General features: G+C 41.2%; 7 protein-coding genes across 11 annotated transcripts in view; 5 read left to right on the forward strand and 2 right to left on the reverse strand.

Annotated features, from left to right (window-relative positions):
• The first annotated feature begins 29,078 nt into the window (after positions 1–29,078).
• On the forward strand, positions 29,079–30,512 carry HTR1E (5-hydroxytryptamine receptor 1E). Its single transcript, XM_070739144.1, has one exon. It carries the CDS (start codon positions 29,202–29,204, stop codon positions 30,294–30,296), a length of 1,095 nt encoding a protein of 364 aa, XP_070595245.1. The 5' UTR covers positions 29,079–29,201; the 3' UTR covers positions 30,297–30,512.
• Positions 30,513–44,633: 14,121 nt separating this feature from the next.
• Positions 44,634–54,570, reverse strand: CGA (glycoprotein hormones, alpha polypeptide). Its single transcript, XM_070739159.1, has 3 exons — positions 54,471–54,570; positions 48,754–48,944; positions 44,634–44,737 (listed from the first exon to the last, which is right to left on the reverse strand). The coding sequence occupies exons 1-3, from the start codon at positions 54,568–54,570 to the stop codon at positions 44,654–44,656; spliced, it is 375 nt and encodes a 124-aa protein (XP_070595260.1). The 3' UTR covers positions 44,634–44,653.
• Positions 54,571–75,016: 20,446 nt separating this feature from the next.
• ZNF292 (zinc finger protein 292) lies at positions 75,017–109,495 on the forward strand. 3 transcript variants are annotated; one of them, XM_070733170.1, is made up of 8 exons: positions 75,017–75,465; positions 86,194–86,348; positions 86,479–86,557; positions 87,133–87,268; positions 90,125–90,327; positions 91,640–91,776; positions 94,720–94,861; positions 101,425–109,495. In XM_070733170.1, exons 1-8 carry the CDS (start codon positions 75,295–75,297, stop codon positions 108,556–108,558), a joined length of 8,157 nt encoding a protein of 2,718 aa, XP_070589271.1. In that variant the 5' UTR covers positions 75,017–75,294; the 3' UTR covers positions 108,559–109,495. The 3 variants fall into 3 exon arrangements, with proteins under 3 accessions (XP_070589271.1, XP_070589272.1, XP_070589273.1); XM_070733171.1 differs by lacking the exon at positions 75,017–75,465 and adding an exon at positions 75,530–76,024; XM_070733172.1 differs by lacking the exons at positions 75,017–75,465; positions 86,194–86,348; positions 86,479–86,557; ... (2 more) ...; positions 91,640–91,776; positions 94,720–94,861 and adding an exon at positions 97,543–100,174.
• LOC139158130 (ribosome biogenesis regulatory protein homolog) lies at positions 81,907–83,627 on the forward strand. Its single transcript, XM_070735551.1, has 2 exons — positions 81,907–81,951; positions 83,004–83,627. The coding sequence occupies exons 1-2, from the start codon at positions 81,907–81,909 to the stop codon at positions 83,625–83,627; spliced, it is 669 nt and encodes a 222-aa protein (XP_070591652.1).
• Positions 109,496–115,613: 6,118 nt separating the features above from the next.
• Positions 115,614–125,200, reverse strand: GJB7 (gap junction protein beta 7). Of its 3 annotated transcripts, none has more exons than XM_070733181.1 (3): positions 125,111–125,200; positions 119,363–119,430; positions 115,614–117,952 (listed from the first exon to the last, which is right to left on the reverse strand). In XM_070733181.1, the coding sequence occupies exon 3, from the start codon at positions 117,923–117,925 to the stop codon at positions 117,146–117,148; it is 780 nt and encodes a 259-aa protein (XP_070589282.1). In that variant the 5' UTR covers positions 117,926–117,952; positions 119,363–119,430; positions 125,111–125,200; the 3' UTR covers positions 115,614–117,145. The 3 variants fall into 3 exon arrangements, with proteins under 3 accessions (XP_070589282.1, XP_070589284.1, XP_070589283.1); XM_070733183.1 differs by lacking the exon at positions 125,111–125,200 and adding an exon at positions 120,992–121,004; XM_070733182.1 differs by lacking the exon at positions 119,363–119,430 and having other exon boundaries at positions 125,111–125,194.
• An 11,377-nt stretch (positions 125,201–136,577) lies between these two features.
• Positions 136,578–143,058, forward strand: SMIM8 (small integral membrane protein 8). Its single transcript, XM_070739171.1, has 3 exons — positions 136,578–136,666; positions 138,633–138,962; positions 142,249–143,058. The coding sequence occupies exons 2-3, from the start codon at positions 138,828–138,830 to the stop codon at positions 142,405–142,407; spliced, it is 294 nt and encodes a 97-aa protein (XP_070595272.1). The 5' UTR covers positions 136,578–136,666; positions 138,633–138,827; the 3' UTR covers positions 142,408–143,058.
• Positions 143,059–143,581: 523 nt separating this feature from the next.
• C1H6orf163 (chromosome 1 C6orf163 homolog) overlaps positions 143,582–144,179 on the forward strand; it is a 9,841-nt gene continuing 9,243 nt past the window's right edge. The window contains exon 1 of the mRNA XM_070739186.1: positions 143,582–143,729. Within this exon, the coding sequence (XP_070595287.1) occupies positions 143,582–143,729 (148 nt within the window). The remainder of the gene's footprint in view (positions 143,730–144,179) is intronic.

Here is a 144,179-nt window from a genome sequence, read left to right on the forward strand (position 1 = left end):
TGCCATAGGATGTTGTGTAAGAGCCATTGATGACGGGCCTAATCTCCTGCAATGAGTTGCTTTAATGTAGATCTCGGAAGCTTTCCTCTAATTAAAATTTTCATTGTTTAACCTTATCCTAATCCAGCTGCAGGTCTAATTGCTCCAGGTGTACATTTGCATATAAATATATGTCCATGATTAAACTGACCAGATGTATCTTTAGGCACAGAATGAAAGCACTTATTCATACAAAGCCACCAGCTGTTACAACATGGCAGATTCTGGATCAGGTCGTAAGAGTCCTGCCTTTGGGGCAAAGTAAAATTTAAATTCCATAACGTTCTTAATTTCAGTTTGATTTCTACCTTTCCATAGGTCAGAGGTGGGCCCTTTCCGGTTCAGATTGGTTCTATAGAACCAGTAGCGGGAATTTGCCCCTTCTCACCAAACTGACAGTGATGGCTGGCTGGACACGCCCCCAAACTGGTTTTGTCAACGATGCTGTAGGGGGGCACCATCTTGTTTTTCACTTCTGCGCATGCACAGAAACTGTTTTTTTCCTTCTGCACATGTGCAGAAGCTGGGTTTTCAGCACTGTGCATGTGCAGAAATGAAAAACAAGATGGTGCCCCCTACAGCATCATTGACAGAACCAGTTTGGGGGCGTGTCCATCCAGCCATCACTGTCAGTTCGGTGAGCGGGGGCAAATTCCCACTACCGGTTCTATAGAACCAATCTGAACTGGCAAGAACCTACCTCTGACCTATGGAAAGGTAGAAATCAAATTGAAATTAAGAACGTTATGGAATTTAAATTTTACTTTGCCCCAAAGGCAGTACGGGAGGAAGCAAACTGGCAGCGAGGTAAGTCAGAATCCACCCCTGGCATAGGTGAAACAAATATTGAAAGCATTCCTAAAGCTTATCATAAATTCTGCCTAGAGAATCTGGGTATTAAATTATTAAGCACGTCACTTTTTGGATATCCTTCTTGAAAAATGCCAGATGTTGAAGGGCATATATCAAACAACAATTTCTCTTCAGGGGATGTAAATAGCTTGGATCATGAAGGTCAGATGAAAAAGTGGATTATTATAAGGGCTTAAATCTTCAAATTCTCTAGGAAGATTGGGATGTTTCTAAGGCGGGCTTATTAATGGTGTTTCGGTATCACTGAAGTGGTGCAATAGGCATGTAGCGATTTACGCTTTCTGGTTCCGTTCACTGCACTGCAAATATTTTTCTTTCTGATGAACGTGTGCAATAGGAGAAGGTGCCTTACACATGCCTTCTAAATGAAGTCAGTTGCCCTATTAGGCTCAGAGAATTTACTGATTATCTTTCATTTGTAGCCCTCTTATGATTTACATAACTACCCGTGCATAAGCACCTCTGGATGCAGAACAATCCCGTGAAGGTTATAGGTGGGTGAAGCTGATGCAGAAGAATCCAGCGCAAGCCAATGTAAGAGACAGCAAGGTCGTGAAAAAAAGCCTGGTAGATTCATTTGTGGGTGCCGTCGAGAGGGGAAAATAGCTAAAGTAGGAATTCCCCCACCCTTGTTGTGCGTATGCATGTGTGTGTCTGAATATGTGTGAAAGAAACTGGGGCTGTGCATGGTTCAAAAGAAAATTGGAAGAGGTGCTTCAGAACAAAGCATCTCTATGCTATTTATTAAGACCATTTGTTTTAAATTCCTGCATAAGCCTGAAAAAATCCAACTGCATAAAGAGTTGCAGTATTTTAATGGGGATTTAATTGCTTAAGGGGGGGGGGGTGTTACTTCTGCAAAACAAAATACTGTATGGTATTTTTTTTAAAAAATGGAAAATGACTAAAAGTATTGGGTTGGGTGAGAAGCCATGTCCAACCAACGAAGCAGTGGAAGTGATGTGCCGGTGTCTGGAGGCTGTTGGGGCCTGGATGGGTGTCAACAGACTCAAACTCAACCCTGATAAGACGGAGTGGCTGTGGGTTTTGCCTCCCAAGGACAATCCCATCTGTCCGTCCATCACCCTGGGGGGGGGGGAATTATTGACCCTCTCAGAGAGGGTCCGCAACTTGGGCGTCCTCCTCAATCCACAGCTCACATTAGAGAACCATCTTTCAGCTGTGGCGAGGGGGGCGTTTGCCCAGGTTCGCCTGGTGCACCAGTTGCGGCCCTATTTGGACCGGGACTCACTACTCACAGTCACTCATGCCCTCATCACCTCGAGGTTCGACTACTGTAACGCTCTCTACATGGGGCTACCTTTGAAAAGTGTTCGGAAACTTCAGATCGTGCAGAATGCAGCTGCGAGAGCAGTCAGGGTCTTCCCCAGGTATGCCCATGTTACACCAATACTCCACAGTCTGCATTGGTTGCTGATCAATTTCCAGTCACAATTCAAAGTGTTGGTTATGACCTATAAAGCCCTTCATGGCATCAGACCAGAATATCTCCGAGACTGCCTTCTGCCGCACGAATCCCAGCGACCGATTAGGTCCCACAGAGTGGGCCTTCTCCGGGTCCCGTCAACTAAACAATGTCAGTTGGCGGGCCCCAGGGGAAGAGCCTTCTCTGTGGCGGCCCTGACTCTCTGGAACCAGCTCCCCCCAGAGATTAGAACTGCCCCTACCCTCCTTAAAACCCACCTTTGTCGCCAGGCATGGGGGAACTGAGATATCTCCCCCGGGCCTATACAATTTATGTATGGTATGTTTGTTTGTATGTATGTATGCTTAATAATGGGGTTTTAAAAATATTTTTAATTGTAAATTATTAGATTTGTCATGAACTGTTTTTATTGTGTTGTGAGCCGTCCCGAGTCTACGGAGAGGGGCGGCATACAAATCTAATAAATAATAATAATAATAATAATAATAATAATAATAATAATAATAATGATGATGATGATGATGATGATGTAAGGAGCAAAGAAAAATAGGAAAGAGTTCCAACAAGATGCACAAAATAGAAGAGAAAATGTCCTAGACAATAAAATGAATGAATGAACAATGAATGAATGAATGAATGAATGAATGAATGAATGAATGAATGAATGAATGAATGAATGACCTAGTAGTAAACATTTTGGACACAAATCCTCCTGGAAGTATTCTTAGTTTTCCTTAGGTATCCTTGGTTCTTGATTGCTTTTCACATAATTGTTGCATTGATTTCTGTATTAGCTCATCTGGCATCTACAAAGTTTATTTATTTATTTGGATTTATATGATGCCTCTCTCCAAAGTTGTTTTGAAGTAAAAATAGTTTCCCTGCCAAAGGGAAACTGGTGGTAGCCCTCATCAACAATAATAAAACAATAAACAATGAGCCGGGGTGGCGCAGCTGGTAGAGTGCTGTACTGCAGGCCACTGAAGCTGACTGTAGATCTGTAAGTCAGCGGTTCAAATCTCATCACCGGCTCAAGGTTGACTCAGCCTTCCATCCTTCTGGGGTGGGTAAAATGAGGACCCGGATTGTGGGGGGCAATAGGCTGGCTCTGTTAAGAAGCGCTATTGCTAACATATTGTAAGCCGCCCTGAGTCTAAGGAGAAGGGCGGCATAAAAATTGAATGAATGAATGAACGAACGAACGAACGAACGAACACATACATACATACATACATACATACATACATACATACATACATACAAACAAACAAACAATAGCACATGGAGTATTTTTCCAACTGGATCAAATAGTTTCATAATAGATGGGTAAAGCTACCTTTCCCTGGGGTGTGATTAGGTAGGGGGGTCATGTGACTGAGTGGACATGGGCATAAGTGATGTCAAGTTGGCCACACTCACTCAGTCACATCCCTCCCCCCAACAAGCCACGCACACTGTTCTGCCGGCGTGTTTCAACCGCCCGTAATTACAGGGTAATTAGTCCAGGAAGACACACACCACACAATAAAAGGAAAACCCAAAAGTTTTTATAAACAGAAAAACAGAAACAGCTCCCTTTTTAAATGTCAAAGGGATTTTCTGGTACACACAAGGCACAGGTGAAATGCAATCCAATTGCTCACCCAATAACTGGGAAATTGAGTCCAGTTCTAAAGTCCAGAGAGTCCACACACAATCTTGAACAGCACAAAAACCACAATCTTGACGAAACAATGAATCAGATAAACTGCCACAAGGCTAAACCAGCATGCTGTTCTTTTTATCTGTAGCAATAATTACAGCAGCCCCACCCAACCACAGGTGGCCTCATTTTCTCTTGTAATAATCCTTCAGTTGTTGTCTTCTATGCATCACTCTACACATGCATGGATGTGTTATTAATTCTTGTTCAGAATCCAGGGATGATACAGATGACTGATCTCCTCCTGGGCTGTCTGCCAAACTCCCCTCTTCCCTGTCACTCACGCTTCCTTGGTCAGAGGAGGCTTCGTGGGCAGATTCCATTGGGAGCAAAACAGGCCTGTGGCATGTGGATGTTTTCCCCACATACACCTGCACATTCCTTGGGGCAGGAGCTGGGCCAGAGCTAACCACAACAAACACTGAACTGGTAGCGGAAAATTTTTGAAACCCACCACTGGCTTAGTTACTCAATAAGGCTTTTCCATTGTTTCTTTGGGGCAATTGAAAGCAATGTTCCAAATACCTAAGCCAGTGATGGTGAACCTATGGCATGGGTGCCACAGGTGGCACATGTGGCAAATCTAATAAATAAATCTAATAATAAATAAATGGAGCTATATTTGTTGGCACTTGAGCCATTGCCCTAGCTCATCTCCAAAGTGCAGGTGTGTGCCGGCCAGCTTATTTTGGCTCACACAGAGGCTCTGGGAGGGCGGTATTTGCTTCCAGAGAGCCTCTGGGGCGGAAGGGGGAGGACATTTTTACCTTCTCCCAGCTCCAGGGACGGCTTTGTAGCCTGGGGAGGGCAAAAGATGAGCCTACTTGCCCCACTAGAAGTTGGGAAACAGGTTGTTTCTGGCCTCCAGAGGGCATCCGAAGTGTGGGAGAAGCTGTTTTCGCCATCCCCAGGCATTGAATTATGGGTGTGGGCACTCAAGCACGCTCTTTCGGCATCTGAGAAAAAAAAGGTTTGCCATCACTGACCTAAGCCCTCATCCCACTTCTTATAAAATGCTTCACTTTGAGAAAGCCCCGCTGAAGATAAGAGAAGTCCAGCAACCTTTTCTGCTTCTGGAAATGAATGATTCTACCAATCTTTTCGGCACTAAACATACCCCATCTTAAAATTAGTCAAGCTTCGCTCCTGGTGATTTCAGGAATTCATTCATTTGGCAAAATCATTTTTGTCATGATCTAAATGATGAAAACGTCATAATTCAATGAAAGTCCCCAGTAGCTCCGAGCGACGGTTAAGTTTAAACCTTTTGTGATCTAATCCCGGTGACCCCAGCAGCAAATTAGATGTGTGTTGTTGGCATCTTAGCATTTTTCTATATTCAAATAGGCTTTCGTTACTTCTTCTTTTTTAAAATAAACAATTATGTGGAACCACCAATAATTCCAAGTCTTCTCAGTCCTGCTCTTGTCAAAAACCAAGCAAACAATGTTGCTTGGATTTAGGTTGTCATGGCACTTGATCCTATGTCTCTCTAGTCAATGTGTGTCTCATTCAGTTAAATAGATCTGTCAGATTAGATTATGGTTTTAGATCTCTGGTTCTCTGCTCTGCTGTGCAATGAAAGCAGAATCTACAATCAAATGCCAATGAGGGCGAATAGGTTTATATATTTTGTAGGCTATCAATATGCAATTTGGTCATACTTTTAAGACTTCACGTACAATACAGAATTTCACAAATTGGAGACTCCCCCCCCCCATTTTACACCCCACAACTTTACAAAGAAACCAACAAATCAAAGAAGTTTCTTTTCTACTGTCACAATAGTCTCATCTTTATTTTCTAGGGCAGTGATGGCAAACCTTTTTTTTCCTCGGGGCCAAAAGAGTGTGGGCAAGTGCTTTCGCACATGAGCAAGTGCCCACACCCAAAATTTAACCACAACAACACAAGAGCACACAACAGATTCAAGCTTAACATTAACCGCTCCAAACTTGACTGTAAAAAATATGACTTTAGTAATCGGGTTGTTGAAGCGTGGAACTCATTACCGGACTCCGTAGTATCATCCCCTAACCCCCAACATTTTACCCTTAGACTATCCAAGTACTCAAATAAATAAATAAAGGAATCCCTGTAGATTTTACCCCTAGTAGTTGTCAATTACTTTCAAGGCCATTGAGCCACCGCTGTCTGAAGACATTTCTACAGGCATAATAATAATAATAATAATAATAATAATAATAATAATAATAATAATAATAATAATTTAATAGATTTGTATGCCGCCCCTCTCTGAAGACTCGGGGCGGCTCACAACAATAATTTAAAAAATGTTACAGTGGAACAAATTTAATATTAAAAGAGAAAAAATATAAAACCCCATCATTTAAAACCAAACAACACATACATACCAAACATAAAATGTTAAAGCCTGGGGGAGGTGTCTCAGTTCCCCCATGCCTGGCGTTATAGGTGGGTCTTGAGTAATTTACGAAAGACAAGGAGAGTGGGGGTAGTTCTGATCTGCAGGGGGAGTTGATTACAGAGGGCCGGGGCCGCCACAGAGAAGGCTCTTCCCCTGGGCCCCACCAAACGACATTGTTTAGTCAATGGGGCCCGGAGAAGGCCAACTCTGTGGGATCTTATCGGTCGCTGGGATTCGTGCGGTAGCAGGCGGTTCCGGAGGCACTCTGGTCCAATGCCATGTAGGGCTTTAAAGGTCATAACCAACACTTTGAATTGTGACCGGAAACTTATCGGCAGCCAGTGAAGGCCACGGAGTGTTGTAGAAACGTGGATGAATCTGGAAAGCCCCACGATGGCTCTCGCGGCCGCGTTCTGCACGATCTGAAGTTTCCGAACACTTTTCAAAGGTAGCCCCATGTAGAGAGCGTTGCAGTAATCGAACCACGAGGTGATGAGGGCATGAGTGACTGTGAGCAATGACTGCCTGTCCAAATATGTGGCCAGCATGACATGAAAGAGTGCTGTTACATTCCTACCAAAGTGGTACCTGTCTATCTACTTGCACTAGCCATAGCACTTAGTCTTATATACCGATTCACAGCATACAACCCTGTCTAGGTTGCTTTACAGGGTCAGCATATTGGCCCCAAGCAGTCTGTGTCCTCATGTTACCAGCCTCAGAAGAATGGAAGACTGAATCACCTTGAGTCGCTCAAAATCAAAATTCTGGAGTGAGCCTTTGTATGCTTTCAAATTGCTAGTTTGGCAGGAACTGAGGTGAGGATGGGAGCTCACCCTGTTGCATGGAGCTTTCCATCTGATAAGGATCTTAATTGCTGAGCCACCACGCCGCCTCACTGACCACTCACCCTGATCCAAACTGGACGTGGGTGGCATCAAGGGTGGGCTCCTATTTGGGGGAAGTTTTGTGATTGGATAGAAAACTAAGAGATACATATGTATTAGTAATTGGTTAATTCTGGAAAAAATTGAAATAGGAGAATTTGGTTTAAATTTTGGAAGCCAGATGGCGAAGATGAGAAATGGTGGTAGCGCTATATAATGATATAACACAAAATTCACCCATTGTTTAGACTTCAAACATATAGAACTTTATTTTATGAAGTAAGTGATATATTATGAATAGTTTCTTTTATTAAAGATATATATTGTATAGATATAGATTTTTTTATTAGCTATATGATACAATATTAACATTTAGATAAACGAGATTTTATTAATGTTTGCATTGATGTAATGTAATTTTTTTATAGTAAGAGGGAGAGGAAGAATTTTTCTTTAGACTTTTAAGAATTGATGATGTTGTATAAAATCAATGGAAATTTTTGGATGAGGAGAGATAAGAGCCTCCATTGAGTGAATAATAATAATAATAATAATAATAATAATAATAATAATAATAATATATTAGATTTTTATGCCACCCCTCTCCGCAGACTCAAAAATAAGAAAAGTTTATATATGATTGATTTTAAGCATTGTTGTTGTGCTTATAACTATATATTGTTTTATTTTATGGTGGAGAAAATTAAAAATACAGTGCTCCCTTGACTTTCGCGGGGGATACGTTCCAAGACCGCCCGTGAAAGTCAAATTTCCGCAAAGTAGAGATGTTCCCTTTCTTCCTTCTTCCCCTCCCTCTTCCATTCCTGGTTTTACTTACCCCTAGAACCCGCAGGGACAACGGGGCGGCAAACTGGGGGCTTTGCTGCGCTCACTGCTGACATCTCCCATGGTGGCGACAGCAGCACTGGTGTTCAAGGTCACGGCAGGGGAAGCTCAAGGCAAGAGGGATCCAGGCCAGGACTCGAAGATGGGATTCCAGGCCGGTCAGCTGGGAGGTCAGACGCTACCACTAAGGGAGATGGCTTAGGTGGGTGGGGGAAGAAGAGGCAGCGGCGGTGGGTGGCAGTAAGCGGCGGCGGCAGAAAAAGAGGCAGCCACGCCCTTTGGTGCTTAAGGCAAGGCTTGGCTTCAGATGGAGCATACCAATGCTCTGAGAATTAAAGGGGAGGGATCGGGAGGCTGGGGAGGAAGTGGAACTTTTATTTAAAGAAGAAGAATGGCTGGGGGTGGCAGGAAAAACCTGTGGTGTTCAAAAAAACAGTGGAGCGTTTTTTTATTAATATTTTTTGAAAACCCGTGGTATAGCCTTTCTGTGAAAGTCGGACCCGCGAAAGTCAAGGCACCACTATATATATAACACCACCACCCCAAAAAAAAGAGTTGGTTCCTACCAGCACAGTCTGATGTGGGCACTCCAGCAACCGTTGATGACAGAATTAAGGCTTAACGGCTCCAGTGCCATCTTTCCCAGTCTGTGCGTGCAGCTATCTTTTTTCAGCTTGAAATGTCCTTCTGCACATATGTAGAAGTAGAATTTGAGTTTTTTTCCTGGTTTGGATGGCTTCTCAGCTGTGTTTCGACTTGAAATTTCCTTCTGCGCATGCGCGAAAGTGGAATCGCGTGGTGGGATGCGTGCGTGAACGTAGCAAGCAGGCATGTGCAAAACATATCATGTGGTTGGGAAGTGAATCATATGTTGTTAAGCAAATCCATTTTCCCTAATGGGAACATGTTGTCAAAAATTGGCAAAGGATCACGCATCCTAATTGCATGACCGCAGGATGCTGCAACTGGATGTAAATGCGGGACAGTTGCAAATCACCTCAGTTGCGATCATGTGACTGTGGGAACTGGCACAACAGTCATAAGTGCAAGATCATAAATAACTTTTTCCAAGGCTTTTGTAACTTTAAACCACTGCTACACGTAAGTTGCGACTTGGACGAGGGAATAGTAGGGCAACTGATCAAATTCGCAGACGACACCAAGCTAGCAGGGGTAGTCAATACCCTAGAAGACAGGCTAAAATTACAGAAAGACCTGGACAGACGAACACAGTGGGCCCATACCAACAAAATGATGTTTAACATCGACAACAGCAAAGTCCTTCACCTAGGCAGAAAAAACCCTAGACACATACAACCTGGGAGAAACTCCTCTTAGCTGTATCGACTGCGAAAGAGACCTCGGAGTCTTGGTGGACAATCAACTAAACATGAGCCAACAATGTGCAGCAGCAGCTAAAAAAGCCAACACAATCCTAAGCTGCATCAACAGGGGAATACACTCCAAGACCAGGGAAGTCTTAATACCACTCTACTACACCCTGGTCCGACCACACCTGGAGTACTGTATTCAGTTCTGGTCACCACACTTCAAAAGAGACATTGAAACTCTGGAGAAGGTGCAAAAAAGAGCAACCAAGATGATTAAGGGACTGGAAACCAAGACTTACGAAGAGAGACTGAGGGAGCTGGGCATGGATAGCCTAGAGAAAAGGAGGGCCAGAGTGGACATGATAGCAGTCTACAAGTATACGAGGGGATGTCACAGAGAGGAGGGGATCACTTTATTTTTCAGGACACCAGAGGGCAGGAAGAGGAACAACGGCTGGAAGCTGACCAAGGAGAGATTCAACATGGAGATAAGGAGGAACTTCCTGACGGTCAGAGCGATCAACCAATGGAACAACCTGCCAGCGGATGTTGTGAACTCCAACACTCTGGACATTTTTAAGAGAAGATTGAACTGCCACTTGACTGGTGTGCTATAGGGTTCCTGCTTGGGAAGGGGGTTGAACTTGATGGCCTTCATGGTCCCTTTCAACTCTAACAATCAATCAATCAATCAATCAATCAATCAATCAATCAATAAATAAATAAATAAATAAATAAATAAATAGTAGAAGAAGAAAAGAAAAACAGAAAGAATGGGTTTATTAATGTTGTACAATATTATGGGGCATTTTAAATGATTTAATTGAAACAATGACACTATCCATTTGATACAGAAAGGGTTGAAACCATTAGATAATCTAAGTTTCAAAGGCCAGTCATAGGAACATTAAAGAAAAACCCAGAACTTCAAGGTGAATATGAGCTTCCATTGCCTTGACAACCTGAATTGCTGGGATTCAAAGAGATTATAAATCAGCATGAGGACAATTATATCTTAATAGCTTGCCTGTTAAGGTTTTGAAATAATTCAATTTGAATTTGTTTTCCTGGAGACAAAATGATTCATTTGGTCAAAATAATGTATCACCAGGATGTCACTGAGAGATAAGCTTTCTAGCTCAAATGATATTCAGCACTTTCCTGGCAAATTTGTTGCCATTAGGATATCTGTATGCAGTCTTTGAATGAATGGAAACAAAACCATGCTTGCTGGCCATAAATGAGATAATTGGGATTGTGTGATTGTATGTACAGAAAAGGAAAGACCAACAGAAGATTTAAAATCCATAGAGAAACTTGAAGAAATGTGTGCAGTTAGGGATTCTAATTGTTGTACTAGTTGTTTCTCCAGGTTTTGTTTTGTTTTTAAACTATTCCTACATTTATCTTGTCAGGGATGCAAAACTCTCTTTGGTATTACGGCTTCTTGGCCAATAATTTACTTTTCTCTCTTTTTCACTTCAGGAAGAGAGTACTGAAAGAGTAGTAGATCCTTGGAACAAACTTCCAGCAGACGTGGTTGGTAAATCCACAGTAACTGAATTTAAACATGCCTGGGATAAACATCCATCCATCCTAAGATAAAATACAGAAAATACTATAAGGTCAGACTAGATGGATCATGAGGTCTTTTTCTGCCGTCAGTCTTCTATGTTTCTGTGAATATAGCATTTAAGGGCTAGGTTCAAATTTCCGCTTGGTGAGGGAAGAAAAATCATCAAATCATGAAAAGTACGACAGTGCCTTATATCAAAAAGTGAAGACTATTTAGCTAGGAAAGGAAAATTAATCAATTGTATAGGCAACACTTACCATGGTTAACAACCATTCATTTAATGACCACTTGAAGTTACAAGGACACTGAAAAAGTGATTTGTGATCATTTTTCACAATTATAGTTGTTGCATCATCTCCATGGTCACATGATCAAAATTTAGATGTTTGGCAACTGGTTCGTCTTTATGACAATTGCAGCGTCTCAGAGTCATGTGATTTACCTCAGAGTTACTGACAGAGAAAGTCAATGGTGAAGCCAGATTCTCTCAAGAGCCGTGTTACTAACTTAACTACTGCAGTGATTCACGTAATAACTGTGGCAAGAAAGATTGCAATAAGGGACGAAATTCACTTAACTACCTTGCTTAGTAATTGAAATTTGGGACTCAGTTGTAGGCATAAGTCAAGAACTATCTTAATTCCAACTTTTGATTCATCTAGCCACGCCTTCTCTTACTTATGTACTTATTTACTTATTTCTTACTTACTACTTACTTACTACTTATTTTTCAGTAAGTAGGCAAAGGTAAAGAAAAAAATACCTTTGATTTCATTCCATTTATTTCAAAAGTGGAGACATATACCATATTTTTCGGAGTATAAAATGCACCGGAATATAAGACGCACCTTAGATTTGGGGGAGGAAAATAGGGAAAAGAATCTGCTTACCAGGCATTCATCTAGCTAAGCGTCCTTAGTCTGGTCAGCTTCAACACATTATTTTATCCCCTGGTTAAGGGCTTAAAAAAATATTTTGAGAGAGTAACAGTGAGAGAGCTTGCAAGCCAGTAAGAGCTGGGAACATCATTAGCACCTGGAAAGAAACAGTCTGAGCAAGTAGAGCAATGGAAAACACCCTGCAAAGACTTAGGGCTTGGAAAACATTCTTTCCAGAGAGTAACAATGAAAGAGCTTGGGTACCTAATTAGGCCTGGAAAGAAATATCTGGAGTAAGTAAAGCAATGAAAAAAAAACCCTACAAAGAAGGGTTTGAATACATTCTTAGCAGAGAGTAACAATGGAAGAGTTTGCAAGCTGGTAAGAGCTGGGAACATTGTTAGCATCTGGTTAGGGCTGGAAAGAAACATTTGGAGGAAACAGAGAATGAAAAAAGAAATCAAAGACAGAGTTTGGAATATATTCTTGGCAGAGAGTAACAATAAAAGAGTTTGCAAGCTGGTAAGAGCTGGGAACATTGTTAGCATCTGGGTAGGGCTGGAAAGAAACTTACTCAGAGCAAGTTAGAGTAATGAAACAAACCCTGCAAAGACTTAGGGTTTGGAAAACGTTGCTATGAAGCAGTTGGATGTGTTGCTACAAGATAATTTGCCAGTGAAAAGCATTGCAATTTCCCTTCTTACATCACTGCGATGAGTTAAATTGCTTTAATGAAGATTTCAACGGCACATTTTGTGGAATACAGGTTCTGCAGCAGAGCAGTCCTTGACATGAATCCCATAATGATTCCCACAAGAGGTCAGGGCAGACCTACAGATTGCTTGCACTGTGAAACACAGTTTTTTTGTTTTTTTATTTTGTCCAATACACAATGAGGGTTTTAGTGGGTATATATCTATATACACATAGTAAAATACATGATGAACGTTATAGAGGAGATACCCATAGTAAAATATATCTAAGAAATAATAGAAAAGAAGATAAAGTAATAGAACATATCAATGAAAGAATAGAAGAAGAGATATAGCAATAGAAGAAAGGTATAGGAGATATAGGAGAGCAATAGGACAGGGGACGGAAGGCACTCTAGTGCACTTGTACTCGCCCCTTACTGACCTCTTAGGAATCTGGATAGGTCAACCGTAGATAATCTAAGGGTAAAGTGTTGGGGGTTTGGGGATGACACTATGGAGTCCGGTAATGAGTTCCATGCTTCGACAACTCGGTTACTGAAGTCATATATTTTACAGTCAAGTTTGGAGCGGTTAATATTAAGTTTAAATCTGTTGTGTGCTCTTGTATTGTTGTGGTTGAAGCTGAAGTAGTCGCCAACAGGCAGGACGTTGCAGCATATGATCTTGTGGGCAATACTTAGATCTTGTTTAAGGCGTCTTAGTTCTAAACTTTCTAGGCCCAGGATTGAAAGTCTAGTCTCATAGGGTATTCTATTTCGAGTGGAGGAGTGAAGGGCTCTTCTGGTGAAGTATCTTTGGACATTTTCAAGGGTGTTAATGTCTGAGATGCGATATGGGTTCCAAACAGATGAGCTGTATTCGAGGATGGGTCTGGCAAAAGTTTTGTAAGCTCTGGTAAGTAGTGTGAGATTGCCAGAGCAGAAGCTACGTAGGATTAGGTTTACAACTCTTGAAGCCTTCTTGGCTATATTGTTGCAGTGGGCTTTGGCACTTAAATCTTTTGTTATTAGTATACCAAGGTCTTTAACCGAGTGGGGATTATCTGTGATAATTTGATTATTCAGTTCGTATTTGGAGTTCAGATTCTTCTTCCCAATGTGTAGGACAGAGCATTTGCTAGTTGAGATTTGGAGTTGCCATGTGTTAGACCACTCAGAAACAGCGTCAAGGTCTTTTTGGAGAGTAGTTGTGTTATCGGTGGTGTTGAAGAGTATTACATCGTCGGCGAAGAGGACACAGTTGCTTGTGATGTAATTGCAAAAGGTCATTGATGTAGAGAATGAAGAGCGTTGGTCCCAGTTCAGAAATGCTTTAGATTTAAGAAATGTTAGGATGCCTGTGGAGCTTTGCTACATCTTGGTCCAGCTCTCCTTATAGTAGACAACATACATCTGTACACATTCCTCTCTTCATCGCAATGTGGGGATCTTGTCCTATAAGATTCAAAATTGATAAAGGAAACGTTTTTGACAAAGACTGACTTTGCTAATCTTTATTATTAACTTAGAAAATTGTATACAATATTTAGTTTTAAACGTTTTGTTGCCTTTTTAAAGGCGTAACAAAACCTGAAGGTAGTGGGTTGTGGAAACAAAGTACAATGCCATTCTGTGCATAATAAGTAGTTCCATTGAGTTCAGTTAGATGTACTCTCTGATATGGGAACATATTATTTTTTGCAGCATAAATCTATTGTTCCATCGCTTACAGTACTCATTCGGCTATAAGCTTCCCTGGAGTCCCTTAGGAAACTGCAAATTTCAGCTTTCTGTGAAAAGAAGTATAGAAGTCAGAATTGTTATTTTATTCAAGTTTACAGAAGAAAAAGGCATTTGATCGCATAGTCATTAGTTTCATGAGACTTGCAGGCTAGCTTGTATAGCAACCTGAGACTAAAATTTCAACCCAATTATGCATTGATATGTTGCAATGGCAATATTAATTGCAATATTGGAGATTATTTGTGTGGTCAATTGTCCTCTTTAGTGGGACTAAGGATATAATTATGCTACTCCTAATGGAAGGAAGTAGAGCTGTTGAGAGGCAATGATGTGCTTCAAAGCACACAGAAGCCTCTGCATATAAATCTTCTGTTTCCTGGGATGATTGGATTGCCCCAGGTAAGTAAACTGGTGGTGATGTCACAAAGCAAGTTCTGTCAGTGCCAGTCTGTGAGCACCGTCATCTTCTTTTTGGATTCTGCACATGTGCAGAAGCAGAGTTTTCGACACTGCACATGTGCAAAGCCTGCGCAATGCGCTAGGAAGCGAACTGGTGGTGAGGTAAGTTAGTGATACAAAGTTTGCCTTCTATGGTACACCTTATTGATTATAGATAAGCCAAGGTTGACTCAGCCTTCCATCTTTCCGAGGTCAATAAAATGAGGGCTCAGATTGTTGGGTACAATATCCTGACTCTGTAAACCACTTAGAAAGGGCTGTAAAGCACTGTAAAGCAGTATACAAGTCTAAGTGCTATTGCTAAGTGCTACCTAAACACACACACACACCCCGTCAAGGATTAACTCAGTTCTAGGTGATATTCCATTATGTTACTGTGTAAGGTTAAAAAAAAAAGTAAGCATGTTAAACAGTAATGGATGCTGAGTCATAGGGTGTAAACTGCAATCTGATTGGGTCGGAGCATTATAAAATGCAAAGCAACTTTACAATGACTGTTGACTGTTCATGTTGGCTGTTGCTGGTGGTAACGTTGTTAGTTGGCTGGAGCAGTTTTGAGCATGAGTTAATCATTGAGTAAGAGCTGTAGTGCTGATACAGAGAAACCTGGATTGGTTTAGTATCTACAATTAAGTCAGCTTTACTGCATATGGTTAAAGCAAAGTTTGTTCCTGTAAATAGAAGACTAAGACAGAAGATATTTTGATTGCAATGAAAAATAAAACTGTTTACCACTGCTTTCTACAAAAGTGTCTTCATTATTTCTCTGCACTTGCCACACTATAAATTTTGGTATCTTGTCAAGTCCTGCTGTGTGGCTCTGTATATCTGGACACCCCTCCTCCATAAAGATAGGCTACAGAAATATGGTGCCTGTTCTTCTTGTCTCCCAAATGTTTTAATTATTATTATTATTATTATTATTATTATTATTATTATTATTATTTATTAGATTTGTATGCTGCCCCTCTCCAAAGATAGAAGATATTTGGGATATTGGGTCTAAATAAAATCTTCCATGCGCAATGTCATTTTTATATACTGGTATGAGATTTTCTATTTTCTAGGCTAGGGCTACAACTTTCATTATGTTTCTAATTCTGAATGCTGCAGGGGTTGGTTTTTTTGGGGGGGCGGGGTCAGAGAATCTTATTTGGACATAAACAAAGTGTATATAGAACAAGCATGGGACTCAAAAAACATACAAAAAGCGAAAGAAAATGAATTGTTTTAGGGGGGAAGCAATAACCAAGATGCAAATATTAACTCTGGTAAAAACAGAGTGTATTTGCTTGTGTTTAATTTTTATAGCATGATTATTATTTCTCTATTAATTTAGATTGTATTACTTTTCCCCAAGGTTGAATCACTCAGATTTCCCAGTTCTGAGTTTAATATTTGTATTTGGCATGTGTCTAATCAATAAGAGAGTGATGCTTGTGGTGGATCTGTAGGGCGAAGATAAGTGTCATATTTAAAATACAGCCATCTGTAAAGTTAAGAAATGCCTAGTTACAGTAACTAGATATCATTTACTAATGGTGTGTTTATGGCGTAGATTCTAACTCAGACAGAGGAGTTAGACAGACATGAGAAGAGTATACTGCCTACTGCAAGACAGGCACAAAATAAACATCAAATGGTTAATTTGGCACTATAATATAAAAGTGTGAATTGTTATCATTCCTACGTGGGAAGGTGATAAGAGGATGTGGAGCAAACATTTGACGTCACTGTATCCACCTGCTCTATTTGGATGTACAATAACTTGAAGCACAATAGTTACACAGCAAACAAGGAGTTCATTAAAAAAACAATAACCTGAAGGGCATGTCCCAGTGACCTTAAAGTTAGTGGCCTATATAATTCTTTTATCACTTTACTTTTTGTTTAATCCATGCTCCGTAGATGCATTACTGAATCATGAAAATTATCTACACATGAGCTAAATTGCTCTGTGCAAGGATTTGTATGCATACATACGAACAATCAGTTTTGAAATCAACTCCTAGTGAAGTTGCAGAGTGTGAATGAGGCACTAGAGTCCTGCGGGACCAGAATGGACAAAATCAGTATCCTCGTTTCCAAAATAAAACTCAACATTTGGGTTAGCTTCACAGTAATTCAACATCCTTTCCTCTATACAGTGATCCCTCGAGTTTCGCGATCTCGTTCTTCGCGAAACGCTATATCGCGATTTTTCCACCCGATGACGTCATACGTCATCACCAAGAGTCACTTCTCTGTCTCTTTCTCTTTGTTTCCTGTCATTCTCTGCTTCAATCATTTTCTCATTTCTCTTCCTTCCTTTCTCATCTTTCTTTCTCTCTCTCTTTCTCTATCTTGCTTCTTCCTCTCTCACACTCTCTTCCTCCCTCTCTCATCTCTTTCTTTCCTTCTCTCTCTTTCTCTATCTCTCCCCCTCTTGCTCTCGAGCGGCCGCCTAGCAGCTGATCTGCTCGGCAGCGCAGCACCAGCGAGGAGCCGAAGATCCGGGTTTCCCCACCCGGATCTTCGGCTCCTCGCTGGTCCCAAATTCCGCCAACATCAGGCTCTCCACATGCCCTTTCGCCGTAACACGAGAGCCTTCTGAAAACTCTTTCCGAGCACCTCAGAGCAGCACCCCCACCCCTCTTTGATTCCCTCAACCCGCCCGGCCCCTCACTCCCCTTTTCCACACGCGCCACCCAAGAAAGGGTTCATCCCGTCTGGGCTTTCCCCCCCCTCCTCTCGCTCGCTCGCGCTCTCCCCCCCATCCGCGTGCTTATGTGCGCACACGCGCACCCAGGCGCCTCCATCCCGGCGGGGACCGCAGCTGCGGGGCTACCCGTCGTCGACCCTCCCCCGGCAGCTTCCTCCCAAGCCCCCACACACATACGACGGGGAAAGCGGCCACTTCAGTCTTTTTCCCGGGGGGTCGTCGTCAAGCTCATCTCCAACCGAGAGAGGAGTCCGCGCTGCTCCGGCTGCCGTGTCTCCTTCTCCCTCCTCCTCCTCTTCTTCCCCGCTCTTCCATCCTCCGCCGCCGAGGTCGCCAGGAAGGGAGAAGAAGAGTCAATGAACGGTGCCAGCCGCCGCCTCGCCCAACGCAAAGCACGAGAGCCCAGACCCGGAGGCAACCCGCTCGCTGTCCGCGGCGCTTCGAGTTTCTCCTCCCGGAGGCACGCTCGGCGCTCGCTGCAGCGGGGGAAGACCCAGGGAAGGTTCCTTCGTCCGCTGCCCACGGAAAGGGGAAACCCGGATCTTCGGCTGCAGCGAGCGCCGAGCGCGCCTCCAGGAGGAGAAACTCGAAGTGCCGCGGACAGTGAGCGGGTTGCCTCCGGGTCCGGGCTCTCGCGCTTTGCGTTGGGCGAGGCGGCGGCTGGCGCCGTTCATTGACTCTTCTTCTCCCTTCCTGGCGCTCGCTGTCCGCGGCACTTCGAGTTTCTCCTCCCGGAGGCGCGCTCGGCGCTCGCTGCAGCGGGGGAAGACCCAGGGAAGGTTCCTTCGTCCGCTGCCCACGGAAAGGGGAAACCTGGATCTTCGGCTGCAGCGAGCACCGAGCGCGCCTCCGGGAGGAGAAACTCGAAGCGCCGCGGACAGCGAGAGGGTTGCCTCCGGGTCTGGGCTCTCGCGCTTTGCGTTGGGCGAGGCGGCGGCTGGCGACGTTCATTGACTCTTCTTCTCCCTTCCTGGCGACCTCAGCGGCGGAGGGTGGAAGAGCGGGGAAGAAGAGGAGGAGGAGGAGGGAGAAGGAGACACGGCAGCCGGAGCAGCGTGGACTCCTCTCTCGGTTGGAGGTGAGCTTGACGACGACCCCCCGGGAAAAAGACTGAAGTGGCCGCTTTCTCCATCGTATGTGTGTGGGGGCTCGGGAGGAAGCTGCCGGAGGAGGGTCGACGACGGGTAGCCCCGCAGCTGCGGTCCCCGCCGGGATGGAGGCGCCTGGGTGCGCGCGCGCGCACATACGCACGCGGATGGGGGAGAGCGTGAGCGAGCGAGAGGAGGGGGGAAAGCCCAGACGGGATGAACCGTTTCTTGGGTGGCGTGTGTGGAAAAGGGGAGCGAGGGGCCGGGCGGGTTGAGGGAATCAAAGAGGGGTGGGGGTGCTGCTCTGAGGCGCTCGGAAAGAGTTTTCGGAAGGCTCTCGTGTTACGGCGAAAGGGCGTGTGGAGAGCCTGATGTTGGCGGAATTGGGGACCAGCGAGGAGCCGAAGATCCGGGTTTCCCCTTTCCGTGGGCAGCGGGGAAACCCGGATCTTCGGCTCCTCGCTGGTGCTGCGCTGCCGAGCAGATCAGCTGCTAGGCGGACGAAGGAACCTTCCCTGGGTCTTCCCCCGCCGCCCACGCAAACTCCACCATCTGCGCATGCGCGGCCATGGAAAATAGGGCGCGCATGCGCAGATGGTGTTTTTACTTCCGGAACCCTACATTGCGAAAAATCGATTATCGCGAGGGGTCTGGGAACGGAACCCTCGCGATAATAGAGGGATCACTGTATACGTATGTATAAGAGGAAAGTGAGACATTATAGCAATGTTCCAAGATCTCAGGGGTTGCCACAAAGAAGAGGGAGTCAACTTATTCTCCAAAGCACCTGAGGGTAGAACAAGAAGCAATGGGTGGAAACTAAACAGAAGAAGTAGTTTAGAACTAAGGAAAAATTTCCTGACAGTTAGAACAATTAACCAGTGGAACAGCTTGCCTCCAGAAGTTGTGATTGCTCCAACACTGGAAGTTTTTAAGAAGATGTTGGATAATCATTTGTCTGAAGTAGTGTAGGGTTTCCTGCCTAAGAAGGGGGTTTGTTTGTTTGTTTGTTTGTTTGTTTGTTTATTATTTTATTTTATTTATTTTATTTATTTATTTTATTTATTTTATTTATTTTATTTATTTTATTTATTTTATTTATTTTATTTATTTTATTTATTTTATTTATTTTATTTATTTTATTTATTTTATTTATTTTATTTATTTTATTTATTTTATTTATTTTATTTATTTTATTTATTTTATTTATTTTATTTATTTTATTTATTTTATTTATTTTATTTATTTTATTTATTTTATTTATTTTATTTATTTTATTTATTTTATTTATTTTATTTATTTTATTTATTTATTTTATTTATTTTATTTTATTTATTTTGTCCAATACACAATGCATAGAAGAGAATAGACATGAGGTAATATATATAAAGAAAAATATAAAATAGAGAAGATATATGAGAGGAAGAAAATATATATGATATATGAGATAAAGGAAAGACAATTGGACAAGGGACGGAAGGCACACTGGTGCACTTATGTACGCCCCTTACTGACCTCTTAGGAACCTGGAGAGGTCAATCGTGGAGAGTCTAAGGGAGAAATGTTGGGGGTTAGGGGTTGACACTATTGAGTCTGGTAATGAGTTCCACGCTTCGACAGCTCGATTGTTAAAGTCATATTTTTTACAGTCAAGTTTGTAGCGGTTAATATTAAGTTTGAATCTGTTGCGTGCTCTTGCGTTGTTGCGGTTGAAGCTGAAGTAGTCATTGACAGGTAGGACGTTGCAGGGTTGGACTAGAAGACCTGCAAGAACCCTTCCAACTCTGTTGTTGTTGTTGTTGTTGTTGTTGTTGTTGTTGTTGTTGTTGTTGTTGTTGTTGTTATGTGACATAAAACAATTCAAACTCAATGGCAAGGCAGCAGTCTGACAAAGAACATTCAGCTAAAATACAGTACTGGAACATGGACACTAAGTACTGTATAAGGATCCCAGGATATCAGCACAGCCCTCTTATAAAAGCTATTCCAATTATTTTCACTGCAGCCTCATCAGGCATGTGGAGATTATAGATATAGAGATGGAAATAGAGATAGACTTATATACCGCTTCACAGTGTTTTACAGTATAATTTGCTATCAATTTTTATATAGTTATGTGGCTTCTGGTTAATGCTACAGCAAAGGGTGTTTTGATATGTTTAAAATGTTATCTTTTTCAAAGTGATTTCAGTTTTTCTCTTTTTCACAGGATGTTTGTTATAAATCATCTTTGCAGTGTTTTGGATGTACAGTGTTCCCTCGATTTTCGCAGGGGATGCGTTCCGAGACCACCCGCGAAAGTCGAATTTCCGCGAAGTAGAGATGCGGAAGTAAATACACTATTTTTGGCTATGAACAGTATCACAAGCTTTCCCTTAACACTTTAAACCCCTAAATTACAATTTCCCATTCCCTTAGCAACCATTTAGATTATTACTCATCATGTTTATTTATTAAAGTTTATTTAAAAAAATGTTTTTTAAAGGCAGACGAAAGTTTGGCAATGACATATGATGTCATCGGGCGGGAAAAACCATGGTATAGGGTGGGAAACCGTGAAGTATTTTTTAATTAATATTTTTGAAAAACCGTGGCATAGACGTTTCGCGAAGTTCGAACCCGCGAAAATCGAGGGAACACTGTATTATGATAAAACCTTTAGGAATCTTTTATACAGTGTCTGAGCAGAGCAACATGAGTTATCTACGGTTTAACTGCTTTATTATTCTGTGTGCATATAAACATCTATTCACATGTCCACAATATACATACCAAAGGGGAAGAAAAGTGTAGGTAAAGAAAAGAGCTGTGGTGGCGCATTGGTTAGAATGCAGAATTGCAGTCTAATTCTGCTGACTGCCAACTGCTGCCAATTCAGCAGTTCGATCCTGACTGACTCAAGGTTGACTCAGCCTTCCCTCCTTCCCAGGTCAGTGAAATAAGGACCCAGATTGTATGCCGACTCTGCAAACCATTTATAGAGGCCTGTAAAGCATTGTGAAATGATATATAAGTCTAACTCAGTGGTTCTCAACCTGGGGGTCGAATGACCGTTTCATATGGGTCGCCTAAGACCATGGAAAAAGATAAATTTCCCATGGTGTTAGGAACTAAAGCTTCTATTCTGGTGCCTTGGAATCCAACCATTCAGATGTTTACAGTGGGGTCGTCCCTCTGACCTTGCTGCCAATCAGCTTAAAGCTCTGTTGGAAGAACTGGCACTAGACTTATGGTTGGGGGTCACCACAACATGAAGAACTGTATTAAGGGGTCACGGCATTAGAAAGGTTAAGAACCACTGGTAAGTGCTATTGCTATTGCTAATTCTCACTTAAGAATGACTGTTGAGCCTGGAATTGCCCTTGCTACAGTAAGTGGCATGGTTCTAAAGTATGACATCACGTCACTGCACTCCTTAGCCACGACAATTCTGATAGTCCCCCAGTTGCTGTATTTAAGCAATCATTGTGCAAATCATTAAGGAAAGACTTCATGTCACTGCGACTTCGAGTTGGGAAGCTGGCAGGGAACATGGGAAATTGTACTCAGATGACCATGGCATGCGATGGCAGCCAGAGATCTGAGGACCAGTGATGAATTCCTTTTCTTCAGCATCATTGGTATGGTTGAACGGATGCTGAACAATGGATGTAAGTCAAAAGGCTACATAGAGAAAGCAAGAACACCCTTCACTCCATTAAAGTCAGCGGAGAGGGGCGGCATACAAATCCAATAAATAGGTAGGAAGGTAGGTAGGTAGATAATAGATAGATAGATAGATAGATAATAGATAGATAGATAGATAGATAGATAGATAGATAGATAGATAGATAGATAATAGATAGATAGATAGATAGATAATAGATAGATAAATAGATAGATAATAGATAGATAGATAGATAGATAGATAGATAGATAGATGATAGATAGATAGATAGATAGATAGATAGATAGATAATAGGTAGGTAGGTAGGTAGGTAGGTAGGTAGATAGATGATAGATAGATAGATAGATAGATAGATAGATAGATAGATGATAGATAGATAGATAGATAGATAGATAGATAGATAGATAGATAGATAGATAGATAGATAATAGATAATAGATAGGTAGGTAGGTAGGTAGGTAGGTAGGTAGATAGATAGATAGATAGATAGATAGATAGATAGATAGATAGATAGATAGATAGATAGATAGATAGATAAATAAATAAATGGAGGTGTAAGATTCTGGAGGACTTTTTTGCGACAATCTCTGCTTTTCCAGTATCCATCTGTTTCTTAGAATAAATGTTAATTCACATTTTATTCCAGCCTTGTGCATTTTAGTTTTGTTGACAGTTTCAACTTCTTTCTAAGGAAAAAGAAAATTTTCTGCATTTACACTGGCCATGCAATCCTTTCTTTAGCTTATTCCTGTTTTATCAGCTCTGAATAGTGCCCATGGATGGCTTGTTTTCTGCAGCTCTCTTATCTTTTTTCCCTCCGCTTCCTTTTTCTTGTTAGCTATTAATAAAAGAATAAATATGCTGTAGAGCACAGTATCTTTTGGCAAAAAGGCAAGAGGACATGGAGAACAAAGAATGAATGTTTATGTGTGGATACAAACATGTATACAGAATACAACTGTACTTCTCATAGTATTTTGTTTTCTTCAATTGTAAAGCTACTCACTGCCTACCAACCCTTCCTTATCTGATATAGCCCAGGAGAAGAGCTCCCTCAAGAGGTATTCCATTGAAATTCTTTTGGAATCAATTTAACAGATTTAACATCACATTATGTTGCTTTAGCATAGATATTGTTGTAATTGCAGAGAGGGAGCAACTCCAGAATTCAACATTAGATGGCCACCAATGTATGCATGGTATGTTTGTATGTATGATTGGTTTTATAACAAGGGTTTTTAGCTGTTTTAGTATTGGATTTTTACATTCTGTTTTTGTCACTGTTGTTAGCCGCCCCGAGTCGACGGAGAGGGGCGGCATACAAATCCAATAAATAAATAAAAAATGTAAATGTTGTAAATAATTGAATTAATGTGGGAAGCCAGAGTGGCTTCAGGGCTTTGGGAGGAAGCAACATGAAAAAGAAGCAAAATCTCTTCTGTATTTAATTTGGATCCTTTCAACCTTCAGGGACAACAAGAGCATCGCCCTGGGCATTTTCTTCTTTGAAAGACATTTTAAAAGCAAATGTCTGTCATTAAACCAAATGAAAAAAATGATAGAAAATATTCAGAGCAATTTTTTTAAAAAAATAGAACTAGTTTAGTTACCTGTTTATCTTTGAATATATTTATTTAATTATTTATTTATTATTAGAGTTGGAAGAGACCTTGCAGGTAGTGATGGGCGAACTGAACCCGCACAATTCGGGTCCGTACCAAATTTTGCGGTGTTCAATATGCCGAACACGAACCCAAAATTTTTCCAAACTTCAGACAAAGTTCGGGGTCGTGTTCAGTGTTCGGAGCTTTGACATCACCGGCAGGTTGCTAAGGACGCCTGGATTCCATGGAATCCAGGAAGTGATCACCTTGGCATCCTTAGCAACCTGCCGGTGCCATCAAAGCTCCGCCCCCGGAATCTCTTCATGGGAGGGATTGCCTGTTCGGATTTGAGTTCAGGTCCGTTTCGGGTTCAGCCGAATTTTGCGTAAAATTCGGCCGAACTTGCCGAACCCGAAAACCGTTGGGTTCGCCCATCACTACTTGCAGGTCATCAAGTCCAACCCCCTGCTCAAGCAGGAAACCCTACACCACCCCAACCAGATGGCAGTCCAATTTTCTTTTGAATGTGTCAAGAGATGGGGGGTTCACCACCTCTGCTGGCAGGCTGTTCCACTGGTTGATCGCTCTCACCATCAGAAAGTTCTTCCTTATTTCCAGGTTAAATATCTCCCTGGTCAGTTTCCATCCGTTGCTCCTGGTCTGGCCCTCTGGTGCCCTGGAAAATAGTGTGACCCCTCCCTCCTCTCTGTGGCAACCCCTCAAATATCTGTATACCGCTATTATGTCCCCTCTGGCCCTCCTTTTTACTAAATTATCCACGCCCAGTTCCAGCAACCTCTTAGTTGCTCTTTTCTGTACTTTTTCTAGAGTTTCAATGTCTTTTTTTGCAGTGGGTTGACTAAAATTGAATGTAGTGCTCCAGGTGTGGTCTGACCACAGCATTATAGAGTGGTATTAATACCTCCTTAGTCTTGGAGTATATCCCCGTTGATACATCTTAAATTGTGTTGGCTTTTTTAGCCGCCGCTGCACATATATGGCTCATATTTAGTTGGTTATCCACCAAAACTCCGAGATCTCTCTCACAGTCGCTGCTGTTAAGTGTGTATGTATGTATGTGCATGCATGCAGGGGTGGATTGCTATTACCGGGTGCTATTGGTGCGCTGTGCATGCAGCTTCAGTTATCTGGCGTGTATGCGCGCCCCAGCATGTTTTTGCTTTCGTCTATACATGCTGAAATCTCATGAGGAGATGCACACACAAAAGAGATTTCAGCTATTTTTTTGCTGAAAAGAATCACTGAAATCTCGTGCCCGCTTGCGTCCCCTCACAAGGTTTTGCTTCTGCATATGCGCACAAAGCAAAAAGTATGAAAAAATGAAGAAAAAAGATGGCGGCATCCCTAGGCCTGGCAACGCAAGATGCCCAGAGTTCTTTGGGAGTTGGGTGGCATATAAGTACAATCAATCAATCAATCAATAAAATGATGAGGAAATTGCTCTCAATTGATCGATACTAGAAACCACTATTCACAGAACTTATAAAGTTAAACACACTTTAAACTAGCTTCGGTAAGTGTAAGTAGGAAGAAATTTAAATCTATATTTAAATAGATATATTTGTAGTCAGATGAGTTAATCTAAACTGAGTTCTGAGAGGAATTATCTGAAGTTTGTTTTAAATAGCAAGGGAAAGATCCAGTGTTGTTATTGTTGTTGTTGTTGTTGTTATTATTATTATTGTTATTATTTTTATTTATTAGATTTGTTTGCCGCCCCTCTCCGAAGACTCTATTAATGAAGATCTATTAGAATTAGAGGGTGAAAGCAGAAGGAGAAATTTAAGGATAGAAAGCAAGACGAAAGAAAAAACAATATGGAGAGTGAGGGGTTATTTTTCTAAAATAAAATATGACAACAAGTGACTATAGTGATATAAATAGCACAGCAATGTAAAGTAAAGTGAAATGAGGTAAAATGAGAAGCAGCTTTTCTTTTGTAAACAGAAGCAGCAAGAAATATAACATTTCCACATCTGCTACTTGGGAGAAAGACTATTATAGATCTGGACAAAAAGTGGAAGCTATATCACACCTTCAACAAACATACAGTATATTTTCCCCAGATGTGAAATGATTGTGAAACTGGACTGCATTAAGGCTGAACAAAAAGGAATTGATACCTCTGAATTGAGGAGATGGAGAATATTGTTCAGAATACTACAGGCCATAACCAAAAAAAAATCATTAAATACTAAATGAAAAAAAAAATCACTGGAATCACCAACAATGAACACAAAGCTTAACGCTTGCTTCTTTTTAAATTTTATATATGGTTTTTTTTATATATTTTTAATATTATATGCCAGCCAGACTCCCTTTCCAAGGGAGATGGGAATTTTAAAAATGTGATTAAACATTTAATTAAAGGCAGTGTAAAAAGCCTTGAAAGAAGGCAGTATTTGTACTTAAAAGAAACTGCTATTTTGATGAAATGATTTATATTGGTCTTAATTAGTAATCAGAAATAACTGAATGATTGAACAATCATTAACCAATACCAATTGACATTATTGTAACACATGCAAAAAAAATTCTCATTACCTTATTTACAGATTGTTATTGGAAGTGCTAATAATCTGTGCCTTTGACCTGCAACCCTGGTCTCATTAATTCAGATATTGCAGGGAAGGGTGTGAAATCATAGAGTTGTCACATCATGTAAAGCAGAGGTAAGGCACTATGACCTTTCTATGAGTTGTGGACTTCAACTCCCAGAATTCCTGAGCCAGCATGGTTGGAATTCTGGGAGTTAAAATCCACAGATCATAAAAGGGCCATAGTTCCCCACCCCTCATATAGAACATAATTATTTCTCAAAATTGTTACCATTTGTAGAAAATGTGTAAGTAGGAAAATAATAATTTGCTTTCGTTTATCAAGAACTATCCATTCGGGTTTTTTAAAATTCCATTTTATCTTTTCCCATTGAAAAGAGCCACGTGGTGCAGTGGTTAGAGTGGAGTACTGCAGGCTACTTCTGCTGACTGCCAGCTGCCTACAATTTGGCAGTTCAAATCTCACCAGGCTCAAAGTTGACTCAGCCTTCTATGGAAGGTAAAATGAGGACCCATAATTAATGGGTTGTAAAGAGAGGGCTGTAAAGCGGTATATAAATCTAAGTGCTGTTGCTAAAATAATGTCCATTCTTATGAAGTGAAATTAATTCTCACCATCATTGTTGATTTATAGATGGATTTGGTAAAAAAAAACACTAGTTTGAGCTGTTTCTTCATTCACTCCCAATGAAGTAATAAGTTCTTCCCCAAAGGAAGCACATTCCAGATACAAAGGGTTCAATTTCAATTCCAAACCAATAGATTTTTAACAATGGTTTCATGGACAACGTCTTAAACATTGCTGCTTACAGTATTAAGGTTCAAGGCTGAAGTGACTTAAGTCTAAGATTTGTTTGTTTGTTCATTTGTTTAATTTCTATAGCCATCATCTCAATCCAATTGACTATGGGAAGGAAACAGACCTAGATAATTGTTTAAGTGTTCAGAAACTAAATTGTGCGGAACACAGCTGTGTGAGTGGTCATGGGTCTGCACAGGCATGCTCATGTCTCTCCAACATTCTGTGGTCTACATTGGCTGCCAATTGGTTTCTGGGCTCAATTCAAAGTGTTGGTTAGGACCTATAAAGCCCTACATGGCATCGGACCAGATTACTTGCAGGACCGCCTCCTGCCACATGAATCCCAGCAACCCGTTATGTCCCACAGAGTTGGCCTTCTCCAGATCCCATCAACAAGACAATGTCACTTGGTGAGACCTAGGGGAAGAACCTTCTCTGTGGGGGCCTTGACCTTCTGGAACCAGCTTCCCCTGGAGATTCGTACTGCCCCCACCCTCCTCACCTTTTGTAAGAGTCTAAAGACTCATTTATGTCACCAAACGTGGGTTGATTAGATCTTAGCCCCTGCCCAACAAATTATTGTATAATTCTTGTACAAATGGGTGCAATTGGTTTTAATGTAGCTAGGAATTTTAATAGTTATATATATTTAATTTAATTGGATTGATTTTCATTGTAACTTACTGTCTTTTATATGTTGTAAGCCGCCCCGAGTCTTCAGAGAGGGGCAGCATAGAAATCCAGTAAGTAAGTAAGTAAGTAAGTAAGTAAGTAAGTAAGTAAGTAAGTAAGTAAGTAAGTAAGTAAGTAAGTAAAAAGATTTGAGATTGGAAAGTATAAACAACTGTTTGAAGGACAGGATTCTTTCACAATGTATTAAATTATGTATTAGCCCAGTGAAAGTTACCATAACTTGATTGTTGTCCCTCTTTTTTTGTGTGAATCTTGAGTTAGCGACTGAACTGAATTAGTATACGGTAATTTTCTTAAACAATTTGCTTCTGAAGAAGCCAGTGGAAGAATAAATACGTTTGTAATATCTTGGCTATTCTGAAAGGTCAGTTTATTTGACTTGTGGAGAACAAAATCTGGGATGCAACTACTGTATTACATAACGCTATGAGGGAACATTTGTCTATTAACATCATATTTAGTTTTATCCGAATCTATAGTACAACACAGTGACATCATGACATAGTGGGCCATAGAAATTGTAATGGCAATCACTTGAATTAATTAAGCGAGTACAAGTGCACTACAGTGCCTTCTGTCCCCTGTCCTATTGCTCTCCTATATCTCCTATACCTTTCTTCTATTCCTATATCTCTTCTTCTATTCTTTCATTGATATGTTCTATTCCTATACCTTCTTTTCTATTATTTCTTAGATATATTTTACTATGAGTATCCCCTTCTCTAACCTTCATCATGTATTTTACTATGTGCATATAGATATATACCCACTAAATCCCTCATTGTGTATTGGACAAAATAAATAAATAAAATAAAAATAAATAATGCCTGAAAGATCTTTCTTGCCCCATCAAGCTTTTCCAGAGAATCACTAATCAGAACTTTATTGCTTAGCTTGTTCGGTATATTGTTTGAAGTTGGCATTAATTCACTTTTTAAAGTTTGGCATGTTGCTTTAATTTGTGCATGGGTTACATGTTGTTTTTAACAGAAGTAGCTTTTAACATTGTAAAAGTAAATTAAACCAGATGATCTATTATTAATAGTAATTATATTTCATCTTCCAGGGAATCAGAAAGCTAACAAAGTGCTTCAACCTGGAAGACATGGGAAGAAGTACGGATGTCAAGGTTCAAATTTGGAGCACTTGTGGTAATCTTGGAATGGAGAAAATTTAACCCCGACTCCCAGAAGGCCCCAGAAGATGAATCATACTAACTTTACTCCAGAAGCCAACGTGGCTACGAAATCTAAAACTGTCACTGAAAATTTGCTAATTACCTTGTCTCTCTCCATAATTACAACGCTGACCATGCTACTGAATTCTTCTGTTATTTCGGCAATCTGCACGACCAAGAAGCTCCACCAGCCAGCCAACTACCTAATATGCTCACTGGCCTTTACAGATCTGCTTGTTGCTATTCTAGTGATGCCCTTGAGCATTGCCTTTATAGTGATGGACAGGTGGACCTTGGGGTATTTCCTCTGTGAGGTGTGGCTGAGCATAGACATGACTTGCTGCACATGTTCGATACTCCATCTTTGCGTCATCGCCTTGGATAGATACTGGGCAATTACAGATGCCATTGAATATGCCCGGAAAAGGACTGCCAAAAGAGCTGGTATTATGATCTGCACGGTATGGACAATCTCGATTTTCATCTCAATGCCTCCACTGTTCTGGCGAAACCACCAGAACAGCAGCAACTCCAGTGACTGCCAAATCCAACACAGTCATATCATTTACACCATATATTCCACGTTTGGAGCGTTTTATATCCCGCTGGCCCTCATTCTGATTGTCTACTACAGAATCTACCATGCAGCAAAGAGTCTGTATCAAAAACGTGGCTCAAGCAGGCACCTGAGCAGCCGGAGCACCGATAGCCAGAACTCGTTTGCCAGTTGTAAACTCACACACACGTTTTGCATTTCAGACTTATCCATGTCCGATCCTACCACGGAATTTGACAGAATCCAGTTTTCGGTGAGGAGTCCTGCTTTTGACAATGACCCAGACTTGATCGGAGACCGCCAACAGATTTCCAGCGTAAGGGAGAGGAAGGCTGCACGCATTCTTGGCCTCATTTTAGGTGCATTCATTTTGTCTTGGCTGCCATTTTTTATTAAGGAGCTCATTGTGGGCCTTGGGTTAAGCACCGTGTCGCCAGAAGTTGCTCACTTTTTGACCTGGCTTGGCTACGTGAATTCTCTTATCAATCCTCTGCTGTACACGAGTTTTAACGAAGATTTTAAATTTGCCTTTAAAAAACTCATTAAATGTTGGGAACACTCTTAAAACAACTCTGCATAATGTTGTTTGACTTTACTGGTCTTAACTATGTGGAAACAAACAACTCCGTCTAGAAACCTTGTTTTCTATTTTTTTTTTTAAAGGACATTTCCATTTTGCTTAGCTTTCAGCTTAACTTTTCTCTGTTGCCTGTAAATCTGTCAGTTTCTACCTCCTTGTATTATGAGTATGTGAGTTTCTATTCTATGAGTTTCAAATACACTTTATTACAGGCACATTTGCTCTCTTCTTATTTTCCTTTGAAGCCCAGACAGACACAATAAAGAGCCATTCTTTTCCTCGGGTGCTAAAAGAGCATGCACGAGTGTCCACACCCATAATTCAATGCCTGGGGATGGCGAAAACACCTTCCCCCACCCTCTGGAGGCCAGAAACAGCCTGTTTCCCTTCTGGTGGGCCCAGTAGGCTCGTGTTTCACCCTTCCTAGGCTCCAAAGGCTTCCCTGGAGCTGGGGGAGGATAACAATGCCCACCCCGTCCCCCTGGAGGCTCTCTGGAAGCCAAAAATGCCCTCCCAGAGCCTCTGTGTGAGCCAAAAATCAGCTGGCCAGCATACACATGCACATTGGAACTGAGCTAGGGCAACGGCTTATGTGCCAGCAGATATTTATTGATTGATTGATTGGATTTATATGCCGCCCCTCTCTGAGGACTTTCCGAGATATGGCTCCACGTACCACCTGTAGCACCCGTGCCATAGGTTCACCTTCACTGTTCACACAACAAGCAGGAAGAGGGAGATTGTGATCCCACTGTATAGAGCGCTGGTGAGACCACATTTGGAATACTGTGTTCAGTTCTGGAGACCTCACCTACAAAAAGATATTGACAAAATTGAACGGGTCCAAAGACGGGCTACAAGAATGGTGGAAGGTCTTAAGCATGAAACGTATAAGGAAAGACTTATTGAACTCAATCTGTATAGTCTGGAGGACAGAAGGGAAAGGGGGGACATGATCGAAACATTTAAATATGTTAAAGGGTTAAATAAGGTTCAGGAGGGAAGTGTTTTTAATAGGAAAGTGAACACAAGAATAAGGGGACACAATCTGAAGTTAGTTGGGGGAAAGATCAAAAGCAACATGAGAAAATATTATTTTGCTGAAAGAGTAGTAGATCCTTGGAACAAACTTCCAGTAGACGTGGTTATTAAATCCACAGTAACTGAATTTAAACATGCCTGGGATAAACATATATCCATCCTAAGATAAAATACAGGAAATAGTATAAGGGCAGACTAGATGGACCATGAGGTCTTTTTCTACCGTCAATCTTCTATGTTTCTATGTTTCTATCACTGCTATAGACCATTGAATTGTGGACATTCATCTGTGACAATGTTGACCCACTCACTTACTCCCCCTGTTAATTGATGAGACTTACCTTTAATTTCAGTAATAATAATAATAATAATAATAATAATAATAATAATAATAATATATTAGATTTGTATGCCGACCCTCTCCGAAGACTCGGGGCGGTTCACAACAATAATAAAAATAATATTATAGCGAACAAATCTAATATTAAAAAAGAAGCATATAAAACCCTATCATATTTAAAAACCAAACAACACATACAGTAATGATAGCCATTATTCAGAATGGGAAATTAATACTTCCTTCACCTCGCCTCCTTAGGTCTATGGCTTTCTAGTTACTTTGGGCCAGACTGGGTAAATTTCCCCTTCACTGTTTCTCCTTGTAAATACAAAGTAGCAGGCTACTGTAACAGGGATGAAATGCTACTGGTTCAGCCCAGTTCGAGCATACCGATAGTGGTGGTTGCTGGTGGTTCGGAGAACCAGTAGTGGCAGCAATGCGAGGCTCCTCCCACCTGCTCGGATGTCGCCATTTTTTGTTTTTAACCCTCTGCGTATGCGCGAAACCTTCTGTGCATGAGTGGAGGGTGAAAAAGCACATGCTTCCAAACCGGTAGGGAAGGTAAGTAGATTTCACCACTGTATTGCATACTATTTGTGAATCCACATATAGACACTTAATACTGTGTAGAAAACTGAAAGAGGAACATCCATTGAGCTCGACGAGCATCTTTACCCACAAATGAAGCCTTGTCTTCAGAAGATCAGATTTCATCTTTTTGAATAACAATTATAGGTAGTTATTGACTTATGGCAGCAAAGGCATTCTGGAACTATACCTCTATCGGAGCTGGAGGACACCACATAAGAGGAGGTTATAATAAACATGTAGTGTATTTAATCTGAATATATAAATATTGACCCTGTGCTGTTAGAGTTGGGTCGGGTTTGTTTTTTTTACGGGATTACAAAATGCTTTTAAAAGTTATGACAATTTATAGGAACTTAAAATCATTATAATTGACCATTAGAACAAACAGTCATAGATCCTTGTAGAATCAAGACGTTGGTACACAGTATTAAAAGGCTACATATTATTCTCATTCATTATGACATACATTCCCTGCAGGTTCAGAAATTGTGCTAATTGTTCTTTACAGCTTTCACATCTGTGCTGAAAGCTTCGGCAATTGTTATGTAAACTGTAATATTCAGTAACAACATGATCTTTGATCTTGCTCTCTGGCATCACTACTCCTTCCAAACTGCTAATTAGCATCAGGCTTAAGGCCGCACATGATTAAATTGAAGACCATATTTATTCTTTGCTAGATCATTTGAGATTGCCCAATTAAAACTGAGAACATCACTGTTTCTTTAGGAGTGATGATAATAATAAGTGAAGTTGCTTCTTCCTTTCTGACCATTTCACCTAAAGAAAGCCACTGATTCTAAGTGACATTTTCAAGAGCTATTCAAGTATGATTTTGAAGAACTTATTCAGACGATCGATTAAAAATGTGCCAATACAGATTTTGAGTATCCAGAAGGAACAACATAATATTTAGTTTCCAAAGAATTGACTCAAGTGAAATAATCTCATTAATATCCAAAATATGTAAACTCATTTTAGAAAACTGGATTGTGTGTCATTTGAGGCATATGATATTGAGTACCCCAGTGTCGTTAAACCTAATTTTAAAGTAGAAGGTTTTTAAAAATATCTTCACAGGAAGGATTTAAGGAAAAATAAACAAAACATGTTAACCATCCACAAGGTATTCTTCTGTCCCACATTAATATGTTTCGGTTGTGATGGTTTATGTAATTAATGCAATCTTTAAATGGGTACATTGCAATGTATGAGTTCTGTTCAATGGCTTGTTTGTGGCCTGATTTTCTTTCTGCAGAAGAGGATGGGCATGAAGTATTCTTCCCTTTTTGACTTCGACCACACAAATGGGGATATGACTGCACATGCATGTGCTCGCCAGCCATTAAACAGATTAACAGAGTTGGAAGGGACCTTGCAGGTCATCTAGTCCAGTGTTTCCCAACCTTGGCAACTTGAAGATATCTGGACTTCAACTCCCAGAATTCCCCAGCCAGCATTTGCTGGCTGGGGAATTCTGGGAGTTGAAGTCCAAATATCTTCAAGTTGCCAAGGTTGGGAGACACTGATCTAGTCTAACCCCCTGCCCAAGCAGGAAACCCTACATCTGCCTCTACCTAGGCTTGAACTCACAACTTTCTGATTGTGAGGCAAGAGCTCCACCTTTAGACCACAGCAGCTGGGTTTCGTGACCTGGTTGCAAACCCTTCACATCTAATGACCGATGACTAAAAAAATAATGACATGTATATGAAAATGCTGTCAGCTTAATACCCTCTATTGAATGCTTGCATCTCAGGGCCTGATGTGCCTATCAAATGAGTATTTAAATGACATCATATACATTGTGTCACACACATCCCTTGACCCTGTTTGGAAATACATGTACACATGATTACAATCTCCTCTGCCTGACCAGAAATGTATAGGCAATTTTGTCTGAGGATAATAGGATTAGTAGCTCAAAACATCACAAAAGCTTAAGATTGGAGAAATTTGAGATAATGTAGGTAGGGCAAAATTCATGCACTTTCATTGCATTTGCTTCTGATAACTTAAGTGCAGTCTTTTTAGGATCAGGGGCCCACTGGTGTTGAATACAAGTGCACTAGAGTGCCTTCCGTCCCCTGTCCTATTGCTCTCCTATATCTCCTATTCCTTTCTTCTATTCCTATATCTCTTCTTCTATTCTTTCATTGATATGTTCTATTACTATATCTTCTTTTCTATTCTTTCATAGATATGTTTTTCTATGAGTATCTCCTCTATAACGTTCATCATGTATTTTACTGTGTGTGTGTGTGTGTGTGTGTGTGTGTATATATATGTTTTCGTAGATTTATACACATACATATATATATATACATATATATACATATATATACACCCACCCACTAAAACTCTCATTGTGTATTGGACAAAATAAATAAATAAATAAAAACATACATAAATAAATAAATAAATCACTGCATAGCATTTGAGAAGTTATGTTTCTAGGATGTTTTGTCATTTTTTTCCAAGAAAGCCTGTCATTGATATTCTCTGCAAGTCTGCCATTGATCTTTAATAAACAAAGGACTAGCCTGATTGCCTCTCTTCACTTAGCTTTTATTCCTCTGTCTCGGTCTCTCTCCCTCTCCCTCCCTCCACCCCCTCTCATTGATTTATTGCTCAGCTTCTATTTTATTCGTGCAAATTCTGTTACGTATTCCTCCACTAGATGGTGATCGAAAACCAACAATTGAGCTGGTCACTTCAACTGTTCCTGGATGCTAATAAAGAGCCATTAGCCTTTTTCCGAGCCTCCTGCCTCTGATTTAACAGGAATTGCCCAACACACTGTCAGAACACAAGCTCTTCATCAGATCATGTCAGCAATCTAAACTTCAACCAAACTTAGCTAAGGCAAACACCTAGAACAGTGATGGTGAACCTATGGCATAGGTGGCACGCAGAGCCATATCTGCTGGCATGCAAGCCGTTGCCCTAGCTCAGCTCCAATATGCATGTGTTTGCTGGCCAGCTGATTTTTGTCTCACCCAAAGGCTGGGGGGGCGTTTTTAGCTACTGGGCCTACCAGAAGTTGAGAAATAGGCCGTTGGCCTCCAGAGGGCCTCCGAGGGTCAGGGAAGCTGTTTTCATTCTCCTCAGGGATTGAATTATGGGTGTGGGCACTTGCTCATGCGCGATAGCACATGTGCATCCTCTTTCGGCACCCAAGGGAAAAAAGGTTGGCCATCACTGACCTAGCATTTGTACTTTGCCTGTAGAGCCAGCTATAACCCTTACATGGCCCCATGGGAGTTTGACAACAGCCAATAGAATATGGTTGTGTCTTGCAACAGGCCCTGCAGCTAGGTGCAACAGGCTCCCTTAGTTCTGGAAATTGCTAACCCCCTACCCCCTCCCGCCACCTGCGTCCTCTTCCATGTGGACATTTGTGTAGAACGGGTATCAGCAACCTGAATTGATCATTGGCGAATTGCTCCTGGGCTCGTTGGCCTCTGGGAATCAGATTCCTACCACCCAGCACCAGTGCTCCTTTTTCCTATTTTCCTTACAACTAAAGGCCTGTCAGGTGAGGTGGCCTGTGTCTGGCCTAAAGTCACCCAGCCAGCTTTCATGCCCACGGCGGGACTAGATTTCACAGTCTCTTGGTAAGACTAAAAATTGTGGTGCAACCAGGTCCAAATTTCCCCAGGAACCATTTTTATACCCATTTCTAACTAAACAAACTAAACAAAATAAAATTTGTATTTTATAAAATACGCATTTCAGAAAACTCCAAAACACCATTACCCAAGAATAATGGCCTTTATAGAGTGGTGTCTACGTAATATGTAAACAATAACTGCATACCAGCCGTGGATTCCTATTGGTGCAGTGGGCTGCACCATTCCGGTACCGGCCCACTGATTGGCCAATTTGCTGTCTTCACTGGTCTATCATGCAGCACCATTTTTGGCCTCTTTTTTTTGCTTCCTGCGCATGCACAGAAGCAAGAAAAAAAATCACTGGAATTGCGTGAGTATCCCTTCATGAGATTTTGGGGATTTTTTTGCTTCCTGTGCAGAAGCAAAATTGCGTGAGGGGATGCGTATGTGTACGTAGCGAGAGAGCATGTGAAATGTGATGGTGTGCACACAGCACATAGGCAGGTAAGGAAGGAACCCACCCCTGCTGTATACTCATTGTTTAGTCTGGGTGACAAATTATATTTTTTTTAAAAAAATGAATAAAAGCCAACTTCACAGCCTCCCAATTCATTCAGATTCAGTGGTACCTGTAGAGTAAAAGAGACTGAATGTAATAAGATTCTTATGGCCTTCGTAAGGGCTTTAAAATGTGCTTTTTCCTTCAAGCATTAGGTCAGGAAGCTATGTGACCTAATAGGTTAGCAATAATTGCTGCCCTGTTATGCTTCATTTTTTGTTGATTCTCTACTGTTAATTTTAACAAGAACATGAGGGGAACATGGGGCTACCTTTGAAAAGTGTTCAGAAACTTCAGATCGTGCAGAATGCAGCCGCGAGAGCTATTGTGCGGTTACCTAGGTTTGCCCACGTTTCTCCAACACTCCATAGCTTGCATTGGCTGCCAATCAGTTTCCGGTCACAATTCAAAGTGTTGGTAATGTCCTAAAAAGCCTACATGGCATCGGACGAGAATATCTCCGGGACCGTCTTCTGCCGGAGAATCCCAGCAGCCAATAAGGTCCCACAGAGTTGGCCTTCTCCGGGTCCCGTCAACTAAACAATGTCGTCTGGCGGGCCCCAGGGGAAGAGCCTTCTCTGTGGCAGCCCTGGCCCTCTGGAATCTACTCCCCCCAGAGATCAAAACATCTCCCCCAGGTTTATAGATTTTATGTATGGCATGTTAGTGTTGTATGCTTTTTTTAAATGACGGGTTTTTAGATACAGTACTTTCTTTTAATACTAGATTTGTTACATTGTATATTTTATTTATTTATTTATTTATTTATTTATTTATTTATTTATTTATTTATTTATTTATTTATTTATTTATTTATTTATTTATTTATTTATTTATTTATTTATTTATTTATTTATTTGTTCGACTTGTATGCCGCCCCTCTCTGAAGACTCGGGGCGGCTCACAACAAGTAAAAACAGTCACAACAATCCAATTAATTAAAATATTTAACGATTTAAGAAAAACCCCATGTAATAGCAAACACACACACAAGCATACCATGTATAACTTAACATGCCCAGGGGAGATGTTTAGTTTCCCCATGCCTGACGGCAAAGGTGAGTCTTAAGGAGTTTTCGGAAGGCAGGAAGAGTAGGGGCAGTTCTAATCTCCGGGGGGAGTTGGTTCCAGAGAGCCGGCGCCGCCACAGAGAAGGCTCTTCCCCTGGGACCCGCCAACCGGCATTGTTTAGTTGACGGGACCCGTAGAAGGCCCACTCTGTGGGACCTAATCAGTCGCTGGGATTCGTGCGGCAGGAGGCGGTCTCGGAGATATTCTGGTCCGATGCCATGAAGGGCTTTAAAGGTCATAACCAACACTTTGAATTGTGACCGGAAATTGATCAGCAGCCAATGCAGACTGCGGAGTGATGGTGAAACATGGGCGTACCTAGGTAAGCCCATGACTGCTCTCGCAGCTGCATTCTGCACGATCTGAAGTTTCCGAACACTTTTCAAAGGTAGCCCCATGTAGAGAGCATTACAGTAGTCGAACCTCGAGGTGATGAGGGCATGAGTGACTGTGAGCAATGAGTCCCGGTCCAGATAGGGCCGCAACTGGTGCACCAGGTGAACCTGGGCAAACGCCCCCCTCGCCACAGCTGAGAGATGGTTTTCTAATGTGAGCTGTGGATTGAGGAGGATGCCCAAGTTGCGGACCCTCTCTGAGGGGGTCAATAATTCCCCCCCCAGGGTAATGGACGGACAGATGGAATTGTCCTTGGGAGGCAAAACCCACAGCCACTCCGTCTTATCCGGGTTGAGTTTGAGTCTGTTGACACCCATCCAGGCCCCAACAGCCTCCAGGCACCGGCACATCACTTCCACCGCTTCGCTGACTGGGCATGGGGTGGAGATGTAAAGCTGGGTATCATCGGCATATTGATGATACCTCACCCCATGTCCTTGGATGATCTCACCCAGCGGTTTCATGTAGATGTTAAATAGCAAGGGGGAGAGGACCGACCCCTGAGGCACCCCACAAGGGAGAGACCTCGGAGCCGACCTCTGACCCCCCACTAACACCGACTGCAACCGGCCAGAGAGGTAGGAGGAGAACCACTGAAGAACAGTGCCTCCCACCCCCAGCCCCTCCAACCGGCGCAGAAGGATACCATGGTCGATGGTATCGAAAGCCGCTGAGAGATCGAGGAGCACGAGGACAGAGGATAAACCCCTGTCCCGGGCCCGCCAGAGATCATCCATCAACGCGACCAAAGCTGTAACCGGGCCTGAAACCCGACTGCTGGGGACCTAGATAATCAGCTTCTTCCAAGGACCGCTGGAGCTGGAGTGCCACCACCTTCTTGACAACCTTCCCCATAAAGGGAAGGTTGGAGACTGGACGATAGTTGTTAAGTACGGCTGGGTCCAGGGAGGGCTTCTTGAGGAGGGGGCGCACAAGCGCTTCTTTATAGAGTGATGGAAAAATCCCCTCCCCAAGGAAGCGTTGGTAATCTCCTGGGCCCAGCTCCGTGTCACCTCCCTGCTGGCCGAGACCAACCAGGAGGGACACGGATCCAGTAAGCAGGTGGCAGAACTCACAGCTCCGATGGCCTTGTCCACTTCATCAGGTGTCACCAGATCAAACTCTTCCCAGACAGGTGGACCAGTACGTGCCCCAGTCACCTCGACTGACTCGTTGTCAGTCGACTCTGTTTTACAATTGGAGTCGAGGTCGGCCCGGATCTGAGCGACTTTATCAGCGAAAAACGTGTTAAACTCCTCGGCACTACTCTGCAAGGGCTCCCCAACTCCCCCCTGATTAAGAAGGGAGCGGGTCACCCTAAACAGAGCAGCCGGGCGGGATTCCGCTGATGCAATCAAGGCGGCATGGTACGGGCATCTTGCCGCCTTGAGCACCACTTTGTAAGTCTTAATAAAAGCTCTTACAAGTGTTCGATCAGATTCGGACCTACTCTTCCTCCATCGCTTCTCTAGACGTCTCTTTTGGCGTTTCAACACCCGGAGCTCCTCGTTGAACCATGGGGCTCTACGGGGTCTAGCGCCGCGGAGAGGTCGCAAAGGCGCAATCCGGTCAAGAGCCCCTGCCGCAGCCCTGTTCCAGGCCTCAGCAAGGGACTCCGCCGAACTGTGGACGAGTGCCTCTGGAATAACCCCAAGCGCCGTCTGAAAGCCTTCTGGGTCCATCAGGCGTCTGGGGCGGAACATCTTCATTGGTTCCGCCTCCCTGCGGGGAAGGATTGGAGCCAGGAAGTCAAGCCGTAGCAGAAAATGGTCTGACCATGACAAAGGCAACGTTTCTAAGCCCCTTAGTCTCGGACCATTGCTCAATTGCTCGGAAAGGAATACCATGTCAGGTGCGTGTCCTCCCTCGTGAGTCGGACCCTGTACTACTTGAGTCAGGTCCATGGCTGTCATGGTGGCCATGAACTCCTGTGCCAGCCCAGAGGTTTCGCCGAGTGACGGCAGGTTGAAGTCCCCCAGGACAATGAGTCCGGGGAACTCCACCGCCAACCCGGCTACCTCCTCGAGTAGCACAGGCAGGGCTTTTGACACGCAGCTGGGAGGCAGGTACGTGAGAAATAACCCCACCTGAACCCCTAAGTCCAACTTCAGCAAGAGAGACTCGCAACCTGCAATTTCCGGAGCAATGAGTCTACGCAGGCAAAGGCTCTCCCTGGCTATAATAGCCACTCCTCCCCCCCTTCCCTGGGGTCGAGGTTGATGCCATATCTGAAACCCGGCTGGGCAAATTTCAGAGAGAGGGACACCTCCCTCCGGGCCCAGCCAGGTTTCAGTAATACAAGCCAGGTCGGCCTCCTCATCCAGGATCAGATCCCGGATGAGGAGAGCTTTATTTACCACCGACCTGGCATTGAGCAGCAGCAACCTGAGTCCAGGGCCAGAGTTACACTCATCACCAGTACCCAAGATTGGGCTCACAGAGCCGGAACAAGGGACCGTTATTAAGCAACGGTCTCTCGTTCCCCTGGAACGGCTAACTCTGTGGCCCCCACCGTATCTGCCTCTCCCCAGCAACACAGGGATATTCCGGCCCTCTGCCACCCCAGAGATCGGTGCCCCTTCCTCTCCTGTCTCCCGAGCGTCAGGTGGGCCAAACCTATCATTCATACTACTCACAATCATCTCATCCATACTGTACTCCCACCCACCCCAACCATCACACTCATACCAATCATTCATTCCATGCACAAGATTAACTCCATTCCAATCATCCATTAATTAGCGAACCCTCCCAATATTAAAAAAGATTAAATTAGTAATAAGTAAAAAGCTAATAAAATGTGGCACAATATAAATACATATAAATAGAAATTGAAAAATTCACAAAATTAATAATTAGTAGTATAAAATGGTAAAAATGGTAAAATAGTAAAAATCAGATCTTAATACTAATTATTAGTTAGTTAAACATCGGTTAGTCAGTCGGTCCAGGTGAAGTGTCTTTGTATGGCTTCAATAAGTCTTAGATCTTAAAGGACTTTAAAAAGGTCTTAAAAAGCTGCTGTTTTTTCCCAGCCGGTCCACTAGGGGGCGTGGGTCTTCAATAAAGTGCATAGAAGTGCACAGAAGTCAGGAGGGGGGGAGGAGGGGGGAGGGACAGACAATGATAGTCATTTGCAAGTTCATATTAGCAATGTCCCAATTCCCAAGCAACCAGTTCCATCTTTCTCATTTCTCTTTCGTGATTTTATCGTCCAGCAGGTCCAAACATCCATGTAGTCCTCCCATCCCACCCATCTGACACAAGCAGGCTCCATCCAGCACGTTCTTAAAGCTTCTGCTGGGCTCCCCCCCCAAGACAGCAGCCACTCCCACTGGCCACCACCCCAAGTGCCTCGGTGTTTCCAGGCGTTTCAAGAGTCTTTTGGCTTTGCAGCTGACACAGGCAAGCTCCCTCCAGCACGTTCTTTAAAGCTTCTGCTGGGCACTCCTCCCAAGACAGCAGCCACTCCCACTGGCCACCACCCCAAGTGCCTCGGTGTTTCCAGGCGTTTCAAGAGTCTTTTGGCTTTGCAGTTGACACAGGCAAGCTCCCTCCAGCATGTTCCTTAAAGCTTCTGCTGGGCACTCCCCCCAAGACAGCAGCCACTCCCACTGGCCACCACCCCAAGTGCCTCGGTGTTTCCAGGCGTTTCAAGAGTCTTTTGGCTTTGCATTATTGTTATTATTGTTGTTGTGAGCCGCCCCAAGTCTGCGGAAAGGGGCGGCATACAAATGTAATGAATGAATGAATGAATGAATGAATGAATGAATGAATGAATGAAAATATAAATTTGGGTGGATGTACGACCTAGTCCAGCTTCACTTTCTTCTCCTTGTCATTATCATCATTGTCTTTTGAAAGCATATATTATATCTGTCATCCCAGTTAAAGCAATAGTGCGAATCAATATTGCAAGTAGTATCCATACTCTACGTTGGATTGAAAAGCAGAAAGATGCTTCCAATTACACTAGCTAGGACAGTGATGGCAAACCTATGACACGGGTGGCATAGGAGACACGCGGAGCCTTATCTGCTGGCACATGATCTGTTGCCCTAGCTCAGCTCCAACGTGCATGTCTATGCCAGCCAGCTGATTTTTGGCCCGCACAGAAGCTCCGATAGGGCGATTTGGCTTCCAGAGGGCCTCTGGGGGATGGGGGAGGGCATTTTTACTCTCCCCCAGCTCCAGGGAAGCCTTTGGAGCCTGGGGAGGGCGAAACACAAGCCTACTGGGCCCACCAGAAGTTGGGAAACAGGCCATTTCTAGCCTCCAGAGGGCCTCCGGGAAGGTGGGGAAAGCTGTTTTCGCTCTCTCCAGGCATTGAATTATGGGTGTGGGCACTCACACATGCATGATAGTGCGTGCACATGCTCTTTTGGCACCGGAGCAATAAAAGGTTTGCCATCACTGAGCTAGGACTTTTAAAAATAAAGCTGTTATTTTCCTGTAATTGCATTACAGCTTTTGAGGGCAGACTTGTAATCCCGGTTAGCCAATGCACCAACTTCAAGGAGTTACAGATAGGAACTGTACCTTCTCCCCTACTCTCCAAAGAATCTTTAGGCTCATGGGTCCAAAGGCCATCCTGCAGTAATTTCTGTACTTGCGAAGGAGGAAACTAGAAACATAGAAGCATAGAAGACTGACAGCAGAAAAAGACCTCATGATCCACCAAGTCTGCCCTTATACTATTTCCTGTATTTTATCTTAGGATGGATATATGTTTATCCCAGGCATGTTTAAATTCAGTTACTGTGGATTTACCAACCATGTCTGGTGGAGGTTTGTTCCAAGCATCTACTACTCTTTCAGTAAAATAATATTTTCTCATGTTGCTTTTGATCTTTCCCCCAGCTAACTTCAGATTGTGTCCCCTTGTTCTTGTGTTCACTTTCCTATTGAAAACACTTAGAAAAAACACTTATTAAAAACTGTTTCAGATTTGTCAGTAACTCCTCATTCTCAGTGATATAGATACGGGCAGTCCTATAGCGATCTCTGAAGTTGTGATGGGCCTCCCTACTTTCAACCAGGAATGAAATGCTCCCGGTTCGCTTGTGCCTATTGGAGAGCCAGTTGCAAAGGGAGCGTGAGGCTCCGCCTACCTGCCCGTACGATGCCATTTGGGTTCTTTTATCTTCTGCGCATGCATTTACCCCTGCTTTCAACCCAGTTCTAATGGTTGTTCCTCTCCCTGCAGTCATGTAACTGCAATTCTGGTACTCAGCAACTGGGCTTCATTGTTCGCAGCATTCTCCTCCCACATGACTTTTTCAATGGTTTTGCTGAAAACCAGCATTTGCTTCCAGTCTTTGGCAAAACCCACACTGATTTGTTTAACAACCATAGCATCACTTTACCACCACCACATGAAAGATAATAAAATCGTGTTGGTTGTGTGGATAATCTGATTTTAGACCGACATGAACCTGATGGGCTGCTTCCATTATGGTCCTAAGTCAGTGTACTGCTGTGTAGACTCCTTGTTCCATACAATGACAATATTTGTTTAAGGATGTCCAATCCAACGCTAAGAGAAAATAATTCTAAAACCAACTTGAAAAGAATTGATGCAAGTTTCCTTTTAATTAAATTCAAATTTCCTTGCATCAGTGTGCGTTTTCCATGTTTAGCACTGTTGTGGTTAGCTCTGGCCCTGCTCCTGCCCCAAGGACTGTGGATGTGGGGGAGACATCCACATGCTGCAGGCCTGTTTTGCCCACGGTGGATTCTGCTGATGAAGGCTCCTCTGACCAAGAAGACATGAGTGACAGGGAGGAGGAGAGTGTGGCAGACAGCTCAGAAGGAGATCAATTATCTAGCTCCTCCTTGGATTCAGAACAAGAGTTAATGATACAGCCACGCATGCGGAGAGCGATGCATAGGCAACAACAACTGAGAGATTATTATCAAAGAAAATGAGGCCACCTGTGGTTGGGTGGGGCTGTGGCAATTAGTGAGGCTGCTATGGCCATTGTGGAGGATTATCTGATCATTGTGTTTCGTGACTGCTTTACTGACTTTGACTTTTTGTGTGCTGATTTTTCCCCACTTTGAAACTAAACCAGGGCAAAGTGTGTTTCACTTTGTGAAAGAAGAAGGACTGTGAATTACCTCACAGCTGCAAGCTAAGTATCTCAGAACTGATAAGGGACTTGTACAAATTACCAGTTTGTTTGGAGACGAGTGCTCTTTGCTATACAAAAAGAGTGCTTGGTTTAAGTGAATTTTCATTATAAAGAACATTGTTTTGGATTTTCAAACGTGTGTGTGTCTGAAATTTGTATCTGTGAATTTTTGGGAGGATTCTACCAGAGAGCCCGACAGAACAAGCACCATTAAAAATTAATTTTGGGGTGACAAATTACATCCACTGACTCTATTGGGGTCTTTTCTCTTGGAAAACAATAACCATGTAAATGCATACCTGACATACAGGACAAAATAAACGAGGCTTTGGTTATCGTGCATAACTCTATATTTGATTCCGAGAAGAAGGGTATATTTTTTCTGTTTATCCCAATGAGTGTCAACACACATAGAGAGGAAACCGCAGGGTATTCAAAACATGCTGATCAGAAGGATCATTCCTATCAGAAAACCTAAGAATATACATAATCTCATGACAAAACTAAGAAAAACAAAAATATATGCTATGATAAATATGCTTCTGAGCGATCTGTTGTCCAGCTGTAGAGGAAGATGTTGTCCAGTTGTAGAGGAATTAAGACTTATGATAGTAACAGGTGCTGCAATGACAGTCAGTGTGATTCTCAATCTTCCTAGTTCCATCATTGGGAATGAAAACCTGGGGAAGCAAACTTTAAAATCAGATTTGGATGCATTTTAATACCCACAGTGAGGTTAAGTGCTCTTTTCTCACTTAAAGAAAAACTTTTCTTTCATCAGCCTTTATGTAGACTGGTCACCCTTGGAATAATTGCCTGTGCTGGGAGTAGGTGAATTTCAGGCCTAAGTGCTGTTGAACTACAATATTCATTACAGTGGTACCTCATCTTACGAACGTCTCTTCTAACGAACTTTTCGAGATACGAACCCGGTGTTTAAGATTTTTTTGCCTCTTCTTCCGAACTATTTTCACCTTACGAACCCAAGCAGCTTCTGCTGGGATGAAGGGGTTTCTTTTTTTTCCTTTTTTGAAGAAAGAAAAGGGAGGGGCAGCTTGGAGGGGAAAGAGTTTGCATTTTAAAAAGTAGGAGAACAGGGTGCTTGCAGAGGCACTGAAACGGTGTCTTTTGAAGAAAGAAAAGGGAGGGGCGTCCCCCTTGCCTTTCTTCCTTCCCACTCATCCTTTAGCCTAGGCTTGCTTCTTCCACCCGCCCCCTTTAGCTGCTCCTCCCTGCCCTCTGTTCGCCTCCCTTCTAAAGTTTGGGATTTTCCTGAAGGATTTGCACGCATTATTTGCTTTACATTGATTCCTATGGGAAACATTGTTTCATCTTACGAACTTTTCACCTTACGAACCTCCTCCTGGAACCAATTAAGTTCGTATCATGAGGTACCACTGTACATCTTTTTAATACTCACCATCTTAACAGGATTGCTGGAAACTATAAGACACAAACGTTCCTTCCGTCCCCTACATGTATGCTACTGTTATAGTTATTATATTGTACATGATCTATTCTTCTATACTGTTATATTGTACATGATCTATTCTTCTAATCATTGAGCGCCTCCCACTCAGTAGATTCAGAGTTCAATCCTAAGCAGTGACAGATGTTTCTCTATCAGGGTTCAAAGAGAAAATATTTGCTGTGGACTCTGCGTAGGTGTCAAGAGGAGCATCCAGATAGTAAATACTCAGCTCCACTCTACCCTGATTAAGATTGAAGAGTCATAAAAAGAAGAACAAAACTCTATCATTAGTTTGTACAGTTGCGTAATGCATTGCAATTAAAAGTAGAAGACCTTTCCTCAAAGCAGAAAGAGGGGAGTGCATGGGATTGCATCAGGTGACAAAAATTTGCAGTAGATGGAATCAGGAGCAAGTCAGGAGCAAGAAAAATTACCCTAACATCTAATAAGCATTTGGCTTCCAGCTCTTGAACAACAGCTCTTTACTCCCTAGCCAACATGCCCCAGCCAGTTAAAGCCCATCAGCCCATGTATGTAATCACATTACATTATATAAATTATTTCTATAAATTATTTCATACCAGTCAGCAGGTATGAAACAGCATGAAGCTGTCTTGTTCAACCAACTTGAATCAATAGACAGGAATATAATCGGGGTGGGCTACAAAGCAGAACGGTGGGAAAATTTACTGGTTTTTTGCTGCTGCGCATGCGCGGAAGCAAAGAAACCGGCAATTTTTGCTGCCAGAAAGAGATTTTGGCTGCTGCAACTGCGCAGCAGCTGAATCTCACTGCCTCGCCTAGAGCAACAGCTGGGGCCAGCAGCAAAAGCGTCCTGCCCCAGCTCCAGCCACGTGGCCTCTTCTTTGATCTCCCGGGCCGCAGGAGAGATGCCTGCAACGCGGGAGAGCACAGAAGAGGCCGCACAGCCAGAATTGGGGACACCCGGCCTGCTCCCTGTGCCATAGCCCCTGCAGGAGGTGATCCAGGTAAGCAGGGGCGAGGGGAGACACGGGGGGAGCGAGGGGGAGCGGCGTGGCAGGGGGAACTGAAGGGGGAGTGACGGCAAGCAGTGCAGCGGGGGCTGGCAGATCTTACCTTGTTTTGCCGGTCTCTCATAACCGGCAATTCTTCTCTCCAATTTCAGGGGGGGTGCTTCTGCGCATGCATGGAAGCAAAAAAACTCCAGAAATTGCACGGGCGTGTGTCTTGCGCGTGAGTGCACTGGCGGGGGCTGGCAGTTAATACCTTGTTTTGCAGGTTGCTCACAACCGGCAACTCTTCTCTCCAATTTCTGGGGGCTTTTTGCTTCTGCACATGGGTGGAAGCAAAAGCCCCCCAGAAATTGCACGGGAGTGCGCTTGGCACACATGCAGGGGCACGCTCCCAGTGCATTCTGGTAGGGCTGGGATTGTTAGCCCACCCCTGGATATAATGCTCATCTTTGAGCAGTTAATTTCTGGATGCTGGTTTTTCCCCCTGTTTTGGAAAACTTGATCAGATTTTGGCTGGAAGGAAAGAGGATGGTACACATGCTGTTCCTTCATAGGAAATGGGCAGTAAGGACTGGCAGTGAGAGGCCCGCCCTTCAGTAATAGGTTTCACTTACCTTTGCTACCAGTTCGGAGAGGTGAGCATGCGCAAATCATCAGTGATGACGTCCGGGCGGATAGGCAGAGCCTCCCACCGTTGTCGGGTTTAACTGGTAGCAACCCACCACTGCTGCCTATTCAGAAAGCATCAGGGCTCAGCTCTTCATTTAACTCTCTCCTCATTCAGGCCATTTTAGACACTGTGTCTAATGGCTATACACAGTGAAGGGCCACTCTTCTTAACTCCTACCAAAGCTCCCTCGGAGTCATAGGCCCCCGCGTGCCTGTCAGCATGAGATTTGGCTTCTGCGCAGCGCAGCAAGCCAAATCTCATGCAAGGATGTGCACGAGAGTGAGACCTTGGCTATTTTCATCAATATTTTTGCTTCCACGCATGCGCAGAAGCAAAAATTCAGTGAAAATAACCAAAATCTCACTCTTGTGTGCATCCTCACATGAGATTTGGCTTCCTGCACATGCGCAGAAGCCAAATCTCATGCAGGGGCATGTCACTGTGCACACATCTCGGATTTTCCTAACGGAGCCACGCACCTGGACGTACCTGCTGCTGCCCACCACTGGTTATACATCTCCAGAGGGTGGGCTTCTTTCTGTGTAATGGAATATAGATGGACTTCCAACTGTTGTGGTATGCTTTAATCTGGTCAGCATATTATGGTTTTAGTTGGCTTCTAATTTATAGTATTGCTTTCTTTGGGGTTTGTATTGGTAATCGACTTTCTGCACATTGCCCAGAATCATTTTACTTGACTGAGGCAGCCATATAAACATTACAAATCAATCAATAAATCAAAAGTCCTCCTGTTGATTGTATTAAGGGAGATTCTGGATAAATATTCCCAAGTCATATGTCTGATAATAGACATTTGTGGGCACTATGTACAAAACAATTGGGTTTGCAATATAGAAACAAGCTAATAATGAATGTTTGTTTGTACTGAAGTACTATAGCTTTAAGAGGTAGTGTTGCAAATTACCATAAGAGGGAGCCAGAAAGCATGACTCTCTGCTCTCTCTGCTGATTCACTGTGACTGATGCAGTAAACTCTGTGTTTTGTGATAGTTTGATGTATTTGTAAGCTGTAATATATGTCTAATATGTAAGACAAAGACAGACTTGTAATAATATTATTGTATTGAGAGACATTGACTGATTCAAATGTGAATGCCCGGACTTTTTCACTTGACTGTGCTATTTCTAAAGTAAACACTATTTTATACACTTTAATATATCTGCTTTGCATAACTAAATAATTCCTCATATCTCCTAGATATCTGGTGGAATCCCACGTTTTCCTCTGTGCATTTCCTTGATAACCCAAGGGTTAACAACATTAAACATAATGTTCAGAATTCCTTCCAATAAAATATTTATAGCTGATATTTTGGCAGAATTCTTGTTTTTCCCTACAAACTCAGAGCTGATATCCAAACACAGATTGAAAACAAATCATGTTCATTTCTCTTCTGCTCGCGGTCCTTTCCTGTCGCACTCTTCTGCCTCTTCGTTGCAGTTCCTGTTTGTATGCTCCATATGGAGATCAGGCTGAAGAAGAAGAAGAGTAAACAAAATTCTAACCCACCGTACATCGGCTAGGGACAGTCCCTTTACCTCTCTGAAAGCTCTTGCCACACAGCATTTCGCTTCTGAAGTGATGTTCTTTGGTACGGGCATGGACTTTTTTGACCTCATGGGAGTTGGATAAGCTCTTGAGAAACAACATCCTGCACATTGGTACACAGGCCTGCCGCTGAACAGTTTGGTCATGCGAGTGTTCAGGGTGAGTTTGCATTCAGTACAATCTAACAAACATACAAAAAGAACGCAGAAGAATGATGAAATCCCATCTCCACATTCCAACACAGAATGTTAAACTGCATCCTAATAAGCTCCAACTGAGTGGTGGGACAGAGACACTCAGCTTTTTATACAGGGGCAGTCCATTTCCAAAGAGAAAAATCATTCTAAGCTCAGTGTCCTTAGGAAAATCTACACATTGATGCATAATAAAATAAGTAGAAAAGTTTGAATGAGAATAATAATAATAATTTAATAATAATAATAAAAATAATAATTTATTAGATTTGTATGCCGCCCCTCTCCAAAGACTCGGGGCGGCTCACAACAACAATAAAAACAATATTATACTGGCACAAATCTAATATTAAAAAAACCCCTAAAAACCCTATCATAATTAAAAACCAAACAACACATACGTACCAAACATAAATTATAATAAGCCTGGGGGAAAGGTGTCTCAAATCCCCCATGCCTGGCGGTATAGGTGGGTCTTAAGTAGTTTACGGAAGACAAGGAGGGTGGGAGCAGTTCTAATCTCCGGGGGGAGTTGATTCCAGAGGGCCGGGGCCGCCACAGAGAAGGCTCTTCCCCTGGGGCCCGCCAGACGACATTGTTTAGTCGACGGGACCCGGAGAAGGCCAACTCTGTGGGACCTTATCGGCCGCTGGGATTCGTGCGGTAGCAGGCGGTTCCGGAGGTACTCTGGTCCAATGCCATGTAGGGCTTTAAAGGTCATGACCAACACTTTGAAATGGGTCACAGCAGGCATAAACTGGTGAGCATAAGTTTTCATTTGTTTCTTTTCTCCCAAACTGGATTACTATTGGAAAAACTGCTTCACTGGAACCAGTTTTCCTTCTTTTAGTAAAACAGTAAAGATGTTTAATAAAGCCGGTGTGCTCACTAACCAGGATTACAAATTAGTATTTAATTTGCACTAGAATACAACATATAAGATTGTGTAGACTAATCTTTTCCATTTATCAGAGCTCATGAGTTCCATTATAGATTTTCTGAACACTCTAGTTAATCTAGGAATTTGTATTTCTTGCCTTCAAACTTTAACTTTTTATCAGTCTTCTAACACTGAAATGTTAACCTACTTGGCCATTTCACGGCTAATTTCAATTCCTGTTCATTTAAGAACAAGTTACAGAATAATGGCCATAGTAGGGGCTAGGAAGTTAATCCGTTGAACATATTATACATTTATTTTATAAATGCATTCATCATTAGATAGATTACGTTCAATGCTTTAAATATCCTGCGATGGTGATCTGTTCATTTTTAGTTTGTTGGTAGGAAGGTCTAGAACAATGATGGCGAACCTTTTTTTCCTCACATGCCAAAAGAGCGTGGGCATAGTTATAGTTATAGTTTATTAGATTTTTATGCCACCCCTCTCCGAAGACTCAGGGTGGCTCACAGCATAGCAATAATACAGTACATTACAAATCTAACAATAAAAAATTAGATCCATTTAAAAGACATTAATAACATAATAAAACCCCTAGCTATGCAGTCACACACATTCAACCTAATGTATCATGCAGTAAGGCCAAAAATGTAATAAAAAGGGGAAAGATGGTAATTATCCCCACGCCTGGCGACAAAAGTGGGTCTTGAGTATTTTACGGAAGGCAAGGAGGGTGGGGGCTATTTGAATCTCTGGAGGGAGTTGTTTCCAGAGGGCCGGGTCCACCACAGAGAAGGCTATTCCACTGGGTCCCGCCAGCCGACATTGGTCAACAGGACCCGGAGAAGGCCAACTTTGTGGGACCTAATCGGCCGCTGGGATTCGTGCGGCAGGAAACGGTCTCGGAGATATTTTGGTCCGATGCCATGTAGGGCTTTATAGGTCATAACCAACACTTTGAATTGTGACTGGAAAATGATCGGCAGCCAGTGCAGGCCGCACATGACAAGTGCCTATACCCATAATTCAGTGCCTGGGGAGGGTGAAAACTGCTTTCCCCGCCATCCAGAGGCCCTCTGGAGGCCAGAAACGACCTGTTTCCTAACTTCTGGTAGGCTTGTGTTTTGCCCTCCCCAGGTTCCAAAGGCTTTGTTGGAGCCAGGGAAAGGTAATAACGTCCTACGCCATCCTCCTGGAGGCTCTCTGAAAGCCAAAAATGCCCTCCCAGAGCCTCTGTGTCAGCCAAATATCAGCTGGCTGGCACACACATGCACGTTGGAACTGAGCTATGGCAATGGATCGCGTGCCAGCAGATATGGCTCCGCATGCCACCTTTGGCACCCGTGGCATAGGTTCACCATCACTGGTCCAGAATATAGATCTTACCTTGTGTCCTTGAAGTATAGAACCCTGTTCTATACATTTACTTCCTAGAAATAAATGTAAGTTTAATTGTTTCTGATCTATCACATCCATGGAGAAAAGCCATGCAGAAAATGTGTTCAGGTTTTTCTCAGTGTAATTGTCTTTCCATTGAATACCTTTAATAACTGTGTAATAACATGATATAAAGTCTGATGATCTCTCTGGATGATTTTGAAATATTTTTAAAAATATTAATGATCTCAGTACCGTTCCCTGTAGGCTGCGCACGTGAGCAAGCGCGCACCCCAAAATACCGTCCTGCGCACCCTTTTCCATGGGCGCGCAGTCCCCATTTTCCATGGGCGCGCAGTCCCGCGGAGGGGGAGGCGCCGGCAGCAGAAGGGAAGGGAGCCGCAGTCGCCCCTGCCTCCCCATGTTGCCTCCGGCCCCCTCGGCCTTTCATCACTGCCCCCTGCCCGATCCGCCCCCTCTGCTCCTCCGCCGCCTCCTACCTTTGGGTGCGGCTCCTCCGCACCCGGAACGCACGCCCTGCCCGTCTCAGTCCCTTTGCTGAGAGCACTTTCATCCCGGGCTCTCAGCAAGGGGGTTGCAGGAGAGGCGGGGCAGGTTGCGCACGCTCCCTATCTCCATACCAGGCCACTCGGAACATTCAAAATAAGAAAAACTTTCGCCAGCGAAGGCTTTTCTTATTTTGAATGTTCCGAGTGGCCTGGTATGGAAATAGGGAGCGTGCGCAACCCCGCGCGCGCCCCCGACATTGAATATCACCTTTGCCGGCCTCTGCTGAGAGAACGCCTGCCGGCGAAGGCTTTTCTTATTTTGAATGTTCCGAGTGGCCTGGTATGGAGATAGGGAGCGCGCGCAAGCGCGCGCGCCCCCCCCGACATTAAATATCACCAGCCTCCGCTGAGAAGAACGGAGAGAGAACGAGAGTGAGTGAGAGCAACAGACAGCAAGATAGAGAGAAAGTGAGAAAGAGAGAGAGAGAGAAAGGGGGGAGAGAAAGAGATAGCAAGAGAGAGAACAAGAGAGAGACAGAGTGTGAGAAAGAAAACAAGAAAGAGTAAGAGAGAGAGAGAAAGCAAGAGAGGGAGAAAGTGAGAAAAAGAAAGAGACCAAGAGGGGGAAAGAGAGAAAGAGAAAGAAAGAAAGAGAGAGATGAGAGAGGAAGGAAGAGAGTGAGAGAGAGAGAGAGAGAGAAGTGACTTGATTTAAAGCATATGGTAAAAGCACTTAAATAATAACAGAGGAAAAAAAACCAGCCCTCACCTGTTTTTATTAATAGTTATGTTTTTGGTTTTGCTGGTTGATTTAGTTTTAATAGTAATGGATTTTGGTTTTTTTAAATTATTAATTTCTTTTAATAAAAGGGATTTTTTTCTTATTTATTTATTTATTTATTTCTTATTTATTTATTTATTTATTTATTTATTTATTATTCTATGCCGCCCAGTCCCAAAGGGACTGTCGCTCAGACACTATACTTTTCCGCCCACACCGAAAAAAAATTAGAGAGTACATTGGATCTCAGTGTTTTCTATATTTGTCATACTTTGATGAGTCTTTACTCAGCATTAACTTCTCATTAAATAATATAGCAAGGGCGTGAACTACAAAAAGGCTCACCATTGGAAAGCTTTGTGCCAGAGGTCAGTTACTCCTGATTTGGATCGGTTCTATAGAACTGGTAGCGGTAATTTTCCCCTGCTTGCCAAACCAGGAGTGACTGTTGGTTGGTCACGCCCCTGGACTGACTCTAATTGCGACGCCTTATGCAGTGCCATCTTGTTTTTGGCTTCTGCACGTACACAGAAGCTGTTTTTTGCTTCTGCACATGCGCAGAAGCTTCAGTTTTGTCACTACACATTTATTTATTTATTTATTCATTTATTTATTTATCCATTTATTTATCCATTTATTTATTTATTTATTGGATTTGTATGCCGTCCCTCTCTGTAGACTCAGGGCGGCTAACAACAGTAATAAAAACAGCATATAACAATCCAATATTAAAACAGTTAAAAATCCTTATTATAAAACCAAACATACATACAGACATACCATGCATAAAATTGTAAAGGCCTAGGGGGAAAGGGTATCTCAGTCCCCCCATGCCTGGCGGCAGAGGTGGGTTTTAAGAAGCTTACGAAAGGCAAGGAGGGTGGGGGCAATTCTAATCTCTGGGGGGAGTTGATTCCAGAGGGCCGGGGCCGCCACAGAGAAGGCTCTTCTCCTGGGTCCCGCCAAGCGACATTGTTTAGTTGACGGGAACCGGAAAAGACCCACTCTGTGGGACCTAACTGGTTGCTGGGATTCATGCAGCAGAAGGCAGTCCCTAAGATAATCTGGTCCGATGCCATGAAGGGCTTTATAGGTCATAACCAACACTTTGAATTGTGACCGGAAACTGATCGGCAACCAATGCAGACTGCAGAGTGTTGGTGTAACATGGGCATATTTGGGAAAGCCCATGATTGCTGAGGGCTCATGGCATGTGGTGCACAATGTGTGCACACCCACACAGTGTGGGAGGAAGCGAACCGGAGGTGAGGTAAGTTAGAAACCACCCTGCTTTGTGCTTTACATAAATGTGAAAGCTTTAAAAAGTATTGTGATGAACCCCTGCTACTTTTTTAATGTATAAATGAAAGAACACAAATTTTGCAACCTCTTTGTTTGTATAATAGTCCCTGAAAAGTATGCTGACTTCTACAAAATTATCTGTAATTATGGTTTGTAGATGGAAGTGTTTTTATTTAATTAGCTATATATTTCACGTGTTTATTTATCCAGTGTTTTTTACATTGAACTTATTTATTGGGAATCTACTTTGATGAAGCCGCCTGAAATTTAGACCAAACCAGACATGGAAGTCAATAAGTCAGTTAGAACTTGTGAAATGGTTATATTGACAGTTGTGGGTGGGTTTTTTTAAAATCTCACTTGTTGGTTATGGGTTTTTTTTTCTTGTTATGCTGTCTTTTTAATTGTTATTAGCTATCCAGAGTCACTATGGTGAGATGGATGGTCAAATACATTGAATAATATCAAATACATTGAATAATATAAAAAATTAAATAAATATGTACATACACACTACCTTCAATATAATCAAACAAATCAAAAAATGTAAGACAATCTAATAATTACATTATTAAACAAGAATCAGCACTAAAAATAATCTCCATATGTTTTCTATTTATTTCATATTTTAAAGGCATCTCACCTTGTACCATAAATTCTTCCTCCGGCAATGAATGAAAAATATTCAGAGATATAGCTAACATGGCACAAATGACAACAGCATACTTTCCAAGGTAATCCATAGTGTTCCTATAAAAAAGAGAAAAACAGTGGACTTTCTGCCTCCATGCAATCTTTCATTCCTTTCTGTTGATTAAATTGATTTACATGTACTGTAGATACAAATCCAATTTATTAAGACATGGGTTGATTTATAACGGGTTTAAACTCAGGTAGCCACTAAATCTCAGCTGCAAATATCTAGAATTATCTCCAAATGGTTGCAAAAGGACACATGAAACACTTTCTTTGCTCCATGAATTGTTCATTTGTAGTCCGGATCTGTCTGCCTAAAGCTGAGTTTAGGACGACAAGTTTTAATCTGGGTTTTGAATTTTGAATTGGGTACAACTGTGAGCGTTATTTTAAAAATACAGTACTGTACTCCTTTAAGAGACATTCATACAGAGGTTGTAATCTACACATGCTTACCAAGGAAACTGAATTGAAGAGCCTTATGTCTAAACATAGGATTCTACTGTTAGAAATCATCTCGTTCAAGATGCAATATTGGTTAGCCAGAATTGAACCAATCAAACTCTCTTTCAATGTCACCATAACAAGGGTGCACAATCAACTAAAATACAGTGGAACCCCGACATAAGAGCTGCTCAACTTAAGAGCTACTCGAGATAAGAGCTGGGAGAGGAGAGACATTTTTTTATTTTATTTTATTTATTACTTGGATTTGTATGCCGCCCCTCTCCGCGATACGAGCCGAGAAGAGCCGGGCTGGCTTACTTTCCTTCCTTCCCGCGCTGATGCAGAGCCACTCGAACAAAGCGTCGCGCCCCTCTGATGCTTTCGGCGGCTTCCGAAGCGACGCTGGGCTCTTTTGCCGCCAAAAGCGTCAGGGGGGCGTGACGCTTTGTTCGAGTGGCTCTGCATCAGCGCGGGAAGGAAGGAAAGTAAGCCAGCCCGGCTCTTCTCGGCTCGTATCCCGGCACTTGGTGAGTGGAGAGGCGGTCGCCTCCCCTGCCGCCCCACTCTGGGGGTCCTTGGCTTCTGCTGGGGGTGGGGGGATCCGAACGCTGTTTTGAATTTCACATTCCGAGTGGCCCAAACGCCAAAGGTGAACTTCCGCACCTCAGGAGTTAGCTCGCAAACGGCGCGGCTGTTTTAAAACATCACTGCCGGCCTGGGGGGGGAGAGGGAAAGGGGGGAGAGGGGGGAGAGAAAGAGAGAGGGAGAGAGAGAAAGAGAGAGGGAAAGGGGGGGAGAGGGGGGAGAGAAAGAGAGAGGGATAGAAAGAGAGAGAGAGTGAGAGATGCTCAGTGAGCCTTTCTTTGAAGTTGCCTTTCTTTCTTTCTTTCTTTCTTTCTCTCTCTCTTTCTTTTTCTCTCTTGCTCTCTTGCTCTTTCATTCTTTTTTCTTTCTCTCTCTTTCTTTCTTTCTTTCTTTCTCTTTCTTTCTTTCTTTCTTTCTCTTTCTTTCTTTCTTTCTCTTGCTTTCTCTCCTTCCTTCCCTCCTCCATTTCTTTCATTCTCCCTCTCTATTTTTATTTCTCTTTCATTTTCTTTCTTTCTCTCTTGCTTGCTTTCTTTCTTGCTCTTTTTCTTTCTCTCTTTTACCTTCCCTTCCTCTATTTCTTGCTTTCCTTTTCCTTCCTCCCTTCTTTCCTCCCTCTACAGGATTGGGTGGCAGTGAAGTTACTCTCCCCTTTCATAAGTTTCCTTGCTTCCTTCCTCTGTTCCTGTCCCTTCACCCTTTCTTTCTTCCTTTCTTTCTTCCTTCCTTTCTTTCTTTCCTTCCTTCCTTCCTTTCCTCCCTCCATTTCTTGCTTTCCTTTTCCTTCCTCCCTTCTTTCCTCCCTCTACAGGATTGGGTGGCAGTGAAGTTGAATAAATAACTACAGTTTAATGAATAAAAATAAAAGTTTGCCATGTTGATTGTTTTGGGTAAAAAGAGGAAGGGAAGGAAAGCTCTCAGCTTATCATCTTATTAATAAGTAAAGTTACATTTATTCTTGCAATGTCTTTTTGCATAATTTAGACTAACTTTGTGAGTTTTTTGAGGGCTGGAACCAATTAAAATTATTTACATTAATTCCTATGGGGAAAAGTCGTTCGAGCTAAGAGCTGCTCGACTTAAGAGCGCAGGTCCGGAACGAATTAAACTCGTATCTCGAGGTACCACTGTAGTCTATACCCATGATGGCGAAACTATGGTACACGTGCCACAGGTGGTACATGGAGCCATATCGGAGGGCGCATGAGGCTTTGCCCTGTGTCAGGTCCAGCACACATGCATGTGCTGGCCAGATGATTTTCAGCCTTGGGAAAGGTCATTTCGCCCTCTGGATGCTTTAGGGAAGCTTCCCAGAAGCCCCAGAGGCAAAAACAAATCACCCAACGGAAAAAAAAGAAATGGGTGAAAATGCACTTCCGGTTTGCTGTTGTGTTGTTTTTTTGCCGAAAACAGCACAATGGGCAAACCGGAAGTACATTTTCTGAATTTCTGGTTTGCTCGTTACGCTGTTTTTTGCGCTCTGGAGCTTCAGGAAGCTTCCCTGAATCCTTTGGAGTGCAAAAAAAGCAGCACAATGGCAAACCGGAAGTGTGTTTTCTGAACTTCTTGTTTGCCTGTTGTGCACTCTGGAGCTTCAGAAAGCTTCTCACCGAGTCTCCGGAGAGGGGCAATATATAAATCTAATTATTATTATTATTGTTGTTGTTGTTGTTGTTCTTCTTCTTCTTCTTCTTCTTCTTCTTATTATTATTATTATTATTATTATTATTATTCCCTGAACTCTCCAGAGTGTGTTTGCTGAACTTCTGGTTTGCCTGTTGTGCTGTTGTTTGCACTCCGGAGCTTCAGGAAGCTTCCCTAAACTCTCCAGAGTGCAAAAAATAACACAATGGCAAACCGGAAGTGCGTTTTCTCGACCTTCCAGTTTGCCCATTTGGGCATTATTTCTCATATACCAAGTTTTAGTAAGGCCTGTGCGCATGTGTGGGGGGCAACGCAAGGGTGTGCACATGCACATGTATGGGAGGGAGGGGAGGGGTGTGGGCACATGTATGCATGCTAGCACACCCACACCCACCCTTTTGGCTTGTGAACCAAAAAGGTTCGCCATCACTGGTCTATACTGTAATTAGACAGAGAAATGGATAGCAATTGGGTTAGTTTGGTTTCTGAGATTACAACAGCAGCGTAGATCTGAGCAGAGATGGACAGAGTTGAAGCAAGCAAGTTCAGCAGAAACCCTGGTTGCAAACACTTCTGACCATGACCAAATCAGGTTCCGACCAGGGGTGAAATTCAAAAGTTTTCTCTACCGGTTCTGTGAGTGTAGCTTGGTAGGCATGGCTTCCTGACCTTGTGAACATAACCTGTGATGAAGGCTTCCCTCCTTTTCCCCCTTCTCCTCTTGCAACCTCTTGGTCAGCTGTGACAGGGCTGGGAGGATGCACATGACAGAAGGAGGGGGGAGAGGGAGGAAGGAAGCATCTGCCATTTATTCCTCTGCCAGCCCAGATTTACAAAAGGAAGGAAGAAAAACAGGTAGCAAAAAGCACCAAAGAGAGCCCGCGGGGCTCCAAGGCTTTCTAAGTGAGTGAGAAGAGACAGGGAGAGAGAGAGAGAGTGAGATGCACACAGACATAGAGAGAATGAGAGAGAAAGGGAACCTGGCTGATTGGTGAGCATCTTGACGAGGGCCGAATCAAGCCAAATCTGTCTCCCTGCCCCCTCTCTCTGTCTGACTGGCAAGAAACAACGGGCTGCTACTTCTGGGTTTGCTCTCTGCAGAGAGAGAGAGAGAGTCCTACTTCAGGGCAGAGAAGTGCGCCGTGTTGGGGTGCGTTGGCTGGAAGAGGTGAGCAGTGACTGTGCAAGTGGGCGGGTGTGAGTGGGGCCAACCAGGGTTGGTTTTTACCCGCTCAGCAAACCAATTCAAATCAGCATGAGCCAGTCCAAGCTGGTTGAATTTCTGACTGTTACACATATGACCTGGACTGTTTATTGGATTGTACTACTTCTTAAAGTAAACTTTAACTCAAGTTAGTTTATCTGTATGTGACTATTTATGCATAATTACTTTTATAAATGTTTCTGTGTGCATATCCTTGTTACTCAAGGATTACTGTGCACATACATTAACAAGCCTGGGGAGAAGAAAAAACGGGTCCAACTGGAAGTTGGCAAATGGGCCATTTTCTGCTCCTAGAAAGGCTCAGGTGCCTAGGGGGAGCAAAAAACAAGCATGCCATTGTGTGCCAGGAGTGAGGGGGTATCCCATGCGCATTGAATTATGGGTGTGGGCACGTGGACACATGACCCCTGTGCTCCCCCCTTTTGGCCTGTGAATCAAAAAAGGTTTGCCATCACTGTCCTATGATGTACCTTCACTCAATTAAAGCTTACAAAGAATCAAACAGACATGAGAATCATAGCAGCACATAAATACAAAAGTAATTGGCTGAAGTTCTAAAAATTAAAAAGAAATACAAATGATAATCCATATGTTTTCTTACTGGATCTACAAAAAGGCTAGTTAAATTCTCAAAAAAATTGTATGAGAAGATGAAGAATTAGAGAAATCCTATGACAAAATGTTTGAATGAACTAAAGATGAAGACTGTTAGAAGTGAGAGGAAAGAATATGAAATTGATTTATTTGATCAAAGTTACAATAAGACATTTATTTGCAAAGTTATGGCGATCCTTTATGAACTTTTTGTTGACATTAGGATTGAAAAGTTAATGTCTTATGAATTTCATTATAGCTAAGGAATGAGATGTAAGATGATATCTGTTTGTAACCTTATGGGGAGTAAATAATTACTTAATTTGATTAAAATTGTTACAGTCAAGGTTGGAAGTCACTTCTTTACATATTTATTTTTCTTTATTATATTCTTTATTTTTGTTTTTTCTTATACTTTACTCATTCTTTGTTATTCTTTTTTTCTTTCTTTAAATTTAGTTTTTGTTTTACTATTGTAATAAAAGTCCTTAATAAAATTATATACCAATAACTGACCAATATAAAATAGCAAAATGGAAGGGCTTCTGCAATGACAAATTGTTGCTCTTTCTAAAACAAAAACAAAAAAACTGTGATTGGTAGAAATATAGAATTTATTTCTTATTCCTTGATTTGTAATGTGAATATTTAAGGTTCTTCTCTTTGATACGTTAAGTGTCCAGATAGTGTCATCCAAGGGCTCTAAAGTTCCTCTTGGTTTTGCACCTCAACTGGAAAGCCCTTAATTTGCAATTGCAATTGCAATTAAGCTACATTTGATCCACCTATGTTTGTCACACTTCATGCTTTAAGCATCTATATGAAATACAATCCCTAAATTAGGAAAGGATGTAGAAATTATTGACTACTAGTTGAATCTGCAAATCTTTCCTAGACACTTCTACCTGGAAACCACTTTTGGACTTTATGCTTGCTTGAGTTGGGGGGGGGGACAACGAAAATTTGATTTTGGGGTTTGTTGATTACATAGGTTTGTTATTATATAAAATGGCTAGTGTATATTATCATATTTATTTTATTTTATTTTATTTTATTTTTATTTTATTATTTGGATTTGTATGCCGCCCCTCTCCGAAAACTCGGGGCGGCTCACAACAAGTGAAAAGACAATCCAATACATTAATCCAATTAATTAAAATATTATAAATTTAAGAAAAACCCCTATACTAACATACACACACACGAGCATACCATATATAAATTCAACGTGCCCAGGGGAAGATGTTTAGTTTCCCCATGCCTGACGGAAAAGGTGGGTTTTGAGGAGTTTATGGAAGGCAGGAAGAGTAGGGGCAGTTCTGATCTCCGGGGGGAGTTGGTTCCAGAGAGTCGGTGCCGCCACAGAGAAGGCTCTTCCCCTGGGGCCCGCCAACCGGCATTGTTTAGTTGACGGGACCCAGAGGAGGCCCACTCTGTGCGACCTAATCGGTCGCTGGGATTCGTGCGGCAGAAGGCGGTCTCGGAGATATTCTGGTCCAGTGCCATGAAGGGCTTTAAAGGTCATAACCAACACTTTGAATTGTGACCGGAAACTGATCGGCAGCCAATGCAAGCTGCGGAGTGATGGTGAAACATGGGCATACCTGGGTAAGCCCATGACTGCTCTCGCAGCTGCATTCTGCACGATCTGAAGTTTCCGAACACTTTTCAAAGGTAGCCCCATGTAGAGAGCATTACAGTAGTCGAACCTCGAGGTGATGAGGGCATGAGTGACTGTGAGCAATGAGTCCCGGTCCAGGTAGGGCCGCAACTGGTGCACCAGGCGAACCTGGGCAAACGCCCCCCTCGCCACAGCTGAAAGATGGTTCTCTAATGTGAGCTGTGGATCGAGGAGGACGCCCAAGTTGCGGACCCTCTCTGAGGGGGTCAGTAATTCCCCCCCCCCAGGGTAATGGACGGACAGATGGGATTGTCCTTGGGAGGCAAAACCCACAGCCACTCCGTCTTATCCGGGTTGAGCTTGAGTCTGTTGACACCCATCCAGGCCCCAACAGCCTCCAGGCACCGGCACATCACTTCCACCGCTTCGTTGACTGGGCATGAGGTGGAGATGTAAAGCTGGGTATCATCGGCATATTGATGATACCTCACCCCATGTCCTTGGATGATCTCACCCAGCGGTTTCATGTAGATGTTAAATAGCAAGGGGGAGAGGACCGACCCCTGAGGTACTCCACAAGGGAGAGACCTCGGAGTCGACCTCTGACCCCCCACTAACACCGACTGCGACCGGCCAGAGAGGTAGGAGGAGAACCACTGAAGCACAGTGCCTCCCACCCCCAACCCCTCCAACCGGTGCAGAAGGATACCATGGTCGATGGTATTGAAAGCCGCTGAGAGATCGAGGAGCACCAGGACAGAGGATAAACCCCTGTCCTGGGCCCGCCAGAGATCATCCATCAACGCGACCAAAGCGGTTTCCGTGCTGTAACCGGGCCTGAAGCCCGACTGCTGGGGACCTAGATAATCGGCTTCTTCCAAGGACCGCTGGAGCTTGAGTGCCACCACCTTCTCGACAACCTTCCCCATGAAGGGAAGGTTGGAGACTGGACGATAGTTGTTGAGTACGGCTGGGTCCAGGGAGGGCTTCTTGAGGAGGGGGCGCATAAGCGCTTCTTTATAGAGCGATGGAAAAACTCCCCTCCCCAAGGAAGCGTTGGTAATCTCCTGGGCCCAGCTCCGTGTCACCTCCCTGCCGGCCGAGACCAACCAGGAGGGACACGGATCCAATAGACAGGTGGCAGAACTCACAGCTCCAATGGCCTTGTCCACTTCATCAGGTGTCACCAGATCAAACTCTTCCCAGACAGGTGGACAAGTACGTTCCCCAGTCACCTCGACTGACTCATTGTCAGTCGACTCTGTTTTACAATTGGAGTCGAGGTCGGCCCGGATCTGAGCGACTTTATCAGCGAAAAACGTGTTAAACTCCTCGGCACTACTCTGCAAGGGCTCCCCAACTCCCCCCTGGTTAAGAAGGGAGCGGGTCACCCTAAACAGAGCGGCCGGGCGGGATTCCGCTGATGCAATCAAGGCAGCATGGTACGCGCATCTTGCCGCCTTGAGCGCCACTTTGTAAGTCTTAATAAAAGCTCTTACAAGTGTTCGATCAGATTCAGACCTGCTCTTCCTCCATCGCTTCTCTAGACGTCTCTTTTGGCGTTTCAACTCCCGGAGCTCCTCGTTGAACCATGGAGCTCTACGGGGTCTAGCGCCACGGAGAGGTCGCAAAGGCGCAATCCAGTCAAGAGCCTCCGCAGCAGCCGTATTCCAGGCCTCCGCAAGAGACTCCGCCGAACTGTGGATGAGTGCCTCTGGAATAACCCCAAGCGCCATCTGAAAGCCCTCTGGGTCCATCAGGCGTCTGGGGCGGAACATCTTCATTGGTTCCGCCTCCCTGCGGGGAAGGATTGGAGCCAGGAAGTCAAGCCGTAGTAGAAAATGGTCTGACCATGACAAAGGCACTGCTTCTAAGCCCCTTAGTCTCAGACCATTACTCAATTGCTCGGAAAGGAATACCATGTCAGGTGCGTGCCCCCCCTCATGAGTCGGACCCCATACTACTTGAGTCAGGTCCATGGCTGTCATGGTGGCCATGAACTCCTGTGCCAACCCAGAGGTTTCGCCGAGTGACGGCAGGTTGAAGTCCCCCAAGCCAATAAGTCTGGGGAACTCCACCGCCAACCCGGCTACCTCCTCGAGTAGCACAGGCAGGGCTTTTGACACGCAGCTGGGAGGCAGGTACGTGAGAAATAAGCCCACCTGAACCCCTAAGTCCAACTTCATCAAGAGTGACTCACAACCCGCAATTTCCGGAGCAATGAGTCCACGTAGGCAAAGGCTCTCCCTGGCTATAATAGCCACTCCTCCCCCCCTTCCCTGGGGTCGAGGTTGGTGCCATATCTGAAACCCAAGTAAAAAAGTAAAAAGTTGAGGTTTTATGTTAGTACCTATTTGTCGGCACCAAATGGAGTTGGAAGTCAATGCTTTTGCTTTTTCTCTTTTCCCGTACACTTTTCTCTCTTCCCTCTTTTCTCCCTTAATTCCCCATTATGTTCATTTTTCCTTGTAGAAACATAGAAACATAGAAGTCTGATGGTAGAAAAAGACCTCATGGTCCATCTAGTCTGCCCTTATACTATTTCCTGTATTTTATCTTAGGATGGATATATGTTTATCCCAGGCATGTTTAAATTCAGTTACTGTAGATTTACCAACCACGTCTGCTGGAAGTTTGTTCCAAGGATCTACTACTCTTTCAGTAAAATAATATTTTCTCATGTTGCTTTTGATCTTTCCCCCAACTAACTTCAGATTGTGTCCCCTTGTTCTTGTGTTCACTTTCCTATTAAAACACTGCCCTCCTGGACCTTATTTAACCCTTTAACATATTTAAATGTTTCTGTCATGTCCCCCCTTTCCCTTCTGTCCTCCAGACTATACAGATTGAGTTCATTAAGTCTTTCCCAATATGTTTTATGCTTAAGACCTTCCACCATTCTTGTAGCCCGTCTTTGGACCCGTTCAATTTTGTCAATATCTTTTTGTAGGTGAGGTCTCCAGAACTGAACACAGTATTCCAAATGTGGTCTCACCAGCACTCCATATAGCGGGATCATAATCTCCCTCTTCCTGCTTGTTATATCTCTAGCTAAGCATCCTACTTGCTTTCCCTACCACCTGACTGCACTGTTCACCCATTTTGAGACTGTCAGAAATCACTACCCCTAAATCCTTCTCTTGTATTTCTATATTTTATATTCTGATAAACTAATAATATTTAAACTGCAGATTTTCCTGATCACAAATTGATTTCACCTAATTTAGCGTTTTTCCATATTACCAGCATTTAGACCTTTCAGTTCTGTCCATCTAGAAACGCAGAAATATAATGGATCTTTTTTTACTAATCCTTTTTTATTCACTCTTTAAGAGGAGAATGAAGAGAAAACCATCCAATCCAGACTTCACCCATGAGTTACCCCAGAATAACAAAAATCCGCTCGGTCCCAATTCATATACAGTATATAACGGTATATAAAAAGAAATAACATAGCTTTTGAACACCACCTCATCTGGTGCTTTCACAATATATATTTGTATTTATTTGGCTTCTGGTTTACAAATAAAATCGAAGCAGTTGCTATGTTAGAAAAGTATGTGAAATAATATGAGTTACAATTGTTGAAATCCCACAAATGTCCCCTGCCTGCTGTTTTTTCCATTCATTGTTGAATTAAGAACCCTTGTGAATGTGCAATGATAAAATATCAGCAACGTGGGTACTTTTCAAATTTTTATCATGGTTACATGCTGTTAAGACTAGCTGCATTAGAAAAGTTAGGGGAAAGGCATTCTAAGCTATGAAGCACAGGCACAATACAGATCTTTTGAAGTGGCAAAGTCCAAAACTAGTTGAGTCGAAGCCAGAGATTCTTAGGAAAATACATAACCTACAAAATCCATAGAAATATTATGATTCAATGGCAAATGTTAAATTGATACAAGGCCAGAAATAAATCAACAAACTCCCCCAAAAGAAATGTATTCTGATAACAGTCAAATTCATATCTTATCAGAAAGTATTATTATTATTATTATTGTTTGTTTGTTTGTTTGTTTGTTTATTATTTATTTATTTATTTATTTATTTATTTATTTATTTATTTATTTATTTATTTATTTATTTATTTATTTATTTATTTATTTATTTATTTATTTATTTATTTATTTATTTATTTATTTATTTATTTATTTATTAGATTTGTATGCCTTCCCTCTCCGCAGACTCGGGGCGGCTCACAACAGTGATAAAACAATATACAGTAACAAATCTAATATTAAAAGTCTAAAATAACAATTTAACATTAAAAGCCTAAAAAACCCATTATTTAAAAAGGATACACACAAACATACCATATATAAAACTACATAGGCAAGGGGAGATGTCTCAGTTCCCCCATGCCTGACAGCAGAGGTGGGTTTTAAGAAGTTTACGAAAGGCAAGGAGGGTGGGGCAGTCATCATCTCTGGGGGGAGCTGGTTCCAGAGGGTCAGGGCTGCCACAGAGAAGGCTCTTCCCCTGGGTTCCGCCAAATGACATTGTTTAGTCGACGGGACCTGGAGAAGGCCAACTCTGCGGGACCTAACCGGCCGCTGGGATTCGTGCGGCAGAAGGCGGTCTCGCAGATATTCTGATCGGGTGCCATGAAGGGCTTTATAGGTCATAACCAACACTTTGAATTGTGACCAAAACTGATCTGCAACCAACATAATGCAATGCAAAGCAATGTAATGCAATCTGCGGAGAGGGACGGCATACAAATAAATAAATAAATGAATGAATGAATGAACGAACAAACAAACAAACAAACAAACAAACAAACAAACAAACCATTCAAAGTGCCCCTTGCGAACCAAAGCATCTCAGTATCAAATGACGTTCCTACCTGTATTTCACGTAGCATTTTGAACTTCTCAAAAAAGTGCTTCACAAACCTAATTGGCTGCAACAGGGTAAAGAGGCAGAAGGTCCTTTCTTTGGCAAGTGGGAGTGCCGATTGTTTGTTCTCTTGGATTCAAATCAGTGAGAGGAGAGACTGCATACCTACTGTTGGGCATATTATATGGAGCACACACTTTGCATGAGGAGGATCCAAAGAAAATAAATGTCAAAAAGGATTCCAACCTAGAAGAGCACTTTTTTAACACAAAATAAAACTATATTAACATCCCCATAACAGTGCTCACAAAGCGCCAGTTTTGAGATAAAAAGAACAGCATTACCGTATTCAGGTTTTTATATCTTAAGGAGTGCTCGCTCGGATGCTTGCAAAAGGTTATTGAAACTGAATGGAAGTCAAGGGGGAAACTTTGTGGGCTCAAGGTCACTTTTATACACAACGGATTTAAACTTAATATTAACCGCTCCAAACTTGACTGTAAAAAATATGACTTCAGTAACCGAGTTGTCGAAGCGTGGAACTCATTACCGGACTCCATAGTGTCATCCCCAAATCCCCAACACTTTACCCTTAGATTATCTATGGTTGACCTATCCAGATTCCTAAGAGGTCAGTAAGGGGCGAGTACAAGTGCACTAGAGTGCCTTCCGTCCACTGTCCTATTGCTCTCCTATTTCTCCTATACCTTTCTTCTATTCCTATATCTCTTCTTCTATTCTTTCATTGATATGTTTTTATTCCTACATCTTCTCTTCTATTCTTTCTTAGATATATTTTACTATGAGTATCTCCTCTATAACCTTCATCATGTATTTTACTATGTGTATATAGATATATAACCACTAAAACCCTCATTGTGTATTGGACATACATACATACATACATACATACATACATACATACATTAAATAAATAAATAAATAAATACATATCCGTGACATACTAATTTAGTAAGAAAAAGCAGCAATTTTTCAGTGTTAGCCATATGAGATGTTGCTCATTTGATACTGTAAGTAAGCCAACAACACATATATTTATAAAAATAATAAAGGCAGGCTAAAATAAATGAATACATTAGAGATAGGGAGATGCTGTAGAGTATTGACAAATAATATTACCTTTCCTCTTTTTACGAGAGTCCTGCTGTTTCACGGTAGGAAAGAGAGTTTTGGATGCTTAGCTGCAGCTTGTCCGGCAAAGCTAGGAAAGGATAAATCCTCTGCTTTTCTTTTATACTGGCAAAATAGTCCATCTTCCACCCACACTTAAGCCAGTGGATCAACTGTAATTTTACTCAATAGCTCAATGTTGCTTGATGTAATTACTATTCTGCCATATACTGATGTTATCTCTTTCTTCTACCCTTAAACAGATTGCTTTTTCAATTGTCATATTAAAAAAAACGTCAAATGGTAATCGCATGGATCAATGCCATTTGCTCATAGGATGAGGGCTGCTTTGGTCCAAAATTAGAAGGAGTCTGGTAGTCCTTTTTCAAACTAACAAATTTTATTAAAAGTTGCAAGCGATTTATCAGATTAAATTGCTCATGGTATCTATGCCTTTTAAAACAAATTTGTTACAGTAATATGAAAAAGTTCTATCAGACTATTCTTGATATTTACCATTTAGATTACTCTGCCATTGTTAACTATACTTCATTGCCATGTGTTTTTTTTAATAAAAAACCTGCTGTCATAAAACAAAAATAGACTGTTTTGTTCAACAATGTCCTACAGTTTTTTAAATGACTTAATTTTCTGCCCTCGTCCTGAATATTTTTTCCTATCAATAGAAGCCAATAGAGATTAATAAGAAAGATACATTAATTTGCACCATTATTTTGCACAATACGGCTTCCATGTATATTTGTTTACTCTGCAATATTTTCTTTCTATCTGCAGTTCTCAAGGAGTCTTTATTTTGAATTGATTCACGATTATTTATGTTTCAAGCCACCAGCCTCACAACATACAGGTAATGCTACAAACTGTACAAAAGTTCAGATTAAAATTACACTTCTAATATTTTAATTACAATTAAGACATTTAGGTGTCTTCTTTTCTCTGTGCAATAAGAATTCCCTTTTGCTTTGAGTGAGAGATAATTTTGTTACTATCATATTTCTGAACATTTCCACAGAAACTGAATATGCACATTAAATGTTTAGCTTTTCCACTAATCTAATTCATAGCCAAGATATTCAATAAGCTTAATAGTTTTCATTCTGTTTCTGCCTTTTAGCACATTTAGCTGAGGAAATTTGATCATAATTTTTCACAGTAAGAGTTTTAATTGTAGAAATAACTGTAATGAACTGTAACAACTGTAACTATAACTAATCTAGTGGAAAATGTAGCATATTTTGTCCCAAGGAACAAGTGAATAGCTATGAATAGAATGTTTTATTTCATACTATTACCCAAACATTTCTTAACTAAATTTGTAAACATATTTTTTTTACATCCTACCAAGGAAAATAAATTCTACTATACTATTTGTGGAGGATGGGAACTAGGGCTTAAAAAATTAATCAAATAATTAATCAACTGTAACATTTGACCAGTGTTGCTATGCCCATATTGCTGAGAGGAATAGCAAGAATGGTGTACTGTATGGTCTCCTTGTGATGTAGTTTCCAGTATTGTTATGCTGGCAGTTAATATATTGAATTATTATTGTTTTCTAATGTGTTTAAGTAAATATATTTGTGCAAAAGTATGGATCATGCAGCAATAATGAGGGGAGTAGAAAGGGGAGGTAAAGAAGAGAGGAAACAAATTTAAGTTGTTACTACGTTCAGTGATCTGAGATGACATCTTATTTAACAAAAATTGAGCTGTCTCACCCACAGATACTTACATAATATTGTAATCCTTCATATCTTTGCTTATGTAAAAACTTTAAACAGTGGTTCTCAACCTTTCTAAATGCCGCAACACCTTAATACAGTTCCCCATGTTGTGGTGACCCTCAACCAAAAGTCTTTTGCCAATTCTCCCAACAGAGCTTTAAGCTGATTGGCAGGAAGGTCAGAGGGACACCCTCACTGTAAACACCTGACTGGTGAGATTGTAAAAATTCCAAGGTGCCAGAATAGAAGCTTTAGTTCCTAACACCATGGGAAATTTGTCTTTCCCCATGAGAAATGGTCGACCCCTGTGAAATGGTCGTTCATCCCCCAAAGGGGTCCCAACCCACAGATTGAGAATCACTGCTTTAAAATTTATTTATTTTGACATTAATGAAGATGGGGGCAGGTAGATGAAGATTTCTAATCAAGCAAGAGTGATCTTACAGATTAACAGAGTTGGAAGGGACCTTGCAGGTCATCTAGTCCAGTATTTCCCAACCAGTGTGCCGCGGCACACTTGTGTGCTGCGAGACATGGTCAGGTGTGCTGCGAAGAAGGAAGCTCAGCTTCTGGTCTCGCAACTTTTTGCTGAGAGTGCGAAGAGCAAAAAGTTGTGAGACCGGAAGCTGAGCTTTCTTCTTTGCGCCTTCCAAGTTTTCCAGCAGCTGCAGCATCCTGCCCGGCTGGAGCTTCCCTGGCGGAGACAGCAGGTGAGCTTTGGGGCCTGGCAGGAGGACGGAGGCAGCGGGAGGGTAGCGGCAGCACTGGCACCGGGCAGTAGCCGCAGGGCGGCGGCAGGGTGGTCAGCTGCCAGCCAGAACTCCAGGACAGAGGCACCAACGGCGGCGACTGGACATGTTGCTGTACGCCGTACATGCTGGCATTGCGTGGCTGGCACTTGCCTGCTGGCTGGGCCGGGATGGAGGCTCCATCCCCACGCCCATGCCCAGCGCAACGCCAGCATGTACAGTGTCTAGGAACACGTCCAGCAACCACCGTCGGTGTCTCCATTCCGGAGCTCTGCCTCACAGCTGACCACCCTGCCGCCGCCCCAAGGCTACTACTCAGTGCTGCTGCTGCAGCGTGGTGTAAGAGAAAGAGAGAGAGAAAGAAAGAGATAGATAGCAAGAGAGAGAAAGAGATAGCAAGAGAGGGGGAGAGAGAAAGAGAGAGGGAGAGAGGGGGGGAGAGAGAAAGAGAGAGAAAGCAAAAAAGAGAGAGAGAGATAGCAAAAAAAAGAGAGAAAGAGAGAGATAGCAAGAGAGAGAGAGAAAGAGAGAGGGAGAGAGGGGGAGAGAGAAATAGAGAGAAAGACAGCAAGAGAGAGAGAGAGAAAGCAAGAGAGAGCGAAAGGGGGGAAGGAAGGTGAGGGAAAGACAGAGGGAGGGAAGGAGGGAGAGAGAAAGAGAGCATAAGAGAGGAAGGAAGGGAGAAACAAAGAGGGATGGAGAGAGAGAGGGAAAGAAAGAGGAAGGAAGGAAGAGAGAGAAAGAGGGAGAGAGAGAGAGAAATAGAGCGAAAGGGAGGAAGAGAGAGATTTTTTTTGTCCAAACTTTTTTGAGCCCCCCCCCCGCCCGCTCAATGTTCCCCAGGATTTTGTAAATGTGAATAATGTGCCACGGCTCAAAAAAGGTTGGGAAACACTGATCTAGTCCAACCTACTGCCCAAGCAGGGGATCCTACATCTGCCTCTACATAGGATCAAACTCACAACCTCCTGATTGTGAGGCAAGAGCTCCCTCTAGACCATAGCAGCTGATGATTGGAATCTATGCACATTAACAGATTAAAAATTTAGACTTTACAGTGCTGTATGTTACATAATATACATGATCATTCAAATGTTATTATAAAGTGAATGGACATTGGGCACAAGACTTTGTCATGTATCTTTTGGCGACAGTTGAATTTTGGAAAACTCTCATCTTACTAATAGAAAAATATCCAGTGGAGATTCTGTCTTGTCCATATTAATATCAAGGTTTACTCAACCATCAAACAATTTAAGATAATTACTTTTTTCTGGGCATATCATTTTATACTTAATTTCATTATATCTAAATTGTGCTTCCCTTCAGAATTTGAAGGACTTATTTTTATCCTTGAATCAATGCAATGAAACAGATGATGCTGAAAGACAATAACTGATTCAATGTCATCAAGGAATAGGAAAGGTCATTGTTTAATCCAGGTGTTCGACAAAATGTCAAGGGCAAATCCTTTATATCTTTGGAGCATCTCTCTTCTTTCCTGATTGATTTATATCACTTAGGTAATGACTTGAAATGTCATTCTTTCTCTTTGTGTCTGTGTGCATGTGTGTTTTCTGTGCCATTGCATGGGACCATTACAGGTAGTCCTTGACCTATGACTGCAATTGAGCCCAAAATTTATGTTATTGAGTGAGACAGTGAATTTTCCCCATTTTATGATTTTTCTTGCCACAGTTGTTAAGTGAATCACTGTAGTTATGTTGTTAAATGAATCTTGTGTTCCCTTTTATTTTGTTTGTCAGAAGGTTACAAAAGGGGAGACATCCTTCCTGGCCGGCCAAAATGTGGACTCCAGGAAGGGCGTCTTTGTGACATCAAAGCTCCACCCCTGGAATTTCCTATTGGGATTCCCCACCTCTGTTTGAGCCTCCCGACCAGCCGACAGCTCCACGGCTCTTCTGCAAAGGTGACAGCTGGGCGGTGGCGCTTCTCAGCATTCTCCTGAACCCGAACGCTGAACCCGAACTTTTGCCGAACCTCCAGGTTCGGCGTTCAGGAGAACGCCAAGAAGCCCCCCGGCTGTTTCGGAAGGTGACAGCGATTTTTTTTCCAGCTTGCACGCATTAATTGGTTTTACATTGTTTCCTATGGGAAACATTTTTTCGTCTTACTAACTTTTCACCTTATGAACCTCCGCCCGGAACCAATTAAGTTCATAAGACGAGGTATCACTGTATATACATACATATACAGTGTTCCCTCGATTTTCATGGGTTCGAACTTCACGAATAGCCTATACCACGGTTTTTCAAAAAATATTAATTAAAAAATACTTTGCAGTTTTTTTCCTACACCACGGTTTTTCCCACCCGATGACGTCATATGTCATCACCAAACTAATAATTTTTGCAAATAAATAACAAAAAAATAATTATTGTTAATAAATAATTATGTTTATAAATATCAGGATCACTAAGTGCCTTATTCAATGGTGAGTACCAGTAATAATGGTGAGTAAATGGTTGTTAAGGGAATGGGAAGTGGTAATTTAGGGGTTTAAAGTGCTAAGGGATGGCTTGTGATACTGCCCATAGCCAAAAATGGTGTATTTACTTCCGCATCTCTACTTCGCGGAAATTCAACTTTCGCGGGCGGTCTCAGAACGCATCCCCCATGGAAATCGAGGGAACACTGTACATACATATGCACATACGTACATACATACATACATATCTCAATTATAGTTGGCCTTTATAGCAAGCTTTAAAAAACATCTTTCCTAATATATTTACTCTATTTATTTATGTAATATGACTGATATTGCTTCATCCAGGATGACTTTGGACACTTAACATTAAAAAAGTATTTTAAAAAACAATAAACCAAAAAAAAGGCAAATCAGGGAGCAGACTTAACATTTTTGAGGAAATAGTGTGATGCAAACTAGTAGGGCTTGCAGACATTCAGTCCCTTTTTTCAAAGGAATTTTAGAATGTTTCTGAGTTTAAAAAAATAAAGCTTAGTGTTCATACAACTATGTTTTCTATCTCAAAATGGTGAGTTTTAGTATTCATAGTAGCAAAAAGATAAACACATATTCTTCTGGCTTGGAAATCAACAGTACATAAATTTAGAATAAAGAACATGCAGTGATTACAGTCAATGTTTTGTCATTTCTTTTGCTAAAGGAACTTAATTTAATTTTAGAAGTACATTATTTTTTTAAATAATTTTATTACAAAAACCATCACTTAATCTAGAATGTTATTGCATATATGTTTCATTTGCACTCCTAGTAGTTTTGTTTTTCTGTTCCACTCAATTCAATATCCTTGTAACTGGCAATATAGCACTAATTTGCAATCAATGAAAGAACAGCAGGGATCCTCTAAAGTCTTCAAGCTTGTAATATTAATTAGATGGAAAATAAAAAGGAAATTTCTGTGAACAATAATGCGGCAGTAAAAATGTCATAGCAGCAGCCATTTTTATCTCTCTTATGCATTTTTACTGTGAATTGGATTTTTTTTTTAAAAAAATCTGGAACATTAGGTTAAGTTCTATATTTGTAGTACTGTAATTTTAATATGCCATAGAAAACTAAAGTCCTAGAAATAATATCCTAGAATTTCAGCTCTTTAATCTCTTTTCCATTTTTATTTATTTTTTCATAGTACCTCAGACTGTATGCTCTGACTAGATAACATTCATCATTATAAATCATTCAGCTGTTTTGCAATGCTAATTTTTATTTTATTATTATTAAAAGAATAGTGCAATGTAATTCTCTCCAGTATCAAGCACAATTCATCCCTACTACTGTTTAATTGGGAGTCACTTCACCACGGTCTGAAATGATTAGGAAAGTGAGAAAATTTGCATTGTGTGAAAAGGTGAAGCAATGTGCAGTTTTCCAAACCCACACATCACAATGGAGAATCAAACTCTTACCCCAAACTTATCCCTTACTCCCTTACCCCAAACTCTTACTTTAATGGATCTGCTTCCCTTGTTTTGCCATTTGAGCAGAATTCAGTCTGATTTGAAAGAGTTGTGCTCCCTCTAGAGAGCTCAGATTTATGTCTCAGAAATATCTGAAGTGTCAATTGGCCTCTAGGGCTCCTGGCACTTCATCAGTTCCTTTGGAAATTTGATAAGGCATAGTTTGACATATCTGGACTTTATTAGAATGGACAAGTTGGGGTGGGGGTGTATCAATGAATTCCTAATATTTTCAGAGGTTCTGTTTCAGGACCTCCCCCCCCCCAAAAAAATGTGGACAACAGGTCTTCTAGTTCACATTTGAATCCACTACAGAATTCCAGCTGTATATTTAAAAAATGGAATTGCTCAGTTGTTAAATCAACCTGATAGTACTTCCTCCACTAAATTTGGACTTTCTTCGCTCTCATGATGTAGTCACTTTTAACCTTTCTCTTGTCTTACATTGAAATGTTTTACGTTGCCTACCTGAAAAATATTTTAAGTATTGGTAGTGATCTTCTTCATCTGAACTCTTGATGTTCTTTCCACGGGGCATTTTGGGTCTGTTAGTTTTCACTATTTTTCTACAATGAGAGTAAGTGCAGCACATTTGTTCAGTCATATCCAGGGGTGGGCTAATGCCCGGATCGGGGGGGGGGGACGAAGTGGGGTAGCAAAAATGGAGCTCCACCTCAGAGCACCCAATTTGCACTGAAAGATGTTGAAAGAAAATGCAGGGTGTCCTGCATAAGCCGCGCTCACAGTGTGGTAGTAAAAATTTTAGTAGCCCTTCACTGGTCATATCCCGTTTGCAAAATCTTGGATGTATACATATGTGTTGAGCAGTGATTCCATTTCAGATGGTGTTTTTCCTTGCAGCTTCAGTTCGTCCATGTAAAGGCGGGAGGGGAGGTAGCCTGGCAGATGTTCTTGATGTTTGGTACCCTGACTTGTTCAGTATTCAGTATACTGATGACTCAATGCAATGATATTCTTTTCTTGATGTTAACCCCTCCCAGTCTATTACCATACCTCATAATTTTTGACAAACCTATATTTTCTTTTATGTACACCAACAGCATATGCACCAAGACAAATTCCTTTGTGTATCCAACCACACTTGGCCAATACAGAATTCTATTCTATTGACCAGCAGCTACTGGATTTTGCATCAAGCTTTTGGTGTTTCTTCTGAGTCCTGTTATTTCTAGGCACTTGATTTTCCAGCCATGCAAGTCAAATGTCTTTATGAGAAATATGAAGTTTAATTACAAATTGATGACAGATAAATTTAGGTTTTCCAAGGGTTTAATACACTGCTCAAAAAAATAAAGGGAACACACAAAGAACATATCCTAGATCTGAATGAATGAAATATCCTCATTAGGATACTTTGTTCTGTACAAAGTTGAATGTGCTGACATGTGAAACTGATTGTCAGTGTTGCTTCCTAAGTGGACAGTTTGATTTCACAGAAGTTTGATTTAGTTCTGGTTATATTGTGTTGTTTATATTGTGTTATAATATGATATATATATGTCACATGTTTTTGCTATATTGATTAAGAGTTCCCTTTATTTTGTGTCGTTTAAGTATTCCCTTTATTTTTTTGAGCAGTATATCTGTCCCTGGGTCAGCCTTAGCAGTGGAGTATTTTGCAAACATTGTAGAAGGATAACCAATAGAAGGGGATTGGTCTCTCCCACAGGAAATCTGAAGAGTTACTATCCATGTTAAAAATAAAACGTTTTCGTTCACAACACTTCCTATTTCTTTCCACTTGTTTTTCACTGCAAGGGCACCAGAGTTTTTTCCTGTCACAAATGATAAAGACGCTCTCGCTACCGAAAGGAAAACCCGAGAAGCACCCAATCAACGTTTGTTTTACTGCCGCCAAAAGTCCTCGACAGACGTCACGGGGAGGCGGCGAGTGCCATTCGGCACGCGCCAAACTCCGCACGTGACAGCGCCGGGACCTGGGACCCCGCCCTTCTGCGAAAAGGGAGCGCCTGGTAAGGGGGGGCGCCATGGGGGGGAAACGGGGGGGGGAACCAGCGAGCTGTCTTCCTCTCTACGATCTCTCCTCCCTCACGTGACCGCCTCCCCGGAACGTGGCATTGTGTAATCACGTGACCCGTCCGAGGGGGAGGGGGGCTTTGCGGGAGGGGAGGTAGGCCGTTCTGGAGGAATTAGAGGGTGGGGGGAGGGGGGCTGCGTACGCGACGGAGCTGGGTGCGAAGATGGCGGACGAGGAGGCCGAGCAGGACAGCGGCAGCGTCGGCGACGCGAGCGGCCTCCTGGATATGCCGAGCTTGAAGAGGAGGCTCCTGGAGCTGGAGTCGGGGCTGAGGGAAAGACGGAGCCAGCCAGCCGTGGAAGCGGCCACCGAATACTGTCAGCAGCTGTGCCAGGTCAGGATGGGGCCTGGCCGCTTTGGAAGGGGGGAGGGGAGGAGAAAGAGGAGGGAGCCACTTTGCGGCGGGGAGGGGGGGGCGATGGAAGAGGCCGGGCGATGTTAATGGCTGGGCCGCGCTTTGAGGGAGCGCCGCCAGCACCCATTGGAACCTCTTTGACACCAGGCGGGTGTCCCGCCCCCCTGCTCCGAAGAGGAGCTTCTGGCGGCCCGGAACAGCGCTCGCTCTTCCTCCATCCCCCCCCCCCGCCCCGCTCCCTCCATTCCCCCAACCGCCGCCTCGGGTGCTCGCGCTCAGCTCGAAACTCGGCCCCTTTGTTGTGTTGGTGCCGCCTCGGCTCTGGAGGGGCCTTTGTCTGCTGGCGGTGGAGAGGCGCAGTGTGCCCCCCTCCCATGGCCTAGAGGAAGGGGTGGCTGGCTTCATGGGGAGGGGCTAGCTAGGGGAGAAAAGACCGGCGGGTGCTTTCCTTGCGCTGCAAACGAAAATGTCATCAGCTCCTCAAACATGCATCCATCTATATCCCATAGTTGAGGATGGGGTCTTAAAGAACTCCCTTGTAAGCACTCTGGCTATATATATAATATATAGGCTATATATATAATATATAGGCTCTCTATATATATTTTTTATTTTTTATTTATTATTTAGATTTGTATGCCACCCCTCTCCGAAGATAGAGAGAGAGAGAGAGAGAGAGAGAGAGATAGATAGATAGATAGATGTCACATGTTTTTGATGAATTTGAAAATTAATATATAAATAATGTATAGACTATATATATATAATATAGCCTCTCTCTCTCCACACACACACATATACAGTATATATATAAAGAGAGAGACAGAGAGAGAGAGTTTGTATAGGATACATGTATGTATGCATGTATAATATATTTTTGTTGATAATGAAAAGGAAGGGAGACTATATAATATTTGTTTTCGTAGATTTTCACGGGTCTAGGTATGTAAGTTTTGGTGTGTTCAGATCTTTTCCCGTGTAAGATCGAGAGGGCTTTTGTGATGTTTTGATCTCATCTTCAAGCTGGTGTTTTGGGCTTTTTATTCCCAGCAGCAGGAAGCCCAAAACACCAGTCTGAAGATGATGAGTGTGATCTCGTGGAAACATCACAAAGGCACTCTCGATTTTACATGGGAAAAGACCAATACATACCAAAACTTATGTTAAAATAATTTATATATGTCTGTGTGCTAAGTTAGAGGTGGGTTGCCTCAAACTGCCCTTGGTTCTTCCAAATGAAGTGACCTTACTTCCTTTTTCAATTGTGGCCTGAATGTGCCTCACTTTCATTTCCGTGTACCTTAAAGGTACACGGACATGTTATTTTATTAGTTGCTTTGTTGTGTTCTATCCCACAGTAGATATGTATGGGGTTAAAGTCAATCAGTTGTTCAAGTGGACACTGCACTGTACTGAAGTTGGCCTGAACCTATCTGAAATTATGATATACTATTAACTTTTCATCACCTTTAAAATATTGTTGTAAATAATAAAAAAGAAATCATTCTTTTCATGGTTAAATTGGCAAAGTAGGAGTTAAATCCTTTTTATTACAGCTCTCATCTTTAGAATTGATGACCCATCCAAAGGAAAGAGCTTAGCAATAACATATGATGCTTTAAAGTGGGAAAAACTCACTGTTTTTTGAAGCAATGATTTTTATATTGATAAACTGTTACAGCATTATTTGTTTAATCTGGAAACAAAATTCAGGATTTCAACACAAACAGGATGTATTTTTATTTGAATTGATAATTGAAATATGTCACATGTTTTGTAATACTGTACATATACTACATAAGCAGGTTTTCCACAGGACAGCGCTTATGAAAGCAGATTTTGTTGCATAAACGTAGATATTTGTGTTGACAATATTATTGGGTTAAAGCAATAGAAAATCAAACCGGATTTCTGTATCTATCAGTTATAGTAATATGGGAACACTTCACATGTCAGATATACTGTACTGTATTTGCTTGTACAATAGGAATTTATTTGCTCACTTCAACTTCCAAATAGCTTGGTATTTTCCATCCTTTCTTGGAACACTTGAGAAGATGAGAGAAAATTTTTGGTTCTTTTAGTACTTATTTGATGTAATTAAATCAGATGTTTTTGACTATAAAACTTTTCTAAAGTCAATGATTCAAATTCAATTTCAAAAAAACAAAGTATTGAGCAGATTATAATAATGAACCTTTGCCATATCAGTTGGTTCCTGGAGTGTGATATCCATGATATGTTACATTAAGAATTTCAGAGTGTATTCACTAAAATAGTGGAATTTCTTCAACCTCTATATAGATGCTAGTCTCAATACCCTATGTTGTTTGAGACTTAGAATCATTCTGCCATTGGGTTCAGTGTAATAGTCCAGATTATGAAGGAGTCATGGATGCAATGTGTACTTCACCTAATCATTTAAATGTTGATATTTGTATGCTATTGTGATATATCTTAATGTTTTTACTTTTATTACATATTGTAAACTTCTTGAAGAACTTCTTTACATAGTATCAATTTACATATCATTTTCTATCAATGCAAGCATCATTAGAAAATGACTTTTATATATGAAAATGCCATATATATATATATATATATATATATATATATATATATATATATATATATATATATATAAATTGAATCGTATTTTAAACCTCAAGTCTCTTTCCACTGGGGATTTCTTATTAAAAACAATGTTTTCAATTTCATGTGTATGCTACTCTCCTGTCATTTGACCATGGTTAGATATTGCTAAATACTCGAGTAAAAGGTGAACGTGTATGAAGTAACCATGAAATAGATGCACAAATACAGAGCTCTTGTTTGAAGCCATTAACAGTTATCATTTTATACATTTATTTCCATATTATCATTTTTGTCACATCATATTTCTGTATTGTCATTCTACAATAAGGCCTACCAGTAGTTGCGCATAGCAGTCCCGAGTATGATGTAGTAATAAAAATGTAGTCAAAAGCTTTAAAATGAATACAAATAGTCTGGACTAATGACCACAATTGAGCCCAAAATTTGGACTTATTGAGAAAGTTACTTTTGCCCCAGTTTACGACCTTTCATGCCCCAGTTGTTAAGTGAATCTGGCTTGGGATTCTGCAACCTTCATAAATATTAGCCAGTTTCTAAGCATCTGAATTTTGATCACATGATCAGATGGATGCTGCAAAAGTCAAAACTCAAAAAATGGTCATAAATCACATTTTTCAGTGCCATAAGATTACTAAATGAACTGTTGTAAGTCAAGGACTACCTGTAATTGGGAAAATTCTTCTAATTAAATAGTAAATGCTCCCCATCGGAACGAAATAAAGCAAAATATATGTCAAATAAAATCTAAATTTTTTTTTTAAATGGCCAATCATAATTTCAATTCATTGTTTAGGTCATCAAATATACAAATAAATGCAAAGTTTCACTACATTTAGACAACTAGCTAATAATACTCTTCAAAAATGTGGTTGGACAATGCCATCTATCTATAAGGTGGTGACCAGAATAGTTTACCACACAGGATTTTTAATAATACTGTCTGGTTAATAATACAGTATGGTTAATAATACAGTATGGTTGCCACTGTTGGAATTACCCTTGAGATACTTTTATTCTAATTTTGTATGCTTCTTAGGGCATCGCTTTAAAAAAGAATCAGTATGAGTAAATATAGTACAATTTTTTTCTCTTCTTTTATTTTCTTTCATTAAACGTGGGGTGTAAGACAGGATAGTTAATGATAGGTTGAGCCAGGGATATCCTAACATGCAACCAGTTATTTCACTTCATACGTTTCAGTCCACAAAGACAAATTAAGACAGATAACAAAAAATTACTTATTCAACCAGGGGGAGGGTTCAGCAGCAAAGAGAATTATTTCCTTGATCCTATATTTTTCTTTCTGTTCCAGCAGAAGCCCATTTTGCGCAAAGGAAAACTGCTGGAAACAGGCAAGTCAGTTAAATAGAGATCCTAATTACAAGGTAGTGAGGTGTTTGATTCCCATCATTTTTAAGTGTAACATTTTCTTTCGGCTATATAGCAAAAATCCATTTTCTATAAAACCAAACTAAAGCTAGATTAAGGCAATTTAAAAACAAGTGAGAGTGAGAGAAAGAATCCAATAAGTTACATAAAAAACTTTTCTTCAAATTATTATAATCATTCTCTCACTGTGTAAATAACAACAATAGTAGGGAATTGACATCATATAGGACAGAGGTCTCCAAACTTGGCAACTTTAAGACTTGTGGACTTCAACTCCCAGAATTCTCCAGCCAGCTCTGCTGGCTGGAGAATTCTGAGAGTTGAAGTCCACAAGTCTTAAAATTGCCAAGTTTGGGGACCCCTGATATAGGAAAATCCACTTCTTCCAATATAACCTGTGACTGCACTTTTAGACAACAAAGAAGTAACTGAAACAAAAGAACATTGTTCACATTTTCCTGTTGTATATAGAAGAATCAAGGAGGAACTCCTACTCAAAAATTTCTGTCTTGTTCTGGCACATTTATTAAGCAGTGATAAATTTTAAAAGGAAAGGCATTCAACCATCTTTCTAGTCAATTTTTGAATACCATTCTCATACAAATTCCTTTGTTCAAGTTTACTTAATTGCAGTAAGGGCAATATAGAGGTTTTAGACAGAACTAAAGATACTCTGTCCAGTTGATTAACTAGCTTATGTGTATAATAGGAGGATCCTATCTTGAGCAGTGAAGAGAGCTGTGGGTATGTATATTTTGTGCTGAGAATTGATAGTAATTCATTTATAGATTGCTTGAATTTTACTTTACATTTTGTTCGTGATGAAACAGCTGCATAAGTGAGATGTTTTATTTGGAAGTTTAATATCCATAATGAACTATGGATTCAAGTTTCTTCTATTGTTTAGATTGTCAAATACAATTCCATAGTGTGCTTATACTATACAAAGGTCAGAAAACAGTTTTGATCCTAATAATGCACTTAAACTTTATTTATAGGCTCAAAATCAAAAAGAGAATAAAAGCTCTAAGACAGGGGTGTCAAACTCATGTCCTCACAGCAGTGTCACGTGATGTATCAGGACTTTCCCCCCCTTTGCTAAACCAGGCAGGAGAGGGGCAGCACATGATATATTCGGCCCACGGGTCACGGGTTTAACACCCCTGCTCTAAGATGTCAATACCTTGATTTCTTACCAATTTTATGATAATAGAAGATTTTGTACAATTTTTTAAAATTGAGAGGATGCTAAAAGAGCAGCCATTGTAAACAATTTTTTAGACTGATTACTAGGTTTCCAAACTTGAGTCACACCTCTAATACAGAGATAGGAACCATATTGGTGATACATTCAGTTTGAACGATGGTTTTAAACATTTTAGGCCTCATAGTTATGCTGTCTTTTCTCTCTCCCATCCCAGCTCTTTTTAATTGTGGCTATTCTATATATGATACCTTTATTCTGCCTTTTTTCCAGTGAGCTTAGAGAACTGCATGTTATTCTCTCTCTCATTTTTTAATCCTGGATACAATCATATGAGGTAAATTATGCAGAGGAGAGAAAGGCACATAGGAAATTAGTGAGGTTTGTGACCAAGGCAAATGACCCTGGATTTCGGTAGGCTTAATCTGACATTCTAGCTAGTTTTTTGGTAGTGTGTACTATTATACGTGCTAGTTATCTGTTTAGTGCTGTTATTTCCAAATAGACTATGTGCACAATTAATAGGCAAGTGAGTATTTTGACCATATCATTTTTATGCATATTTCCACCTCCAGGCTGTATAAACCTGAGTGCTTAGTGGATATCAGCATATCAGGTGATATCTATTTGTGTAATGAGGGAGGGTTTCACCTAAGGAAATTAACACTTTATATCAAGGTGAGCATAATTATTAGGCAGCTTCTTTTCCTCAGACCAAATGGGCCAAAAAAAAGAGATTCAACTGACTCTGAAAAATCAACAATTGTCAAAAGTCTTTTTCAGAGGGTTGTAGCACTCTTGAAATTGCTAAGATATTGGGGTATAATCACAGAACCATCAAATGTTTTGTTGCAAATAGTCAACAGGGCTGCAAGAACCATGTTGAGAAAAAAAGATGCACACTAACTTGTAAATATTTGAGAAGACTCAAACATGAAGTTACCAGGAATCCATAATGCTCCAGTGCTACCATACTCCAGAACTGCAACTTACCTAGACTGCCCAGAAGTATAAGGTGTTCAATGTTCAGAGACATGGCCAAGCAAGGAAGGCTGAAACTCAACCACCACTGAACAAAAAAAACCGTAAGTTGAAATGGGAAGACTGGGTCAAGAAATATCTGAGGACAGATTTCTCAAATATTTTATGGACTGATGAGATGAGAGTGATACTTGGCGGACCAGATGGGTAGGCTCATGGCTAGATCAATAATGGGCACAGAATTCTACTTCAACTCAGACACCAGCAAGGTGACAGTGAGGTACTGATATGAGCTGGTATTAATAAAAATTAGCTAATTGGACCTTTTCAGGTTGAAGATGTACTCAAAATCAAGTCCCAAACCTACTGCCAGTTTTTAGAAGTTGCTTTCTTCAAGCTGTGGTACAGGAAAAAGTCTGCATCTTTCAAGAAGACCATGATTCTTATGCAGGACAATGCTCCATCACATGCCCCAAAGTATTCCACTGGGCGGCTAGCCAGTAAAGGCCTTAAAAATGAGAGAATAATAGCATGGCCCCCTTCCTCACCTGAACCTAAATCTTATTGAGAATATGTAGGCCCTTCTTAAACAGGAGATTTACAGTGAAGGAAAACAGTACACCTCTCTGGGAGGCTGTGGTTGCTGCTGCACAAAAAGTTGTTTGTCAACAGATCAAAAAACTGACAGACTTCATGAATTGGAAGACTTATGACTATTATTGAAAAGAAGGGTGGCTATATTGGTCACGGATTTTGAACTGTCAGAAATATATGAACCTTTTGAGTTGTTTAGCGTTTTCACTTTCACAGATGCAAGTAAACGAGTGAGATGGGCAAATTGTCATTTTTCATTTAGTGGTATTATAGTTTCTGCATATTAATAGTTGCCCAGTAATTGTGCACACATAGATATTCACTTTTACTTTCTTAAATACAGTAGAACCTCGACATACGAGCTGCTCTATATACGAGCATTTCGAGATGCGAGCTAGGAGGGGAGGGATATTTCTGTTCTACTTACGAGCCCAAATTCGGGATACGAGCGCTCACCGCCTGTCCCTGTCAGCGGCCCAGCCACCTTTACCCGCCCGGACAACCGCCAGAGAGGCTCCTCCGGAGGGGTGCACGGGGAAGGGCTTGAGCCGCCGCCTTCTCCCTTCCCCATGGGAGCGCCGCACCTCTTGTCTGCCCGGCCCGAGAGGCACGAAAGCGCCGCTTATGCCGGGCGGTCCGCCGAGCCGATTGCCGAGCGGGGGCGGGGCGCGGGAGGAGGCAGCGCCACACCGGACCCCTCAGGCTGCTCCGCCCGGGATGGGGCTCCTCCGAGCCGTCGACGCACCTGCCCAGGGAGAAGCCGCTGCCCAAACCTCAGCCGCTCACCAAGTGGGAGCAGTTCGCGCGCCTCAAGGGCATCCAGCCGACTCGCAAGAAGCGCGGCACGCTTGTCTGGGACGAAGCCGCCCAAGAGTGGAAACGGCGCTGGGGTTACCGCCGAGCCGGCGGCGACCCCTCCCGCGAGTGGCTCATGGAAGTGCCCGACTCGGCGGACCCCATGGAGGACCAGTTCGCCAAGCGGCGCCACGAGAAGTGTGAGCGGGTGGCGCGCAACAAGCTCAACCGCCTGAAGAACCTGGCGCGCGCCCAGCGGGGCCGCCCGGCCGCCGACCTCCACCCAACGGGCCACCAAGACCGAGCCGAGATGAGCCGCGTCGCCGCCCTGGCTCGCGTCTCCACCGCCTCCCGGGGCCGCTTCCAGCCTCGCCTGCCCAAGGAGCCCGCCGTCGCCCAGACCAACACGGCCCGTGGCAAGAAGCGGCGCTTCCAGCTGCTGCTGGGCCACCTGGAAGGGGAGAAGAAGCGGCACCGGGAGCTGGCCCGCAGCCTGAGTAGCAAGAAGCCCGCCCTGGACCTCACCCGCGCCGTCAACAAGCAGCTCCGCGAAGACGGGTGAAGGTGGCTGGGCCGCTGACAGGGACTGATTTTTGGGCTTGCACGCATTAATCGCTTTTCCATTGTTTCCTATGGGAAACAATGTTTCGTCATACGAGCTTTTCGACTTACGAGCCTCCTTCCGGCAGCAATTAAATTCGTAAGTCGAGGTTCTACTGTATTCACGTTTGAGATTTATTAACATTTAGGATTGATCAAGAGCACTGTAGTTATTCAATAATAAAATTAATCCTCCAAAATACAACTTGCCTAATAATTGTGCACACAATGTATGGTCTGATGAGATCTTCATCAGTGTGAACCTTTGTGTTCTGACTGACACTTTTTATTTAGTCACAGCATCTTGGGATTGGAATAGAAATGAAAACCTGGCAATGAATCCTATTTTAGCTACTTCCTTCCTTTACTGTTTACATTTTCCCATACATTGAGAAAAAGAAAAGTTTTGTGTTTGTAAGATTATATTGTTAAGGAAAAGATAATTAGTGGATTTTTATTACACTTTTCCCTGTCCTCAGCTCTCAACAGTTGGGTCAGTTGTTCTCAGCAATGGATTGCTAACCCTCTCTTCCTTTTATATAGAAATGTATCATGTGCCTCAAATTTGTGATCCATTTTGCCTCAACTTTCACTACATTTATGTTTTGTAATATTCAAAGTATCAAGTATCAATAGTTTGAAATATTATAGTCATCACGTCTTAACAGCAATCCATCTGCCCTGTTTTGATGAAAAGTTAAAGAGGAGCAGGCTTTAAGAATCACATTGTGAAGAGGTGTTACGGAAAAACCTTTTATAAAATAACAGAACTTGCAATACCCTAACTTTAAACTAATTTCATCCTATTCCAATTTTTTTGAAATACAACCTTTTTCCTGACAGATAACAGGAGACAACATTTCTGGGTTTTTTTCACATTCATGCCCCAGAATTTGAATAGAATAGTTTTGAGTTCCTTCCACATTCATACATTTTTCTCATTTCGAACTTAAGAATCTTATCTTGAAGCAGATTGGATTGTCCTTGCGTTACCGTCATGCACAGCTTATTCAACTGCAGGTGCTAACCATTAAAGAAAGTGTAAGAAACATAATTAAATACATTGTCAAAGTAGATTGTTTCTTTAAAAACAATTTTTGTGCTCTTGTTATATGTTGAAAACTCCTCCTTATAACATTAGTATATAATATAATCTGCACTTTTTATTGCATATTTTAATCAAGTGCCACTACACTGCCATTTTAAAATAATTTTCATCGTCATTGCTATTAAAACATCACCCTTCATAGAGTTGTGTTTCTGTTTTGAAATTATTTCTTGCATCTACTCCTTCAATATCTGAATATTGAGCATAATTAGAAATCAAGATATCATATAAAGCCTAATCAATGTCCAAACATTGATTATTGTCTGATTGAAGTTATTGCACTAACTATTGAGGAATACAGCTTTTTATAGGGTCCGTAACATACAGGTGAAACTGGAAAAATTAGAATATTGTGCAAAAATTCATTTATTTCAGTAATGCAACTTAGAAGGTGAAACTACAGCTCATGAAAAAAAACCAAGTTCACCATCTCAGAAAATTAGAATATTTCATGCGATCAATAAAACAAGGATTGTACATAGAACAATATCAGATCTCTGAAAAGTATAAGCATGCTTATGTACTCAGTACTTGGTTTAGGCCCCTTTTGCAGCAATTACTGCCTCAATGTGGTGTGGCATGGAAGCTATCAGCTATGGTACCGCTGAGGCGTTATGGAAGACCAGGATGCTTCAATAGGGGCCTTCAGCTGTTCTGCATTGTTCAGTCTCATGTCTCTCATTTTTCTCTTGGCAATGTCCCATAGATTTTCTATGGGGTTCGGGACAGGCAAGTTTGCTGGCCAATCAAGTACAGTAATCGTACAGTCATTGAACCAGATATTGCTGCTTTTGGCAGCGTGGGAAGGTGTCACGTCCTGCTGGAAAATTGAAGTCAACATCCCCATAAAACTCAGCTTTCGATGGAAGCATGAAATGCTCCAAAATCTCCCAGTAGATGGCTGTGTTGACCCTGGACTTAATGAAGTATAGTGGACCAACGGTAGCAGATGACATGGCTCCCCAAATCAACACAAACTGGAAATTTCACACAAGACTTCAAGCATCTTGCTGTTTGTACCTCTCCATCCTTCCTCCAAACTCTGGGTCTTGGGTTTCCAAATAAGATTTAAAAATTTCCATTCTCTGTTGATGTAATGAGTCTCTGTCATATATTAAGTTTCACCTTTTAAATTGCATTACTGAAATAAATGAACTTTTGCACGATATTCTAATTTTTTTAGTTTCATCTATAGATACTGCAATACTTGATTCTATGGGTCAGGTTCTAAATGTTCTGTTTTCACATAACTGGAAATCAAAGATTTCAAGGAATAAAATCTTATCTATTGGTGCATTAGTTCTAAGAATGTAAATAGTATGCTCATAAAGCAATAGTTGATATACTAAATTCCATTTCTCCAAATTATAACCTATGCTTTCATGATGACCCTCATGATGAATTTTTATTTTATAAACAGACCCTTTTTGAATATGCAGAAAAGTGGAAGACCTCTGAGGATCCCTTGCCTTTGTTGGAGGTATACACACAGGCAATTCATGGATATATAAAAGCAAGACCTTACCTTACCTCCGAGTGTGAAAATGTAGCCTTTGTGCTTGAACGCTTAGCTATGTAAGTAAATTATATATAATTTTGTTTTCTAATTTATTATAAAGCTAACATTTGTTAAATTTAAAAAGTAATAGAACTCTTTTCTGGGCACTTAATGCTGATCTTTACATTGTTCCATTTGCTTTTTCAGAAGCTATGCTGAACTTTTGTTATGCTTGCCTATTGAACTGCCTGAAAATCGATGGAAAGAGTTTCAGTCATTTATTCAAGTGGGTATCTTATTTGACAGCTAATGTATACATTAGTTCTATAAAATAAAGTCCATATGTGCTATTGCAATTGTACTAATAACCTGTAAGATTATTGGTTTTCTTTGTTAAAAAATCATTATGATTATCATTCTTCACTTAAAATGATTTATGTGTAAAAGAAAACAAGCTGTAGCTTTGTTTAATAACCGGTCATAATTCACAGTTTAGCACTTTGCTTAACATTTTAGAATTCCATATCACCCTTACTTATAATTCTAATTAGAATCTTCTATATTCAAGAGGAGAATAGAAAGCTAGAGAAGGACAATATTTATATTGTATAATTATAATAAAGGCAGCAAATTAATGAAACAAAGAAATGTTACACTGTTCTTATATCAAGATCACTAGATAATTCCATGATTTTATTTACTAGTTTTAAATGTGTTTAAGTCAACATGCGAAAAAATGTAGGTTTGCATTATGTTTTTAAGCATGGCAATTAGTGAAAGTATTGGAATTTTGAGGATAAATATGTTGGAGCAAATATAATTTTCTGTCACTTGCTATAAAGAATTCTCTTCTTTTTCCAGATGGCGCATACAAAATTAATGCAAAATGGCAGCCATCAATTACATATTTTATCTGTTCTTGCCCAAGAGGATGGAGCATGGAAGAATCCAGTTCTTCGCAACATTCTTTCCCAAGAGCTGCTAGATTGCGATACAGGTAAAATGATAATTTGTGGGGGGAAATTAATTACTGCTCAGCAAAAAAATTTTTTTCATGATACTGCTCTTTTAATATTTTTATATCACAAATATTATGAAGATGCTGTATCTCTTTAACTTTTTCATTCATCAACTCAAACTAGTTATTATTCTTGTCTTAGTTTGCAGATATCTTCATATATGATGATAGGCTGCAATTGTATATAAAGACTCATATATACTGTACCAAAAAACCCCAAACAGATGAAAAGGATTTTTAAAAATTCTTTTAATTAAATTAGTTTAAGACTCCAATTGGAGTCTTACAACATTCAATTTGATAATATACTTGGCTTTTAGTTTGCTTTTGTGGTAATTCTTATGTTGAAGGCTCCAAAAAGGCTGGGACCAAATTTTTGCAGACAATTTGTCTCAATTTTAAAACGATGAATGGAAGTTATTTTCTACATAAATTTGATTGACATCAAAGGAAAGGTTTTTTAAAAATAAATAAATAAATGGAGTACTTTCACTGTGATATTTATTATCTTGCTACATATTATCAAAATCCTGTTTCTCCAGTTACAGTATTTTGTTTTGATAACAGAAGAATATATAACTCTCTGCCTGAGTACAGTTCTAAGATGTGTATTGCTAATAGTTTTAAGTAATCACTACCTTTTGCTGGAATGTTTTCTTAAATTGTTGTAGTCTATCTTACTATACAAATTTTGTATTACATACAAAATGATATGTAATACAAATTTTAACAATTATAACAATAAATAGAGTTTATAACTGGAGCTAAGAGGCAACCTTTTTTGACACTAAGCCTATATTTCTTTGAACCACAGAGCTAAGTCATTATGGTTTTGAACCTTTATTATTTTGTGTTAACAGTCAAATTACATGTACATTTTAATCTTTCTAATATTCATATAAAACATTTTCATTTCTTCTGTTAAATATTTTCATTGTTTGCTTTACATTAGTGTAGAGTGATAATTTGTAACATTTAAAAATGTGTATCTTATTTACTTAAATAAATCATAAAGCCATCCATCTTAATCTGAATTATTAAAAGAATTAGAATTTTTCTTCTTGTAAGAATCTTAGCAAATCATGTTTTATCAGTTTAGTTATCATTATTTTATTAACTATATTATGATTGTCTTTTCTCCTCTAATAAATAATAATGGATTATAGAAACATAGAAGACTGACGGCAGAAAAAGACCTCATGGTCCATCTAGTCTGCCCTTATACTATTTCCTGTATGTTCCATCTGTAATATCAAGTTGGATAAGACTAAATTTAGAATTTGTTAACATTCAGCAACCACTTCACCCCCATTTTTTCCATCTTTTGGAAAACATGGGCACAGGCAAAGAGTTCATTACAGAAAAACTGTTCAGTATCTGTTTAGCTGAATGATATTGCTATCTATTCCATTTATCTAATTTCATCACCTTCCTAAAGTAATTAAAGCAATTGGTTTACCTGTTGGAGTATCAGTTTTCATATTATAAGACATCTGAATCCAGCCAGGCTGGGGAAAATCTGTGGTGCAATTGAGTTTGTTATTAATTAAAATTACTCTTGGTGGTATAGTTTTGTTCCTGTATTGTGTACAGTAGTTTTATATTTATAGATGAGTCATAACTATGAATAAACCATCTGGTTTCTTTGGTTTCTCATTTATTCTTCCCAATTTCTACCACTTTTTACACATACATTAATTAGATATTTATTATATCAATGGCTTAACAAAAACAGTCTTAAACTGGCCCGTTTATTCACTAATTGCACAAAATCATGGTAGCTCAGTTTTTCCCTGAACTACTACAATGATTATAGTGTTTCCTCAGCGAGGATTGAATACATACTGAAAACAGTTGAAAAGTAATCTTTTGCAGTTGGTTAGTATCCAAAGCCTGTGTGTTTAGATATGGTTTGAAATGTGATTGGCTCGTGGATTCAGGATTGAATATTATCTTGATGATAGTGACAGCTTTGGGCAGGGAAAGTGAAGAGATACATTGTGTAAGTTGAAGTATTTGATAAGATATGCTACACTGGGATGCTGGCAGTCAATGCAGGTGATTACTGGCAAAGAAGGGAGGGAAAGGAAAGCACCCCAAAGATTGGGGTCTACTTGGTCTGTGAAATCATTTCTGTATCCTTGGAAAAATAAAAATAAAAATTGGCCAAACCTCAGAATAACAAAATGTCCCAGGTTTTGTGTCTGCCAAGTCATGATCAATTTAAAGTTCAGGGAACTTGTAGAACACATTTGTATTTGTTTAAAGTTGTAAGTCAAACATGTTTTCTGTTTGTGTACACCTGTTTTGCGTAGGAAGAACAAAACCAACCAATTGACTGTGTCAGTGCTGAGACATGGGAATTCATGGGAGTCAAATACTGGCCTGGGTCTGCTTTCAATCTACACTGCTCAAAAAAATAAAGGGAACACTTAAAAAACTGAATATAACTTCAAGTAAATCAAACTTCTGTGAAATCAAACTGTCCACTTAGGAAGCAACACTGTCAATTTCACATGCTGTTGTGCAAATGGAATAGTTGTGCAAATGAAATATTCAATGAGAATATTTCATTTATTCAGATCTGGCATGTGTTATTTGATTTTATATAGCTACAATTAATTTGATCATAACATTGAAGAACTGAGATTCTTGCCCTTTATTGTTAGAACTAAATTGACTTTACCTTGTCCAGCCATTTGGTTTATTGATCTTTCTATAATTACAGTTTTTCTAATAATATTTATATTTGTCTTGCATATTAACAGGGTTATGCAGATTTGATATGCTAATTATATGGGGAAATAATATTGCCTGCAATGGTCTGTCTTTCAGTGAATAATTTTTTAGCCTTCGAAGGCCCTGTGCTGTTGGATATGCGAATTAAGCATTTGGTGAAAACAAAGCAATTATCTCAAGCAACTGCATTAGCAAAATTATGCTCAGACCACCCAGAAATCAGCAGCAAAGGCAATTTTAAGCAAACCTATTTGGTCTGTCTTTGTTCTGGATCACCAAATGAAAAACTAATGCAAGAGGTGAGTACATTTTATGTCTGTTTCTCAAAACAAAATTCCTTTCTCTAAAGGGGGAAGTATTGGAAACCATAATATTGTGCCTGTACAATATTGTTTTATCGCTTGTTGTGAGCCGCCCCGAGTCTTCGGAGAGGGGCGGCATACAAATCTAATAAATTATTATTATTATTATTATTATTATTATTATTATTATTATTATAATCTGAAAATTATGAAATAAATGTATAGGTCATAAATATAGTCACAGATTCACTTAGTGACAATTTTTACTTAATGACCAAGTTACCAGGCCCAATTGTGATTGCTAAACAAGGGCTACCTATATAAGACAAAATTGTGGTTTTCAGGAATTAATCTTCCAATTTCTTGCATTTATTTTGCAATTGATTAGCAACAGTGTTTCATTACTGTTAGTCCTCAACTTGTTACCACAATTGGAATAATAATTTCTGTCATACATTGTACCCAGTCGTGCAACAATATACATGGTGGTCGTTAAGGGAACCACTGAAACAAATCAGTTAAATGTATCCACCTTTTCCAAATGGGCTTTTACTACAGCTGTGACTGGAAGTTCCGTCATATGTCATTGGAGTTACCTAAGTCAAAGGCTATTTCTACTGATTTTTTAAAAAATATTGAAATAATAGATGATAATTTGGGTCTGGTTTTCTGCAGCAGCATTTGAGATATGAAGTAATTGAAGTAGCTATTGCACTAGATAGGCAGTCTAGTAAGTGGGAGACTGTGAGTTTTAGTGCCAACCTTAGGTGCAAAGGTAGCTGGGTGATCTAAGGCCAGTCACCCTTTCTGAATCCTAGGAAGCAGGTAGTAGCAAACCAGTTGCAAAATACCTTGCTAAGAAAACTGTAGATAATACTCCAGATGGTCACTAGAAGTCAAGAGTGGCTGGAAGACGTATTATCTTTCTTTTTTTTCCCCTTTCTTCTGCAATATGCATAGAATCACAGTTTGGGTAATAGATTTAATATATAATAATTTGTTTTATTTTTGAAAAATAACTCTGGCTTTACTTCAAACATAGGCACATGAACTGAAACGCCAAGGTTTCATGTGCACCTTGAAAGGCTTGACATTTGCCTCGAAACATTATTAGAAATGAACAATATTAATGTGGAAGAAAAGGAGAATTAATAAATATGTAATAGGAAGATAATTCAATTAACATTTTAGTTGTTAATATCCAACCCATTTATTTTTGAAAGGTCCCAGCATTTTGAAATGTTATTATCAAATTGTTGTTCATTTGAAAATAAAGGTTTTATTGATCATGATTTCTCTTGTCCTACAGATTACAGATATAGACTGTAAAGATGCTTTAGAAATGATATGTAATCTAGAATCAGAAGGAGATGAAAAGAGTGCTCTGATTCTGTGTGCAGCATTCTTGTCTCGGCAGCTACAGCAAGGAGAGATGTATTGTGCATGGTAGGTTCAAGTCTGTTTGAACTCTGTTGTGGCCAGCACGTGTCGCATTTAGAATTCTTTATAGAATAGAATAGAAAAATAGACTAGGATAGAATAGAATAGAATAGATTCTTTATTGGCCAAATAAAGGCTTTTGTCAAATTACCAAGGCACTTACTGTTATTTTAAAAAAAATTAAAGGTCATGTAGCTTATTGATTATTATATAGCAACATTAGTTTTAAAATCTTAAAAACATCAGTTTCTGTGTGTGTGTTTTTTTCATTAAAAATTTAATGTTCTATAAATACATGTTGTACACATTATTTTTATAATCCTTTCTGCATTTCATGGTATATTTTTGTGAGGTTATGAAATCTTCTTGTTACAATATATTTTTATTACCATTTCATGGTAATAACCAGATTTTTTAAAATAAACATAAACTTATGTTAGAACACGGTTGACATTGCAATTTCCCATTCTTCTAGGGTAACATTCAAAATTTTACTTTTAGTATTTAGTTAAGTTAGGTTTGAAAATGTTGAGGAAGAACATAATACAATGGTACCTCTATTTACAAACCTAATTTGTTCCATGACCAAGTTCTTAAGTAGAAAGGTTTGTAAGAAGAAGCAATTTTTCCCATAGGAATCAATGTAAAAGCAAATAATGCGTGCAATTGGGGAAACCACAGGGAGGGTGGAGGCCCTGTTTCCTCCCAGGAGATTCCTAGAGAGGCCCCACAGAGGTTTCTCCCTGCCTTTTCCGGCCCTGTTTCCTCCCATGAGATTCCTAGAGGCTTCTCCCTGCCTTTTCTGGTTACAGTTTCGGAGGCTCGGGTTTGTAAGTGGAAAATGGTTCTTGAGAAGAGGCAAAAAAATCTTGACCACCCGGTACTTATCTAGAAAAGTTCATAAGTGGAAGCGTTTTTAGGTAGAGGTACCACTGTACCTTTAAGAGCTGCTGGCCTTGCCCCCTCCCTGTTGAGGAATTCACAGCCTCCCAGATCTTAGAAACTGTTGGTATGTCCTGGTATAGCTAGGCTATGAGACCTTTGAGATACACTGAGCAGAGAATTTTAACACAGTGTGGATGTGTGGCAAAACCAAAGAAAAAAAAGACAGAGACTTAGTTATGCTTAATAAGTACTATTTACATATATACAAAACAGAAACAATCCATAACAAGCACTAAGCCATACAATATAATAAGCACTAAGCAAACACACTCCCCCCTCAAGGCAAAGCAAAAAACGAATGAGCGTTAAAGCATCATTGAGGGAAGGAGTACTGGCGCCCTCTTATGGCGAACCAGCCCAAAATATTTAAAGTGATAGTACAAGAGACTACAATAGGTAATTTACAATGGCAAACCCTAACAACCATGTACCTTGTACTAACAGAAACTATCCTTCCTGCCAGCTGCCCAAAGGACAGGTAATTAGATAACTGAAGGGGCACTGTGTCCACTTTTTAGAAAATTACATGCCAGAAAGAATCCTAGTTAATGGCACAGAACAATGTCTCAGTCATTACAAAGACCCCATCCAAGTGGATTTAAGCAAAATATCCTAACAAGGGCTCATTAGTAACTCCGCTGGGTAGCTCTTAATGCTAAAGATAGTTAACCACCTGCAAAAGGGCTGCTGGTTCACAATTTACCAACTTTATTGCTGGAATAGGCCAGAACTGGGCATGTATCTGTGTTCAATCAGATTTTCTCTTTGTTGTTGTCCACTTGTACTTCAAGAAGCATTTCTATTTGCTTCATCTGCCAGAGGTCTTCTGAGAATAAAGGAGCCCTCTGGAATTGGCCAATAGAGAAAGACCATTTGGAGAGCAATTTTATCAACAGCCTAAGTGCTGCCTCTTGCTTGTTACAGACCAGATCCTCAACCCATTTGCCTAATAGAGTGCTGAAAACTACACAGTTTTATAAAACAGTGTTTCCCAACCTTGGCAACTTGAAGATATTTGCACTTCAACTCCCAGAATTCCCCAGCCAGCAAATGAATTCTGGGAGTTGAAGTCCAGATATCTTCAAGTTGCCACGGTTGGGAAACACTTCTATAAAGGACCCAGATGAACCATCTGAATACGTTCAGTCATGTGTATGAAATGGATAGCAGTCAGTTGTATTTGGATCAGAAAGTGATTTAACAGTGGCAGAGAAAAGATGATAGTACTTTTCATATTCAGCTGATATAATAAATGTTTTTGTCGTGGAAAAGACTCATGTGGGTTCAGCCTGCGTGAGCTGAAATGAGACTAACCACGGAAATGAGCTACGAGGAGACCTTCAAAACGAAGTTAACTTTATTAGAAAAGTAAAAAATTATAATAATGCCTGGAGGAGGCATAAAACATGTCTTCACATTGTAAAGACTAGAAAGTAAGATGGTGGTCTGCCTTCTCTTCCTGTACAGAAAAGGAAGTGAGGAAAGCAGTGATACATCATAGAAAGGGAGGAGCTACAATAACAAACAAGAATTAACTATTTAACTACTGGATGTTTCTGGATGTCTTTGTAGGCTGTCAACCCACAGCGTGACAGTTTTTTGGTAGCGACAAGGTCTGACTTGACTGCCTATATATGTTGGAGCCCAGATTACCTTGGGCAAGTCCATTGTTACTATGGGGATCCTAAATTGGACTTTATTAGACATGGCCCAACTACAGGGAGGTTAAAGTCCCCCAAGACAAGAATGGCTCCACTACCAAGCTGGTGACCAGACAGAGGATGTCATAGACATTAGATATTCTGTTTATTGGATGTGATTTTAAAGAATAAACTTATTTTTCTGAAAAGTGGCATTTAATGGCAATAAATAATACATGTAATAGTACTGGAGCATTCCTCTTGTACCCCTGTCTTCCCAATAATTGAAAATTAGTTTAGTAAACTAATTCTGTGTTATTTCAGTATTAATACAGTTAATTTTTTTGTAAAATTCTGTTTGCAGGGAACTGACTCTTTTCTGGAGTAAACTACAGCAAAGGGTAGAACCTTCTACACAAATATATTTGGAGAGATGCCGTCAACTATCGGTATTAACAAAGACTGTGTACCACATTTTCTTCCTGATTAAAATAATAAATTCTGAGGTAAGTATGTATAAGATTCTTTATCACAATGTGAAATTAAAATAAATCTGCCAATTGAATTCACATTGAATGTTAAGATCCTATGTGAAGTTAGATAAGATTTTATCAGACAGGAAGATGTTAGTTTCTTCTCCATAGTGGGTGGAGCTAACTTCCAAGAATGGGATAACACCCTCCCTTCAGCCAATGAGGACTGAATCTGACAAATTGTATATTTTCCTCTTCCTGCCTCAATTCCCCCTTTTTGACTCAGTCCTTGGTCTGAACAGGACGCGTATATTTCTCATTCCCATTCTTTGAGGATTATTCCAGCAGTCATCGAGTTAACTACCATGAGTTCTCCCCAGCTAACTGGGTTGTTGTCATCGTTTGATTGAGTGCAGTGAGGATTTCGGCTCTCTTCGTCACCTGGGCGTCGAGCCTAAGGTCATCGAAGAGGGATTTCCCCTTCAAGTTGGCCTTGGGAGCTTCGCTCCACCTTCCTTGCCCAGTTCCTTTTGTGGTGTTGCAGTCTGGCCCAACACCATTGCTTTGAGTTCAATTCTTTGAAGTGTTACTGGAGTTTTGTGCTCGTGCAACCACCATCTAGGAGAGCTCTCACGCTCTTTACCGCTTGGCCTAGGGTGACAGTAAGACTGGTTCACAGCAGCATATCACATTTGCATGACTGTCACTGGCCTCCAGCATAGAGGTTTTTTGCCTCACAGGCCGGTATTACTCACCTCTTGACTGCCTGTCTGTTGTCACCACCCTCCCACTAATGGAGCTTGCCCAGGGCTTGCCCTTTCACCCCGCTCCTTTTTTCAGATGGTGCATTTCAGACCACAGCGGCTGTCTCGTCACTGGACATCGCAGCCAGAACCCGCCCTTTCAGGTGGCAGCCATTTTGGCAGCAACAAGGCCATCCTTCTGTAGCTGGAACTATTTTGGGGGCATGGTGGCCATCTTGTCTTCCTGGAAGTCAGGATCAGCCATTTTGAGTGCTATGGTGGCCATTGTAAGCCACTTTGCCTTTGTTACCTCTTTCCTGTGGTAAACTCTGCAACATGGCAAAGGCAGGCAAGGGCAAGCACAAGGGTCGCTCTCAAAAAAGCCTACGTTTAATAACTGCAGCCTCAATTTCTGAAGCCTCTCTTGCTGCAGCCAGCCTTTCTACCCATGTGGGCAGCCCCCCACATACCTCAGCCTCGGCTGTGCCAGACAAGGTCTCTAGGGCTAGCCAGTAGGATGAATGCTGCAGGGCCAAAGCATTGGACAAAATTTGCACCAGGTCCGCTTGCGGCAAGCAGGCCTATAGTTGGAGATGCTCAGAGAGGCCCACTTAAGCAACTAGGAGTGGCCTTGAGGGTGCTCAAGAGGAAGTGGCATCTCTTGATCCATCTGAATCCATGTCCTTAGACAACCCAAATCTGAGCCTCACTGACAAGGACATTTGGGAGGTTCCACCCTGCCCTGAGATTTTGGGGGCTCCGACTCCCCAGCCCACCACAAACCTTATTCCGATGGCTGCTGGGATTACTGCCCCATTGACAATAGCAATGCTTGACCCTAATATGCAAGCCCTGATAGTGGCCGTGATCAAGCAAGGCGTTGAGGTGGGTGTTCAACAGATAGCCAAGCCAGTGGTTTCTGCCGCCCACACAACTGACCCTTCTGACCATACCTCTGCCTTGGAGTGCACTGACTGGAGAACTGTCTTATGACTACTACTCCCTGGATCAATTCCTGGGGTCTCAATCTAATTTAGAGGAGGGCAAAGTTGACCTTTCTGATGATGGGGGCCTCACCTCTGACCACCTCCTCTCCCGTTTCTTTGGGCCTCTCTCACCATGGCCTTTTCAAGTCCCTTTTGTTTAAGGCAAGAAAGGCTGCCAACTTTGGGTTGACCACCTTGGGGTCGTCAGAACACCATCTACCAAGGACCCTCTGAGGAATCTACTTCTGAGGCTTAGGTGATTTCAGCCTCTCCTGTCTTCGTTGAAGATCTCCTGCAGCAGTGGCAGACTCCCATTTCAGTGCCCTTGCCCAGCCATTTGGACAAGTGGTATTTTAACATGGCACCTGACCTGTTGCAGCATCGCCAGCTGCCTCCTGTTGACAACCCGGTCTTGGCCTTATATTCTTACAGCCATCTGCTGGGTGAATCCGATGAGTTGCTAGGATTGGATGACAGAGCAGGGGCTACAAAGGGCTCACCAGGCAGCTGCCTGGGCTGTCTGAACCTCCCCCTCCTCCCTCTTCTCTCACACATCATTGTGGCTATGACAACTCCAGGAGTGCCTTCATGTGTTCAAGCTCAGAGCCAGCCAAGATTTCAACAAATTTCTGGCCACCCAGTTCATGTCTGATGCCACCCTTCAGTTAACCTTCTTAACTGTCAGGGTCATGGGGGACACTGTAGTGGGTAGGAGGATGCATTGGCTGCACAGTAGGTCTGCGTACACATGCCATAAGTTGTGCCTGGTGCCCACTCACTTAAGGGGTCAACAGTTGTTTGGGGAAGCCTTTGACCCTATATTAATTGAGTCATGGGACAAGTGGAAGGTTCTCCCTTCACTCACCAGTAAGAGTTCCTTTTGCCCCTCCCCTTACAACAGGTGCTCCTTTCAGGCCTCTCAACCAAGGTCCTGGGTATGGGAGTTTTCAGGCCTAATATGAGTCCAGACAAACATCAGGGTCAGGACAGAGGCAGTAAGGGCAGACAATTCATGCAGCCCTTTTGAGGCGCTGGAGCTCATTTCCACCCTGCTAAGTAATCCCTCGCTCAGTCTTCTCATTGGGGATTGCCTCGCCTTTTTTGCTAGCCAATGGGAAACCATTATTTCTCTGATGCCTGGGTTCGAGGGACTGTTTCATCTGGGCTCTCCCTGGAATTCTTTTCCATTCCCTCATTTTTCATTAGATGCCCTGTGTCTTCTAACCATGACAAACGGGTTCTCATGGATGCTGCCATCCAGCATTTGCTGACTATTCGAGCTATTCAGCAGGTGCCTGTGGACCAGCAAGGACAGGAATTCTATTTTATCCTGTTTGTGGTCCCCAAATCCTCGGGTGGATGGAGAGCAATTCTTGATTTGAAGTGTCTAAATTGATACATTGTATATAAGAGGTTTAAAATGTGCACGTTTCACTCTATATTAGGTGACATCTGGAAGGGGGAACCTCCTTGCTTCGATTAACCTCACTGAAGTCTACCTGTATATTCTGATTCGATCTTCCCATCAAAAATTCCCCTGCTTCTATTATGCAGGTTGGCATTGCAAGTATAGGACCCTTTCCATTTGGCCTCTCCTCAGCGCCATAGGTTTTCACCAAGGTGCTGGCAGCATTGGCCACTCATTTGAGATTAATCCATGTCCAATGCTACCTGGATGACACCCTCATTCAGTCATCGTCCAGGCACCAAGTGGTGCAGGATGTCCGGGTAACTGTTAACACCCTCAGACCCCAAGGAAAAGAACCACCTGTCGGACACCACTAGACCGACCCACCTGGGAGCCATTGTTGATTCTCTGGAGTGCATGCTGTACCTTTCCCAGGAACACTGGGACAGTATTTCCGAACACTCAGGAAGTTCTGGGGAAACACAGGATTCCCCTGAAGCTGCTATTCTCGCTCCTGGGCAAAATATCTGGGCCATCCATATCAGCCCTTGGGCTCACCTGCACTCCAGAGACTTGCTGTAGTTTCTCTTGCCCTTTCAGAGGTCGGGACATAGCACATCGACATCCAGGGTCCTGCTTCCATCCACCGTCTGACACTCGCTCCATTGGTGGCCATCGCAAAGGGTTGCTACATTCTAGAGCCCCACAAAGTCACCATCACCATCGATGCCAGCATGTCCAGTTGGAAGGGCCATGCAAAGTTGATCCTAGTTCAAGGCACATGGTCTCCGATGGAGGCACAGCTCAACGTAAACAGACTGGAGCAACATGCAGTCTACTTGGCACTCAAGCACCTGAAACATCTGGTGGCCGGTCAGCACATTGTGGTACTGACAGACAATGTGACTGCAAAGGCCCACATCAACCGGCAGGGAGGCACCATGTCCCATCATCTCATAGATGAGGCCAGATTCCTGGGGCTGTGGATAGAACGGAACCTTCTGTCGCTTTCAGCAGCCACCTGGAAAGCCTTCTCCTGCTGCTTATTCCCCTTTTGATCTATCCATCACCAACACCCTCGAATTTCTACAGCATGGCCTTATCAGGGATCTTTCCCCCAACATGCTTCAACGTCAGGTGGCGGCGCACTCTTCTGTTTTGTCATGCAGTTTTCTGGACTCCTTGTGTCATCATTTCCTATTGCACAGGTTCTTGAAAGAGGCTGTAAATTTGTGTCCTCCCGTCATCCATCAGCACCCAACATGGGACTCTCAAAGGTTCTCCTGTTTCTGATGGGGGGCCCTATCCATCCGGAGTATCTCTGAGCTTGCCGCCTTGTCTGTCAGGGGGGACCTCTGTATATTTCATTCTGATCAAGTAGATCTCCAACCAGACCACACGTTTGTCCCAAAAATAAACTCTTATTTTTCACAGAACCCAGGAAATTGTCCTGCCCAATTTTTGCTCCAATCCTTAGCACTCATTAGTGAGATAGTATCACAAGCTCACTATTAGAAGCGCACTTCCATCCTGTGCAGATTAGAGGCACTTTTCGTCTCCTTTCAACCCACGTTGTTGGGACAGAAGGCATCCTTCACCACTGTGGGGCACTGGCTGTGTAGCATGATTGCAGAGGTTTATGACCTGCAGTCCTTACCATGGCTGACCAGAGTGACAGTGCACTATACCCATAGTGCTGCAACGACGGCTGTTTGGTCTATTCAAGCATCCATTGAGGAGGTTTTCCAGGTGGTCTCATGACCCTCTTTATCCACCACTACAATTTTGCATCTGCTGAGGCATCATTTGGTTGCAGGGTCCTCCAATATATGGTGCCACAGACAGAGGAAGCCAGCCAGACCTAGCCCTCCCAATGGACAGACTGATTTGGTATTTCCCATTCTGGGGGTTAGTTCCACCCACTATGGATAAGGGGTGTTGGTCATGCCTGATATGCCTCTTGTAGGGTGCAGCTAACCTCCAATCCCACCCAAAGTTAGTCTGGTTGGGACATCAAATTGTGATCATCTTGTTTGTTTAATTTTGGGAGCTACACACAGAGTCTGACTATCATCCTTCATCAAAGAGGGGGAATCGAGGCAAGAGGACGAAGATATACAATTTGTCAGACTCAGTCCTCATTGGCTGAAGGGACAGTGTCATCCCATTCTTGGAGGTTAGCGCCACCCTAGGAGAAGAGGCATATCAGGTAAGACCAATGCACCTTTTAATGTGTTATGGTCTCTTAAGATAAAATTCTTAAAATAAATTATTTTAGCAATTAGATGGAAGATATAGCTAGGGACCTTTGGACAACTTCAGGTATATCTTTTGTTGGATAGCAAATTTGATAATTGTCTTATGTGAGAGCTTTATTACTTTTTTCTTTCACAATCCATAGATTCCAATATTCCTTTGGTGAAAAATGTACTTATCAACTTTTTACAGGAAGTAAACTCCGTGGACTGAATTGGAATGCCAGTGTTATGCCTCATGTTGTTTACTTAAACCAATGCTGCCCATACCTTTTACTTCATTATTCAAACTATTTATCAAAAAGTCTTATCAAACCAGTCATACTTAACTTCCATTATAACTCTGAACAGTCGTTGAATGAATGGTCTTCATTGAGGACTGTGATATAAAAGCAATACCATTAAATGATTTTTGAATGATCAATTATCTATTGGTAAATTCATCAATTTTATCTTAATAGGAATAATTTGGGAGATTTTCAAATCTATTTTAGTACAAATGGTAATCTTTAAGTCAATTTAAATGTCCCTGTTGTGATGAGTAATGCCCCCCCCCCCAAAAAATCCATTTTTGTTCAAATGTAGATAATTTAGCCAAGTTTTGGAAGCACTGACTTAAATTAAAAGTTGTACTGTATTCCCATTCCATTGGGCACATTTCAGTATCAATCTTCTGTTGCATAAACACATTTCTCCTTGCATTTCTCTGGAAACAATTTATTTATGTGTATCCTGCCTTTATTATTTTTACAGATAACTCAAGGCAGCAAACATATCCAACATTCCTTCTTCCTTCTATTTCCCCCACAACAACCCTGTAAGATGAATAGGTTTTCAAGAGTGGAATTTACCTTTATCAATTAATACTGACTACTGACTCAATTTTAATCTCAAATTGATATTTCCTGGTGATGTTTTGCATAAATGGAATATTGTTGATAAACCAAAGACCTTGCTGAAATCTATATTTCTTATAACAAAGTTACTGTTTTACATAAAAATTAAGGATATTAGAATGAGTATGAACCCCAAATAAATGAAAATTTGAAATTAGCATTTCCCCCTTTGAGGTAATTAACACTGGGAATTCCTAATGTTATAGTTACTTAATGCAAAATTAATTGAAATCAAAATCTAAGCATGCATGCATTTATATATTTAGGAACTGGCTTTACATTTACAATATCTATTTTTTGCTCTACAGATTGATGCTGCTGGTCTTGCAACCTGTATTGAACTTTGTGTGAAGGCATTACGCTTGGAAGCCAGTGAGAATACAGAAGTCAAAATTTCCATTTGCAAGACAATATCTTGCTTAATGCCTGATGATTTAGAAGTTAAACGTGCTTGCCAACTAAGTGAATTTCTTCTTGAACCTACTGTGGATGCATATTATGCCGTAGAAATGTTGTATAATCAGCCTGACCAGAAATATGATGAAGAAAACCTTCCAATTCCAAATTCATTACGCTGTGAGCTTTTACTTGTATTAAAAACTCAGTGGCCTTTTGATCCAGAATTTTGGGACTGGAAAATGCTAAAACGTCAGTGTCTAGCATTGATGGGAGAAGAGGCATCAATTGTATCTTCAATAGATGAACTGAACGATAGTGAAATGCATGAAAAGGTAGAGGACTGTCAAGATGAGAACAAAGACACTTCAGCAAATGGGCTTTCTGGATGTTTCGATGAAGCTACAAACTTGCTCAGAGGCATTCGAGATAAGAAACAGAAAAACAGAGAAATTAAAAAATTAAGGGAGAGGGGATTCATATCTGCTAGGTTCAGGAACTGGCAGGCATACATGCAATATTGTGTGTTGTGTGATAAGGAATTTCTTGGACATAGAATAGTCAGGCATGCACAGAAGCACTACAAGGATGGGATTTATAGTTGTCCAATATGTGCACAAAATTTTAATTCTAAAGAGACTTTTGTTCCTCATGTAACACTACATGTTAAGAAATCCAGTAAGGAAAGACTAGCTGCAATGAAACCACTGAGAAAATTAGGGAGGCCACCCAAAACAACAACCGCTGGTATAAACAGAAAGAACAATACCTTAGTAAAGCAAGAACAACGACACATAAAAAAGAACAGTCTTTATGCAGCGGACTTCATTGTTTTTAATGACAACGATGGCTCAGATGATGAAAATTATGAGAAAGACAAACCTTACATTCCAGAAGTGATTCCAGTTCAAAAGCCATTGCCTGTCAATGAGTTTACCTGCCCCGTTACCTTGTGTAAAAAAGGCTTTAAATACTTCAAGAATTTGATTGCCCACGTAAAAGGTCACAGAGATAATGAAGAAGCTAAACGCTTTCTTGAAATGCAGAGCAAAAAAGTAATTTGCCAGTACTGCAGACGGCATTTTGTAAGTGTTACCCATCTTAATGATCATTTACAAATGCACTGTGGTATCAAACCTTACATTTGTATACAGATTAAGTGTAAGGCTAGCTTTAATAGTTATGCTGAACTTTTGAGTCACAGAAAAGAACACCCAGTCTTTAGGGCAAGATGCATGTTTCCCAAATGTGGGAGAGTATTTTCAGAAGCATATTTGCTTTATGATCATGAAGCTCAGCACTATAATACTTTCACCTGCAAACTTGCAGGTTGTGGAAAAGTTTATCACTCACAGAATGAATTAGAGAAGCATATTGAAGATCACACTAAATCTGAAAAAATATTACAGTCTGATGGTGATGGTAACTGTTCTCAGAGTTTAGAAAATAATGAAAATACTGAAGAAGTATATCCAGAACAGGCGCTGGTGCTACCACCTGACAGTAATGTAAATAACTGTGCCAAAGTAGAAAATTATGTCACAGATGAGATCCACGATGAATCACTTGAGTCTGGAAATACAAAACTATCAACCAATGTAATGGAGCAGCCTAATTCAATCTCTGTTCATAGTAGGGAACAACATTTGACTACTGTAGCAAGGACAGAATCATTAGGTCCAGCCAGCAATGTTTTGATGCCTCTTCTGGGCCAAAAAATTCGAGAGAACTTGGCAAAAAAAGGAAAATTACCTCCTGTAAATAATACTATCATAGATGTTGGTACATCTGTCATCCATGCATTGTGCTCAACAGTTGAAGATACTTGCAATGACCTTTCTGTTTTCCATGAAGGGAAAGAGGATGGTTGTCTTGGTGACCCTCAAATCATTTCCATGAACTCAGCCAAGCTTGAAGCTGATGCTCTTGCAACAAAAAGTCAAGAAAAAGAGAGTAGCCATACATCCTTCAGCAGGCAAAATCAGCTAGAGTGTCAGAATTTGTTTTCTCCAAAGCCTCAGCTTGAAGAGAACATTGGGCCAGATGTTAACCTCTATAATCAGTCTCTGAAGAATGTAGGAGAAGTTCCACTTGCTTCTACCCAGAACATTGTAGACACTGCCTTTTTACCCATTGTACCATTGGCAGCTCCAGTTCAGAGGTTTACTTGCCAGGTTGAAGGATGCACGCGAATCTACAATTCTTGTCAGAGCATTGGAAAGCATATGAAGACAGTACACCCTGATCAATATGCTGAATTTAAAATTCAGTGGAAGAATAAGAAGAGTAAAAAAATAAATTTGCAAAACCTGCCAAATGATAACAAACCAGTTTATTTTTTACCATCACAGGCATCTACTCCTGCTAATGATGCTTTTCCTCAACAAACCAAAACCATCTTAAATCCTACTTGCACAAGTCAGCTGCAGCAACTGTCAAATGTCCTTTTCCCAACACGCTTGGAAAATACAACTAACTCATTATTACCAATAGTGGAAAACGTTGGTCTCTCTTCTCATATTAAAAATGAATCAGAAAATGCTTTAAACACTCAGTTGGCAAGTATGTCTAGTGCAACTTTACCTTCACAGATGGATGATTTAGAAAAGCCAGTTATGCCTCTGAACATCGACAGTGGTTCTGATCCTTTTCTTCCTTTACCAGCAGAAAATGGGCTCATTTCTCTTTTTCCTTCCCCAGCTCACAATAGTCCGAGTTCTGTCTTCTCACAAATGGAAAATACCAATCATTTTTCCTCCCAACTAGAAGGAAATACAAATTCTTTTTCAAAAGAGGAAAGTGTTGACATTCTCTTTCCTTCACAAATAAATAATGAAAATAACTTTGGTGAAACCACTTCGCAGCCTCCTATATCAGAAAAAACAAAAAAGGATCGCAGGCGAGCTGCAAATGGAAAAGACAAAAAGCCAAAGCATAATAAGCGGGCAAAATGGCCAGCAATTATCAGGGATGGCAAATTTATTTGTAGTAGATGTTACAGGGTTTTTTCCAATCCTAGATCGCTTGGTGGTCATCTGTCTAAACGATCCTATTGCAAACCTTTGGATGAATCTGAAATTTCCCCTGAAGTTCTACAGCTTAATGGACAATCCTCCCTACTTGCAAGTATGATTCTTTCTTCAAATGCTTTAAATTTACAACAGCAACAGGAATCAATTTACAATCCAGATGTATGTTTTAAAGAGCCATCATTTCTGCAACTGCTTGCGAATGAAAATAGGCCAACTGCCATTTTGCAAAACTTGTTTCCACGGACGAACATGGCAGGTTTTAATCCAAATGAAAATGAGGAAGGAAATGAAATTATCAAACAAGCTTTGGAAACTGCAGGAATCCCAAGCACTTTTGACTCTGCAGATACATTACCACATATAATTACTACCAACTGTGTTACTAACACCACACAAATAAATGCAACAGTTTTACCAAATCCAGGCATATCACCTTCATTACCAACAAGTTGCAACCCATCTACCTTGCTCACAGACCAAAACAGAACACTTAGCACCAAAATTTCATCAGAAGAATGCAACAATTTGCCTGTGTTTTCAGATGATTTAATACGTAAGACTATTGAAAATGGCTTGTGCCCACATCTGGTTCCTAATTCTGTTGCCACAACACATAATTTGGGAAACAATCTTCCACGTGTTTCAGTCATAAGTAGCATCAAAAATTCAGAGGTATGTAGTTTGACTAAAAAAGAGAACAATGGTTCAAAGAAAAGGAAGAAAACACCTGTCCAATTGGTTGTACCTCACATTTCACAAAAGTTGGTAGTTAATGATTTAGCAGGTCTAGGGCTTATCACTAGAAATGTTGAAGAGAATATGCAAACAACAACAGAAAATTTTCAGTCAAATATAATAGCAAATAGTGAAACACAAGAATTAGTGGAAAATATTTCAAAGAAATTTAAAAATGTTAACAGTGAATTAACAGCAGATATCAAAGAAAACTTAAGGGCAGGTGAAGAAAATCTTGTAGGAATTTTTCCCTTGCCATTGAAAAATGAAAATGGTGATTCTCAGGTTACTCTGGAAAGTTGTATTCCAGAGAAGTCCAATTTTGTGATTTCAAATGATAACATTGTTCAGAACTTTGAGAAAACTCTTGAAATAATTAAAACAGCTATGAATTCTCAGAAGATAGAAGTTAAAAGTGAAATTCAAGAGATATCCATTGAAGCAATACACAGCCCACAAAACAATACTGCTCAATGTGTTATTGAAAACCCTGCGCAACTCTCCAAACCTAATTCTACACAATGTATAACACATACACAGAATATCGCTCTTGTTAAAAGTCATGAGCCCGAAGTCTGTCATAAAGATGATATTCAACTTATGGAAATTTTAGAAGGCTTGAAAAAGCTGAATTTAGAAAGTGAAACATCAAATGATGTACCAGATAATATAACTCATTGTCTTCCAGCAAGTACATTAATGCCACAACTCCTTATTCCAGGTGTAACACCTGAAACCACACCTGTTGTCCAGAAAACTTCAGAAACTCATCCAATACTTGTTGAAAAAGTTAATAAGCCATTTACATGCCAGACTCCAGGTTGCAATTATAGTGCCATGACAAAGGATGCATTATTTAAGCACTATAGCAAAATACATCAGTATACTGCAGAAATGATTCTTGAAATCAAGAAACACCAGTTAAAGTATGCTCCATTTAAATGTGTGGTTGCTAACTGTCCCAAAACATTTACAAGAAATTCTAACCTCCGGGCGCACTGCCAGCTGGTACATCATTTTACAACAGAGGAAATGGTCAAATTAAAGCTAAAAAGGCCATATGGACGACGATCCCAAAGCAAAACCCTAAATATGTTACCAAAACCTAATGAAGTAAGAAACATGTCATCTTTGTTAATAGAAAGTAAACGAGAGTCACACGTGACTAAGGAGCTTGATCTGAAGGAAGAACCAGTCATGGAATCTATGAAGGTTCCAGAAAGATTGATACCAGAAGTAGCAATACCAGAAAATACTTCTGATAAATCTGAAAAATTGGAAAAACCCTCTCAAATAATTCCAGTTTCTCTGGAAATTCATAATATATCCATACTTAAAAATAACCAAGGGCAACCCAAATTACGTAAGATCAGAAGGCATAGGAAAGAAGAAGAAAAAAAGAACAAAAAGCCAATTCCCAAGCCTTTAGAATTGCCCACTACTTATAATCCTTATAGACCTTACAAATGTGTGCATCAAGGTTGTTTTGCAGCTTTTACAATACAACAAAATTTGATTCTCCATTATCAAGCTATACATAAATCTGACTTACCATTATTCTCTTTGGAGGCAGAAGAAGAAAGTGAACCAAGTAAAGAAGAAGAGACTGTTAAGGAAGAAGAGAGTGATGCGATTGAAACTGTGAAAGAATTCAGATGTGAAGTAAGAAATTGCTCTAGAATATTTCAAGCAGTTACTAGTCTTATCCAGCACTATATGAAACTTCATGAGATGACGCCTGAAGAAATTGGTAGTATGAAGTCATCCTCAGATGTTGGAAGATTCCTCTGTGATCAATCTGAATGTAAATCATCATTTACAACTTATGTTAATTATATTACTCACCTTGAGACAGACCATGACATAAAAATAAAGCAAAGCAAAACAGAAGATTGCATGTACAAATGTGATTGTGAAGGTTGCGATCGTATTTATGCAACAAGATCTAATCTTCTAAGGCACATTTTTAATAAACATAATGATAGGCATAAAGATCATTTAATAAGGCCTAGGCGATTCCTAACACCAGGTCAGGAAAATATATCAATTAAAGCTAATCAGGAGAAATACATGAAAATTAAATACAAAGGATTAAAATACAGGACAGGAAAGAATGGAAACAGAATATCATTTAGAGCCAAGCGAAGAAAAGCAATAAATGCAGGAAACAGAAACTTCCAACTAGGGCAAATGGATGAAAATCAAACATATTCTTTAAAATGTGGAAAATATATTTTTTCAGTAAAGACAAAAAATGATGCTTTATCTGAATGCAGTAACAAACTTATTGTACAATATCCATGTATGATAAAAGGTTGTTCATCAGTTGTTACAAGTGAGAATAATGTAATTCGGCACTACAAATGTCACAAATTATCTAAAGCGTTTATTTTACAACATCGGGGAATCTTGATTGTCTCAAATATGCATGCAAAACCTTCAGGAAAAGAGATTTTCTCACAAACCGAAGCAACTGAAGACAAGGTTTGTGATATAAAAGAAGTGAAGCCACCCTTGCTAGACCCTTGTGAGGACTTGAGATTGTCTCCGCTGGTGATGCCAAAAGAACCAGAAAAGACTGAGAAGGATGAAGTGGATGAGCTTGCAGAGCTGTTTATTACCAAACTTATTAATGAGGATCTAGCAAGTTCAGAAAACCACGTAAAGGCCTCCCCTGGTGTAAATAATGACTGTCAGGAAACTAGTTCTTCTCTTTCAGAAAAGCAAAGCATAAGCAGTAATTTTAAAAGAGTAAACAAAGAAAAAAATATATCCCAAAGTAAAAAGAGAAAAGTTGAAAAGCAGGAAGAAATCTTGGCTGTTGAATTAAGCAGTGTACATAGAGAACAAGAAAGTGCTGTTTCTATTCAAACTGCTGAAGAACAGTCTTCGACTTTTGATTGGAGTTCATTTAAGCCCATGGGATTTGAAGTATCTTTCCTCAAATTCCTTGAAGAATCTGCAGTGAAGCAGAAGAAAAACACAGAAAGGGGGGGTTACAATAATTGCGGAACCAGGAAACGTTCTCATTCTCACTCAAGAAAGTCTCATGAAAAGAACTCTGTTGCGAGAAAACGAGCATGTTCAGAAAGTGAAACTCGTGTACAGTTTGCTAATCCATCACAATTTCAGTGTAGTGGTACTGTAAAAATAGTTTTAGATAAGACTTTTAAAGATTGCACTGAGCATGTATTGAGGCAGCTTCAGGAAATGAAACCTATTGTCAGTCTAATAAGACTTGATGGACATTGGGAAGCAAAACTAGAGGTTACAAAATAATTCAGGTAATATGAGCGGGCTCCTTGTTCTGATCATTAATGTATATCTGTATCACATTTTTTAAACTTTGAGTAGGAAGCCATTGAGCATGATGCTATTAAAGTGTTTTTTTTGTTTTTGTTCTGTTTTGTTGAAGTGAATTTAAACCTAGCAAGTTCATGACAGTTGTCATGTAAATTTATTTTTTATCCCTATGGGACTTGGAACAGAATCTTTGTTTCAGTTTTGTAAATAATTGAACAAAACCTCAATTTTTTATCAAAATTTGTCCTTTTCCATGACTGAAATCTTTGTGAATTGTCTGTGGTATCTTTCGCCGGGTCACTGCTCATATATAACAGTACTTTTTATTTGTAGATACATTTTTGTATATATTTATTATTGTAAATCATTTGCTGCAAATGGCAGTCTGTAAGTCTGAAATATTAAATGACACATTTATATTCAGAATTTTAATTTGTAACTAAGTGATCCAGTTTTTAAAATGTTCTTTTAAACTTAAATCTTTTTGAAGTAAAAACTACAATAGGTGAGTTTATCATATCCAATTTATTTTGCCTAAACTGTGTGTACAGGAGAGAGTTATCAGATCACATTTAAATGGTTAAAATACATACTGACACAGTTGTATTTGTAACTGCAAATGTCCAATATTATTGGATAGTATTTATATGTAGCTAACTCAAAACGTTTTCCAAAACTGCATATGCATTGCTTTTAATCAGATCAAAAACTTCCACTTCCATAAAATGATGGAAATGTAAAATTTTAATACTTTGCTGGCAATGAAAATTTAAACACCATTTGGTATTAAACAAACCACCGTGAATGTTCTAGAAAATTAGTAGTGTGGAGCAGTGTATATATTTGAGTTGGTGATTTGTGAAGTAGCCCAGTATTGCCTTAAATAAAATCACATTTCATTTCTTGTTTTTTACATTTTATCTTACAAAAATCTTTTTCCTTTTGAAATTTTTGATTGGTGTATAGAGTAATTTCTATAGCACTGCTTTGTAGATGGTGCTTTCTAAAGAATGAATTTTGAAATTTACCACCTTTATATTTATTTGCAATATGCATTCAAAGTAGCATTAAAACGTAAATGTGCTATTCAAATATAAGATCTTCAGAAGACAAAAGACAGTTTCTTTATTCCCAGTTGCAACTAGAACTAAATTTCTTCTTGCCGAATATATATCCATTGAGATATTTGAGGCTACCAATGTACTAGTTAATAACTACATGGAGTTTGATGTTTAGCAGAAAATACTTTAGTTATAGTTGCCAGTCTTTTCCTCATCCTGCCATATGGGTCATATTTTGAGATTGAAAATTGGCCATATATAGTCTTCTTTCCCAGAAGGATAAGGCAAGAAACACAAATTGTTTGTTATATATTGGTCAGAATGATAAAGTATAACTTTTCTTCCTTACTCCACAATAGAACAGAACAGAAGAAAGTCTCATAAATGTTCCTAAATTTAATTCTCATGCTTTTTCTTTCTTTCTTTCTTTGAGTCGGTCTTAAATCCTGACTTTGGCAAGATTTGCAGAAATGGTTTACCCCTTACCTTCCTCTTAGAACTAGTAGAGAGGGAATGGTCCAAAGTTACCCATTTTGCTTCATGCCTAGGACAGGACTAGAATTCAGTCTCCTGGTTTTTAATACAATATCTTTAATTGTTATTAACAAGCTGGTGCTCTGTACTGCAGAGCAGCAATAAACATTCCAGTTCAGACTGAGAGTTCTTTCTGTTTTCTTGTATGAATATGAACATAATTAGTACAATTTTCTTTTCATATAAAAATACATGCCAATGCAAATAAGAAAAGTAATACAGTGTTCCCTCGATTTTCGCGGGTTCGAACTTCGCGAAAAGTCTATACCACGGTTTTTCAAAAATATTCATTAAAAAATACTTGGTGGGTTTTTCCCCTATACCACGGTTTTTCCTGCCCGATAACATCATATATCATCACCAAACTTTCGTCCACCTTTAATAAATATTTTTTTTAATAAACTTTAATAAATAAACAAGGTGAGTAATAATCTAAATGGTTGCTAAGGGAATGGGAAATTGCAATTTAGGGGTTTAAAGTGTTAATGGATGGCTTGTGATACTGTTCATAGCCAAAAATAGTGTATTTAACTTCCGCATCTCTACTTCGCGGAAATTCAACTTTCGCGGGCGGTCTCGGAACGCATCCCCCGCAAAAATCGAGGGAACACTGTACAGTGTTCCCTCGATTTTCGCGGGTTCGGACTTCGCGAAAAGTCTATACCACGGTTTTTCAAAAATATTAATTAAAAAATACTTGGCGGGTTTTTTCCCCTATACCATGGTTTTTCCTGCCCAATGACGTCATATGTCATCGCCAAACTTTCATCTGCCTTTAATAAAAAAATTTTTTAATAAACTTTAATAAATAAACATGGTGAGTAATAATCTAAATGGTTGCTAAGGGAATGGAAAATTGCAATTTAGGGGTTTAAGGTGTTAAGGGAAGGCTTGTGACACTGTTCATAGCCAAAAATAGTGTACAGTGATCCCTCGAGTTTCGCGATCTCGATCTTCGCGAAACGCTATGTCGCGATTTTTCCCACCTGATGACGTCACTCCCTTCCTTTCTCATCTTTCTTTCTCTCTTTATCTTGCTTCTTCCTCTCTCACACTCTCTTCCTCCCTCTCTCATCTCTTTCTTTCATTCTCTCTCTTTCTCTATCTCTCCCCCTCTTGCTGGCAGGCGGCGGGCAGGCGAGCGGCGGCATCAGCGAGGAGCCGGGGTTTCCCCTTTGCGTGGGCGACAGGGAAACCCCGATCTTCGTCTGCTCGCTGCTGCTGCGGCCGCCCAGCAGCTGATCTGCTCGGCGGCAGCAGCGAGGAGCCGAATCGGGCTTTCCCCTTTGCGTGGGCGGCGGGGAAACCCGGATCTTCGTCTGCTCGCTGCTGCTGCGGTCGCCCAGCAGCTGATCTGCTCAGCGGCAGCAGCGAGGAGCCGAATAGGGCTTTCCCCTTTGCGTGGGCGGCGGGGAAACCCCGATCTTTGCTCGCTGCTGCAGCAGCAGCGAGCAGACGAAGATCGGGGTTTCCCTGCCGCCCACGCAAAGGGGAAAGCCCGATTCGGCTCCTCGCTGCTGCCGCCGAGCAGATCAGCTGCTGGGCGGCCGCAGCAGCGAGCAGACAAAGATCCGGGTTTCCCCGCCGCCCACGCAAACTCCACCATCTGCGCATGCGCGGCCATGGAAAAAGGGCGTGCATGCGCAGATGGTGTTTTTACTTCCGCAACCCTACATCGCGAAAAATCGATTATCGCGAGGGGTCTTGGAACGGAACCCTTGCAATAATCGAGGGATCGTTGTATTTACTTCCGCATCTCTACTTCGCGGAAATTCGACTTTCACGGGCGGTCGCGGAACGCATCCCCCGCAAAAATCGAGGGAACACTGTATACCAAATACGTATGAAAGCTCAAAGGAAGAAAAATGAGGCTATGTTATGAGGCTATGTCAAGATTCTCGTTTTTAAATATTTTAAACATTGTTTATTTGCGCAGTTGGATGTAGACACTAAATATTGGCAAGCTTCTTTTTCAAAATCCACTGATATTTCACTTCACTCTGTCTAAACCAGATACTACATCGTTGTGAATCCTTCCTTTTTATTACTTCATGAGAAAGCTTAACACCTGAATCCCATTAAAGCAGGGCTGTCAGTCTCCTGGCCCATGAGCTGGACGTTTCACGTGCTGGCTATGCCCATGCCCATGCTCAGTTTAGTATTTCCTCCAGCCACAGCTGTGTGTAGCAACGTTCTTGTAATAATGAGCACACAAAATGTACATATTGGAGTAGCTTTCGACTGAGAAAACCACACAAAACAATTCTTTTGGAACCAATAAAAGAACTTTTTAAAAAAAAAAATCCAGGTTTTTAATGTCTCCAAAATGCCATATCAAGCTATATTTGAGGCATTAAAAACTGGCACAATTTAACTGAAATAACTACTTGGAGCTAGTCTTAGGATAATGTGAGCATACGTTTATTTAGGTATAAGATCTGAGGTTTACAGCCTTTTTGAGATTAAAATAAAATCAGAGTGTACCCTAGTGATTGAGTTCAACTAAGTGCAGAATTAGCTACAGAAACATACGGGAGACGAGGATCCTTTGCAGTTTCAAATGACTCACTTTGAAGTTAAAGCATATACCACGCTAAAGATTTACAGCACTTAATAACTTTCAAACAATCAAAAAATGACAGGGCAGTAGCTCTAGCAAAAATACTGTGCACTACTTAAATACTATAATGGAACAAATGAATCGTAAAAAAGAGAAATGGCAAATGATTTCTGAGAATGGAAAGAATGGAGAACAAAAACAACCCTGTCTTGATTTTAACAAGTTATTAACAAGATGACGCCCATGGACCGGCACCGACCGATCTGGTTTGGTGATTTAATTGTGACATCACCAGTGGGTCACTACTGTTTCGGGTGAACTGGTTCGAACCAGGAGGAATGCACCCCTGAAATAGTGGGTGTCAAGCTCGCGGTGTCAGTTTCCCGTCGCATGAAGTTTTTTCCCTTCACTGAACTGGGTGGGTGTGGCCTGCATGTGACACATCTGGCCTGCGTGCTGCCAGTTTGACACCCCTGCTTAAAATACTGGGCGCAGTATCCTGCAGAATTGCAGTGAAGGGCAAGGTTTGGAATTTTAGGCTAATTCCATGTTATGCAGCCTCAAATGTTGAGAGTTTATTATTGAAAAGAGCTGAAAGGAAAGGAAGGAAGTAAATTCATTAGCTGCTTTAATCACTGAAGTAATTCCAAGATGTTTAGAGGGAAGAGGAGGGAAATCTATTGGCATGTGTTGGTGTTGATTTGTTCAACAACTAGATACAACACTTCAGCATAAAAGTACACTGTTTGATATGCAATATTTGTTCAACAAAACATTAAATTGATGCAAATGTAGCAAACTGTAAATGCAACTCAAAAAGTTGGGAAAACCTAGCATTAACAGGTTACAGCTCTGTATGTATTAGATTGATTTCTGTGAAGGACATGTCATGAGAACTTTTTGTTTCTGTCTTATATAATAATAATGAAACTGAAAATACTTTAGCCAGAACAGTCCTGAAAAAGTAATCTTTTCTTCTAGTCCTTGACATTTATCCTAGCACTAGAAGAACTTGTTTTTTTCCACCATTAGTTGATTTGTCCTTGGATATGTCATTTACTTCCAACTCAGCTTGATATTCCATAGTAACGTGGTTTACAATAGATCATGTCAAACTGCAGAGTGCTGTTAATTGCAATTACTGAAATGCCCTCCCCTTCTTTTCAACCCCCCCCCCGAGGTGACAATTATAATATTAATAGAATTCTAGTATGCTCATTCCGACATGAAAAGTGCAAAGCTGCCATAAAGTAGGATCTGTAATAAATTAATGTTAGGGTAGCATAGCTGGCAGCACCTTTTCAATTATGACTGATCTTAAAAAGTTACATGGGGTCAGAATTCATTAGGACTTGGAGGAAAGTTACCAACAGGAAAGCCCTGGCTTCAGGGGATATTGGAAAGTCAGCAAAAAAAGAAGACTTTGTCAAACCACATGTCCTTAAAATCACCAAATAGTCTTCCTGATAATGACATAAGATCATGATTTTAACTGAATCCCTTTAATGCATAAAAGGAGGAACCTATGTCCCTTCCAGATGTTGTTGAACTACTATGAATACTTTTTCAGTATAACGTGACTAGGTCCCCATATCTTCTTTATCCCTTATACCAGTGATGGTGAACCAATGGCACGGGTGCTATAGGTGGCACGCGGAGCCATATCTACTAGTATGCGAGCCGTTGCCTTAGCTCAGCTCCAACGTGCATGGGTATGCCAGCCATCTGATTTTTGGCTTGCACAAAGGTTCTGGGAGGGCATTTTTGGCTTCCAGCGAGTCTCCGGGGGAATGGGAGAAGGCGTTTTTACCCTCCCCTGGCTCCAGGGAAGCCTTTGGCGCCTGGAGAGGACAAAACATGAGCCTACCGGATCCACAAGAAGTTGGGAAACAGGCCGTTTGTAGCCTTCCAGGGGGTGGGGAAAACTGCGTTTGCCCTCCGTAGGCATTGAATTATGGGTGTGGACACTCGTGCTCCTACGCTCTTGGCACCCGAGGGGAAAAAGGTTTGCCATCACTGCCTTATACACTGCCATGATTTAATACTAATTGCACCCATTCTTGAATCAGGAGGGTCTCCAGACTAATAACTTCATAGTTGGACTATTTATTATGCTGTACATGGGGCTGCTCTTGAAGACTACATGGAAGTTAGCGGGGCCATAACTCAGTAGCACAAGCAACAATTGGCTTGCCTCAGTCTTCCTGCATGATATTACTCTCCTGCAAGTTGCACCAATTGCCAATAAGTTTCTGAGTACAATTCAAGATGCTGCTTATCACCTACAAAAGCAGGTTTATGCCTATCCATTAAGAGAGGGAAGAACTGATGTGTTTCACCTACCAATTAAACAGTGCTGTCTATTGAGACTCCAAAAAATGCCTTTTAAGTTCTGCCATTTGCCCACTGGAACATCCTACGTTACATATGAGATCAAAGTCGCTTCTATCTTCACATTCTGTGAATCTTCTGGAATTTGGCTGTTTTTCCTGATCCTTGGTGGGATAAAGTGACTGCTGAATTCCTATTATGGTATATTTTTTATAGCTTGTCTTGTCTGGACATATATGAGCATTTTATCTTTGTTTTTCTATTCTTTTAAAATCTAAATCCAAAGCCACTTTGAAGTTGGGTGGCCTTTAAATATAACAAATAAATAAATTATACATAGAGACCAGTAAAGCCACAATGGGCAGAGGAACTTACAAGAACAGATGACAGGAAAGAAAACACACACTTTACATAGTACTTTAAAATTAAACACAGCTAATAATGCGCAGAAGAAATGCCATATTTTTCAGAGTACAAGATGCATCAGACTATAAAACACAAGATTTTAGAGGTGGAAAATAAGGAAAAAAGTATTCTGAACCAAATGTAGTAATATATTATTTAATAAAATACTAGTGTAGCAGAATACTTTTTACAACCATAAACACTTTTTACAAACTTCAAACATGATAAGACTAGTGGACTTCAACTCCCAGAATTCCTTCTCCAGTCACACTAGTTCAGGAATGGGAGTTGAAGTCCATAAGTCTTAAACTTGCCAAGTTTGAAGACCCTTGCACCCCCAATCCCTAACTCAGGAGTCTTCAAACTTGACAGCTTTAAGACTAGTGGACTTCAACTCCCAGAATTCCTCCACCAGTCATGCTAGATGGGGTAACTGGAAGGCAAAAACAGCCCTGTTTTTGCAAAAAAACAGGCCATTTTCTGGCCGTTTTTTCCTTAAAAATTAGATGGGCAAAGGGTCTGGGAAGCATGCAGGGATGCAGGGGGTGGGGTTTCAGAACAGCCAAATTGTCTGTATTCAGGGTATAAGATGCACCAACATTTCCACCCTTCTTATACCCCCCCCCCCAAATTACGGTAATTGCATCAGGAAAACTAAGTGAAAACTAATACAATCAATGTCTATAAACAAACCAAAAATTTGCATGTGAGGGGGGAAAGGGTGAAAAAATAAGGCTCCCATCATTAGACACAGTTTTTCATGACATCGTGACCTAAAAAAGGCTTCTCGTAATAGAATACAGTAATGTTTCTGCAACTTCTAGATTTCCAGTTATTCTTTTTGGTCTTGTCAACTTGGATTTCAGGTAGTTGCCAAAATGGGGAAAGTTAAATTACTATCCCTTTGGTTGAAAAAAAAATCAAGAATGAAAATAGATGTTTTGAAAGAACTGCACTAAAATGTCAATAGTTAAATTACCATTACATAGAAACATAGAAGACTGACGGCAGAAAAAGACCTCATGGTCCATCTAGTCTGCCCTTATACTATTTCCTGTATTTTATCTTACAATGGATATATGTTTATCCCAGGCATGTTTAAATTCAGTTACTGTGGATTTACCAACCACGTCTGCTGGAAGTTTGTTCCAAGGATCTCCTACTCTTTCAGTGAAATAATATTTTCTCACGTTGCTTTTGATCTTTCCCCCAACTAACTTCAGATTGTGTCCCCTTACCATAATTCAATGTTTATGAATCCCTTACAGCAGGGGTGTCAAACTCGTGTCGTCATGGCGTCATCACAGGATGTGTCATGACTTTTTTCCCCTTCACTAAACCAGATGTGGGCATGGCCAGTGTGTGATGTATCGGGCCCACAGGCCGTGAGTTTGATACCCTTGCCTTAAGAAGGAGATTCCAAGAGATGCAAATTTCATGAACCTTACACATATGTGGAAAAAACTAAATATGGAGCATGCTGGTTAAAATAATCAAACCCTTATCTGAAACTCTATTGCAGGGGTGTCAAACTCATGATCCACAAGCAGATGTGTCACACACTGGCCATGCCCAAGCCCGGCTTAGCAAATGTGATTATTCCATGACAACACAAGTTTATCACCCCTGCTCTATTGTTAACATCAAAATAAATTGAGTGCTCTTTTATTTGTTATAGTTGGAAGTGACCCAAATATTTTTCATCTTCTTGGATACTGGGTGAATCTTGGTCAAGAGAGACAGTGGTACCATTGTGAGCCATAGAATTATTATTTTTATGTTCTCTTTTGGAGTTTCTGACTTTCTTGAGGTGATTCCTGAAGCAGCATTTGACTGAGTATTTGAAAATCAAGTAGCTGAATTCAATTATATTTAAAGCTATGCACAAACAGGATGTCACCACCACAATGTACAGGAAAATTTTCTTCTCAGTAGGCTTGGATATGTAGCAATCAACCGTGTTAGGACAAGGACTTGTGTCACATTGCACAAGGCGAGGTACATCAAATCCTCCATATATCTTGTAAAACAAGTAGAGGAAACCTATTTCAAATCCAGTTTTGGAAAGGAGGCTGATGAGATAGGTGCAGAGCAGTCCCCCATCAATACTTTTCAGGTTCTTATACAGTTTAGTTTGGTGTCTCTTTTCCCTGCTTTCTCGATAAGCGACATGGAGAACAACTAGAAGCGATGGCGTAGAAACCATGATCAGTTGCAAGGCCCAAAGCCTGACTTGGGAAATTGGAAAGAAATGATCAAAGCAGACATTTGCACAGCCAGGTTGTCTGATGTTACACTCAAACTCCTTCTGTTCATCTTTCCAGATATGCTCGGCAGCTACAACGTAGACAAGAAGGCGAAATATAAACACAATAGCCAGCCAGACTCTGCCGATTTCCGTTGAGTATTCATTTACGCCACTTAGAATATCTTGCAGGAATCCCAAGCTCATAGTTTCTCCTTCAAGAAGGCGAAGGAACTGTAACAAAACAAAATACAAAGTATGAAGACATCCTCTTTAAGCAAATAAAATGTACAGCAGGCAGATCCAGAATATAAGGAATACAGTGTTCCCTCGATTTTCGCGAGTTCAAACTTCGCAAATAGCCTATACTACGGTTTTTCAAAAAATATTAATTAAAAAATACTTCGCGGTTTTTTTCCTATACCACGGTTTTTCCCACCCGATGACATCATATGTCATCGCCAAACTAATAATTTTTGCAAATAAATAACAAAAATAATAATTATTGTTAATAAATAATTATGTTTATAAATATCAGGATCACTAAGTGTCTTATTCAATGATGAGTACCAGTAATAATGGTGAGTAAATCGTTGTTAAGGGAATGGGAAATGGTAATTTAGGGGTTTAAAGTGTTAAGGGATGGCTTGTGATACTGTCCATAGCCAAAAATGGTGTATTTACTTCCGCATCTCTACTTTGCGGAAATTCGACTTTCGCGGGCAGTCTCGGAACGCATCCCCCGCGGAAATTGAGGGAACACTGTATAGCCAATTAAGTTAACAGGTAGATTTTCAATAGCATTAAAAAAAACAAAATAGTATATAGAAAGTACTAGAATCTCTTGAATCAAGATGGGAGAATTGAAGAATTTGGTTGCCTACAAGACAAGATCTAGATGCTGTTTGTATAACAGCATCCCATGAAACAGGCAGAATCGGTATGTGATGATTCCTGGATGTATAGGTTACAGATTCCTGGATGTATAGGTTACAGAGTCTATGGAGAGGGGCGGCATACAAATCCAATAAATGAATGAATGAATGAATGAATGAATAAATAAATAAATAAATAAATAAATAAATAAATAAATTTGAGAGAAGTGCACAGGGTGTCCAACCTTGGCAAATTTAAGACTTGTGGACTTCCACTCCCAGATTTCCTCAGCCAGAAAAGTGGAGACCCCTGAACTAGGGGAAATACCACTGTTTAAATAACAAAGGCTATTTGAGGGAACTAAGTTGAGTAGTTGCCAAAGATTAACTTTTAATTCTGCTCAAAGGTGCATTTTTCAAAAGACAACTGGACTATGTTATTTCCCTTGGGAAATTTGCCTCAATGAAATTTAACATTTAACATTTACCGTAATTTAATTGTAATTCTGCACTATTTCTACTAGAGGGTGCTGTTGTCTCATTTAATAGCACTTTATTTACAATGCTCTTTCCTTGCATCATCCAGAAATAAAAAGCTGCATTTTAACTCTTGTATTTTGCTAACAAAAATGCAACTAATAAATTGTAATCCTCTTTTTTTTAAAAAAAAAAAGTTAAAGTGCATTATCTTAAATAATAATTTTAAATGGCTAAATATGTATGGCCACGTATTTAGATAAAGTACAGGCAGTCCTTATTTAGCAATTACCTTGTATAATATGACAGTGATGAAAAAGTAACTTTGCAGCAGTCCTCACATTTATAATCCCTATAGGTCTGTAAAGCAAAGGAAAGCTGAAATAAGATTGCAAGCATAGTCATGATTTCACTTAGTGGCATTTTACTTAAATGACTGGGTTGCTGGTCCCAATTGCAGTAAACAAGGATTACTTGTAAAATTTACATTACATAAAAATTACATAGAGTCATGTGAAGCCTCCGAATAGTGACAATGGTTCAAGATGCAAGAGTTTAAAGTTGTCAGGAGCTATTAAACCATGTTGATGTTTTTGCCTCCCAACTGAGTTAGTGTAAACAGATTTCAAGCTTCAGGGGAAAGAAAATGAGCTTTTGAAGCACTTTCCAAATCTTAGAAACATAGAAGACTGACGGCAGAAAAAGACCTCATGGTCCATCTAGTCTGCACTTATACTATTTTCTGTATTTTATCTTAGGATGGATATATGTTTATCCCAGGCATGTTTAAATTCAGTTACTGTGGATTTACCAACCACGTCTGCTGGAAGTTTGTTCCAAGGATCTACTACTCTTTCAGTGAAATAATATTTTCTCATGTTGCTTTTGATCTTTCCCCCAACTAACTTCAGATTGTGTCCCCTTGTTCTTGTGTTCACTTTCCTATTAAAAACACTTCCCTCCTGGACCTTATTTAACCCTTTAACATATTTAAATGTTTCGATCATGTCCCCCCTTTTCCTTCTGTCCTCCACACTATACAGATTGAGTTCATTAAGTCTTTCCTGATACGTTTTATGCTTATCTTCCATATCCAATTCTTTTTTTATACAAAAAAATAAAGCAGGCAGAAAGAATCAAGCTACATGACTGATTGTGTCAGTGCTTAAAACCTTTTGAGATATTACAGCAATGGGCTCCTTTCAATCATAGTTGAGGGCTGGTAGGTTGACTCAGCCTTCCATCCTTCCAAAGTCAGTAAAATGAGGAGCCAGATTGTTGGAGGTAATATGCTGACTAGTATATTGCTGTAAAATATCACCAAGCACAGTGATTGGCTCCTACGGGTACGGTCAGGTACGCAGTACCGGTAGCAAAATTTGGAGCTCCACCCCAGAGCACCCAATTTGCACTGAAAGATGTTGAAACAAAATGCATAAGCCACGCCCACAGTGTGGTAGTAAAATTTTTGATAGCCCATCACTGATCAAGGGGTATATAATTGCTATTGGGATAGGACAGAGCTGGGTCCTCCCGGTTTGGACCGGATCGCCCGAACCTGCTGGTGACGTCACTGAACTGGATCGTGCACAAAACATCACGATGCGAACCAGTAGGGAAGGTAAATAGAACCCACCCTGGACCAAGGCTTGTTACTCTGGCCACTGATGATAGTTATGTGACCTCCTGCTCCTATGACGCCTCTTAGCATTGCTCATTTAATAATAATAATAATAATAATAATAATAATAATAATAATAATAATAATAATAATAATTTATTAGATTTGTATGCCGCCCCACTCCGAAGACTCGGGGCGGCTCACAACACGATAAAAACAGTATTATACAGGCACAAATCTAATATTAAAAAAAAACTAAAAAACCCTATCATAATTAAAAACCAAACAGCACATACATACCAAACATAAATTATAATAATTTAATCATGGTGTTCTTCTGGACCACCCTGTGTCAAGCCCTACATAGCTGGCAAATTCAAGACGCAAGAGCCATGCAGATTCCAGGAAGGGATCTTTAATGCTAATTAGAGTAAAAAACATAATCTTTAAAACTATAAAAGCAAGGGGCCAGGAAATCTTATTGCAAACCAATTTAACCAAAGTCTCTTTGAAATGCTTCCTTCCTTCACTTCTGGACTGAGCACCACTGCACTTCATTTCTTCCACCACTGAACTTCACCGTTGCCTTTTCCTCAGTCATTCACATCTAGAGGGGTTGAGAGCGAGAGTGACATTTGAATGTTTCCCCTACCGATTTGGTGGGGGTGGCTTGGTGGGGTCATGTGACTGAAAAGGTGTGGCCAACTTGACATCACTCATGGCAAGGTGTGGTACCACCCCACCAAGCCACGCCCACAGAGCCAACAAAAAAGTTTGGCCAACTCTTGTAGTGTTCAACCTGGCTACTTCTTGCCTTTTTCTCATGTTTGCTCTGTGTGTATGAGCCCTAGAAGGAGAAGAGAAGGAATGAGTGGGAGGGGCCGGGTGGGGCGGGGCCAGTCAGTGGGACAATTTACTGGTTCTCTGAACTGTGCACGATTGTTGCCACCAGTGTTCTATAGAACCTGTCCGAATCTGCTGAATTTCACCCTTGGTTGACAGTTGGGACATTGCATTATCCTCCCCCCAGAGCAAATATTTCTAATTAATAGTTATGGGAGAGGAAAGATCAAGTCCTTGATTTTCTAGGGTGGAGTACCAATCCATTTGGTCCTTTCCTCGGTGTTATTCAACATTTATAGTTGGAAAACCTGTTAGTTTGAGGTTGTGGTGGGGGACATCAATACAATGATTATATTCAATTGTTCATCACCACACAGACCAGGTGGAAGATGTCATAGAGGTCTTGGGCTGACTACTGGAAGTTTTAAAGAACTGGATGAGAAGAAAAAAAGCTCAGCATAAACTCAAGCAAAATTGAGCTATTTTTCATCCAGGAATAGCCTGGCTATCCTGTGGTTTCTCATTATGGTGTTGTCGTCTCCCAGTCTAACTTGGGGGGTCCTGGGTGGTTCCTGCTTGAACACCAGATTGAGGTCATGACCAGGGGCGGTTTCCCATTACCGCTGCTACTGGTGAGCTGCGTGTGCAGCTTTGGTAATTTATTTTATTTATTTATTTATTTATTTATTTATTTATAATTTATATGTTTGTTTGTTTGTTTGTTTGTTTATTTATTTATTTATTTATTAGATTTGTATGCCGCCCCTCTCCGTAGACTCAGGGCAGCTAACAACAGTAATAAACAGCATGTAACAAATCTAATGTTTAAAGTAATTAAAAAACCCTTATTAAAACCAAACATACACACAAACATACCAAGCATAAATTGTATAGGCCTAGGGGGAAAAGGGTAGTTCAGTTCCCCCATGCCTGACGACAGAACTGGGTTTTGAGGAGCTTATGAAAGACAAGGAGGGTGGGGGCAATTCTGATCTCTGGGGAGAGCTGGTTCCAGAGGGTCGGGGCCACCACAGAGAAGGCTTTTCTCCTGGGTCCCGCCAGACGACATTGTTTAGTTGACAGGACCCGAAGAAGACCGACTCTGTGGGACCTAACCGGTTGCTGGCATTCATGCGGCGGAAGGCGGACCCGGATGTATTCTGGTCCGATGCCAAGAAGGGCTTTATAGGTCATAACCAACACTTTGAATTGTGACTGGTAACTGATCGGCAACCAATGCAGACTGTGGAGTGTTGGTGTGACATGGGCATATTTAGGAAAGCCCATGATTGCTCTCGCAGCTGCATTCTGCACGATCTGAAGTTTCTGAACACTTTTCAAAGGTAGCCCCATGTAGAGAGTGTTACAGTAGTGGAGCCTCGAGGTGATGAGGGCATGAGTGACTGTGAGCAGTGACTCCTGGTCCAAATAGGGCCGCAACTGGTGCACCAGGCGAACCTGGGCAAATGCCCCCCTCGCCACAGCTGAAAGATGTTTCTCTAATGTGAGCTGTGGATCGAGGAGGACGCCCAAGTTGCGGACCCTCTCTGAGGGGGTCAATGTTCCCCCCCCCAGGGTAATGGACGGACAGATGGAATTGTCCTTGGGAGGCAAAACCCACAGCCACTCCGTCTTATCAGGATTGAGTTTGAGTTGGTTATCTTGCATGTGCGCTCATGCATCCCAATGTCAGACCGAAGCCTTCATGTGGAGTTAGAGAGTTTGGCCTGTCACAGCATAAGGGGGGATGGGAGGGGTAGTGAGTAGTCAGGGGTGGGGGGAATTACTAGACACAACCAAAGATTCCTTTCTCTGAGCCAAGTTCACCATTTGTTCTGCCTCAACTGAAGAGAAGAGGAAGTTGATAAACCCCTACACATGGACTGGCTCTCGTGATGAACTTATAGGTGTGGGGGATGTAAGAGGAACCTTAACCTAGGTGGGATTCTGGGAACTATTCAGAATCAGAATGCCTATGGCGTAGCCAACATGGTTCTGTTAACAAATTGAGCTCTGATTGAGAGAATTGGACTGGGACTTGATTTTTTTCCTCAGGTGCAATTTGGAACGCTGACACCCAGCGTGGGTTTGCTTCAATGAAGGTGCAGGAAGGAAGATCTTGTGAGAGGATGGGCGTACACGTGAGATTTGGGCAATATTTTTGCTTCTGTACATGCACAGAAGCAAAAAACCCCACTGGGCTGCACATGCACGCACGTAAGATGTTCTGTCGGGCTCTCTGGTAGAATCCTCCCAAAAAGTCACAGGTACAAATTTCAGACACACACGTTTGAAAATTCAAAACAATGTTCTTTATAATGAAAATTCTTTTAAACCAAGCCCTCTTTTTGTATAGCAAAGAGCACTCGTCTACAAACAAACTGGTAATTTGTACAAGTCCCTTAACAGTTCTGTGATACTTAGCTTGTAGCTGTGAGGCAATTCACAGTCCTTCTTCTTTCACAAAGTGAAACACACTTTGCTCTGGTTTAGTTTCAAAGCGGGGGAAAATCAGCACACCAAAAGGTCAAAGTCAGTAAAGCAGTCACGAAACACAACGATCAGATAATCCTCCACAATGGCCAAACCCACAGGCTGCTATTTTTAGCAGCCTCACTAATTACCACAACCCCACCCAGCCACAGGTGGTCTCATTATCTTTGATAATAATCTCTCAGTTGTTGTTGCCTATGCATCGCTCTCCGCATGCGTGGCTGTATCATTAACTCTTGTTCCGAATCCAAGGAGGAGCTAGATAATTGATCTCCTTCTGAGCTGTCTTCCACACTCTCCTCCTCCCTGTCACTCATGTCTTCTTGGTCAGAGGAACCTTCAACATCAGATTTCACCGGGGGCAAAACAGGCCTGCAGCATGTGGATGTCTCCCCCACATCCACAGTCCTTGGGGCAGGAGCTGGGCCAGAGCTAACCACAACATAAGATAACCAAAGCTGCGCGCAAAGAGCAACGATCGCTATTGATGCGCCGACCTTTACCGTACTGGTACCAACCCACTACTGGTCATGACTAAAGAGATCTTTGGCCATGTAATGAATCAATTATGGCCCTACTCAGACCAACAATAACTCATGCCTTGATCACCATACAATTTGACACTTCAGTGCCCTCCCTATGAGACTGTTTTTGAAGAGTCAACTCTGCTTGAAATCTGCTTTTACTTCTTGGAAAGAGTCTTAAATCTTAGTGAGATTGAAAACACTCTCCAAGACTAGAGAACAACAAATATTAATATGCAGTTTCAACCAATAGCGAAAATGCATTGTTAAAGAACCATTGGGACCTTTTTAGAGCAAAGTAAAAGTGGGAGAAGGAGGAAAGACAAAAACTCAATGTTATTTAGGATCTCAACTCAATAAACAAGCACCTCTTATCAACTGAACAATATTTTTATTATTTATTTACTTAGGTTCTAAGCTTTTTTCGACTGAGCGTGTGGCACCAAGCTTAGCACAATTATACGCCACCCAGCTAACCACAAAGAGGGCCTTCTATTATTTACATCCCATTTTAGAACACATCTACATATTCCTTAAGATCACTAGAAAACAGACTTACCTTCAGAGTGGCAGGTGGTTGTCGGCACAGCAGAATTCAGGAGCATTAAAAATTGATCTTTCATTTCCCAGAAAGCTACCAGCCTTGAAAATGGAGTCAGGTTGTTTCCTAGGCAGTGCAATCCACGTAAGTGCAACCTGATCGTTTCTTCTAATGTATTATTCAAAAGAGAAACCTAGCCCTGTTTTCTCTTGGCTGCCACAGTAGTTCCTCATCTGTTTGCTTTCATTTTCAAAATAATATTAGTGTGGACCAGAGCTGACACATAGCTTCATGGCATCGGACCAGAATATCTCGGAGACCGCTTCTGCTGCACGAATCCCAGCGACCGATTAGGTCCCACAGAGTGGGCCTTCTCCGGGTCCCGTCAACTAAACAATGTCGGTTGGCGGGCCCCAGGGGAAGAGCCTTCTCTGTGGCGGCCCCGACTCTCTGGAACCAGCTCCCCCCAAAGATTAGAACTGCCCCTACCCTCCTTGCCTTTCGTAAACTTTTCAAAACCCACCTTTGTCGTCAGGCATGGGGGAACTGAGATATTTCCCCCGGGCCTATATAACTTATGTATGGTATGTTTGTAGGTATGTCTTTTTAATAATGGGGTTTTTAAATATTTTAAATTGTAAATTATTAGATTTGTCATGAACTGTTTTATTGTATTGTGAGCCGCCCCGAGTCTACGGAGAGGGGCGGCATACAAATAAATAAATAAATAAACAAACAAACAAACAAACAAACAAACAAACAAACAAACAAATAAATAAATAAATAAATAAATAAATAACTGAGGTAAAGAGTAGTTGAGAGACAACTACCGCCAGACTTGGACTTATTGACCTGTTCTCAATGAATAGTGACTTCTTTTGCAGACAAAAATACCTCACAAAGGCATAGAAGAGCTAAAATGTCGAGCAAAATAGTCTAAACTTGTTGGAAGACAGGCAGGATCCAAATCTAGCTCTGCAATATAACGTGGCAGGTTATTCGGCTGCTAGCCTCTTGTGTTTCATTCTAATTCCATAAAAAATCCATAGTGAGGGACAATGTTGTGATGCCTTTAGCATGCCCAATTTTCAAATACAGTGGTACCTCAGGATACGAACTTAATTGGTTCCAGGAGGAGGTTCGTAAGGTGAAAAATTCGTAAGACAAAACAATGTTTCCCATAGGAATCAATGTAAAAGCAAATAATGCCTGCAAATCCTTCAGGAAAATCCCAAACTTTAGAAGGGAGGCGAACAGAGGGCAGGGAGGAGCAGCTAAAGGGGGCGGGTGGAAGAAGCAAGCCTAGGCTAAATGGTGAGTGGGAAGGAAGAAAGGCAAGGGGGACGCCCCTCCCTTTTCTTTCTTCAAAATACACCCTTTCAGTGCCTCTGCAAGCACGCTGTTCTCTGCAAAGTCTTTCCCCCTCCAAGCCGCCCCTCCCTTTTCTTTCTTCAAAAGACACCCTTTCAGTGCCTCTGCAAGCACGCTGTTCTCCTACTTTTGTTAATGCAAAGTCTTTCCCCCTCCAAGCCGCCCCTCCCTTTTCTTTCTTCAAAAAAGGGGGAAAAAAGAAACCCCTTCATCCCAGCAGCAATGGCTTGGGTTCGTAAGGTGAAAATAGTTTGGAAGAAGAGGCAAAAAAATCTTAAACACCGGGTTCGTATCTCGAAAATTCGTAAGATGAGGTACCACTGTATAAAAGTTTTCATTCTGCAACGCTATATTCTAACTTCCTTACTGTAGTTGTATTACAGTGGTCCCTTGACTTTCGCGGGTCCGACATTCATGGAAAGGCTATACCGCGGGTTTTCAAAAAATATTAATAAAAAAATACTCCACAGTTTTTTTGAACACCACGGGTTGTCCTGTGGCCGCCCGATGTACAATACTGTGCATTTTAACTCTCCTCCTCCTCTGCTTCTGCCCCAGCCTCCCAAATCCCATCCTCATTAATTCTCAGAGCCTCTTTTTTCGCCGCCATCACTTACTGCCACCCGCTGCCACCGCCTCTTCTTCCCCCACCCACCTAAGCCGTCTCCCTTAGTGGTAGCATCCAACCTCCCAGCTGACCGGCCTGGAATCCCGGCTTCGAGTCCTGGCCTGGATCCCTCTTGCCTTGAGCTTCCCCTTCCCCTGCCCTGACCCTGAGCACCAGTGCTACCCCCGCCACCATAGGAGGGGCCGGCAGTGAGGGCAGCAAAGCCCCCAACTTGCTGCCCTGTTGCCCCTGTGGGTTCTGGGGGTAAGTAAAACCAGGAATGGAAGAGGGAGGGGAGGAAGGAAGGGAGCATCTCTACTTCACGGAAATTTGACTTTCACGGGCGGTCTTGGAACGTATCCCCCACGAAAGTCATGGGACCACTGTACATCTATTTTGTATCACATAAATTGGGATCTTCCACTTAATGCAGAATAACAGAGTTGGAAGGGACCTTGTAAGTCATCTAGTTGGCCTTCTCCAGGTCCCATCAACCAAACTATGTCGTTTGGCGGGGCCTAGGGGAAGAGCCTTCTCTGTGGGGGTGCCGACCCTCTGGAATCAGCTCCCCCAAAAGATTTGCCTTCTCCAAGAGCCTCAAGACCCACCTATGTTGCCAGGCCTGGGAAAATTAGACTTTGCCCCTCTAACCAATAAATGTAATGTATGGGTTTAGGGTTTTTAGTTATTTTTTAAATTACTGTATTAGATTTGTTCTACATGTTTATGTCTGTATCTATTCTGTGAGCCGCCCCGAATTTTCAGAGAGGAGCAGCATACAAATCTAATAAATAATAATAATAGTAATAGTAATAATTTTCTTGAAAGCCTCCAGCGATAAAATAAATAAATAAACTGAGAGCAGAAGAAAGTGACGGAAACCTTGAAAAAAAATATCAATCTAACCAATAAGAGACATACAACAGATGAAAAGTTAGTCTTTTAGGCAAGAATAGGTGATACAAATGCAAAGTCCTTCATTATCTCTATAGTTAGTGTCACTAGTAGTAGGTTTCTAGGGGCCAGTCAATGCATGCTTTGTTAAATAAACCACAACTAGCTGATTCATGCATTATACTAAGCAAATAATTTATACACAAAATAATTTATAACAAAAACCAATCCACAATATGGCTTAGTGCAATGGATAGATCCACAAGTCTGGGTTCAGCGTTATGGCTAGAGATGATCCAAACAATCAGTAGCGGGTTGATACCGGTCGTACCAGTAGCGAAAGTTGAGTTGCACATGCAGCTTTGTTTTTCCTGCACGCATGCGTGCATGTGCGAGCGAGATTTTGCAAGGGGACGTGCATGCGAGAGAGAGATTTTGGTGAATTTTTTTGTGAACAGATGCATAGCGGATTAAAAATAAAGCTTCATTCTTCAACAACAATTCTCCTTCAAATTGCTAATACATAGCAATTTTATTCGAAGCCCATTTTATTCTTCTGACCTGCTATTCAGAGACCCTAAGGTGGGTTTCTCACAATGGGGATGCTGTAATGGTCATAAATGTGTAAAATGGTCACAGGTCATTTGTTTCAGTCCCATTGTAACTTCAAATGGTCACTAAATAAACTGCTGTAAGTTGAGATCTACCTTTATTTCTGCCATTTGTATTTTTAACTGTCTGACAGAAGCCTAACTGCTTGAGTCATAGTTCTGGTTTTGTGGTACACTTTCTGTCCTGTAGCTTTCTTCAATGTAGACATATATGAAAATGAAACAAAGGTATATGAAAAACGAATGGAACGAAACAATGTTTGTCTACTGCGATATTTAAAGTGATCTTTATCTTTTTGTTTGGTATTGTTTTCATATTTACTTATCAACGCAAGCCAAGCAATTTAATTCAATACTTCTTTCAACAACTGGTAATAAAGAAATAGCAATGTTTTAATGTTGATAATGAAATGAAGCAGACCACACAGGAATCTTTGAAGACGGTTCCGTTTATTCAGCTCTCTTGCAAGTGACTTCAGCAAGGAATGCGTCTGGGCTGTCAGTGTCAAAACAGCCCTATTTATACTTTAAAGGCTCGCGCCTAAAAGAAACGGCCGCGCGTCTTAACCAATCAGACGCGACCTTGATTTATTCACATTTTAAATTGCCAGAGACAGTATTTTTTACAGAATTTCTTTTTACAGACTTAACACCCCTCCCTCATTGGTTGAGTACAACCGTCAATCAGTGAGCCATGTGATGTAATCCTCCAGTCTGCTTGGCCTGCGTGAAGTCCGATCAGACCTGCGCAGATCATTCGCGTCTGGGATTTCTACGGAGGAGGATGGCTCGCTGTGATCTCTTGTTTGCGGCTGGGCCCGAGTTGGGGCTCCGGCCTGCGGTCGAGGATATGTTGGCGTTGCACCGATTCCTGATGAGGAGGACGGCTCGGAGTCGTTGGAGGATACTTCTGGCCGTGGTGAGTCCATTTGGTAGTCAAAAAGTTCAGGCTGTGTGTGAGAGTCTGCTTGGGGGGAAGAATTTTCGTTAGCGGCCTGTTCGTTGTCAGGTGTTATACGCCCCCGCAAGTGATCTATGTGCCGTTTCCATGTGCGGCCATCCTCTAGTACAATAATATATGTTTTAGGAGCTGTTTGCTGGATTATTTTTCCTTTGAGCCAATTTAAACCTCCATCAAAATTTTTTGCAAATACATTTTGCCCTAGGTACAAACTTCTTTCAGGGTTTACACAAATTACATCATTATAATTATTTGTACAGTAACGGGGGTGCAACCTGTCCAGAGGGGACCTTATTTTTCGACCCAATAGAATTTCTGCAGGGCTTTTATTTGTGATGGAATTTGGGGTTATATGCTGCATTAATAAACATTTATCTAAATTGTGTTGTATTTCCCCTGGGCCTGCCCTGCGCAGTGCTTCCTTTGCTACCCGCACATAACGTTCTGCCAGACCATTAACCCATGGGGAATAAGGAGATGTGAGGGCGTGTCTGACCCCCAAATTACTTAAAAAACATTCAAATTGTCTGGCAGTCAATTGTGGCCCATTATCAGAAACCAGGATGTCTGGACACCCATGGGTGGCAAACAAATGGTACAGAGCCTTTATAGTGGCACAAGTAGTGATGTTTTGCATGGCTATTATTTCTACCCATCTAGAGAAAGCATCTACTACAATCAAAAAATTCTGAGATCCAATAGGGCCCGCAAAATCGATGTGTATACGTGACCATGGCCCAGTGGGTTTCTCCCATTCAACCGGTGTTGTCTTAGGGGGATTGGGATGTGACTCCTGGCAAGGGTCACAGTTTGCTACCCACTGCTCGATGTCAGTGTCTAGGCCTGGCCACCACAAGTGTCCCCTGGCCAAACCCTTCATTCTCACAATGCCTGGGTGGCCCTCATGCAGCATACATAACACTTTATGTTTTAGACTGTTGGGAATGACCACCCTGTCACCCCATAACACACAACCCTTCATGTATGACAATTCCAACCTTTTTGATTTAAAATCTGTTAGTCCTGCTTCCTCAGGGTCTCCCAACCAACCCCTTTGAATACAATTGATTACTTTTAGCAATGTTGGGTCCTTCCTGGTGTATTCAGCTACCTCTTTGGCTGTGGTCAAAGGGTTTTCCTCGAAGTCTAAAAGCAATATGTCCTCTGACGGGGTTGGGTCTTTAACTAAGTCTGCCATGGGACATCTGCTTAGGCCATCTGCATGGTTTATTGCTTTTCCACCTTTGTGGGTTAATTCGTATTGATAACCTGATAAAAATAGTGCCCACCTAATTAATCTGGGGGACATGAAAGGAGGAGTTGGCTTGTTAGAAGCTAGTAGACCTAAACGGGGTTTGTGATCTGTGATTAGTTCAAAATTCCTCCCACACAGGTAGTTGTGAAATTTCTTCACGCTAGATACTAGGGCCAATGCCTCTTTGTCCAGTTGGCTATAATTTCTTTCGGCCATGGACAATGTCCTGGAGAAAAAAGCGATTGGGGCTTCTGTTTTGTTAGGCATTATATGGGCCAATACCCCGCCTACCCCATAAGCCGAAGCGTCATATGTAAGCCTTATGGGCAATATTGAGCTGTATTGAACCACTACGCTTTTAGATGTTAACAATTGTTTTATTTTGCGAAAAGCTTCGCGCTCAGGTGTGCCCCAGGTCCAGGGAATTCCCTTCTGCAGCAGTCGGTGTAGAGGTTCTGCTGCCGTTGCCTTCTGTTTTAGAAAGACAGAATAAAAATTAAGAAGGCCCAGAAATGCTTGGAGTTCTGTCTTATTATTTGGCTCGGGTGCTTCTGTTATGGCTTTTAATTTTTCTGTTGTGGGGTGGATTCCCTCACCGTCTATTCTGTAACCCAGGAATTCGATGCTGTTGGCTCCCCATACACATTTGTCTGCTTTTACTCTCAAACCCCTAGATTGTAGCCTGGACAATACTTCTCTAATTCTTTCATTTAATTGTGATTGGTTTTCCCCTGAGATAAGGATATCGTCAAAATATGGGGTGGTTCCTTTGATGCCTGCCAATAAGCGCTCCATGAGGCTTTGGAAAATGCCTGGGGCTATGCTAACCCCAAATTGTAAGCGGGTGCATCTGAAAGCACCCCTGTGAGTTACTATGGTCTGTGCCAGAGATGTGGCCTCATCGACCGGGAGCTGTTGGTATGCCTGTGCGAGGTCGATTTTAGAGAAGACCCTTCCCTCCCCTAGTGAATGCAGGAGCTGTTGGACTACCGGAATTGGATAAGGGTGGTGTTGGAGGGCTTTGTTAATGGTTGCTTTGTAGTCTGCACAGACCCTTAACGAACCATCAGGTTTAAGCGGTGTTACTATAGGGGTTTCCCATGGCCCTTGCTCCACCGGGACTAAGATGCCCTGAGCTATTAGTTTATCCAGTTGGATGTCCAATTTAGGGAGGAGCGGTAAAGGAACCCTGCGAGGCTTGAGTCTGACAGGGGGAACCTTGGGGTCTAGAGAAAAAGAAATAGGGGCCCCATTATACGTGCCCAATGTAGGGCTGAAAACCTCAGGGAACTCATGCACAAAATCAGGAATATCATTATCAGCATTAATTTTGCAAATTCCCAATATTTCAATGCCCAGAGGAGACATCCACGTTAACCCAAGGAGGGAGTGTTTAGCTCCCTCAACCACAACCAATGGAAGAGAACATTTACATTGCTTAAATTGGACAGGCACATCCACTTTCCCTAATACAGGTATAACATTTCCCTGAAAATCCCTTATGACCAGAGTTGTCTGCATAAAATCAGTTTTAAGAAAATTAGGCATATACATTTTAAATTTGTCCCAAGGCATAATAGAATACTTTGACCCTGTGTCCAATTCGAAATTACAAGGTTTGCCATTTAAAAGTAACGAAATGACAATTTTGCTTCCTTTTTTCGTATTTGCGCAATTTACGTAAGTTTGTGCGTTACCTCGTGAGTAGTCACGGTTAACGGTGGAGTAGTTTCTTCGGTTGAAGCCTCTGGAAAATTTGTTGTCTCGCGGTTGTTGTGCCTGGTTGTTAAATCTTTGTTGGCGGGGTGCAGAGAAGGACTCCTCGGGAAGGGGCGCTCTGCATGCCTCGGCGATGTGCCCGCGCCGGTTGCAGCGGCGGCAAATAGCGTCGCGGAATGGGCAGCATTGTCATGAGTGGTTCCCTCGGCATCCGGGGCAAGGGTTGGATGATCGTTGGTATCTGGGCTGTCTGGGTTGGTCAGATGGCAGCAGGAGACAGGTGTCGTCGTCCGTAGCAGCTGGGCTGAGGTCATCCGGTGCCTCGGCGTGGGAGACAGCAACGGAGATTTTAGAAACGGTTTCCTTTTTCTCGTGTTCTTTGAGTTCTTTTGCGGCCGCGTCAGCTACTTCGGCAGTTTGAGCCAGCTTAATAACAGATTGAAGCGTTGGCTCGTCTTCAGTTAGGATTTTATTGCGGACTGCGGCGTTTTTCATCCCAAAAATAAGAGCGTCGGTGAGGCGAGCTTCCGGGCTGTCAAATTTGCACTTTGACAGCACCGTACGAAGTCGCGTGGCGAATTGGTTTATGGATTCCGACTCACGTTGTGTCATTCTTGAGAATTGGTGTCTGTAGACTACGGCAGGTTTCGTTGGCTTAAAGTGATTGGCGAGTCTTTCTTGAAGGTCGTCCCAAGGAACAGCTTTAGCCGGGAGCGGGTCGGTCAGCGTTTGGACGAGGTCGAAGATTTCAGTACCGCAATAATTTAGAAAAACCGCCCGCTTCCTGTCGGCTTCGGCTTCTCCCATTCCTGCCGCTTCGAGGAAAATCTCGAATTTTGCCATGTAGGCGTCCCATGACGACTTTTCGGGGTCGAAGTAGTCGGGAGCCCGGCCGATCTGGAGGTTGTTCATTCTTGACACGTGGATTCGTCGCTCTCTCGTCGCCAGTGAAATGAAGCAGACCACACAGGAATCTTTGAAGACGGTTCCGTTTATTCAGCTCTCTTGCAAGTGACTTCAGCAAGGAACGCGTCTGGGCTGTCAGTGTCAAAACAGCCCTATTTATACTTTAAAGGCTCGCGCCTAAAAGAAACGGCCGCGCGTCTTAACCAATCAGACGCGACCTTGATTTATTCACATTTTAAATTGACAGAGACAGTATTTTTTACAGAATTTCTTTTTACAGACTTAACAGATAAGATATTTAATTTTGAGATGTAAGCCTTCATTTCTACTGCATTTTATGAAAAAAATACTTGTGACTCAGGATACAGACACAACACACAATTTTAACAGGTCAGTCAGTGGCTCACCTTGACAAATTCAGCTTGTTCTCATGTAGTTTTCCTCAACTTGATGTCCCCCTCCAAATATATTGGACCTTTGACCCAAATCAGTGTTAAGCTGTAGAACCTGGCAATGTTGGGGTTTGTTGATTTATATGAATTTATAAGAGAGCTGAATGCTACTAACATCCTCTTTGTTTTCTTCAGTAAGAATTAATTATAAAAGCTGTTGCCACAACAATAGCTGCTAGTAGAGCAGATGATGTGCTGTGAGTTAAATATTGACATAAAACACAGATGGCTCATTGAATCTTCGGTACTAATGCAGATTGTCTTCATTTTCATCCTTTCCTATTTGCAAACAAGTAATGCATATGAATTGCATTTACACCGATAAATGTCACATTCTGTTTAAACCCCTTAGAACGGGTTTGCAATTTGGGTGTCCTCCTTGACTCACAGCTAAGATTAGACCAACATCTGACAATTGTAGCTAGGGAGACCTTTGCACAGGTCCACCTACTTGCACCAATTGCGACCCTGCTTAGATCAGGAGGTTCTTCTCACAGTCACTCATGCCCTTGGCACCTCACAGCTAGATTATTGCAACATGCTCTACATGGGGCTATTCCTGAAGAGTGTTCAGAGACTACAGAATGCAGCCATGTGACCTGTTATGGGTGCACCTAGGTACACCCACATTATACCAATCCTCCACGGACTATACTGGCTCGTGATTTGTCTCTGGACGCAATTCAAGGTGTTGGCAGATGTGGGCTGCTAAGGTGGAACGCTGACGTGTGTTTGCCTCCGTGGCTCTGAGTGCTAGCGGAGTCCAGCACAATTATGCTACTGCACCTGTGCAGATAGCAAAATCGCACGCGGAGACGAAGGCGCACTCGTGTTTCAGCACATTTTTTAACTTCCATGTGCGAGACAAAAAAAGTTTGGATATTGGATGTTACAGGACCTAGAAATGGCAGAATAGGAAAGAAAGTCTGGAGAACATCACAAAATACAAAGAGATGCAAATAAACGTACAAAGTTCTGTAGCAAAAGAAAGCAAAGTTAGTACCAATAGTAATACTGCAATTCCCAAAATCTGGGGCATCTCTTGAATCCTATTAATACTGACCAAATCTCCATCGACCAATTGCAAAAAGCAGCTTTATTTGGCCAAAGTAAAGGTCACATCTTGTGATCATATCTTTAATACCAATAACATCTGCCTATCCCAAGTTCTTGGGAAGGACTCAGTCTTAGTAGGTAGATAAAAACCCCAAATTCAGTTTAAACATCTGACTTGTTATCTGACCAATCATAAAAATAATTCTCCCCACAAGAGCTGGTTGCTTCTGAACTCTTAAATTGATCGGCCCAAAGGTGCTTTTTCAGGAGGCAATTGGACTTTCTAATTTTTTTTTCTTTTGAAGACGTTGCACTTCTCATCCAAGAAGCTTATTCTGCTCTGTCAGGTTACTGGGGAATGGAAGGATTTATATTCCTTGCAGACAGCTGGACACTTGCATTCTTTTAAAGCAGCTGGTCACCATCTGGTGATCTGTGGACTACTGATGGTCCATGAGAAAATTTTGGTGATCCACAGAAAAATTATTTGAGTTTTTTATATTGCACTAAATACTATTTATCTTTTTTTAAAAACTTAGCAGAATAGGAAAGAAAGTCTTTTGAAAAAAGCACTTTTGAGCAGCATTAAAAGTTGGTCTAACAAGCAGGAAGAGGGAGATTGTGATCCCGCTGTATAGAGCACTGGTGAGACCCCATTTGTACTTTGTTCACTTCTGGAGACCTCACCTACAAAAAGATATTGATAAAATTGAATGGGTCCAAACACGGGCTACAAAAATGGTGGATGGTCTTATGCATAAAACCCTCTCAGGAAAGACTTAAGTGTCTTCAGAGAAGGGTGGCATACAAATCTAATAAATAATAATAATAATAATAATAATAATAATAACAACAATAACAACAACAAAACAACAACAATAATAATAATAATAATAATAATAATAATAATAATAATAATAAATAATGAACTCAATCTGTATAGTCTGAAGGACAGAAGGGAAAGGGGGGACATGATCGAAACATTTAAATATGTTAAAGGGCTAAATAAGGTTCAGGAGGGAAATGTTTTTAATAGGAAAGTGAACACAAGAACAAGGGGGCACAATCTGAGATTAGTTGGGGGAAAGATCAGAAACAATGTGAGAAAATATTATTTTACTGAAAGAGTAGTAGATGCTTGGAACAAACTTCCAGCAGACGTGGTTGGTAAATCCACAGTAACTGAATTTTGATTTTGATTTTTTGATTTTAATTGGATTTGTATGCTGCCCCTCTCCGAGGACTCGATTTAAACATACCTGGGATAAACATATATCCATTCTAAGATAAAATACAGGAAATAGTATAAGGGCAGACTAGATGGACCATGAGGTCTTTTTCTGCCGTCAATCTTCTATGTTTCTATTTAAACAGTGGCATTTACTTTTGGTTACTCAGTGACAGTTACTCTTTGTTATTTAAACTAAGCATTTCGCCTAGTGCAGGAGTCTCCGACCTTGGCAACTTTAAGACTTGCGGACTTCAACTCCCAGAGTTCCTCAGCCAGCTTTGCTGGGAGTTGAATTCTGGGAATTGAAGTCCACAAGTCTTAAAGTTGCCAAGGTTGGAGCCCCCTAGTCTAGCTTGTAAAGCAAAGCGTCGTTCTAGCCTCCGCATAGTAGAGGGCGCTCACGAGTAGTCCCAAAAGAGCGGCAGAGGCGGAACCACCACCATCCGTCTTTCTAGCTCTGTGTTGGGAATATAAGCAGGGCACAGTCGGCTCGGGTTGGTCGCGGAGGGAGGTGAGTAAGAAGCTGGAGGACTTTCGATGCTTTGCTTTCGTCTTCCTAGGAATGCATATCTTAGCGTACTAAAATACCGAAGGGGACGCCTGGCCATCCACGCTATCAGGGAGCTACTGCTAAGGCAGTGTTTCCCAACCTTTGCTAGCTGGCTGGGGAATTCTGGGAGTTGAAGTCCAAATATCTTCAAGTGGCCAAGGTTGGGAAACACTGCGCTAAGGGCTTCCAAGTCTGGGCTGGGCCTCTGTCTGACAATAGACCTGGACGCAAGGACCGTCCGGATTTTTTTGCTGGTAGCCGTGCTAGGGTTAGAAAAAGTTGGGAGCTCTTTGCTGTCGCGCTCCGTTTTTCAGCGTTGGCGATCTTGTGTTCAAACTTGGGTTTTCTCAAAAGTAGGGCTGGAAAAAATCTTTCGAGAGAGTCCAGGAAAGCTTGTAGAATTGTTTCGAAAATGAGATGCTGACATTTGTGGTGGTCCACCGAGAGTCATGTCAGGTTTCCTGCTGCACTGCTTCTTAAGGAAAGGAAAAAAAGTTTGCAAGTTGTCGGTCGATGGCTAGTGATAGGAGATCTGAGTCAGGCTGTGTGATTGGGCAGTATATAAGTGTGTGCGTGTATGTATGTATGTATGTATGTATGGATGGATGGATGGATGGATGGATGGATGGATAGATAGATATTCTATCTCTATCTATCTATCTAATCTATCTATCATCTCTCTCTCTTATCTATCTATCTATCTATCTATCTATCTAATCTAGATAAATATCTATCTAATCTAGATAAATATCTATCTAATCTATCTATCTAATCTATCTATCTATTTATCTATCTAATCTATCTATCTATCTAATCTATCTATCTAATCTTTCTATCTATCATCTATCTATCTAATCTATCTATCTATCTATCTATATCTATCTATCTATTATCTATCTATCATCTATCTATCTATCTATCTATCTATCTATCTATCTATCTATCTATCTATCTATCTATCTATCTCTCTAAGCTGTTAACGGGGAAGACCGTAAAGTAGTAGTAGTAGTAGCACTTAAGGTTGACTCAACTTTCCTTCCTTCCAAGGTGGGTAAAATGAGGACCCAGATAGTTGAGGACAATATGCTGATTCTGTAAACTGCTTAGAGAGGGCTGTAAAAGCACTATGAAGTGGTATATAAGTCTAAATGCTAATGCTATACTAACAAGATCTGAATTGATTGATCAAGAGGATCTTGATGACCAGCTAGATAAAAACATGTGCACCCAATGTGCAGCCAATGTGAAAAAGAGATTTGAACTGCTGGACTACAGTTAGCAGTTAGCTGAAGTAGCCTGCAGTGCTGCACTCTAACCACTGCGCCACTGCGGCTCTTACATTTGGCTTCCCCATTGACTTTGTTTGTCAGAAGATTACAAAAGGGGATCACATGACCCCAGGCCATTTTAACCATCATAAATATGAGTCGTTTGCCAAGCATCTGAATTTTGATCACGTGATTATGAGAATGCTGCAGTGGTCGCAAGTGTGAAAAATTGGTCATAAGTTACTTTTTTCAGTCTCGTCGTTACTTAGAACTTTCTTCATTGATTTGAACCCATAAATCTGGGACAATATTGTGCCAACTTGTTGGACTCTGCAGTTCCTGTCTTTCCTAACCGATGAACAGTGAAGTCATAGATCAAAGTATTTAGATGACACAACATTGGGGAAGGCTGAAACACACATCAAGTGGATGGAGCATATTATTAGATTAAGATTAATGGGAAGTTACATAATATCCCTCATAATAATGTATTATTCTGTTTATTTTGGCCCTAGCTATACTGACCAGCAGCGTTTGAAACTCTACCTAACATATCCTAATCCTAATGTACAATTTTACTGATGTTATGCCAAAGCCCAGATTAAGTTCTTTAATATGCTATAATTTGCTAAGAGTTTTTTTTTGTTTTGTTTTGACAGGAAGCTGCTAAGAAAGAACAACAGGCTAACCATTCAAGGTCTTTGACTAGTATCCCTCTAGCAACCCTCACTGCATTTTCCAGCTTTGGGAAATAATAGACCTGGATTATTATTATTATTTGTTAATTAGATTGCAATTAGAATATAGGATACTAGTGAGGTGTCACACAGTTCAAATATTTCTGCCATAGTAAAATGTCGTCAGCACCACAGCCTCCGGATGTACAACCTGAAGCACCCAAAAAGAAAGATTATCGAATTCCGGGACTCCGAGGCACCCAAACGACTACTTTGTTCCGTGCTGTGAATCCAGAACTTTTCATTAAACCTGTAAGAGAGCCGCAATTATTTCGGACAGTTGATTTAAATACATCCATCCTTTTGCCTGCATCAGAAGTCAGTTACATGGCCGTAGCCATTACAACTGAAGAATTATTTGGGTTTTGGTTTACTATGATATGTGAGCCTAGTCTTTATGTTTTGGATTTATGGTTAATTACTGCCATTTTATCTAAATCCAGGCAATTATTGTTTATCACAATTATGTAAACTCAAATTTAACAGGTTATTTAATGAAGAGATCATTTATATTTAATCTCTGGTCGTTTTCCATTTTTTAAATTCAGGTGTAACATTGGTTTTGATAAAAAATAATGGTAAATTGCTAATAAGAATAGTATGATATCAAAATTATTCAGCCACAATACAGTGTTCCCTCAATTTTCGCGGGGGATGCGTTCCGAGACCGCCCGCGAAAGTCGAATTTCCGCGAAGTAGAGATGCAGAAGTAAATACACCATTTTTGGCTATGGACAGTATCACAAGCCATCCCTTAACACTTTAAACCCCTAAATTACCATTTCCCATTCCCTTAACAACCATTTACTCACCATTATTACTGGTACTCACCATTGAATAAGGCACTTAGTGATCCTGATATTTATAAACATAATTATTTATTAACAATAATTATTTTTTTTGTTATTTGCAAAAATTATTAGTTTGGCGATGAAGTATGACGTCATCGGATGGGAAAAACCGTGGTACAGGGGAAAAAACCGCGAAGTATTTTTTAATTAATACTTTTTGAAAAACCGTGGTATAGGCTATTCGCTAAGTTCGAACCCGTGAAAATCGAGGGAGCACTGTATCTCAATTTTTAAAACATGAAAAGGAAAACTTATGATGAAGAAGTAATTTGCCTATTGAAAGAAACTTTCAGAAGTCAATAGCTGGACTGAATTACAGCCAAAGCACTATTAAATCTATCAGTCATGAATAGAAACATATTTAAAATGTATGGGAAAATGGCATGCATTTATATCAACTAAGTCATTTCATTTCTTTGCAATTTGCAGGCCTTTCATTTCATAATAGAACAGATAGGTGATTGGGAACATTGCCTTTATTGATTTTAAAAAAGCTTGTGCAGGGGACTGCACAAATGAATTAATGCTGCTGTTTGGGCAATAGTACAGATGTTGTTTGCAACTGCCTTCTTCCACGATGCCCTTTCAAATTTTCATTCCAGCCTAGAGCTCTGGGCTGTCCATTGAATTACTATCCAGATCCCTCCTTGCCTAGTTTTCCAAGATCAGTAAGATGCTTCTCTGGTGCTGCCACTTGCTGTAATTTTCAAAAATACAGTTGCATCTTATGTCGACCTTTCCCAATGGTCACGGTGGCTTCAGTGCAATTCCAAATTCTCTGCTCAGTCATACTTTAATAGTACAGTGATACCTCATCTTACAAACTTAATTGGTCCCAGGACGAGGTTTGTAAGGTGAAAAGTTTGTAAGACAAAACAATGTTTCCCATAGGAAGCAATGGAAAAGTGATTAATGCATGCAAGCCCAAAACTCACCCCTTTTGCCAGCCGAAGCGCCCGTTTTTGCACTGCTGGGATTCCCCTGAGGCTCCCCTCCATGGGAAATCCCACCTCTGGACTTCTGTGTTTTTGTGATGCTGCAATTTCGCTGTGGTTCCCCTCGCTGGGAAACCCCACCTCCGTACTTCCATTGCCAGCGAAGCGCCCATTTTTGTGCTACTGGGATTCCTCTGCAGCATCGGGACCGGGACTCACTGCTCACAGTCACTTATACCCTCATCACCTCGAGGTTCGACTACTGTAATGCTCTCTACATGGGGCTACCTTTGAAAAGTGTTCGGAAACTTCAGATCGTGCAGAATGCAGCTGCGAGAGCAATCATGGGCTTCCCAAGGTATGCCCGTGTTACACCAACACTCCGCAGTCTGCATTGGTTGCCGATCAATTTCCGGTCACAATTCAAAGTGTTCGTTATGACCTATAAAGCCCTTCATGGCATCGGATCAGAATATCTCCAGGACCGCCTTCTGCCGCACGAATCCCAGCGACTGGTTAGGTCCCACAGAGTTGGACTTCTCCAGGTCCTGTCAACTAAACAATGTTGTTTGGCAGAGAAGAGCCTTCTCTGTGGTGGCCCCGACCCTCTGGAACCAGCTCCCACCAGATATCAGAGTTGCCCCCACCCTCCTTGCCTTTCGCAAGCTCTTTAAAACCCACCTCTGTCGTCAGGCATGGGGGAATTGAAATTTTCCCTTCCCCCTAGGCTTATAGAATTTATACATGGTATCCTTGTATGTATGTATGATTGGTTCTTTAAATTGGGGTTTTTTAGATTATTTTTAATATTAGATTTGTTCACATTGTCTTTTTTATTGTTGTTAGCCGCCCCGAGTCTTCGGAGAGGGGCAGCATACAAATCTAATAAATACAAATAAAAATCGCAAAAATACGGAAGTCCGGAGGTGGTGTTTCCCATGGAGGGGAGCCTCAGGGGAATCCCAGCAGTGCAAAAATGGGCGCTTTGCTGGCAACAGAAGTCCGGAGGCGGGGCATCCCAGTGACGGTGGCTTGGGTTTGTAAGGTGAAAATAGTTTGGGAGAAGAGGCAAAAAAATCTTAAACCCCGGGTTTGTATCTCGAAAAGTTTGTATGACGAGGGGTTTGTAAGACGAGGTATCACTGTATTTGGTGGGAATTATTTCCAGTTATACAGAAGACTGAAGCCTTAATTCTAGCCATTGGCTTTTCTCTCTGAAAGCTAGAATAAAATAGGTCATCAGGACATAGTTTAATAAAATACTTTTAGGATGCATGGTATAGAACGGTGATGGCGAACCTTTTTTTCCTCGGGTGCCAAAAAATTGTGCTCGTGCTATCGTGCATGTGTGAGTGCCCACACCCTTAATTCAATGCCTGGGGAGGGCGAAAACAGCTTCCCGCCCCCTCAGAGGCCCTCTGGAGGCTGTTTCCCAACTTCTGGTGGGCAATGTAGGCTTGTGTTTCACCCTCCTCAGGCTCCAAAGACTTCCCTGGAGCCAGGGGAGGGTAAAAACACCCACCCCATCCCCTCTGGAGGCTCTCTGGAAGCCCAAAACGCCCTCCCAGAGCCTCTGTGCGATCCAGAAATCAGCTGGCCAGCACACACATGCACATTGGAGCTAAGCTTGGGCAGTGGCTCGTGTGCCAGCAGATATGGCTCCACATGCCACCTGTGGTACCCGTGCCATTGGTCTAGAACGTGGATTAAATAAAATGTCTGGATTTCAAGCTATTATTTTTGTTTTCACAGAACAAAGCAGTTATGGCTTTTGGCCTCGTCACAGTTACTCTTTGTGTTGCTTATATTGGGTACTTGCACGCACAACAAGAAAACAAAAAGGATCTCTATGAAGCGATTGACAGTGAAGGAAACAGACTTATGAAACGCAAGACTTCAAAATGGGACTAAAAAAAACCCCTTGATTGTCAGTGTTAATTCAAATATCAGCATGGAAGAAGACATTTGATTTTCTGCATGGCAACTTTCAGAATTTTGACTGAAGCCTTAGTATTTATTTTTATACAATGAATGCTTTTTAAAAAATATTACAATCTAAGTATCACTGTGAAATGTTATTGATTAATATTTTGAATAAAGCACATAAGAAAAAGGGTATTGTAGAATGTGTGCCTTATTTCTTATCTATACTGTGCCCATAGAATTATTGCCAGAACGGCACTGCCTGATTTTAAAGTTGTTTATTAAGCATCAATGTTTTACTAAGTCACTCAAAAAACGTTTCTAAAATGTGTCTTTTGTACAGTCTTTCATCTGCAAATTTTTAATATTTTAAATATTAAATAAGGGAAAACTCTGCTGTAGTCTCTTCCAAAGTGATTTATTTATGATTTAGTGCAGGGATAGGCAAAGTTGACTCTTCTGTGACTCCCAGAATTTCAAAAGGATTCCCAGAATTCCTGAGCAAGCATGAATGACTTAGGAATTCTGGGAGTTGAAGTCCATAAGTCATAGAAGAGCCAACTTTGCCTACACCTGATTTATTGAATGATTGATGGATTGATATTTTTCACTCGAAAATAAAACTAATCTATTAAAATATATTCCGATGAGTTATTTCAATATTTTGAGCTTCCCTGCATATTTCCATTTAGTGGACTATTGAATTTTTTATTTAAATGCTGTAATAATCCATGTACATTGTTTTAGAAAAGCAGATGAAAACTTATCAATTATAAAAAGTATTCCAAGATGTTAAGTAATATTAACTGATGTCTCAAATGCTTTTATGAGCAAAACTTCCTTTGCCTAGCAACCGTTACTGGGTGGCATTTAACTCAGGCTCAGATATAGTCATGGCAATGTAACTTCCAGAGTTTCTTAATAGAGAGCTCCTGAAGAAGTAGGTGGATACACCTTGCCATATAATGGTGGTCCTTCTCTCTTCCTTCCACTGACCATCTTGTCCTATAATGCTGAAGCCACCTTATTTATTCCATGGATGCACAGAACCAAAGGGACACCCAATATAATTCAGCTTTGAATGGAAGAATTAAGCATTTGTGCCTGCATCTGAATCAGTTACTTCGTTCTCTTCAAAGGAAGGAAAAGATCTCATTCAATCATGATTAGAAACCCAGATTTTGATACCTTTGTTTGCTGTGCTGTTTGTTCAAAACTAATTCCACCACCTCCTACACCAGAGTGTTTTGACCGGATTAGGGAATACAAACCTTATAAAACTCGATATTATACACACAAAGATATATTGGGTAAGTCAATCTCCTCAGTAACCTATGATGATTCATATCTTTTGACAAGGAATCTACATACAAGAACATGAACAGTTTTAATTATTAACAAAAGGGGAGGGGAAGATAGAAAAAAGGCTGCAAATATTTATCATTAAGGAAAAGAGCCTCTTTGGTTTGGTAGGGAAGATGTCTTTCTACTTGAAACTTACCAAAAAACAGAAAAATGAAATATACTGCTCAAAAAATAAAGGGAAGACTTGAACAACAATATAACTCCCAAGAAAATCAAACATCTGAAATCAAACTGTCCACTTAGAAAGCAACACTGACTGACAATAAATTGAATGTGGTGACAAAGTGTTGTCAGCAGATTCAACTTTGTACAGAACAAAGTATTCAATGAGGATATTTCATTCATTCAGATCTAGGATGTGTTCTTTGAGTGTTCCCTTTATTTTTCTTACCTGT

The sequence above is a fragment of the Erythrolamprus reginae genome, chromosome 1 (genome assembly GCF_031021105.1).
Source record: "Erythrolamprus reginae isolate rEryReg1 chromosome 1, rEryReg1.hap1, whole genome shotgun sequence".
Taxonomy (NCBI): Eukaryota; Metazoa; Chordata; class Lepidosauria; order Squamata; family Dipsadidae; genus Erythrolamprus; species Erythrolamprus reginae.

Excerpts from the sequence above, each read along its gene's own strand:
- HTR1E (XM_070739144.1), top strand. The coding sequence starts at position 29,202 with ATGAATCATACTAACTTTACTCCAGAAGCCAACGTGGCTACGAAATCT.
- CGA (XM_070739159.1), bottom strand. The coding sequence starts at position 54,570 with ATGGATTACCTTGGAAAGTATGCTGTTGTCATTTGTGCCATGTTAGCT. Across the intron at positions 48,945-54,470 it reads GGAAGAATTTATGGTACAAG|ATTGTACTGAATGCAAACTC; the intron begins GTGAGATGCCTT and ends TATGTTTGTTAG. Across the intron at positions 44,738-48,753 it reads TGGCAAGAGCTTTCAGAGAG|GTTTTCATTCCCAATGATGG; the intron begins GTAAAGGGACTG and ends TTGCTTCCCCAG.
- ZNF292 (XM_070733170.1), top strand. The coding sequence starts at position 75,295 with ATGGCGGACGAGGAGGCCGAGCAGGACAGCGGCAGCGTCGGCGACGCG. Across the intron at positions 75,466-86,193 it reads ACTGTCAGCAGCTGTGCCAG|ACCCTTTTTGAATATGCAGA; the intron begins GTCAGGATGGGG and ends TTTTATAAACAG. Across the intron at positions 90,328-91,639 it reads ATGAAAAACTAATGCAAGAG|ATTACAGATATAGACTGTAA; the intron begins GTGAGTACATTT and ends CTTGTCCTACAG.
- LOC139158130 (XM_070735551.1), top strand. The coding sequence starts at position 81,907 with ATGGGCACAGAATTCTACTTCAACTCAGACACCAGCAAGGTGACA. Across the intron at positions 81,952-83,003 it reads CAGACACCAGCAAGGTGACA|CCGTCGACGCACCTGCCCAG; the intron begins GTGAGGTACTGA and ends GGCTCCTCCGAG.
- GJB7 (XM_070733181.1), bottom strand. The coding sequence starts at position 117,925 with ATGAGCTTGGGATTCCTGCAAGATATTCTAAGTGGCGTAAATGAATAC.
- SMIM8 (XM_070739171.1), top strand. The coding sequence starts at position 138,828 with ATGTCGTCAGCACCACAGCCTCCGGATGTACAACCTGAAGCACCCAAA. Across the intron at positions 138,963-142,248 it reads CAGAACTTTTCATTAAACCT|AACAAAGCAGTTATGGCTTT; the intron begins GTAAGAGAGCCG and ends TTGTTTTCACAG.